The sequence below is a fragment of the Musca domestica genome, unplaced genomic scaffold (genome assembly GCF_030504385.1).
Source record: "Musca domestica strain aabys unplaced genomic scaffold, Musca_domestica.polishedcontigs.V.1.1 18, whole genome shotgun sequence".
NCBI classification, from domain to species: domain Eukaryota; kingdom Metazoa; phylum Arthropoda; class Insecta; order Diptera; family Muscidae; genus Musca; species Musca domestica.
In genome coordinates, this window is record NW_026712238.1 from 13,436,200 (window position 1) to 13,558,095 (window position 121,896).

Genomic DNA, 121,896 nt, shown 5'->3' on the forward strand with positions numbered 1-121,896 from the left:
AATAACCAATGGCATTTCTAGACATTTCATTCATTTTTCGCGCTATTTAACTCATTTTAAAAATGAGGGAAAATATGAAAAAAAAAAAATTGTGGATTTGTTTTATAATACTACACATGTGATAGTTTTGGATTTCTAAATTGTTGTAATTAATTAAATATAAATTAATAATATTTTTTTATTTACTTATACATAGCTATTAAAGTATCACTTTTGGATGAGTTTTGTTTTTTGTCATTCGTTTTATATTTTTAAAGGAGTAAAGTGTGGTGAAGATGTAATGTTTTGTTTTATCAATATAATCGAGTAATCATGGTAGAAGAATATATGTAGACGCTTCGACACAGCTGCTTGGACAATGAACGGTCAAACCAATTTTGGAATCTAAATTGTTGAATGAAAAATTACTCAAATTTGTAAATATTGTTAAAAAAATGCATATTATAACAACCTCCGATTGGCGTCGTGTAGGAAAACATATAAAAATCTAATTATATTTGAAAGAACATTTAAAAATTTTACAAATACAAATCCTTTTATTTTTGAACAAAACATTTAAAAATTTTTGACATATCAATGTTCCCAAGCGTTGATGCATCTAACTTTATTTTTCTACCATACAATTACGATTACATATGTACGCCGGCAGAAAGTAATAGTATGTTTACATTGGAACTTTTTGACGGGTTAAGCTCCTCCTCCTCAATGAGGACGTATATGCAATGGCATTGACCATTTAAATCCACTGGGTTTACTAAATCCGGCAAATTGTAAACATACCAGAAGATATTGTAGCTCACATGATAGAAGAACACAGGTAGATGCATCAACGCCTGAATTTGGGAACATTGATATGTCAAAAAAAAAAAAAATTAAATGTCTTATCAAATATAAGTAGATCTTTATATGTTTTCTTATATGGTGTCATTCGGAGGTTATTATAATACGCGTTTTTTAACATTTTTTAAAAATTTAAATAATTTTTCATTTAACATTTTCAAAATTGGTTTGACAGTTCATTGTCCCAGCAGCTGAGTCGATGCGTCTACCTATATTCTCTTACCATGGTAGCTCAATTCGGTATTGCAGATCCCGCAGCTTATGTATTTGATTTACTCCTAAACCCCGTATAAACATCAACAATAATAAGCAACACATTACACCTCCATTGACCTTACACTTGAAATGAGTTTCTTTTTTTAATTTCCCCCTTGCACTTATTAATGTTTGAGTGTCATTTCTTCTTTTTATTTAAATATCTTTGTATTTTGTTTTAAGTAGAAAAAAATCCAATCTTGAACAATTTGTCGGTTATTTCCGAGTTGTCGTTTTAAATTGAATCATCTTCTCTATTTTAATTATTCTAAATTGAAACGTATTGTTGTTATTATTAAGTGTTCTTCGTCTTCGTCGTCGTGTGTTATAATATTAATTTGTTATTATTTTTTTGTTCTCTTTTCTTTATCACTTTACTCTCGACACGGAGACAATCGTGGCAATGAAATGGATGACTGAATGACTGACTGAGGGGCATTTAATTTAAATGCACAATGGTGATATACAAGTGGACATGGATTATGATGATGGTGATGTGGTGTTGATTAGATTGATGATGGATGATACAGGGTAAGGCTAAAGATTAGATCGGTTGATTTAAGGTGAGAATATATATAATGCTTCTTTGACTAGTTTCTTTAAAAAAAAGCAAACGAGCGTAGGGCCAAAATCGAACTAAGTCAACCTAAAACCTCTTTTGTTCCTCTACGAAGAAGCCAGCTTTTTATGTACTCTCACCTTCAGTTTAAGAGAAATTTAGTACTTTTTGTCCATAATCTAAAATTATTGTTGAGTGCATCATGCAAGATATTCATGAATTTTTTAGAAACTTAACTGTTTTCCAAAGTATTCATAAAATCGTTTTGAGTTCAGACACAAAATGTTCAACCGTGATAATTAAGCAAACACAATAGATATGTATGTCTTCATAGCCAATTTATTGTGACTGTCAATTATCAGGGTAAGATCACGTTTAAACTACTAAACTGCATCGACACAGTTACTGGGACAATGAACTGTCAAACAAACTTTGGAATGTAAATTTTTGAATGAAAAACCATTCAAATTTGTAAAAAAAATTAAAAAAATCATCACAACCTCCCAATTGCGTCGTCTAGGAAAACATTTACTTATTTTTGAAAAAAAAAAAAAAAAAACAAAAACATTTAAAATGTTTCGACATATCGTTGATGCATCTACCTGAATTATTCCACCATGGGTAGACACATCGACACAGCTGCTGGGACAATGAACTGTCAAACCAATTTTGGAATTGACAATTTTGAATGAAAATTTTTTGAAATTTGTAAAAAAATACTGAAAATGCATATCATAACAACCCATGGTAAAATTAAGAAGGTAGAGTCATTTCAAAAAAACATTCCCATCTCTGCATTTTCTGTAATTTACCTTGTCACATTTCACTTCATAAAACAGGTTCCCATCTCTGATTTGTGTATGTAAAATGGATTTACAAATACAAATTTTGACATAAGATGTTGTCAAATTAATAATTTTTGAAAAAAATGTAAACATATGATTGCATGACTTTACCTCCTTGATTCTACCATGTAACAACCCATGATTTGTGGCGTAAAAGATTTCAAGAGGATTTATTTGAAGTATAAGTAATGGATATGGCAATTTTATACCAAATCCAGTGCGTTAACCCATTTATAGTAAACCTGCTGTTCCCAATCGTTGATGCACCTACCTTTATTATACTACCAAGGAAGAAATCTCATGAAATGGACTTTAACGTAACAGAAGTCGTAAACGGCGAAACTGATGAAAGCTTAAATATTGACTTCGGCCCATGGTAGAAGAATACAGGTAGATGCATCAACGCTTGGGAACATTGAAATGCCAAAAATTTTTTAATATTTTTTCAAATATAAGTAGATTTTTATATGTTGTGTTATACGACGTCATTTGGAGTTTATTCTCTAATTCGCGTTTTTCAACTATTTTTGCAAATTTAAATAATTTTTCATTCAACATTATTAATTCCAAACTTAGTTTGACATTACATTGTCCCGGCATCTGTGTCGACGCGTCTACCTATATAGGGCTTGCGAAAATTGATATGTCAAAATTTAAAATTTTTTTGTCAAAAAATGAGTAGATTTTTATATATTTTCTTATACGATGCAAATCGCAGGTTGTTACGATATGCATTTCTCAACAATTTTTACAAATTTTAATAATTTTTCATTCAGCATTTTCAATTCCAAAATCGGTTTGACAATTCAATGTCCCAGCAGCTGTGTCGAAGCGACTACCTGTACTCTTCTACCATGCTTCGGGGTGAAAATACAACACTGTTGCCATTTGGCTACAATTTACACTGTTTACAGCTATCGTCTTTTATTTTCACTACGAAGTCGCGTTTTAAGCTTTGATTTATTTAAACATTAAATGTCAAAATATTTTAGCAAACGTCATTCGAAGCATCATATCATTGAAAATTTTCGCCTCACCCTGTGAAAATCAAGAAAAGAAAACTAACAGAAAATATTTGACAATTTAAAGGTACTTTGAGTAGTTTAATTATGACAAACGACTTTGTATAATGTAAATATATTTTCTATGTATATGTGAGTATATATTGTGATTTCTTTCAATATAAATATTTTTCTTTACTTATTAAGTTATTAGAATTTGTAATAAAAAAAAAATTAATTTAACTACTTGGTATACAATATTTATATGATTGTTAAGGTATTCTGTGTGTATGATTTGTTTTTTTTTGTATTATTTTTTCTAAATAAGACATAGAGGAAGAGAGTGGCATCGGAATGTGTTTTGTAGTTGGTTTTTTTTTTCAATTATTGTAGCTTTTAAGAGTCTATGGAATTAGATTTTAGATTGGAAAGTCCATGCCAAAGTTTCAAGATCATTGTCACTATTAAGGTGATGATACATAAGCAGCTTGGCAACATGGCATAACATATTTGGTGATATATTATAAAGGGATTTCAGAGCCTCTCTTAAATTCTGCTGTAGTTTTTCTACGATGCCAAGCTTCAGCGATTCGCTTCATTGTCTTGCTTTGGAAGTGTCAAATTATAAAGAAATGTCAAAGTCACTGAGATATTCACATGGTAGAAGAATACAGATAGTCGCATCGATACAACTGCTGGAACAATTTTGAAAATGAAAATGTTGAATGAAAAATTATTCAAATTCTTTAAAATTGTTGAAAAATTCATATCATAACCTCCGATTGGCAACGTATAAGAAAACATATAAAAATCTACTTATTTTCGAAAAAACATTAAATTTTTTTTGACATATTAATGTTTCCAAGCGTTGATGCATCTACCTGTATTTTTCTACCATGGGAATTCAGATGAATTTGCCCCTTTCCGACGTAGCGAAATTTGCAATTTTCTTAAGATGTGAATACAAAAGCAGCTTGGGATCATGGCTAGGCATTTTAATGTCAAATTATAATTCCACCTTATTATTCCGTGCCATGATGTCAAGACTCGTATTACCTTAAGGTGACATTGATCCCATAAGAAAAAACTTATGACCACGCATTGACTTTCCATATCACTAAGTTAGTTTTTATAGTTTAATTTATTTTACAATTCGTTGATTTTTTTTAGTATAAGATACTACGAGGGTTTTATTTAATAGATTCGATATATTTTGTTGTTATTCTTTTTGAAAAAGAAAATTATTATCCATTTTCATAAATTAGTTACAGTTTCAAAAAACTACCAAGGCCAATGGGAGAGTCATGCATTGTGTCTTATAAATAAAAACTTTATTTGTCTCTCCCAATTATAAAGCTTCCATCGAAATCAGCTGATTTTCAGGTGAAACGTCAAAATACTTTATTGAGTTTGAAATATGAAATTTTGACATTTCCCCTGAATTTGAATTATTTTAGTAAGATCATGGTTCCACCAAACGTCATTTAAGTCGAAAATAAATATGTCAAATGCGTGAAGAGTTGCAATTAATTACAAGTATTACATATGAATCTTTATCTGGTACAATAAGGAGATAGATACATATGTAAAACCCATGACAAAAAAAATACAAGTATTCTCATTTTCTAAATTGAATATGGCAACCCTTTTCTGACAAACTCCCCCTTGTCACTTTTCAACTAAGAGTGACAGATTTTACAAAAATAATACATAAATAAAGAATTTCTTCCTTGGCACATAAAAACTGCTGTACGTGCCATATCTTAGGAAAACCATGTTTATTTATCTCATCTTGGGGTTTAAACACATAGAGATAGAGATTTTTAGCCCTTCATCTTAAGGAAACGTTCTCGGTGATGTACGTTATTATTATATATTATTTCAAGTCCACCTTTAGGGATCCAAACCCCAGAAATACCAGTTGAAAAATGCTGCCAAATGTTGCTGACAATTTCCTCTTATGAATTAATGCCAATTCGACTGAAAACGAAGGATAAAGGTGGGAATACATAAAGCGCATATTTCGCTGGCTTCTTCGGAAATGAACAAATTAGCCTAGGTCCCAAATCGAACTAAGTCAACCTGCGCTATAACTAAGTCAACCAGCCAAATATGCGCTTTATGTATTTCCACCCTAAGAATCGTCTACCAGTATTTCCGCAAACAAGGCATGACATTGCCTTAATACTTGGCAAAACAAAATTTAATCATTCCATAATGACCTACACGACTCAGTCTATCAGTCCAATGTTACAGTTTGCTGTTTTAGATTATGCTCTTCTTTGACTAAGAGGCGTGAAAATAACAAAATATTTGGTCAAAACTAAATGCAAAATTCTTGTCAGCTGTACGCCCATATTTAAGGAAGAACTACAAATAACAAATTTGAGAAGGAAGGGACCATGGTAGAAGAATACAGGTAGTCGCTTCGACACAGCTGCTGGGACAATGAACTGTCAAACCGATTTTGAAATTGAAAATGTTGAATGAAAAATTATTAAAATTTGTAAAAATTGTTGAGAAATGCATATTGTAACAACCTCCGATTTGCATTGTATAAGAAAATTTATAAAAATCTACTTATTTTTGACAAATCAATTTAAAAATTTTGACATATTAATGTTCACAAGCGTTGATGCATCTACCTATATTCTTCTACCATGAAAGGGACATACAATAATTGAATCATCTTCTTCTCTTTGATGATGTTGACATTCAATGTGAGTGATTAACATATAATCTTAGAACTATTATTGTTTTGTTCTAAGGATATATTATAAAAAAAAATAATCTGATCATAGCATTAGGTTACCTTGGTAATTGTACCATGTGTAAAACCCTTTTCGTCTGATAGCAGCTTAATCGCATCAACAAAATTGTATTTGGTCCGGAGAATAGTGGCCTGAATGTCAAAAGATTTATGAGTATTGCTTTTGAAATCGCAAATGAAATCAACAAGATTTGATATTTAAAAATTATAACAAGTGTCAAAATTTGCTTTTCAATCACAATAATACATTTTGACATATGAGTTGGCAATCAGCTGATCTCCAAAGGAAAACTTTATAATTGGCCTAGATCATGGCCATGACAGAATATATAGGTAAACCATGTTTCACAGCTGATCATGAGATAAGACGTCAAAATAATTGTTATGGTTAAAATTACAGTATGACAATAAACAAATAGTCAATAAAAAAACAGGACAACACTGATCACGACTCCCATATTATAGAGCGTTCACATACAATTCTTTTGAAGCGATTAACCAACATATTCAATAAGTCACAATAAATTTAACATATGCCAAATTTATTGTGATTAGATAATTATCAGCTAAACCTCGTTAGAACTTTGTATGTAAACGTTCCTTTGGCCTTGCGCTCTTAATTTGATATTTTCGTGTTTTCTTTATTATGTTTTTATTCCATTGTTGATATTTAAAAATAGTTTTATTTTCTAAAATAAGAATTGTGTTTTGTTTTCATTTTAGTTTTAATTTATGAAGTTTGATTTGTTTTTGTTTTGAGTTATAAAAAAATGTGCTAATTGCAAAATTTTGTTTTTGGTTGTTGTTCTTTGTTCCGTTTGTTTTATTTATTGTTTAAATTTATTAATAATAACTATCACTAATAATTTCTTTGTTCTTGTTTAAGTTTTTATTTTTTTAATGAATTTCATTAAATAATTGCTTCGTTTAATTGATTTAAATTTGAATGCTGTTGGTTTTTGTTTTCTTAGAGAATTCGTATTATTTGGTTTCAGTTTTGGTTTTTTTTTTTTACAATAATTTTTCATTTCATTGTTGTATGTTAATAATTTTGCATTTATCTAATTAAGAATAATTGTTAATTAATATTATCATTATGTATATAGAATTTGTTTATAATTAATTAATTATTTATTTGGCTCAAGTTATAAGTTTAGCAAAGAATTTCCCAGAAATGTTAACATCAATGTTGAGACGGCCAATGGTGATAGGGTTGTTGGGGCCGTACTATTTCCAGCCAATATTTCAGCTCGTTTGCGCATGCGTTCCTGTTGGGTGGGAGAAAAAAGAGAGTGAAAAATTAAATTATAATTATTGAAGAATAGGAAAGGAATTAAATTAATGCAATTGCATGCTTTTTTGAAATAAATGTGTGTTTTTAATTTAAGAACCTGGTAAGGCGGCTTTACATGTTTGGTTTTATAAGGATTATTTTAATTTTAATTCTACATACAAATCATGTTCTCTCTAATAGGAATGATAAAAGAATAAAAGTAGACGCATCAACGCTTGGAAACCTTGATATGTCATTTTTTAAATATTTCTTCAAAAATAAGTAAATTTGTATATATTTTCTTATATCACTTCAATCGGATCTTGTGATGATATGACATGTATATTTAAAAATTTCAATATTTCATTCTTCAAAATTTTCAATTTAAAAATTTGTTTGACAGTTCATTATCCCAACAGCTGTGTCGATGCGACTACCTTTATTGTTCTACCATGGTATGCGGGTTTTTTAATCTTGTAAACATACTTTTAGGCCATGATAGAAGAATATAGGTAGATGCGTCGACACAGCTGCTGGGACAATGAACTGTTAAACCAATTTTGTTATTGAAAATGTTGGATGAAAAATTATTTAAATTTTTAAAAAATCTTGAAAAGTGCATACCATAACAACCTCCTATTGGCGTCGTATAAGAACACGTATAAAAATCTATTTCTTTAAAAAAAAAATAAATTTTTTGACATTTCAATGTTCCCAAGCGTTGATGCATCTACCTGTATTCCTCTACCATGCTTTTAGGCCATGTAGCTTATTACTGTCTATTTACACATATGAAATCCAGTAAGATTCAACTATCAATTCCATCGCTAAACGCAAATTTAAACCACTGGATTTAAAATTTAAATTACCTATATAAATATATAAAGGTAGGTATACTAAATCGATTGAATTTCAACTGTCAATTTCATTGCGTATACTTCAAATGACATCTCTCGAATCTCGTTGATTTCATAAAAACCCATTAACAGCTTCGTAAATTTTAAACGCACATTTATTTAAAATTAGATAAAAGAAAGTTATTTCTACTTTTGGTTATAGCACGTTTACATACGAACTGATTAACGCTGGCAACTGTTCAATCACAATCAGTTTACTTATTTTCAACATGAAATGTGTCTCTATATATGAGATTTTACGCTACAACCATGGTAAAAGAATATAGGTAGATGCATCAACGCTTGAATACATTGATATGTCAAAATTTTTAAAGTGTTTGTCAGAAATAAGTAGATTTTTATATGTTTTCTTATACGAAGCAAATCAGTGGTTGTAATTATACGTACTTTTCAATTTTTTACAAATTTCGATAGTTTTTCATTCAAGATTTTCAATTCCAAAATCGGTTTGACAGTTCATTGTCCCAGCAGCTGTGTCGATGCGACTACCTGTATTCTTCTACCATGGCTACAATATTTTCGAATATTTATGACATTCTTTTTTTCATTCAGCTGAGCGTCATTTATAAACTCCCAAGGGTGTATCTAAACACACAAGGTTAAATCATTAGATCTATTAAATTTGTATGTAAACGTACTATTCAGATCATTTTTGTATGGATTTAGTTCTTGCAAGAAAATCGAAATAGGTTAGTGTTTTATTGTACAAATAGGCAAATAGATTTTCCATAGCAGGAGATAGTAACTTGCAATCATGCAAATCATATTGAAAATATAATAAAAACATAACTTACTTAAAACGATTTTAAAGAAATTTACTAAATAAATAAACAAAATAATACAAAAATATTAATAAATTATAACAAAATAATAAAATAAAACAAATAAGGAAATGAGGTAGAATAAAGCAACCTCCCATACGAAATTTGTCTTCTTTTTGGTAGAATAAGAACTCTCATGTAATCATATGTTTACATTTTTTTTTTGTTTTCAAAAAATTATACATTTTAAATCCATTGTATGTTGATGAATTAAAGATGGAAACCTGTTTTTATTTAGGAAAATTTGAACGAATAAATTCCATAATATGTTTAAAATTTGAAATGAGGTTGCCTTCTTAATTCTACTGTAGTTTTGAACATTGTAAAATTAAGAAGGTAATGCCATTTCAAATAATAGTATCCGTCTCTGCATTTTTCAGAATTTTTCTTGCCACGTTTTACTCATGATAGAATTAAGATTGTACAGACATGTAAACATACGTTTAATTTTTTTTTTCAAAATTATTCATTTGATAATATGATTTTACTGTTTGGAATATAGATTTCCATTTATGATTTTAGTAATACAATGGATTTATAAATATACATTTTGACAATGAGATGTTGTCAAATGAATAATTTTTAACAATTGTATACACATGATAGCATAATTTTAAACTTCTAAATTCTTCCATAGTTTTAAATAATTACGAAAACAATTCAGTTCTTGCAAAAAAACTAATTGGCAATCATTTTTAAAATTCTGAATATTGTTCTCTATCTTGGATATGATTTGACACAATAAAGTTAAGAGTATATAAGCAGCTTGAAGTCTTTGCATGACATAAGATACTTAATAACAAAAAAAATCCAACAGGAATCATATTAAAAAAAAACATTTTCAAATTCGAATCAATCAAATACAACATTCCACTCTAATACGTTGGGCACTAATCGTTGCCCACCATTTTTGCAACAAAAAACATTGTGTATGGCAATGCTGTACCAGTTAGAATGCAACTCTGTTTGAGAAAAACTCAGAAAATCGATTTTTGCACAATAAAAAGTGTTTTAACGTGGAATTTAGTTTAAAATTCGCGAAATTCGTGTGATAGTTTTTACATTACTGCTCAATATTATTGTGCTAAACCTTATAAAAGTGTGTGTTATGTGTGAAGAGCAAGCCAATGCAACTACGTCATCGGATTAGACAGTTGAGGATCATGAATCTGGTAAGTAAACATATTTCTTTTTCGGCTTTCCTAATTTCTAAAAGTTGTTTTATTTATTTTCCTTAGGTAAGTCATTGATTCTATTCACTCCTATAGCATTTTATATACGAATAAAGGTCCAATGAAGGCAACATCCTTCTTTGTGCTTTCTGCGTAGCAAGTCGCGAGGCCCAGAGCTTGGTCCTCTTGCAGAAAAATTGGATGCTCGTTTCTTAAGCATTGCTGGAGACGAGTTATTAATTAGCAATCGAAAGTTCCGTTAGATCGGGTAATTGCTCCTGTTCCACAGATATGGTATGCTTAGCAGCAAAAAGCCCAGATATTATTTACTATTGATTTAAAGAAGTCCAAACATCTAATTTTCATATCCTGATCTAATGTCTTGATCACAAACAAAATTTATACAATTAGTCAACGCTCTTACAGAATATTAAAGGCCCATTTTTCGAGAAGAATGGATACAGGAAAAACAAAAAGAGAAAAATCAAGTGTCCTTAGGAAAATTTGGCAGCCTATGTTCCAGGAAGTACTTATTGCAGAAAAAACATGACCCTGTGATCCAAAAGCCGAAACGTTACAAATATCTAAAATTTAGGGGTAACCTTAAAGAGGGGCTATACAGAAAAGGGTATGCCTTTGAGGGTTTAAATTTGCGACTAAGATCCCGAAGTGTAAATATATCGTTACATTGATTCAATAGACTTTATTCAGATAATGAATGTCTGTACTTTATAAGGTGTCAGACTAATATTTCGACGTGTATTCCAAATGAAATGTTCAAGTGAATATAGACTCAATTTTATGCTGGAAGTTATTCTGTGGTCCCTCAACTTTTATTTTTTGAAAGGATCATCACATTCGTGGATTTAATAATCAGAAATGTCTTTAAAGCGGTTGGGGGTCTACATAACTAAGATTTTTGGAAAGCAGTAGTTGATCGTTCAATATTAAAATTTTAGAATCAATCTTAGGCCAATCACCTTAAATCTGGGAAACTGATCTTCGTGAATATGTCAAGCACAAATTATTGAAAAAAATTGGTTATCCTTTCATCGGAAATGATTGGGATCTAACCGTTTATCTTTAAATTGTATAATTTACAAAGCAATCAAGTTTGTTTGTGGGTATCCAACACTGAAGTTTTGTTAACCAATAATACGCTAGTCTATAGCTATTTGTCCACGGTCTTTTTTGAAATCAAACAAGAATTCTGTTTTAAAATCTGCTTGTTAAAGGGAAATTCTTGGTTTGTATTAGAAATACTAAAAAAAATCAAAAAAGAAAATATAATAAAAATGAATATATCCATTCATCCCTCTTATTTCGCTTTGATGTAAATACCCGAAACTATTGTTATTTCAATACCCATCAATTTCTATTTTCATTTGAAAATAAGTGAGGTGTGTAAAATTGATTGATTTGCAAGGATATGGGTTTTTTCGTTTCTTGATCCTTTTAATAGTAAAAAAGCATCTGAGTATAAGAACAAGGCCAATTTAACAAAGCCGAACAGGAGGCGAGTTCCGAACACATTCGACCTTTGTTGTCAAAAGATTTTTTTGTGATATATCAACCCTAACAAGTGTTTCACAATTTCTTATTAAAACTTTGTACACCTGTATTTTTTTAAATAGCAAATGAAGACAACAAGTGGTCTTACAGTGTTACTTTCTAAATGCATTTCTATATAATTTTTGATTTGATTTTTGTGTTTATAATTGTGTATTTGTGCGTCGGATTCTCCTTTGATAATAATAAACATTCCAATTAAAAATAAATAAATTCTGTTAAGCTATTTTTTCGACGACTAGAACTGCATTTCCAAGCTAATACTCTTTCTATTGCCATGTCCAGCTGTCATAAATACCATATATATATGTATCTCTGCCAAAGAATTTTATAATTATGGTATTTAATATTTATAATTAAAGGAAACTACCATCGATTTCCTGATACAAAAACAACAACTTTTTAAATGCATTCATTATTGCATTTCTACACCCATATACTACTCTTGTAAAAAAGGCATTTTCAACTCACCTGATATTTATTATCTTCGCCGGGCGGATCTAAACATTCGAACTCACAGCACCTTTCTCCAACACGGAAATTTTTGCAGAACTAGAAAAAAAAAAAACAGAAAACTCTTAACATTAAAAAACACAATCACGAGCAGTTAAACATGCAATAAATGACGTAGGAATGAATGAGGTATGACTAGGCAGAAATAGTACTATGTGCAGTATTGATTTGTGACAGTGGTGTGAAAATATATATTTTTTAATTTTTGTTGAGCTAATTTGAAATACTCTACAAGGCCTATATAAAGCCGGCCATCTGTCTACTAAGTTTGCTGTCAAAATACATAGTTGTGATTTGAAATTCAAATAAAGCCAATCACAGCAATTAAATATTACTAAGTTTTTTGTCAAATGGTTGTCAACAGGAGTTTTTTTGTCCAACTTTATTTGGGCCTTGAAACGTTTTTTTTTTTTTTTGAAGATTTTCTTAATTATATTTTTACGTTTTATTAAATATTTAAATTTGGCTAAATATTTAAATGGTGTGTTATATTTAGAAATCTCCAACTTACATATGGTGGATCACAGTAAATGGCTTTGCACCACAGTGGCTCTGAATGATAGCAAACACACAGACTGCAAACTCCTGGCCCTGGTACATACAACATGCCGTGGTTCACAGAGTTACCTTGAAAATCAATGCAATCTTCCTCCAGACACGCTAAAAATGAATAAAAACAACAAAACAAAACAAGTTAGAACCATATCAATATGAATGCAATGTAGTATACAATAGGTATTAAGAAATTGTTTAAATATTTGTATAGACAAATATGGGCCCGTTAACACTGAGTGTATTTCTGGCCCAGAAATATAAGCAGGAGAAATTCGGAATATATTATACTTTTCTGATTTTACTTGAAACTAACGCTTTTTATTTGTTAGATCCCCCGAAAAACGTTGCTGCCAAATTTTTCAAACGACCCAAATGGCCATGAACGTGGATTTTTTAAAGAATATTTTTGTCCAAAGACCCAACGTGGATTTTTAAGAGTATTTTTTGTCCAAGAACCCAACGTAGATTATTTAAAGAACATTTTTTGTCCAAGGACCCAACGTGGATTATTTAAAGAGTATTTTTTGATCAAGGACCCAACGTGGATTTTTTAAAGAATATTTTTTGTCCAAGGATCAACGGTGATTTTTAAAGAATATTTTTTGTCCAAGTATCAACGTGGATTTTTAAAGAATATTTTTTGTTCAAGGATCAACGGGGATTTTTAAAGAATATTTTTTGTCCAAGGATCAACGGGGATTTTTAAAGAATATTTTTTGTCCAAGGATCAACGTGGATTTTTAAAGAATATTTTTTGTCCAAGGATCAACGTGGATTTTTAAAGAATATTTTTTGTCCAAGTGCCAGAGGTGAATTTTTTAACAAATATTTTTTTACAGGGACCCAACGTGGATTTTTTAAAGAATAATATTTTTTGATATTTCATAGAATATTTTTTTCGAGGACCCATTTTTTTCAAAGAGCCTTAAACGTAGATATTTTTAAGAATGTTTTTTTCATAATTTATTTGTTTAAATTGTTTTTAAGAATGTTTTTTTTTCAGAAATTATTTGTTTAAATTGTTTTAAAAAAAATTTTTTTGCAAGTATCCTAAACTTTTTTCCAAGGTCCCAAAGGATTTAGATTTTTTGGATGGATTCTTTCAAGAGTATTTTTCCAAGGACCTTAAACTTTTTTTAAATAATATCTTTCCAAGGACCCAAAGAGACTGATAGATTTAAAAAAAAAATATTTGTTCACGGACCCAAAGAAACATAAGGGTGTATTTTATAAAAATATTTTTTTTTTTCAAGGACTCGTTATTTTTTTCCAGTGACCCTAAGATCCAAGGACCGTAAAATTGTTTCCAAGGACCCTAATATCCATAAGCGTGGATTCTTTAAAGAATATTTTTTTCCAAGAATCTTAAAATGCTTTTCCAAATATTTTTTCCAACTGCCCTAAATGTTTTCCAAGGACCCTAAGATCGATAGGTGTGGATTTTTTAAAGAATATTTTTTCTAAGAATCTTAAAATGCTTTTTCAAATATTTTTTCCAACTGCCCTAAATGTTTTCCAAGGACCCTAAGATCGATAAGCGTGGATTTTTCAAAGAATTTTTTCCATGTATCCGAATATTTTTTCCAAGGACCATAGTCGTGGATTTTTTACAGAATATTTTTTCCATGTACCCAAATATTTTTTCTAAACATTCAAAGACCCATTTTCCTGGATTTTTTAAAGAAAAAATTCCAATTCCAATAATTTTTTACTAGCCGTGGATTTGTAACAGATTTTTTTCCAAGGATCCAAAGACCCATAGTCTTGGATTTTTTAAAGAACCATAGCCGTGGATCATTTACAGATTATTTTTTCCATATACCCAAATATTTTTTCCAAGTATCCAAACACCCATAAGCCTCGATTTTTTAAAGAAAATGTTTCCAAGGACCAATTTTTTCCAAGAACCATAGACCAACAAACGTGGATATTTTAAAGAATATTTTTTTCCAAAGACCCATAAACATAAATTTTTGAAGAATATTTTTTCCAAGGATTCTCGAATTTTTTCCAAAGATTCGTAAGAGTGGATTTTTAAAGAGTACTTTTTCCAAGGATCCTAGATTTTTTTTCAAGGACCCACAAACGTGGGTTTTTAAAGATTTTTTTTCAAAAATCCTAAAATTTTTTTTCAAAGTCCCACAAACGTGAATTTTTAAAGAATATTTATTCAAAGGGCCCTAAAATAGTTTCAAAAAGACCCAGAAACATAACACATTTTTAAAGAATATTTTTTCAAGGACCCTAACATTTTTTCTAAAGATTCGTAAGTGCGGATTTTTAAAGGGTACTTTTTCCAAGGATTCTAGTATTTTTTTCACAGATTCTTAAGCGTGGATTTTTAAGGAATATTTATCCAAGGACCCTAAATATTTTGGCCAAAGACCCATGAGCATTGATTTTTAAGGAATAGTGAAGTAAACCCAGGATATTCCATTTTTTCCAAGGAACCTTAAATTTTTTCTAAAGACCCAGAAACGTGGGTTTTTAAGATTATTTTTTTTCAAAAATCCTAAAAATTGTTGTTCAAAGACCTACAAATTTTTAAAGAATATTTTTTCCAAGGACCCTGACATTTTTTTCCAAAGATTCGTAAGCGTGAATTTTCGATCCTAATATTTTTTCCAAAGATTCTTAAGCGTGAATTTGGTGCATTCCACCAACGTTTTTCCACCGTAATTAGCATATAGACCTGGGAGTAATAGCTTCTAAAGTTCGGTTAACGTTTACTTTCAACAAACCTCAAAGATGAAATTTATGAGTCTATCGAGGACATGACATTTTTATTTGAATACCACACTCAAACTTTTGATTTTTTTATTCCTTTGGAATATTATGTAGTTACCAGGGGCAGGCAAGTTTTTTTGCGTGGAAGCATTGCCGATTTCGATCAGTCAGCCGATACCGCGTCGCCCTGAAACTACCACAATTAGCTAAGAATCTATCAAGTCGATTATATGAATAACAAGCTTCTTAAACAATAATTAATTAACGTTATTTTTTACCCATAGGCCCAATTAAAAACTGGTTCCACTGGATCATGACTTCGTGTGTGACCCATCATTTGTTTAGTGGTGACTTTTATTATGACATTCGTGGTGCCGCTGCTGTCAATCATCGAAGTAAATTGAATTTGCGCAACAAAAATTCTTCGTTAAGATCAAAACAAATTCCATTATGGAATTCAGTGATAAGCTTGGCGGATTGAGAGCTCATTGCATTTTGACTTTGAAATGTTGAAAAATTCACGCTAAACCAGATTCAAAATTCAAAAATTCTATATATAAATCGTAGAAACAACAACTGCCAAACCCACATGTAGGGATGAAAAGGTTATCACGAGTGAAAAATAAAAACCAAACGGCGACGAATTGATAAGACTTTATAGAGATTTAATTGTGATTTGAATACCCCTTTTTTGGTCTGTGCAAATTAAGTTCAATATTCGCATGGGGACACCTTGAAAAACATTTTTTGCTTAGACTAAAATAAATAAAAAAAGAAAAAAGTATTTTTGCTTAAATTAGTATAAACATATTTTTTATACACATACAGTGAGATGTGTCTCTGACGACGAAGTCTACCATATTAAATGAAACCAAGTTTCGTTCACATTTAGTTCATACCAACAGTGTTCTACTGTACAATATTTGTTGTGAATTAATTTTTACGCACTTAGACATGCTTTTGTCTTAATGACAATTACTAACAGACAACATTATTTTGATTGTGTTGTTGCGTATTTCGCAGGTTAATTGAGGAAGAGGAAATTCATGATAACTAATTGTCTAGGAAATATATTTTATTCACTGTATTTTGCGATTTTAGAATTTGTAAATTTCATAAATTTATACAAACAACCAAAGCATATTTTTTTTCAAGGATCCAAAGAGCCGTAAATATGGATTTTTCAATAAAGAATAAATTTTCCAAGAAACCAAAGTGCCATAAACGTGGATTTTCTAAAGAATATTTTTTCCAAGGACCCAAAGGGTCATAAAAGTGGAAAATTTTTTCCAAGGACCCAAAGAGCCATAAACGTGGATTTTTTAAAAAATATTTTTTCCAAGGACCCAAAGGGTCATAAGCGTGGAATATTTTATCCAAAGACCCAAAGAGCCATAAACGTTGAATATTTTATCCAAAGACCCAAGAGCCATAAACGTGGAATATTTTGTCCAAAGACCCAAAGTGCCAGAATTGTCGATTTTTTAATGAATATTTTTTCAAAGGACCCAAAGTGCCATAAACGTGGATTTTCTAAAGAATATTTTTTCCAAGGACCCAAAGGGTCATAAACGTGGAATATTTTTTCCAGACCCCAAAGTGCCATAAACGTGGATTTTTTAAAAAATATTTTTTCCAAGGACCCAAAGGACCATAAACGTGGAATATTTTATCCAAAGACCCAAAGAGCCATAAACGTGGAATATTTTTTCCAAAGACCCAAAGTGCCAGAAACGTCGATTTTTTAAAGAATATTTTTTCAAAGCCCAGAAACGTGGATTTTTTAACGAATATTTTTTCAAAGGGCCCAAAAGGCCAGAAACGAATATTTTTTTCCAAGGACCCAAAGAGTCATAAACTTGGATTTTTCAAAGAATATTTTTTCCAAGGATCCAAAGAGCCATAAACGTGGATTTTTTAAAGAATATTTTTTTCCAAGGTTCCAATTAGCCATAAACGTGGATTTTTTAAAAATTATTTTTTTCCAAAGTCATAAATAGCCATAAACGTGGATTTTTTAAAGATTATTTTTTCAAAGGACCCAAATAAACTATAAAGGTTTTTTTCCAAGGACCAAAGATACAAAAACATGGATTTTATAAAGAATACTTTTTTCCAAGGACCAAAGAGCCATAAACGTGGATTTTTTAAAGATTTTTTTTTTACAAGGACCCAAAGAGCCATAAACGTGGATTTTTTAAAGAATATTTTTCCAAGGATCCAAAGAGCCATAAACGTGGATTTTTGAAAGAATATTTTTTCCAAGGACCCAAACAGGCATAAACGTGGATTTTTTAAAGAATATTTTTTCCAAGGACTCAAACAGCCATAAACGTGGATTTTTTAAAGAATATTTTTTCCAAGGACTCAAACAGCCATAAACGTGGATTTTTTAAAGAATATTTTTTCCAAGGATCCAAACAGCCATAAACGTGGATTTTATAAAGAATACTTTTTTCCAAGGACCAAAGAGCCATAAACGTGGATTTTTTAAAGATTATTTTTTCAAAGGACCCAAATAAACTATAAAGGTTTTTTTCCAAGGACCAAAGATACAAAAACATGGATTTTATAAAGAATACTTTTTTCCAAGGACCAAAGAGCCATAAACGTGGATTTTTTAAAGAATTTTTTTTACAAGGACCCAAAGAGCCAATAACGTGGATTTTTTAAAGAATATTTTTCCAAGGATCCAAAGAGCCATAAACGTGGATTTTTTAAAGAATATTTTTTCCAAGGACCCAAACAGGCATAAACGTGGATTTTTTAAAGAATATTTTTTCCAAGGACTCAAACAGCCATAAACGTGGATTTTTTAAAGAATATTTTTTCCAAGGATCCAAACAGCCATAAACGTGGATTTTTTAAAGAATATTTTTCCAAGAATCCAAAGAGCCATAAACGAGGATTTTGTAAAGAATATTTTTTCCAAGGACTCAAACAGCCATAAACGTGGATTTTTTAAAGAATAATTTTTCCAAGGACCCAAACAGCCATAAACGTGGATTTTTTAAAGAATATTTTTTCCAAGGACCCAAAGAGCCAGAAACGAGGATTTTGTAAACAATATTTTTTTAAAAGACTCAATGAGTCAGAACCTGGATTTTTAAGGAATATTTTTTCCAAGAACCCAAAGAGCCAATAACGTGGATTTTTTAAAGAATATGTTGTTCCAAGGACCAAAGAACCCAAAACGTGGATTTTTTAAAGAATACTTTTTTTCAAAGACCAAGGATCCAAAAACGTGGATTTTTTAAAGAATATTTTTTTCTAAAAACCAAGAGTCCAAAAACGTGTATTTTTTAAAGAATACTTTTTCCAAGGACCAAGGATCCAAAAACGTGGATTTTTTAAAGAATACTTTTTTCCAAGGACCAAGGATCCAAAAACGTGGATTTTTTAAAGAATACTTTTTTCAAGGACCAACGATCCAAAAACGTGGATTTTTTAAAGAATACTTTTTTAAGGACCAAACTCAAAACAGTTTCCAAAGGACCAATAACATAAAAATCTGATTTTTTTCAAGAATATTTTTTCCAAGGACCAACGATCCAAAAATGTTGATTTTTTATTGAATATTTTTTCCAAGGACCAACGATCCAAAAATGTTGATTTTTTATTGAATATTTTTTCCAAGGACCAACTATCCAAAAATGTTGATTTTTTATTGAATATTTTTTCCAAGGACCAAGCTCTAAAAAAAATGTCTTATTTTAGAATACCACTAACCAATAAGTCTTTTCCCATAAGACCAAAGGGTCTTCTCATAGAAGACCAGAGTCTTTTCATAGAAGACCAAAGGGTGTATTCATAAAAGACGAAAGGGTCTTCTTGTAGAAGACCAATGGGCGTTCTCATAGAAGACCAAAGGGTCTTCCCATACAAGACCAAAGGATTTTCCTATAGAAGATCAGAGAGTCTTCCCGTAGAAGACCAAAGCGTCTCCTCATAGAATACCAAAGGGTCTTCTCATAGAAGACCACAGGCACTTCTCAGAAAAGACAAAAGGGTCTTCCCATAGAATACCAAAGGGTCTCCTCATAGAAGACCAAAGGGCTTACTCCAAGAAGACCAAAGGGTCTCCTCCTAGAAGACCAAAGGGTTTACTCCTAGAAGACCAAAGGGTCTTTTCATAGAAGACTAAAGGGCCATCAAGTCTTCTCATAGAAGAATACCACAGGAGCTTCTCACGGTAGAAGACCACAAGGTCTTTTTATAGGTCTTCTCAATTAAGGTTCAGAGTCCTGAAGACTTAAATTTCATTTAAATTTGAATATGGCCACCTTATTCCCAATGTAACCACAACGTCCTTTTAAATTTGAATATTTTCCATTTCTCTTATTTACGACTCTTCATTAAATTAAAGAGAAACATTTCTCAAATAGAGCAAGGATTTCAAGGACTTTACTCGCAGAACAAAGTGAATCTCCGAGAGCGTAATTGAAAATAAACGAGACCACCCCACAAGACGAAATGCAAAAGCAAAGCAAAGGAAAACAATTTCACTTTTTAATGCTTCCTCCGCGTAAGCTTTCTACGACGAAGACGTCACGTGCCGTTGTTGAAGGTTCGAAACGAACATGAGGAAAAAACGTGCTGCAGCATACATCATACCACATGTAGAACAAGACAAGTGTGACAGCAACAATATTTTTGTAAACATTTTAAGGAAATGACAGTCGAGACATGGGCAAAAAAACACACTCACATCAACATAGTTGTTGGTAATAGGGAGGGGGAAGCAGGAGGGTCGTGTTACAACCAATGTAGGCTACATGTACTGCGAACATTGTGCCGTGTCCTTTTTCGGCAAACATAAGGGTGAAGGTAATGCTTTACGTGTGGAGCTGGCTGCCTGGCTGGCCATAGCAAATGACAAAAAAAAAAAAAAAAAGAAAATCGACATCAGAATTTGGGTAATAGGCGGTTGAGATGGTTCCTTCTGCATCATTTTCTCCGCTATCGAATGCTGGGCCTCATTGCAGAAGTGCTGTTTTTTAAATGAAAACAAATATAAAAAAATCTAAAGAAAATATGGAGTCAAACTCAGTGTGGGCAATTGGAGTTGTCGTTGGTGGAGAGCAAGCCTCCGAGTCCCAAAAACACACACACTCACTCAAGCATATGTGCCATGGAAATAATGAAAAAACACTGCAGCTTCAATGTGTTCCATTTTTTCGGCGTTTTGCTTCATTTTCTTCTTTTATGCCACCAGGAAAATTTTTTGTGGGTTTTCTGGTTAAGAAAATTCATTGGTCCAACCGGGGTATTCTCAAGGAGCGGGGAAACTTTGAGGGATGGTAAATGAGAAAGACAAGAAAGACGTGAACATCAAAAAAATGTTTTTGTTTATTTTTCTTCTTTTTAAAATTGGAACACGAATACTTGGGCGCTTTTCACAAACTCTCACACACACATACATTAATGCATTCATACATACAAACACAAGCTATGTGGCCCTGTGAAAAGGATTGCATTCAAAAACATAACAACGGTGAATTCAACTGCCAGCCTGCCTGCCTTTTTGGCTTATGCTCTTATTCTTCCGCTAAACAACGAAAATACCATTCAAGCCTTAAATTATCTAAAAATACACAAAAGGACTTTTAATGAAATGCTGCACACTGTGGTTTGCCCGAGGTAGTGAGTTGTTGATAGCTAATACTTCAACCGGAGGACCGCAGAAACGAGGTAAAAAGTGGTATCCAGAGTTCCGACAGATGTATAACCTCCGCTCCTTACCAATAGATTGGACCTATATATCTCATCTTTCCAGTATGTCTAATGTTAGTACAAATATTTCAATGTGCAAAGTTTTAAGAAAAAGGGGCATATAATCTCGCATTTTGTGAAAGCCATCCATATTATTTGTTATATTCATGTGCGGTCTAATACTGCCTAATTGGGATATGCAAATTTTGAAGAAAAGCAGACATGGATTTCATGTATGTGGCAGAGTTGCTTTTCGTATTCCGGGGGCCAAACTTGTTTCACAACCAATAACCTATAACCAATAACCATGTGCGCCAAAAAGGTATGACAAGTAGGTTTTACAAAAAACGAAAGGCAGAGAATACTTCGCCAGAAAGACCACCAAAACTAGTTAAAATACGGCATTAAAAATAATTTGCAAAATCTATGGTATTTTACCAAGATGTGCTTGAAAAATCCACGCTTCTCAGGAAAATATGTATAAAACAGCCATTGAAAGTCTCCTCCTTGTTTGGCAAGTCCGTTTAAAAATATTTTTGGAAAATCTACAATTTATATGTAGCAAGAAAATATTCCTAAACTGCTATTTTTAAACGGGGAGTCCCTGAAAAACATGTCTAACAAATGCAGAATTTTTGGTCATTCCTTCAAAAAAAAAAAAAAAAAAAAATCTAAACAATTCACCCTTCTCGGTGGTCCTTAAAAAATATACAAACAAGTGAAATATGTATACCCTTAGCCAATGTTCGATTATTTAAATATATTGTTTCGCAAGTTATGACAGATAAAAGTATAAGAAATTGTGACCGCTTGTGGGTGAGGTACCAGAAGGGATTCGCAGATTTATATCATCTTCACAACATATCTTGCGTAAGGCAAAATGTTAGTATGTATGAAATATGAAATATGACCTGCGTGCTTATTTCGCTTTCTTTGAGCGTTTTGTTTTTCAAAAAATTAAAGCCTATGTGGGGGAGATCAGGTCTATACCATCTTCACAACAGATCTTGTGTTAGTAGAAATAATGGGATGTGTGAAATATGAAGAGAAACGGATGCTTATTTCGAATTTTATAATCGGTCTGGTTATTCAAAACTTTGACCCATTGTGGGGGAAGTACCAGAAGGAATGGTCCGATCTCTACCATCATTATAACATATCCTGTATTGATAGAAATATTGAGATGTACCAAGTCTGAATACAATCGCAGCTTCATGGATATTAAAAATGTTTGACCCTTTGTGGGGGAAGAAGGAGTGGACCGATATATTCCATCTTCACACCAGACCTTGGATTAATAAAAATGTTTTGATATGTGTAATTTGAAGGCAATCGATCCCTTACATTACATTTTATAAGAGTTATAATTATTCAAAAGTCAAAAAAGATAAAGAAAATTCACGATTCGTGGCCAGAAAATCATTAGAATATATTTACGATATCTACGATTCTTTGCCAAGAAGTCCTTGAAGAAATATTTATAAAAAAACATGAATTTTGCCAAGGAAGATCTTTGAAAATTTTTCTAAAATTCACGATCAGGAAATACTAGAAAATCGTTCTAAAAATTCACCATTCTCGACGAGGAAGTTTCTGGAATCCATTTCAAAAAATCACAATTTTTGGCCAGGATATCCTTTATAAATGGTTCAAAAAATCAAAGTTTTTGGAATGGAAATTCATATAACATTTTCTTTAAATTCACGATTATTGGCTAGGAATTCCTTAAAAAATATTTCCATAAAATGCCGCGATTCTTGGCTCTAAAAATGTTTTCAAAAAAATGGAAGAGTCTTGCTTAGAAATGCCTTGAACTATACATTTTTAAATCCAGAATAATTCTTTAAGAAGTCGTTAAAAAATCTATTTTAAAAGTGTCACTATTTCTAGCCAGGAAGTCCTTAAAAAATATTTCGAAAAAAACCCACGATTGTTGACCTGGAAGTTCTTGAAAATTATTTTTGAAAATGCAAAAAGGAGTAATTGAAAAATATTTTGGAAAATCCACAAATTTTGTCCAGGACAATCTTAAAAGATATTTGAAAAAAAAAAAAATCCACGTTTACTGAAAGGAAGTCCTTGAATATTTCAAAAAAGCGGTTCTTGATAAGAAAGCGCTTGAAAAAATTGTTTATAGAAAACACGGTTCTTGGTCAGGAGTCCTTAAAAAATATCAATACTGAAAAATATTTCTACAAATCCAATATTCTTGTCTAGAAAGTCCTTAAAAATATTGTAAAAAAATTCACGATTCTTGGCCAAAGTGTTCGTGGAATATATTTCAAAAAAAGCAGAAAGAATTTGAAAAAATGTTTTTTAAAAAATTCAGAATTATTGGCCAGAAAGTCCTTAAAATTTTTTTCCATAAAATTCCGCCATTCTTAGCCATAAAGTCCTTAAACGATGTTTCTAAAAATACGCGATGCTTGGACAGGCAATCTCTGAAAAATGTTTCACAAAAATGCAAGTCTTGCTTAGAAAGGTTTTGAAAATCCTTTTTTAATCCAGGATTCTTGTATAAGAACTCGTTGAAAAATAAAATTCTTAAAAGTTCATTATTTCTAGTCAGGTAGTTCTTGAAAAATATTTCGGAAAATCCACGATTTTTGGCCAAGGAGCCCTTGAAAAATATTTCAGAAAAAAGTACAATTCCTGATCAAGTGGCCTTTGAAAAATATTCCGGAAAAATCCACGATTCTTGGCTAGGAAGTCCTTGAAAATTATTTCTGAAACAATTTTCGATTTTTTGCTGGAAGTCAATAAAAAAGAAATAATTTCTGAAAAATCCAGGATTCTTGTTCCGGACGACCTTGAAAAAAATTGTAAAAAATCCTTCATTCCAGGGAAGAAAGATCTTGAATATTTTTGCAACTTGCAACAATTTTCTTTAAAACCAAGAATATTGATCAGGAAGTTCTTGAAAAAATTGTCAATACATGAAGCACACTTCTACAAATCCGCAATTCTTGTTTGCAAAGTCCTTGAATGAAAAGTCTTTTTGAAACATCTATGATTCTTGGTCAGAGTGTTCCTTGGAAAATAATATGAAAAAATCCTCGATTATTGGCCAGCAAGTGTTTGAAAAATTTTTGATTGAATAATTAAAGAGTGATTTTTTAAGAGTTATTTGAAGCATGCAATTGTGAAAAAAGGCATTAAATCTTTATTTGTGTGTATTACGGTCTATATAATTGAATGTTTGATTGATTATTTCATGGAAATGTTGACTGCGACAGCACCATCCGCTAACTCCAATTTTGTCATACTCTTTCCAACATTTCGGCCAATATCTCCGAACAAATGCTTCTTCGGTAACCCATCGCAAGTGGTTTGCCATTCAAAAAATTGGCTCTAATACTCAAATTCGAGCCTCCAGCTGAAATTGAAGTATCCGATGTATTAGAGAACACAACTGAGACTAGTAGATTTGCTCTTTTTCTACCAAAGCTGTCAAATTTATTTTTTTTAGTCCGTCTCCGACCACTGTCTAATGATCTCAATTACACTTTACCTAGTATGTATTTCAGTAGTCAACAGTCTTCAACAGTAGCTTCAAAAATACCAACAATGATATGTTTTTTCCTTACTCGCTCGCATGGTATGCCATTTCGTAATACCCAGAATTCGTTTCTCGCTGTCGCATGTTCATTCCTTTGCTCTGCCGTGTATCCTTTGTGAGTCAGTCGCTCGGTAAATAATTAATAACAAACTAAAACCAGATGGCAGGATGATAGTCTTTCCTTTCCTTTCGTTTTGGCTGACACTCAGAATGCCAGAACGAGGGCGAGAGGAGGAGTTTGCGGAGAGGGGATGGGCGAACAGGAAATGCCATTTCTCATTTTCTTTAGCATCGCTGTCGTCACTGTCGCCGTCTATAGTCACATTTGACTGTTTCCTGGTTGCAATTCTCTAAAATAATTTGTATCAATGTGGGTGGTATGTGTCTGTGTGTAGTTGTTGTTGTTCCTACAAATTTTATTTCTTTCTTTTAACATTTTAATGCCACTTGATAGTTCAAATTTCAAGAATTTATTTCCACTGTCTTTTTCATGAATTTAAGATTTTTATGGCACAAGCGTAGCCTAGTTTTTTTAAAGATGAGATACAGTAAGAGAAATATTAGGAACTCATACAGGATTTTTCTTCTATAGCTGAGGCCCCCGGATATTTTTCTTTGGGAAAAAAGTGCCTTAGTACAATTGAGAATTATGTCTTTGTGCATTTGTTTGTAACATGGAGAAGGAAGCGAGATAGACCCATAGTTACTTTGAGGATCTTCATAGAATCACTTTCTGAGTCGATTTATGCATGTCAATCCGTCCGTCCGTCTGTCCATGTATTCTTGTAAACAAAATGCAGGTCGCATTTATTATTCGATTGAGATGAAATTTTCCAAACAATAGTTGTTTGGCCAAGGACGAACCCTTTAGAAATTGAAGAGAATCGGTTCAAATTTAGATATAGCTCCTGTATATATCTTCAACCGATTTCGGGTTAATTGTGCACCAAATGGCCAATATCATTTTTGATTTGGCACATCCGACCGAATTCAGCCTAGAAGGAAGTACATTAAATTTGGTGAAAATCGGTAAATATATGGCTGTAGCTCCCATATATATGATTCATCCGATTTGGTATTTAAGTCCTTCACATTCGTAATATGCTCCCCACAAGAATGATATTTGGTACCAGATATTAGATACAGCCCAGAAATACCTCTACCAAATTGTATCGAAATCAGTTCAGATTTGGATATAGCTCCCATATATATCTTCAACATGGTGCCAGATATCTTATAGAGCTTGGAATTACCTTCGACAAATTTTATGGAGATCGGCTAAGATTTGGATATAGCTCCCATATATATCCTTAATCCGATTTCAGGTTTATTGTGCAAATAATGGCTAATATCAGCCCAGATGGAGTGAATTTCGGGATGTAAGTTTCCATTTGGCATATCGGTTCCGATGGTGAACCGATATTGCCCGTCTCCGAACTCGATCTAAGTTTGATAATAATATTACGATGTACCAAGTTTGGACCAGCCAGACAGACGGACGGACGGACATCGCTAGATCGACTCCAAATTTCCTGGTACCATTTTTTACCAAAGAGACCCGAGGTCTAAAACCGTTATTTCGATGAGACACCTTTTGGCCGTATTAAATGATATGCAGGATGAGATGATAAAACTGCAACCAACTTCCAATTGCTGTCATTTCTAAGCCACTCAACGTTCAGACATCTGTTAAAATTATTCCAGTGACTGCTCATTATATTCTTCACAAGCGTACAAAAGCATTTTGGTGAGAATTTTCCAGAAAAAAAGTTATTCGTGATGCAATTCAAGCGTGATAGTGTGAAATCAACATCAGCAGAAATGATTCGAAAAGTAAAGAAGAACTTGATCGAAATCCGCGTCGCAGTGGCCGAAAAATGGTTCGTTAGCTGAACATATCGCAATATTCCATTCGGCAAATATTGAAAAATGAGCTCGGGGTAAAGCCATTGAAATTCCAAAAAGTGCAAGAACTTACATCGCAACAGAAAGAAAATAGACTCAAAAGAGCTGAAGAGTTGCTTCGTTTGGCCGAAAGTGGTGAACTGCGGAATTTGGTTTTATCCGCTCCGATGAGAAAGCATTCGTTGTCCAACAGTTTGTAAACAAACAAAATGCTTGCCCCAGCAAATTTGCACCTTCGGTTGGTCACCAGAACTCAAGCGCCGACCATGGTGATGGTGTGAGCCGCTATAACAGCCGATGGTGGCTCTCCGCTCGTATTAATCGGCCGTGGCACCAGAATAAATGCCGAATATTATCCCCAAAAAATATTCTGGAGGGTGTATTAAAGCCTTGGGCACGCAAATATTTTGGCCGCAGACCTTGGACATTCCAAGGGGACTCAGCACGCGCCACCCAAGAATGGTTACAAAATGAGGTTCCTCGCTTAATTTTCAAAATCTCCGTATACCAATCCGTTGGACTATTGTGTCTGGAGCATTTTGGAAAGCAAGATTGGCCCTAAAAACAAAGTGTCGATCACCTCAAGCAAGCGCTTCGCCGGGAATGGTCCATAATACCACAGAGCAACATTCGGACAGCGTGTGACGGTTTCATTGGCTGTTTGAAGGCCATAATTCGTGCCAATGGTGAACAATTCGAACAAATCTAAACTTATTCTAAAAGTTGATGCTATTTCCGAAATTTTTTTGCTTTCATTCAATAAAATTAAAAAAAAAAATGTAAAAAATATGTCGTTTGACTTTGTTGCAGTTTTTTATCTCACCCTGTATATATCCTTAATCCGATTTCAGGTTTATTGTGAAAATAATGTTTAAAAGCAGCCCAAATGGAGTGAATTTCGTACGTACGTTGTTTCCATACTAAATATGTATAGTGTTGTAGTCGGTTCCGCCCGACTTTACACTTTTTTTACTGTTCTGTAACTGAGGCTCCCCGGATTGTTTTCTGTAGAAAAAAAAATGCCTCAGTCTGTAACTGAGGCCACCCAGGATTTTTTTCTATAGAAAAAAATCCTCAACCTATAAGTGATGCTTCCCATTTTTTTTCTATAAAAAAAAATGTCTCAGCCTGTAAGAGAGGACCCCGGATTTTTTTCTATAGAAAAAAATGCCTCAGTGTATATCTGAGGCCCCCGGGTTTTTTCTATAGAAAAAAAGCCTCAATCTGATATTGAGGACCTCGGATTTTTTTATAGAAAAAAATGTTTTAGTCTGTAACTGAGGCTTCCCAGATTTTTTTCTATCGAAAAAAATGCCTCAGTTTATAACTGAGGCTTCCCAGATTTTTTTCTGCAGAAAAAAATGCCTCAGTTTATAACTGAGGCTTCCCAGATTTTTTTCTGCAGAAAAAAATGCCTCAGTTTATAACTGAGGCTCCTCGGATTTATTTCTATAGAAAAATAATGTCTCAGTCTGTAACTGAGGCTTCCCAGATTTTTTTCTAAAGAAAAAAATGCCTCAGTCTGTAACTGAGGCTTCCCAGATTTTTTTCTAAAGAAAAAAATGCCTCAGTCTGTAACTGAGGCTTCCCAGATTTTTTTCTAAAGAAAAAAATGCCTCAGTCTGTAACTGAGGCTTCCCAGATTTTTTTCTAAAGAAAAAAATGACTCAGTCTGTAACTGAGGCTTCCCAGATTTTTTTCTAAAGAAAAAAATGACTCAGTCTGTAACTGAGGCTTCCCAGATTTTTTTCTATAGAAAAAAAAATAATGCCTCAGTCTGTAACTGTGGCTTCCCAGATTTTTTTCTATGGAAAATAATTTTTCAGCGGCCCTCAAATTTTTTCTATGGAAAAAATGTCTCAGTCTGTAACTCAGGCCCCTTAATTTGGAAAAACATTTCTCAAAACAACTGAGGCTCCTGGATTTTTTTCCTTTGGAAAACTCCACACTCTCTGGATACAGATTTTTTGTCGATTATAATTTTGTCTCTTCCTGGTCCAGGAAATGTTTCCTTCAATTTCTAGCTTCCCTTTTGAGAATTGTTTTACATTCATTTGATCGGAAATTCATCTAACTCTAAAATCCCATTATGTTTGAATAAAATGTCAATTTCTTCTCCTCTAAATGCTTATTATTTCACTTCCTTTGTTGCTCCTTCATATTCAATCATCTATTATTAATTCAAAATTTCCTTCTCATTGACCACAATTTATTGGTTTCATGCTGTGACATAGAATGTGTGGTGAGGTGCGGATGGTTGGTGGTGGCATTGCATGGACCGACGGCTGGGGTCGTCGTCGTTGCCTTTTGTGGACGATAAACGTTCATTGGAGGATTTATTGCAGCAAAGACAAATGTTGACATTTGTGTGACAGTCATATTGCCCGGCTGCCAGCCAACCAGCTCAAGTATCAATTGTGGCATTACAAATGGTAGAAAAGTTGAAAGAGCGCACTTAACGTCCGCTGCAGCAACAAGGCCATGGACATATCTTGGAGATGATTTTGTAAGTTATTTAAAACAAAGGTTGGGAAACTTGCTGCAAATGCAAATATTGACATTTGGCAAAATTTCCTTAAGGAATTTAAATGGAAATTTTGATTGTTAAATAAATCTTAGGATTCAAAGGAGAATTATCCTTAATGATAGCTAAACAAATGCAAAGGGAGTAATCAAAATAAAGAATTTCGATACACAACAGCATTTTGTTGGAATTTAGGAATTTGGGCTTTCAAAAGATGGGATTGCCACATTAACATCGTGTTCTGTTATCCTGATTGAATAATCGTGAATCTCTCTTTCTAAAGACTTTTAATAATCATGAATTTTATTTTAGAATTGGCTTGGTTTTTTAACTGAAGTTCAGTTTATTTTAATTATTTATTGTTTCCTCGAGTCATTTAAATTACCATTAGGTGTTGCAAACTTTAAAAATTTGTCAAAATATCTATTCAATTACCGTAAACATATGTCAGCTGTCTTCTTATATCCTTTGAAAAAAAAAGTTGTGCACATTGTTTTACATCCGGCCCATTCTTTTTTTTTTCCAATCGCCATTAAAGTCATTGTGTCCAACCAATATGCAAATATGCACGTCAAATAAATTTCTCCAAATGCAAAACCCTATTCATTGTTTTGGTCTTTCTTTATTTTATTTATAATCTTAGGCATTTTGCCATCTGTTCAAGTCTTCTACGAATGGTGTTAAAAATGTATACAGATATATGATATAATTTCTGACATTAGGGTGGATTACATTTTTCATGAAATTTTGGAATTTTTCAAATCGATGAATTTATATTCGTAAAGATAAATTTAAATATATCCTGAAAATATTCAAAGATGTTTAATAAAAAATCAGTGAGCGAGAGATGGAGGGGGAGAGTAAATGTAAGCGGGAGGGAAATTTAAAGTAATTTTTGGATTTTGTTCGTTCTATCGAGTATAATTTTTTTGCAGTACATGTACATTGACATTTTTGGAAACTCTTTGGATCGGAAAACTACTGTATTTTCTAAACATACGGAAATTATAGGCAAAAATAATAATTTAAGAAGTCTTAATTTTCTCTCCGGTACTTATCTGTCTCTCTCATTTTATTAACTCTTTCTGAGTTCGAGTAAAATTCATTTGGTTTGTGTCTTTGCTTATTGTATTATCACAGGCATGTAAAATTCGTTAAATGTATTGGATTTGCATTACAGGGAGAGATTGAGAACGTGCAATTAATTGTGGAGAATTTGATATACTATCTTCAAGGAAAAAATATTTTTATTTTTAAATTTTTACAAATGAAACTGCAGTAAGTTCGGCCTGGTCGAACTTTGAATACCCCCAAACAATTGGAAGGAATTTGCAACGAGGACGTGGTCCTGCAATTTTTTCCATAGGTCATTAAGATATTCAAATACGAAACTTGAAACAATTCCGGTGAATAAAGTTGCTAAAATCATCAAAATACCGAATATAGGGAGGTACCGTTAAATAGGGAATATACGAAGACGTGGACCTGTTTTAGCAATTTTCTGTCATAGGATGTAGTACCTATAAAAATTTCAAATTAAAATTATTTCCGTTGAAAAGATTTGTATCACAATCATTAAAATATTTAATATTTGGGGGTACACTTTTACGGGGACTATGCCAAAACATTTACCTGTATAACCCATTTTTAATATCAGGTCCACATCTGAGTAACATTTTATCAACCTACTTCATTTCGTTCCAAGGATAAAGTGATTTCCATAGACGGACGGACATCGACGTAGAAATTTATGCTGATCATGCATATACAGGGTGAGATATTATTTTTTAGTGCCAACATTGCTTTGCAAAATACTCCAGACACAATAGTCCAACGGATTGGTATCCGGAGATTTTGGTGGTCATTGTGCGCTGGTAATGAAGCGAGGAACCTCATTTTGCTGAGTGCGATGGTGCTGAGTCTTGTTGGAATGTCCAAGGTATGCGGCCAAAATATTTGCGTGCCCAAAGCTTTTATACACCCTCCAGAATATTTTCGCAATAATATTCGGCATTTATTCTGATGCCACGGTCGATTAATACGAGCGGAGAGCGACCATCGACTGTTATGGCGGCCCACAACAACACTATGGCCGGCGGTTGAGTTCTGGTGGCCAACTGAAGTTGCACATTTTCTGCTGCCCTCTTTGCCAAGTAAACACGATCATTTTGTTTGTTTACAAACTGCTTGACAACGAATGTTTTCTCATCGGAGAAAACCAAATTCGGCAGTTCACCACTTTCGGCCAAGCGAACTCTTTATCTCTTTTGAGTTTATTTTCATACCGTTGCGGTGCAAGTTCTTGCACTTTTTGGAATTTCAATGGCTTTACCCCGAGCTCATTTTTCAATATTTGCCGAATGGAATATTGCGATATGTTCAGCTCACGAACCATTTTTCGGCAACTGTGACATGGGTTTCGATCAAGTCGCTTCGTTACTTTCCAAAACATTTCTGCTGATGTTGCTGTTTTCTTCCGTCCACTTCCTTGACGTCGGACTATGCTACCAGTATCACGGTAACGAGCGACGGTACGAAACACAAAATATTTATTGACATTTAAATGCTGGAGTGCTCTAACGAAGCCACTTGTGGTTTTCCAGCCAAATATAAAGAAATAACAATATCACGCTTGAATTCCATCACGAATAACTTTTTTTCTGGAAAATTCTCACCAAAATGCTTTTGTAGGCTTGTAAACAATATAATGAGCTGTCACTGGAATAATTTTAACAGCTGTCGGACGAGTGGCTTAGAAATAGTAGTCTGAAGTTGGTTGCAGTTTTTTCATCTTAACTTACCACATCGTAATATTTATATTAGCCTTAAGTTAGGTGCGAAGAAAGACAATATCTACCCACTTCTTTTAGTACTTATTCCCCCTCAAATGGCAAACTTTTGGAAAACAACTCTGTTGATTTTTGCTACGGCTATTGACCATAAACCGCACAAAACAATTACAACTTCAGGTGGAGAGGAGGCTTCTTAAAAATATCTTCTGATTTTTTCGAGCCCCGAGGTGGAAGTGACCCCCACGTAAACATCAAGCATTTCAAAATAACACCTCTTGTTGGAAACCCTGCACATATAACTTGTATAAAATGACTGGAGTACTCCAAATGTCGCACGTGATAATATTTATGTCAAAATTATGTCGGGAGCGAAAAATTCGAAAGTATTGATTTAATTCGTACTATTTCCTATTACTCGTCTTTACACCTGATCTAATAATGGTAGTGTGAAGTTTGTGTGAAATTTGAAGAAATCTGTGACTCATTTCATTTTTTGATATAGGGATACTCAATTCGATTTTTATAAGGTAAATGTTTTTAGGAGTAGATCGGTGGCCATAAGGTAGCAAGAAATCTGGATTATCTAAGGTCTGCTATTCTGTAACAAAAAAAAAATCCCTTTTTATTTTTTAAACTTTCTGTTTTATATATAGCACCCCTAGTGTACATCATTGTTGACATTTTCTGTTGTGTCCAACTTGTAGGCATTTGATAGGCGGTGTGCTTCTTAAACTTATCGCCTTTGGTTGGGTTACAAGCACTTGCACTTAGGAACCTATCTGACAGAGACAATCATCGACAACGACATTTTTGTTATGATATATTCCATATTGTGTTGACAACAACAAGTAGTTACATAGTTACGTACAAATAATTGTATGATATATATGTATTGTTGTAAATACGTGTACTCAAGCATATAAACAACCATATACATATTCATTTTGGTAACTGACAATGTAAAACATATATGTATATATGAAAATATATTGTGCAATGGTATGGAACACTTGGAAAAAAATTTAAGAAAATTTTAAGAAAATGTGTTACATTGTCCTGCAAGTGCCCGTAATTTTACTGTGATTTTTTTAAATAGTAAAAATGTTTTTTCGCAAAGTAAAATTGTAATAAAAATTATGTTGATATGTTTCATATTGAAACATTTTTTTAGTAGCTTTTGTAGATTTTTCTGTAGCTCTTTGAATTTTGAGACGAAGGATACGTATCGGAAACGTGAATTTATATAACAGTTCAGATTTTCATGTCTAACGATATTTTTTATATAGGTACACTTTAGGACGATTTCCCTTGTAGTTCAGAAATTCCATTTAAATTATTACACCCTTATCCATATGACTAGTGCCATATGAATGAATGAATGAATATACCTCATCGAAATAAGGGTCTTACACCCTATTCTCTTTGGACCAAATCCGTTTTAGGACATTCAGAGTCGATCTAGTGACGTCCGTCAGTTTGTCTGACTCTCGAAGGGAGTATCCGATTTGGTCCAAACTTGGTACATAGTAATATTATTATCAAACTTAAATCGAGTTCGGAGATGGTTAATATCGGTTCACTTCTTCTGGTACCTCTCCCAAAAAGGTCGAAATTTTCAAAAAATATTTTACAGCAGAGAAAGAGAAAAGATAATCCAATGTTGCTCCAACTTTGCAAATCCTAATATTTCCATCAGTGTAAGGTCAGGTGCGAAAATGGACAATATCGGGCCACTACAGCCAGTACCTCTCCCACCAAGGGTCAACATTTTGAATAATTATAACTTTTATAAAATGTGATGTGCGGGTCCGATTGTCTCCAGATTACACACATCACAATATTTTTATTAACCCTTGGGCTGGTGTGAAGATGAAATGTATCGGTCCTTCTGGTACCTCCCCCACAAAAGTCAAAACGTTGAATATCCATGAAGCTCATAAAACGCGAATTTAACATCCGATTCCTTTCAGACTTGGCACATCTCAAAATTTCCATCAACACGAGATCTGTTATAAAGATGGTAGAGATCGGATCATTCCTTCTACTACCTCTCCTACAAAGGGTCAACATTTTAAATAACCAAACGATTATAAAATTCGAAATAAGCATCTGATTCTTTTCATATTTCACACACCACATTATTTCTACTAAAAAGATCTGCTGTGAAGATGGGATATATCGGTCTATTCATTCTGGTACCTCTCCAGCGAAGGGTAATCGTTTTTAATATAAATGAAGCTCATAAAACGCGAAATTAACATACGATTCCTTTCAGACTTGGCACATCTCAATCTTTCCATCAACGCAAAATCTGCCATAAAGATGGTAGAGATCGGACCATTCCTTCTACTATCTCTCCTACAAAGGGTCAATGTTTTAAATATCCATGAAGCTCATAAAAGGCGAAATTAACATCCTATTTCATTCGGACTTTCTACATTTTAGTATTTCCATTAGCATAAGATCTGTTATAAAATGGTAGAGATCGGACCATTTCTTCTGGTACATCCCTGACATAGTGTTCAAGATTTTGAAAAACAAAACCCACGAAAGAAGTGAAATAAGCCTCCAACTCTCTTCAAAATTCACACATACAAACATTTTTGCTAACACAAGGTCTGTTGTCAAGATGATATATATCTGCGACCCCCCTTCTGGCACCTCATCCACAGAGGATAAACATTTTCAAATATTTCTGCCAACCAGGAACCTGAGATGAATATGGAATTTATGATTTGGCATAAATTGGATATAAACGTTCGATTTTCTTGTAATTTCGCCCATAACAATATTTTTGTCTGTGTTAGATGAGTATGAAAATATATTACGTCGGTCGACTATATATGGCAAACATATCTCAAGAAAGGAAATAACCAGTATAGCCCCAGCCTGGCACGTCCCAATATTTATATTTTATTTATCTTAGTGCGATAAGAAATGGATAATATTGGCCTATTATTTGGAACATACTCCATGAATCGTTTGAATAATCATAATAGAAGTCAAAATAAATATAAATCATAAAACATTTGCTGAGGGTATACATCTGTCGGAACAACCGACTGATACTTTTTAACTGGTTTTGTGATATTAAGCAATTTAAGTATTTTCAACACCTAAATCAGATTTTGAAATTTTAAAATCTGTGTTAATGAATTTAATCCAAGAAATCAAATTATTTCAGTGTAGCCACACATATTGTCTCACATGTATATATGTGTCTGTGTTGGCATTCCTCTCCGAAAGTGCGAATGTGTCAAAAAAAATCTTTTTTTTTTCGTTGTCAAACACCCATTTTCATCATGCCATATGTTGGCAGCGAATTTTGGTCGCACATAAATTCGTTATGGTTGCCTGCGTTTGAATGTGTAAACAAACCTACCACTACTCCACCACCCCACCGCACTACGATCCGTAGTAGTTAGCCGTCGCGTCTGATTGCTAAGCTAACGTAGTGTCGATGGAAATCGCAGCAGACCTTTTGTGCCGCCAACAGTTAAAATTACATTATTATAGTTGCTGCTGTTAATGGGATTTGGCCACAGACAATCTGTATGCCAGGGGTCGGGTTGGGAGTTTAAAAAGCGGGGGAAATTCAATTTTTATGGGTAAATTTTGATTACTAAGGAAAGTTTTGAAAATTTTGAATCCAGGCAAAATTCATGTTTTTTGCCAGGAAAAACTTTAAAAAACATAATTTTATAAAATCGTTGAAACAATTAAGAAAAAATCTAAATTTTTTACTAACAAGTTCTTTGACAACATTTCTTTGAAAACCCCCCGAATTTTTTTATTAAGTCCTTCTTAAGAAATGTATATTTTTTTTGCAAAGAATTTCGTCAATTACCCACATATATGAACCGGAGATCTTAAAAATCTTTTGAGAACCCACGATTAAAAAAACTATTAAAAAATCTATGACTTTTGGCTGGATGGCTTTTAAAAGAACATTCAACAATTTATATTATATTATTTTAGAAATCCACGATCCTTGACCTGTATTTAAATCACGATTCTTCGACAGAAAGCCATCAAAAATTATTTTTACGAAGATTGACTATTATATTGCAAGTGCCCGTTACTTCGTCAGCGAAAAGTCCACCTTCAAAATTTAGATTCGTTCTAACAATTCATGTTAGGCGTTTTTGGTACTGAAAATGCACAATTTGTTCAGATTGACAATATTTTTTTAATGAAATTTTCATACATCGAACTAAATTGTCAGGCTTTCAGGATTTTATATACGATTCATGTTTTTCCTTTTTCGAAAAGATTAATACACCAAAAAGTCTTCAAAATCATATATTTTGAAGTTTACCTGGGAAGAAGATATTAGTAAAACCATTGCACTATGGACACACTTCTAATTTTTTTTGTCCAAAACTATTTCAACGCCTCCATATGTTAACCCAAGAATCCAACAATGACTCCAATATCACATTTCAGTATTTCAGTTATATCCCTTCACCCAATGCCATATTTAGTAACTTTTAGTACTTTTCGAAGAACTTAATACGCATTTCTAAAAACCACCTCCAAATTTCAACCTCAGATCCAACTATATTCTAAATATCAAATTTCAGAATTTCATCTCCAATTTTACCAACTTTAGTAGCATTTAGTACTTTTCGAAGAAATATAGGACAAATCTCGTACACAGATACCATCAGTAATATAAATATCAAATATCAGAATTTTATCTCTTTCCCTTCACACAACACCATATAGTACCAGTAACCACATCCATATGTTCCGAAATCACATCCATATTTTCGAGCTGCACAGGGACCCTAATAAGAAATTTCAGATTGTTCCAAATATAGTACCATTTAGTACTATTCGTACATATGTTCAAGATCAACTTTAAATCTCAAAACCACAAACCACAGGGATCCCAATACAAAAACACCAAAATTCCAGCTTTATTCCTTCACCCAATACCAAATTTAGTAATATTTGGTACTTTTCGTACAATTATAAAATACACTTCAAAATCCATTTCAATGTATGCTTTCCAGATACCAAACGAGACATCAATATCAAATTTCAGGATTGCAGCTCTATTCCTTCACCCAATACTAAATTTAGTACTATTTGGTACACTTCGTACAAATATAAGTCTGATTTCAAAACCACCTTCAGATCTTAACCACAAACACCAACAGTGACATCTATATCAAATTCCAGGATTTCAACTCTATTCCTTCACCCAATACCGAATTTAGTACCATTTAGTACATTTAATATAAATATAGGATGCATTTCCAAACCCATCTCTATGTCACAACCGTTATCTAAACATCAAATTTTAGGACTGCATCTCTGTTATTTCCCCCCTTAGCAAATTTAGTACTATTTAGTATAATTACATATGCATAACTCAAACCAGCTCCTTCTCTCAACCACAGACACTATCTGCGACACCCATATCACATTTCCGAATTTTACCTCTGTCATATCACCTAGTTCCAAATTAAGTACTATTTAGTACTTCCTATTTCCAAACCACCGCCAATTCTCAAACAATCTAAATATCACATTTCAGAATTTTATCTCCATTCCCTCACCCATTACCATATTTGGTACCATTTAGTACTTTTCGTACAATTATAGAAAACATTTTCGGAACCACCTTCATATGTCAAGGCTCTTTTTCAATTTTTTCTCTCTATCTGTTCACCCAATACAAAGTTGTACGGAATATAGTAATATTTAGTACTTTTTGTGCACTTGTAGTACCAATTTCCAAAACTAGCACTTTATCGCAAATCTACCTCACCAACAGGGTCCCAAATACAAAATTTCAAAATTCCAGCTTTATCCGTTCACCTTAACCAAACTACTCCAAATTTAGTACAGTACACTAATACAATACACCCTCAACACACATTTCCAAAACCACCATCATATATCAATTTCAGATACCAACCGAGACCTCAATATAAAATTTCAGGATTTCAGCCATATTCCTAAACATAATACAAAATTCAGTACCATTTAGTACTGTTCGTGCACTTGTAGCAAACATTTCCAAAACAACATCCATATCTTAATTCCAGATACCAACAGAACCCTCAAGATTAAATTTGAGGACTCCAGCCCTATCCCTTCACCCGATACCAAATTTAGTACCATCTAGCACTGTTCGTACAAATATCCAAAGCCAAATTTCAAACGTAGATATCATCCGTAATTTAAATACTAAATTTAAGATTTCAAGAACTATCTGTTCACCCAATATCAAATATAGTACTATTTAGTACTTATTGTGCACTTGTAGTACAATTTCCAAAACCACCTCTTTATTGCAAACCTACAACCAGCAGGGGCCCAATGCAATATTTAATAATTTCAGCTTCATCCGTTCTCCCTAAACCAAACTTTTCCAAATTTAGTACCATTTAGTACATTTCGCACACTTGGTACACATTTCCAAAACCACCTTCATATATCTAACTTATTTTCCAACCTTGATTCTAATACCAAATTTCATGTTTTCACAAAATCCGTTCACAAAATACAGAATGGTACCATTTAAGAAATGCAGTACAATTTTAGAACTTTTCGTAGCCTTAAAGTTGGAATTTCCAAAAACCCATTGTCACATCTATCCTGCACTCCATCGGTGACTTTCATTCCAAATTTCAGACTTCAAGCACTATCCGCTATATATAAATTTGTACCAAATATAGTACTATTTAGTACTTATCATGCACTTGTTATTACAGATTTCCAAAACCACATCCATATCTTAGTTCCAGGTACCAATAGAGACCTCAATATCAAATTTGAGGATTCCAGTCCCATCCCTTCACCCGATACCAAATTTAGTACCGTTTAGTACTTTTCGAACATATCGAAAGCATTTCAAAACCATCGCCAAATCCCAAATTAAGATACCATCTGTAATCTAAATAACAAATCTCAGATTTCAGGCACTATCCAATAGTGGGTGAACCAATACCAAATGTAGTAATATTTAGTACTTTTCGTGCACTTGTAGTATACATTTCCAAAACCATACTCTTTATTACAAAACTACAACCAACAGGGACCCATATACAAAATTTCAAAATTCCAGTTTCATCCGCCCTATATACCTAAATGGTACCATTTTAGAAGTTTAGTACCATTTTGGTACACTTTTCGTAACCTTAAAGTTAGAATTTCCAAAAAACCTTTGCTATCCCTCAGTGACTCTCATTCCAAATTTCACATTTCAAGCCGTATCTGTTTACCTAATACAAAATTGTACCAATATAGTACTATTGTACTTGTAGTACACATTTCCAAAACCATCCTCATATATCAAATTTACTTACCAAACTAGATTCTCATAGCGAATTTCTCATTCAAAACTTCAGATCAATTTCTATCTCATTCCGTTTGTCCAATAATTTATTTTTTTGGTACATTTTAGCATATTTCGTGCCCTTTTGGTACGAAGTTAAAAAACCCAGCCTTATTACATGCTTACGCACCAAGACAGACCTTCGTGCAAAATATCAAGATTTCTGGTTCAGCCGTTTTGTCTGGCCTTTGTCAGTCGTATCACGACTCTTATAATGGATCAAATCGCAGATCTGATTATAACATCAATCTCTACCAGTTTAAAGGTAAACCATGTTCTGATGAAAAAAAAAATCCAGATAATATAGATATTGGATTAATCCAGAATCCTTTAATCGTTCATATCAAGGTCTCTGGATTAAACCCTATCGACTATAGAGCTAACATATTTCCAATGATAATACGTTGAATCGCCCTCTCTCATTTGAAATTCAATCTCAATTTTCTAAATAATCAAAATGAATATGAATTTTCTTTTCTCTCTTTTAATTTACATATTATATCCTTCGTCTTTCTCACCCACACTAAAACTATAGAAAGACTTTAATGACTATCAAAAGAGACAGAATGTTAAAATTGAACTTTACCCTTTACTCAACAGATTGTGTTCTTTAAGAATTTATCTCTTGAATATCAGAAAATTTATCCTGTCATGAATAAACTTTTTCGTACACCTACGTGGGTGGTGGTGTCATATCTGGATTGCTGGCTGGCTTCCTGGATGTAGATACATGTGTAATTCTTCGCATATGGTAGATAGTCAATATTTGTCATTTTGTATAGACGTGTATTTTCGTGTTCGGTCTATCTGTGGGTGTTATGGGTTTGAATGAATACTTTCCACTGGTGGAGGTGTTTGGGTTTACATGCCTTGGTGTGTGTGTGTGTGAGTGCCAACCTAGCGAGCGAGCAACAGGAAACAAGGACAAGGAAATCAAGCCTATATAAAATTCCATTCCATAATCGTAATAACTGTAATCACAACTCACATTAAAAAGGCAAATAGTGTCAGCCACAAAGGCAACGGCGAAAGGATAATAATTTCAACAAGGATTTGCGAAATGCAGAAAAATTGAGGTTTTTATTAGGTTGGTTATTTGCCAGTTGAGAATTTGTAAACAATTAAGACTAAATCCCCCATCCGCCATGTATTATTTTTATTGATTGAAAAAATTTGATATCGTGTTAATTTGTTATATGGGAAATACACAAAAAAGTGAAGCTATTTGGAATATTTCATGAAAGGAATGAGCCTTTTTCTGTATGTGTCGTGAATGCAAAAGTAAAACACAATTTAAATGTTTTTAAGATAAATTCAAAATTTGAAAAACACATTTGGACTAGTGTTTCCCTTTCGCTTTCGTCATACAAAATCAGATCCTTAATCTATGTACAAAAATCGCGAAATGTTTAACCTTTAAAATACGGAAAAACAGAAATTAAATTAGAGTCAAACCACACTTTCACAGAGGTCAAGGTACCATTTCAGAGTCGGCTAATTCGGATATTGTTGGTGGAAACTTTGACTTGTATTGTGCGGCGAACTGTCTCGAAGGAGTATGATTTTTGATTTGGACAATATGAGCTAAAAGTTGCTCTTTAATGACGGAGTATTTCTAAGTAATAGTTTGTTTTTAAGATTTTTGCTTTAATTTTGATATATAAACCTAATTCGGCCAGAGCTATTTTACAACTAACAAGTTAATAAGTATTAGTCGGTTTTGGCAACAGATGTATACCCTCAGCCAATGCTACATTATTTAAGTATATTTTTACTTCTGTAATGATTATTTAAATTGTTGACCCTCTTCCGAAGGAATGGGCCAATATTGTCCATTTTGTATCGGACCTAAATAAAAATTATATAGAACAGTGTGGCTTGTTTGTTCGGGATACCGAACCTTTTTTGTTGTTTTTATAAAAACAACGTTTGTTTATTAGTGGAGAACGATGGTAATGTTTTCCGGGGGTAAGGCAGGGAATACCTAGGTTTCGGAAAGAGCCACCAATCCTCATCAGTTCCCTTGTTTTTTGTCTGGGATATTCTCCCCAGAAGTTATTTTAAAAAGTGACGAGATCGTACAAGTTCTAACATATGGAAGTATTGAAAATTGGGCGACCCTTTATGGGTAAGGTACCAGAAGGGGTTCGCAGATATATATCATCTTCACAATAGATCTTGCGTTAGCATAAATATTTCAATGTGTGGAATTTAAAGAGAGTTCCGCATTGTTTAAACGTTTTGATTATCAAAAATCTTGAACCCGTGTGGGAGAGTTAACAGAAGAAATGTTTCGATCTGTACCATCCTTATAACAGATCTTGTGTTAATGGAAATATTGTTGTTTGTGTTTTTCACAATTGTGAACCCTTTGTGAGGGAAGTAGCCGAAGGAGTGCGCCGATATATCCCACTATCACAGCAGATCTTGTGTCAGTAAAAATAATGGCGTGTGTGAAATATATATATAGAGAACCGATTTTTATTTCGGATTTTTTAATCGTTTTGGTTATTCAAAATTTTTACCCTTTGTGGGGGTCAGATCTGTCAGCCATATGGATAGAGAGGCTATGTATCATTTGATACGTCCAAAACGTGCCTCATCGAAATAATGGTTTTAGACCCTAGGTCTCTTTGGACCAAATCCGTTTGAGGACATTCGGAGTCGATATAGCAATACCTGTCTCTCTGTCCGTTCGATTTGATCCAAACTAAGAATATTGTAATATTATTATCAAAATTAGATCGAGTTCAGAGATGGACAATATCGCTCCACTTCTTCTGGTACCTCATCCACAAAAGGTCAACATTTCAAAAAAAAAAAAGTTTTACTGCAAGAAAAAATCCGATTTTGCTCCAACTTTGAAAATCCTAATATTTGCATCTGTGCTAGGTCAAGTGCGAAAATGGACAACCGGCCCACACCACCAAGTACCTCCCCCACAAGGGTCAATATTTTGAATACTTATAACTCTGTGATTTCAATATTTTTAGTAGCCTAAGGTCAGATGTGAAGTTGGAATATATCGGTGCACTCCTTCTGGTACCTCCGCCAAAAAGGGTTAACATTTTGAATATCCATGAAGCTCATAAAACGCGAAATTAACATACGATTCCATTCAGACTTGTCACATCTCAATATTTTTTTTCAACACACGATCTGTTATAAATAAGTTAGTGATCGGAACATTCCTTCTGATACCTCTCCCGCATAGGGTTTAAACAGAAGATCAAAGAAAGCGAAATAAGCACTCAAATCCATCCATCTCCTCAAATTTCCCACATACAAACATTTTTGCTAACGCAAGATTTGTTGTGAAGATAATATCTGCCAACCCTTTCTAGTACCTCACCCACAAAGGGTCAAAATTTCCAAAACTTATATCTATATCTAACCTGCGAAACAAGTCGGTGATTCTATAAAACTTGCAGAAATCTGATATGAATATATAATTTAGCGGAATTTATGATTTCGCATAAAATTGTACATAAATGTTCGATTTCCTTCAAATTTAGCTCATACTAATAATTTTATCTGTATTAGATGAAGTATGAAAACGCAATATTTCGGTCCCTATATCTGCTACCTCACACTTATTTCCACATGTTCCAAAAATTTCATATCAAGTACAGAAAATTGTCGATATAGTCCAAATCAAACACTTTGTAATATATATTTCAGTCTTAGGTCCGATACGAATTGGTCAACTGCTTCGGAACCTCCCCATAAAGGGTCAACAGTCTAAATAATCATAGGCAAGGCTGGGGGCTGGATCTGCTGGATTTTCGCCATAATTGCAAAAAAATAAATTTTGTCGCACAGTGTTATCGACGTTTATAGTTCTGATAGTCCCTGACAAATTTCTTTGAAAATCCTCTTGATAATCCTGAAATAAATATGTTCAAAAATCAGTTAGTAAAAATCATTTGATTGTCCTTTTAAAAATATCTTCAAAAATCCTAAGTTAATCCTTGGAAAATATAAAAATTGGTGTGATAGAACTAGAAAAAAAAATATCCTAAGAAATTCTCTGATAGTTCTCCGAAAAATATCTTTAAAAATCGTCTGATAGTCCTCGAGACAGACAGATTTTAGAAATCCCCCTGATAGTCCTTGTAACAAAAACATAAAAAACTCCGATGGTCCTTAAAAAATGTCTTCAAATATCCTAAAAGAGTCTTTGCAAAAATATTTTTAAAAATCAAAGTTTTTGGCTCTGATTGTGATCCTTGAAACAAATATCTTAAAAAATCCTGTGATATAACTAGAAAGAATATTTAGGAAATTCTCTGACAATTTTCGATAAATATCTTAAGAAATTCACTGAATGTCCTTAAAACAGTAGCTTCAAAAATCCTGATATTCCTTGTAAAAATACTTAAAAAAATCGATGGTCCTTAAAAAATATCTTTGAAAAAATATTTTTTAAAATTGAAGTGTTTGACTCTCATTGTGATCCTTGAAAAAATCTCCAAGAATCCCCTTATAGTCCTTGAAAGTATATCTTCAAAAATCCTCTGATAGTCCTTGAAAATATGTCTTAAAAAAATTCTGATGGGGAATGAAAAATTAAAAAATGTTTGTCTTTAGTCTTTGGTTTTAGGTATACCTTTCTACTAGACCCGGAGTGTGAAGGTCGGAGTATAAAAAGAAAGTGAATAGAACAGTGTTGGCATGTTTATTCGGGATACCATAGTATTTTTCAACCTTTCCTGCTCTGGCTTACAACACGAAACTCAAACAACATTCCGTCTTCAATATGTCAACTCCGAATATTGAAAAAAGTAAAATAAAAAAAACTTTCGCCTTTGATAACAAATAATCAAATTCTAATTCATTATACCCTATTACACACCTCCCTATTGTTATTATTTTCCAACGTACCATATAAATATTTAAAATACTCATTTGAAACTCTATTGTTTCCAAGGTGCCTTGTCATATTTTGTTGTTCTAGTACCCTTCAGTTTTCTATCTCTCTGCCCTTTTGGCTTGACCATTTTGTCTCTTTTCCTCCATTTTTTTTTCAAAAAGGGAAAAACAAATCAGAAAACGGCAACAACAAGAAAACAAGTGCTACGAGTGATTTGATGAGATTATTTATGAGCTCGACAATAAATAGTTCGAGCTGTCTATCACCACTCGAAAAAAAGAAGAAAAAATCCCAACAAAAAATGTTCGATTATTGGAAAATAAAAAATAACAACAAAAGGGGTGGGGAACAAAACAATAAGGAAAAGGTGTAAAGGAAACGACGGCAGAAATGGCAAAGCATTAATGAAAACCACTTATTTGTGATTAGTCAAAGTTGTTGCTTCTAAACGGCCCTGGAAATGCTGGTTTCTTTTTTTCCTCTCTCTCTCTCCCTTTCACTTTTCACCCTGATGTTGACTTACCTCTGCAATTATTCGTAACACAAAAGTTTTGCATGAGGTGCCATTACAAAGTGCCCAAAATCAAGTCATGATTATATATTTGGTAACAGCGCCGCCTTTGAACGGGGAAATGTCTTTGGCTTGCATGTTTCATGTTGCCATACCTTCAGTACGCTCTTCCCTCTGGCCCCGCTTGCCCGCTCCTAATTACTTTCATTTTTTTCTAAGTAGCTATAAACGCTTCATTTCACGAACTCACACACCTTGAACTTAGACCCTAGAATTTTTCATGGAAATGGAAAAATAAAATACATTTGTCCTTCTTGTTGTTGTTGCCGTGGCTTTTATTGCCGGCACACAATTATTCTCTGCATATTTACCAAACAATTTGCCTTTGCCGAAGGCTAATGTCAAGGCTTAGGGTAAGGTGAGATCGGGGTCGGTTCCACGTTTTCTGTGTTTTTTTGTTTATTGTGAATATTACAAAGTCATATTTGATTGATTTGCCCCAGCACGAAATGTTATTATTTTAAAATAAATATCATTGAGACATTATTATTAGAGTGGAGGGGAGGGGCGGCCTGGCCAAGGAAATTTATTTTAAACATGCAGATTATATGGGAGTTGGAGAGGGAGGAAAATAATGGAAATTTTAATTAGGTCTAAGGGAGGAAAAGAAACGTATATACCCATTAAAGCAATATACAGGGTGAGATGAAAAAACTGTAACCAACTTCAGACTGCTGTCATTTCTAAGCCACTCGTCCGACAGCTGTTAAAATTATTTCAGTGACAGGTAATTATATTGTTTGCAAGGGTAAAAAAGCATTTGGTGAAATTTTTCCAGAAAAAAATGTTATTCGGGATGGAAGTCAAGCGTGATAATGTGATTTCTTTATATTTGGTCGGAAAACTACAAGTGGCACTCAACATTTAAATACGCTCGTTACCGTGATACTGGTAGCGTAACCCGACGTCAAGGAAGTAGACGGAAGAAAAGAGCAAGATCAGCAGAAATGGTTCGAAAAGTAAAGAAGCGACTTGATCGAAACCCGCGTCGAAGTGGCCAAAAAATGGCTCGTGAGCTGATCATTTCGCAATATTCCATTCGGCAAATATTGAAAAATGAGCTTGGGGTAAAGCCATTGAAATTCCAAAAAGTGCAAAAACTTACACCGCAACCGAAAGAAGAACTAAAGAGTTGCTTCGCTTGGCCGAAAGTGGTGAACTGCCGAATTTGGTTTTCTCCGATGAGAATATTATCGCGAAAATGTTCTGTAAGGTGTATTAAAGCCTTGGGGACGCAAAAATTTTGCCGCAGACCTAGGACATTCCAACAGAACTCAGCACCATCGCACTCAGCACACGCCATCCAAGAATGGCCACCAAAATCTCCGGATAACAATCCGTTGGACTTTTGTGTCTGGAGCAAGTTTGGCACTTAAAAACACCAAAGTGTCGATCACCTAAAGCAAGCGCTTCGCTGGGAATTGCCCAAAATACCGCAGAGCAACATTCGGGCAGCGTGTGACGGTTTCATTGGCCGCTTGAAGGCCATAATTCGTGCCAAAGGAGACCAATTCGAACAAATCTAAACTTATTCGAAAATTTGATGCTATTTCCGACATTTTTTGCTTTCATTCAATAAAATTAAAATAAAAATTAAAAATTATGGCGTTTGACTTTGTTGCAGTTTTTTTAATTCACCCTGTACTGGTGCGTAGGAGTGTGATGATGCTGAGCTTTTGAAAATTCATACGAAAAATACTAAAATGTATTAATAATTAAATTCTTCACACGGAATCAGGTAGAATTCTGAAAAATTGGAAAGAGAGTCACTGATGGAATCCAGGATAGATGGACAAAAGAAGGTTTGGAAGTTCAAACTTTAAGATTACGGAATGTTTTGGGATTGTGTACTAAGTTTGCGAACTGCACTAAATGGGTTTATATTTGGAACAATTGGGTTTAGGATGAGCGGTTGTAGCTGGAATTTTGAGATTTTGTATTGGAGTTCCTGTACTACAAGTGCACGCAAAGTACTAAATAGTACTATATTTGGTACTACTTGGTACTGGGCGAACAGATAGCGTTTGAAATCTGAAATTTAGTATTAGGATCGCTGTTCGGAAATGTGTAGTATAATTGTACAAAAAGTACTGCACGGTACTATATCAGGTATTGGTTGAAGGGATAGGGGAAAAAATTTAAAATTTGATATTTAGATTGCTTATAGTATTATTGCTTGAAATTGAGATCATTGAGCACTGCTCTGCCAATCCATCAAAAATGACTTAAAGGTAGCCGAATATAGCTCTGATGGTGCCATTGGAAATGTCCTTAAAATTCACGATTATTACTCTACAATCGCTTAGAAGATCTGATAGACCTTAAAAAATATCCCTAAAAATCCACGATTTAAACTCCGTTGGTCATTAATAAAAAAACCAAGTTTTTAACGCTGTTAAGCCTTAAAAAATCCACGATCGTGGGTCTGTTGGTACTTGAAAGAATATTTTTTTAAAAATCCACTTTTGAAGATCTGTTAGTCCTTGAAAAAATATCTTTAACATTACACGTTTGTAGCTCTGATAATTTATAAAATAATATCATAAAAAGTACTCCGAGGATCCTTAAAAATGCCCTCATTTTTAACTTTGATGGTCCTGGTTTTTTTTTTAATTCTAATATTTTAAAGTGGCAAGTGCTTGAACTTTGTCAGCAAAAAGTCCTCCTTAAAATTTTAGAATCGTTCCAATAGTTTGTGTTAGACCTTTTTTCAAGGTTTTATATATTATTCAAGTGCTCCCCTTTTCGGAAATAATAATAGGAAAATGTTTACCTTTTACAACAAAAAGTCTTCAACATCTTTTTTGAAGTTTACCGGGGAGGATATTAGTAAACCCCTTGTACAATGGACCCACACCCAAATTTTCTGTTCACAACTTTTTCAACGTCTCCATATGTAAACCCTAGAAGCCAACAGTGACCTCAATATCAAATTTTAAGATTTCAGCTGTACTCCTTCACCCAATACCATATTTAGAAACATTTAGTATTTTTCGAACAATTATAGTACATATTTTCAAAACAATCTCCATATCTCAACCTCAGATACCAGCGAAGATAATCTACATCTCTCCATTTGCAAAACCACCTCCATTATCTCAATGCCAGGTACGAACAGAGACCTCAATGTCAAATTTCGGGATTCGAACCCTATCCTTTCACCCAGTACCATATTTGGTACTTTTCGTACCGGACTCATTTTCAAACCAGTGAACCATACGTCAAACACAGATAATTTAAATATGAAATGTCAGAAATCTATCTCTATCCCTTCACGTAATATCAAATATAGTACTTTTCGTACAGGCTACACCAAATTTCAGGTTTCAAGCATCCAATACCAAATTATACCAAATATGTAGGACTATTTTAGTACTTTTCGTGCACTTGTAGTACACATTTGCAAAACCTCCTCTTTGTCACAAACCTACCATACCAACAAGGTCCCCAATACAAACATTTAAAAATTCCCGCTTTCTCCCTTCATCCTAAACCATACTGTTCCAAATTTAGTACCATTGAGTACAATTCGCTCACTTAGGACACAGTTTAAAAACCCACATTCATAGATCAAACCTACTTTTCAGCTCCATACGTACCGTTTTAGAATTTTTCGTAACCTTCAAGTTCGATTTTTCCAAAAACCCTTTGGTACATCTGTTCTGCACTCCACCTCACTCATTCTCATTCCAAGTTTCTAGCTTATTCCCTTTGTCTAGTACAAATTATTCAATGTTTAGTACATTTTAGTATTTTTCGTACGATTTTAGTATCAGTGCAACATTTTTAGATTCTAACTCCAGGTATTTCATCTGAGCGTTGATTCTCTGTCAGACTAAATATGGTAGAATATTTATATTTTTTTAAAAATAGTTTTAAATTTGAATTCCTCCTCCCATGGAACACCAATTCATGGTTATTTGTTTAATGTGACAGGCCTTCCAAAATACCTTAAACTTGTTTCGTGCGATAAACGCCATGTGTTTGAATTTCAGTTTCACTCCAAAAGGACACATATGTTGGCGTGTTAAGTTCAAGGACACGTGAGTAAGGACTGTTATTATCTACTGAATAAATAATCACAAAAAATTGAAATATTTGATAATAATAATACTAATAATAATCTTTTGTTTAATTTAATTGAAAATGTTGGTCGGAAACCACGTTACCTTGCCGCTTAATAAAAAATAAACGTCATTATTTCCATGTCCTTCCTCCTGGTAATATGCAAAACGGTATTTAATGATCCAACCCATTCCCTTAGTTAAATATCCAAATCATACATCTGGTCGTAATGGCATACAAGTGGCATACAATATGTTATTAGGAGACGAAAGGACGGACAGATGGGCAAACAAACAATCAACAAAGTCCTTTTGATGGACACGCTGGGACAGCAAAGAGACTCCCCAACACATCTCGAAGCGACAATTTGGCATTTCTAATGATAGAGCAAATTTCCTTTTTTCTTTGGATGAAAGTTGACCGGCTTGATTTTTTGTTTTATTTGTGGAAGGCTGGCCATTACAGGATGTGGAACAATGTTTCGGAGGCCATAGCCAATAACTGACACAATTTGTATGCGTGTTCAAGGGGGAGGGGGCAACACTTTTTGGCTTCCAGTTGTTTTAGGACACAAATTTGATGACAAACTCAATCGCTCACTCACTCACCCCGTATGTAACTGCGGGTAAATATATTGAACACAAAACAAAAACAAATTAAAGTGGCCAATTGTGAACGAACACAAATTGTCGTAAGGACCAACAACAAAACAGCAGTGGCAAAAAAAAGAGGACATCATTAAAAATTAAACGAGTTGTGCTGCTCTCGGATTCACATCCTTGACCCATTGACGATAAAAATTTGTCGTTTTAGATTTCAACAAAAAAAAAAGTGTTTGTTTTTTTTCCTCTTCTTGAAAATGGTTTGACTGACGTACATATAGGATTTACAAAAAAAAAAAAAAAAACAAAAAAAAAAAAAAAACAGTGAGGTTGGGGCCTCACCATTATTTGCTCTCGGGTTTTCATATAAAAATCACTCAGATGACAATAAGTCAATGTGAAAGACCGCAGCAGAGTGCCGCTCACATTGAATGTGGGAATAAGAGGAGAGCAAGCAGTAAAAAAAATGGAAAACCAAAATCAAGACAAATAATACCACCACACACTCCATACGGAGAGAGGAAGAGAGCAACAACCAACCACACAGTCGTCTTCAATATTCATTGCGGTTTACCGCAGTGGCGTATAAGTGTTGTCATTATTTATGTAAATCATACGCAAGGCAGTTCATTAAACCTTGTTGCTTCACTTGTTTTCGTTTTTTTTTCTTCGTTTCTTTTTTTTTGACAGGAATTTAATCAATTATCAAGTCGTTAAGTCATTTTAATGGGTTTTCTATTAATTGGGGGCTTATATCAGGACAAAAAAAAATAATTTTGTGAAAATATCAAATTTCAATGGCATGGAGAAATGAAAAATAAAATTGTGTGGATTTAATGAATTGTGAATGTATGTTTTAGATTTTTTTTCGGGTCATTGGTATTAGGATTGATATACTTTGACACGTTGGTCATGTCACACATACAGCATACCTACATTTTGGTACTTTTTATTCGTGCTCTTCCTTGGTTAGGATTTCCAAAAACAATTTTTTTCTGTTTGTATTGGGAACTTGTATTTTGCAAATAATACCAACTATGATCTTCATTGAATGTGAATTACGGCTTTAGATAAGTTTCAATTTGAAATCGGATGGAAGTAATATATGAGAGCTATATTTTGAATCGATTTTCACTAAATTTTAAAATATATTTTCAACTGTATATAACGTTTCCTACCAAATATCATTTTTATAGAGGGGATATTATCACTTTGAGATGGCCGAATATGAATAAAATCGCACAAAATATATTCATATCCTGCAAATCAGGCTCTTGAATTTTAAAAAAAAAATTAACAAGGGAGAAAAACAATAAAAAATTATCAGTGTCTTTAGCTGACAGATGTATACCCTCAGCCTATATTCGATTATTGAAATATATTTTGACTTGTTATGATTATTCAAATTGTTGACCCTCTATGGAGTAGATTCCGAAGGAATGGGCCAATATTGTCCATTTCGTATCTGACCTAAATAAATATGATATAAGTAATGCGACGTGCCAGATTTGGATTATATGGACTACTTCCTGTACTTTATATGAGATATGTGCAATTTTTTGGAAAATGTGGAAAGATGCGTGATGTGCCAGATATAGCGGACCGAAGTATTCCATTTTCATACTTCATCTTATAAAGATAAAAATATTGGAATGTGAAGAATTTAAAGGAAATCGAACATTTATATTACATTTTATGCGAAATCATAAATTCCATATTCATCTCAGGTTTCTGATTGAGAGAAATACTTAGATATAGCAAGTTGTAAAGAATCGCTGACTTGTGTCGCAAGTTACGACAGAAAAAAGTATTGAAAATTGTGACCCTCTGTGGGTGAGGTACCAGAAGGGATTCCCAGATATATATAATCTTTACAACACATCGTTCGCTAGCAAAAATGTATGTGTGTGTGTGAATATTGAAACTCTCTTTAAACGTTTTGTTTTTCAAAATCTTGAACCCTATGTGGGGGAGATACCAGAAGAAATGGTGCGATCTCTATCATCTTTATAGCAGATATTGTGTTGATGGAAATATTGAGATTTATCAAGTCTGAATGGAGTCGGACGTTATTTTCACGTTTTATGAGCTTCATGGATATTTAGAATTTTGACATTTTGTGGGGGAGATACCAGAAGAAGTGGACCGATATATTCCATCTTCACAGCAGATCTTGTGTTAGTAGATATTATGGGATGTGAGAAATATGAGGAGAACCGGATGCTTATTACGGATTTTATAATCGAGAGGTAGCGGAAGGAGTGGACCGATAATTTCCATCTTCACACCAGACCTTGAATTAATAAAAATATCGTGATGTGTGTAATGTGAAGACAGTCGAACTCTTATGTCACATTTTGGTTATAATTATTCGAAATTTTGGCTCTTTGTGGGGGAGGTATTTGGAGTTGGAGTGGGCCGATATTGTCCATTTTTGAACCTGACCTAGCAGTTGGAGCAAAATCGGATTAACCTTTCGCTTTCTGTGCAGAAATTTACTTTCTTGGAAAATGTTGGCATTTTGTGGGGGAAGTACCCAAAGGAATGAAAGGAATTAAAACGGTCAGCCAGAATTCCAACAGACTGCACCCAAAGCTTTTGTTCACTTTTATCAAAATTTTTTGATACCCGAAGGTGGTAGAGAACTGGAAAACACTTTCCTAAATGTGTCTTGTTGGTTCTCGTATGGACCCCATATAATTGTAACTCTCGATAATCGGTATTTCAAGGATTCAGGTCACATTTTCCAACAGAATTGAAATTTGGAGTTTGTTATGGTAATGGATATAGGTAAATAAATTATTGTTGCAAAATAGTAAGGCTTAATCCCATAAATGTTGATTTTTTTTAGTGGAGAAAGATGGTACTGTTTACCTAGGGGTTATTTTTAGAAGAATTCATTTATTTGGTTCCTGAGGTAGAATTTTGAAATTTGGAATGAGAATCACTGATGGAGTGCAGAATATATGTACCAAAGGATTTGAAGAAATTCGAACTTTAAAGTTATGTAAAAATCTAAATTGTTGGTATTAAGCTTCGAAAATGGTACCATTTGGTATTATATGAAAGGATAGAGCTAAACATTTGAAATTGGTTATAAGAATCGTGTTTGGAAAATAAGTTTGCTAAATGAAGGTGGTGGAAGGACTAAATGGTACTAAATTTCGAACAGTTTGGCTTAGGCTGGAATTTTGAAATTATGTATTGGAGTCCTGTTGTGCACTAAAAGTAATAATTATTACTAATTTTGGATCTCTGTTGGTGTCTAGGATGGAGATATGTAGATTGTTTTATCTATACGTACTAAATGTTAAAATCCTGAAACTTGATGTTAAGGTCTCTGTTGGTGTCTGGAATTGACATATAAAGGTGTTTTAGAAATGAGTACTATAATTGTATGAAAACTATTAAATAGTACTGATTTAGGTATTGGGTGAAAGGATATAGCCTAAATTCTGAAATTTGATATTGAGGTCATTGTTGGTTTCTAGGTTTACATAGGGAGACTTTGAAATAGTTCTGTAATAAATGTGGGATTGGGTTTTAGGATAGACCTGGAATTCTGAAATTTGAAAAGGCAACCACTGTTGGTGTATTGTTTTGAGAGAAGGAGGTGGAGTTAGAAATGGATACTATGATTGTCCGAAAAGTACTAAATGGTACTAAATTTGCGATTGAGTGAATGGATAGAGCTGAAATTCGATATTGAGGCCACTCTGGGTTTCTAGGAATTAAATATTACGTTGAAAGAGTTGTGGACGGTAAAAAATGGGTCCACTGTGTAATGGTTTTATTAATATCCTTCTTCTATCCACAAAGGGACGCCGATATTTTGAGATATTTTTTTGCTACATTTAATGGACAGCAGAGATTTCATGTACAGCATCAGGGATTTAAGAATCATTTGTTTAAAATGGTCAACTCTTTTTAATAGTTCTATATAAGACTAATTCCCGATTTTATAGTTTTTTAAGTTTTAATTTAAGTTCCATTTATTATCGCCAATTTTGGTATTTTCAGTTCTTATTATATAGAAACACAATATTATATTTGATAACATTTTAGTATAGCTCTTATATCCTCCTCCTTACACATTTTTTTTCTTTAGTACAATTTTAATATTAATGTTGTCTATCAAAAAAGAGAACTTTTGATTTGTGGCCATAAATTTCTCTAAAAGGTTTTTAAGTGTTTTCCTTAGAAGTTCTCAGAATGATGAAGTGTATACTTGGTTTTTTAATTATCCTCTTTTAATTATCCTCTTTTAATTTTAGAATCAAAATTACATTAAATGTCATGGCTTACATAGATTTAAATACATGTTCTAATAGTCTTTAACCTCTCAACTGGTCACCTTGTGAACTCTTCGGCACAACTTGTGTTTTTTCCACTTTCGAGTGATGTTCAAGTAATCAAAACAACAATAACAACAAAAGCAACAACTACAACAACGATAATGTACCCTTAATTGTGGTTAAACTAATTATTTATGTAAATATTGTTTTTATAGCTTCTAACGCATTTATATTCGTTTATTGAAGTGTACCAGCAACACGGACATGGACTATTGTAAAGCGAACGACAACAACAACAACAAAAACCTACCAATTGACATTTACATAAATAGTTCAGGCAAGCCGAGAACGACGCACATCATCATCATCATTACAAATATACAGGTATTATGACTGTGGAGTACCACCTTTTTGTGTGTGCGTGTGTATATGTGTGGTATTGAGAGTGGTATTGAAATAATTACTTGAAAGGAAGAAAAAAAATGGAATTATGTCCTTGGGTTCGGAAAGGAGAATTTTGCAAATTCAAGAATTAAAATTGAAAAATGAATATTATGAAAAAAATAAATACGGAAAATTCTAAATAAAAATAAGTAAGCAAAGGCTATAGCCGTTCGGGTCGATCATGTGGTACCCTACAACACCACAATATATTGAAAAACCTCCTTAGGTCTAAAGCCATTTTATTCGTTTTTTTCATAATGTCATACAGTCCTGCACAAATTTCACCATTGGTTTTTGACCGGGGTAATCGCACTTTATTTAGACCTCTCCGTCGTGCTAATTCAAAACTTTTTCACATACAAGTTGTGATCCATTGTACCCGCTAAATGTAATTTAATAGTCATCCAAAATGATACACTTATGCCCTGTCCTTAACTCTCCCCTCGTACACAATTATGTGTCGATTGTTATTTAAATGTAAACCGTAGGGCGACTGCAAGATCTGGAACATTTTAATTTTTTTGGCCCATTTGAACCCCTAAATATACATCTTCAAAACAATAAGCTCAAATTCTGACCCTTACCCTAATTCCATGCCAAATTTCATGAAGATCGGACGACAATTGCAGATATGAAAAAATCGCATGCGATAAAAAATTGATAAAAAATATTCACTTTTTTAGGCATATATTTTAAAGGCCGTTCCGAATTGGTGAGAATTATCAAAGTCAGTCCAGTGGTTCTTGACTTATAAGCGGAATAACTAACATCAATTTTTTGTACATATGTTCCTATATATCCGATATATTCGCTATCAGCATCACTTTAAAGTTCAGAAATGACCCATTAGTGATTTCGCCGTGATTAAAAATAATCGCGGTTTAGTGGAAATTTTCGTATTTTTTTACATAAAAGTTAGGGTCTATTTTACCCGTTAAATATTGTCCGATAACCAAACAAAATGTTAGGCTTCTATCCAGCACTGATCTCTAACTCCATGCTAAGTTCCTCGTCAACTGATCTATAATTGCGAACTGTAGAGCAGCTGCAAAATCAGAGAAATTTTCTGTTTTTGGTTCATTTCAACCCCTAAATATTTTGCGATCATCTTCAAAAACCATTCTGAATTTCGTGAGGATCGAGGCATAATTGCGACCTGTAGCGTGATTAAAATTTAACTTGGACTGATGGACATACATTGCTAGATCGACTCAGCGAGGCGAGATGAGAAGATCCATATATAGTTTCCTATGTCGGGGACCAATATTTCGAAGTGTTACATAATTTTTGGCCGAATCAAAAATAGTGTTGTAGGGTATAAATGGAGAAAAAGACCTTGTAAGTTCCATTTAAAGATCAAAAATGCCTATGGATGGATATGGAAATACTGAATTTACATTTTCGTTAAAATTTAACTCCACTTTCATTTAATTGTTATTAATATTTAGGCGTGAGCTTTATTAAATTTTTTATATTTTTATTATTTTTTCAGGTCCCAATACCAACAAAAAAAGTAAGTACTTTTTAAAATATATATTTTACCGTTTTTGAATTCCACTCCGACTGAAACCCCATTTAATGTTTCCATAGAAATACAATTACCAATTAGTTTGCCATTGTATCTAAAATCAATATTGGATTTGGAGTGCTTCTGGAACGTTAAATTACATTTAAATTAGCTGTGTTTTGTATGTGATTTTGTTATGTGACAGAGGTGCCGAGGTGTCGTGTAGTTGACATATAGTGGAAGAGTTGATTCGATGATTAGATATAATCACTTTTTCCTATAATTGCTATTCCGTATTGAACGCATAATAACATTGATTGATTTTTATAACACACAATTTGCCTACTTCGCACACAGGCGCAAATAAAACGAAGGTCGGCTAATAGTGGGGGAAAATTTAACACCTCTTGGGAAAATATTTTTGAATATTGCACAATTACTATTCAAATATTCTTTGGAAACGATATTCGTTCTGAATTCTTATCTATGAAAAATATTCTCATCCAATGATTCTAGAACAAGTTAAAAAGAATCAGTCGGTTATAGACGTGCAGCTTTTATCAGTTTATTAAAATATATATTAACTTGCGTTATTATTATCTAAAATGTTAACCCTTTATGAAGGAGATATCGAAGGAGTGGACTAATATTGTCCACTTCGTATCCAACCTAATTTTAATACAAAATGATACGAATTTTTTGTGAAATATTTTTTTGTTGAAAATATTTTTTTGAAAATATTAAAATTTTGTTTGGGGAGATTTCAGAAAGATTGGACCACTGCACAATTAACCCACATAAAATTTTTGTGTCCAAATCTATTTTAACGTCCCCATATGTAAAAGCTAGAAATTTACAGTGACCTCAATATCAAATTTCAGAATTTCATTTTTATCCCTTCACCCAACACCAAATTTAGTAACATTTTGTGCGCATATTCAAGACAATATAAATCCTAGACACCGACAGTGATAAAATGTTAGTAACATTTATTACTTTTCGTGCAATTATGGTACGCATTTGCAGAACCAACACCAAATATCAACAAAGACCTCAATATCGAATTTCGGGATTCCAGCTCTATACATACACTCAACACAAAATTTAATAACATTTTGTACTTTTCGTATAATTTTAGTACTCATTTGCAAAACCACATCCATATCTCAATCCTAGACAATATAAAATAGTGTGCCAAAAGTGCACTAAATATATAGTACTACTTAGTACTTTTCTTGCAATTACAGTACACATTTGGTACCTGGAATTATGATATGAAGGTGGGCTCAATATCACAATCCCAGGTACCAACAGAGACCTCAGTATCAGTATTTCTGTGTTCCAGCTCTATTCATTCATCCAATACCAAATTTAGTACCAGTAAGTACTTTTCGAACAAGTGGGGAACGTTTCAAAAATCATCTTCGTATTGTAACCACAGGCACCAAAAGTGACACCTACATCAAATTCCAAGATTTCAGCTCTATCACTTACTTATTACTATTTAGGACTTTTCGTACAATTGTTGTACACATTTCCCAAACCAGATCCTTATCTCAACTTTAGATACCAACAGAGACATTAATATCAAGATTGAGTATTTCAAACTCATCCCTGCACCCAATATCAAATTTAGTACCATTTAGTACGTTTCGTACTATTATAATACACTCTTCCAAAGCAACCTCCATATGTCTAAGCTGCACATGAAAAGCGACCCTAATACCAATTTTCAGATATTAAGCACTACCTGTTCACCCAATACCAAACTGTTCTATATATAGTACCATTGGGTACCTATCGTAAAAGTCCACATTTTCAAAAATACCTCGTAATTACAAACGTATCACCAAAAGGGACCGCAATGCAAAATTTCAAAATTTCAGCTTCATCCATTCACTCTAAAACAAACTTTTCCAAATTTAGTACCCTTTAGTACAGTTCGCACACTTAGTTAATATTTCCAAAACCAGCTTCGTATATCAAACTTACTTTCCAACCTTTATTGCCATACCAGATATATATAGATAGTACAAGTTTGAACCTCTGAGGGTTCTTCAAAAATTCTTCAGAGAAACCCACCTTTGTAGGATCGATAGTTCTGGAAAAATACCTTTGAAGAATCTGTGCTCTGACAGTCCTTGACAAATTTATTTAAAATATCGAGGTTTGAAGGTTTTGATAGTCGTTGAAAAAATATTTAAAAAAATCGTTTGTAGCTCGCTCCTATGGTCTTCCAAAAATTATCTTTAAAAATTCTCTTTAGAAAACAACAACTACAAAATAACTGCGGTACCCCGAAAAATGCCAACACATTCTGAATGAATATTTTTTAAAAAATTGTATCTCAATTATTCTTTGGAAAATTTATTCAACTAATTCGACGTTAATAGCCCTGATAGTCCTTGTGTCAAAAAGTCCTTTATAGTTAAAATTCTAAAAAAGAATTTCTGTGCCTAGAGGCCATGCAAAAGGCATCTAATACCTTATGTATGCGGATTTATAGGGTCTAATACCACGTTTAAATTCATAAGTAAGGTATTATTTGTCAAGAAGGGCTGCAGAAGGTATTCTATATCATGTCAAGTCTTCTAGATCTACAAGTTGAGATGAAAAAACTGCAACCAACTTCAGACTGCTGTCATTTCTAACCCACTCGTCCGACATCTGTTAAAATTATTCCAGTGACAGCTCATTATATTGTTTACAAGCTTATAAAAGCACTTTGGTGAGTATTTTCCAGAAAAAGTGCAAGAACATACACCGCAACAGAAATAAAATAGACTCAAAAGAGCTAAAGAGTTGCTTCGCTTGGGCGAAAGTGGTGAACTGCCGAATTTGGTTTTCTCCGATGAGAAAACATTCGTTGTCCAGCAGTTTGCAAACAAACAAAATAATCGTGTTTACTTGCCAATAATGTCAACTGAAAATGTGCACGCTCGGTTGAACACCAGAACTTTAGCCATAACAGCCGATGGTAGCTCTCCGTTCGCATTAATCGACCGAGGCATCAGAATAAATGCCGAATATTATCGCGAAAATATTCTGGAGGGTCTATTTAAAGCCTTGGGCCCGCAAACATTTTGGCCGCAGACCTTGGACATTCCTACAGGACTCAGCGCGCGCCACCCAAGAATGGTTACAAAATGAGGTTCCTTGCTTCATTTCCCGAGCACAATGGCCACCAAAATCTCCGGATACCAATCCGTTGAACTATTGTGTCTGGAGTATTTTGGAAAGCAAGGCTGGCACTAGAAAATACCTCAAGCAAGCGCTTCGCCGGGAATGGGCCAAAATACCTCAGAGCAACATTCGGGCAGCGTGTGGCGGTTTCATTGGCCGTTTGAAGGCCATGATTCGTGCCAAAGGTGACCAATTCGAACAAATCTAAAGTTATTATAAAATTTGATGCTATTTCCGATTTTTTTTGCTTTCATTCAATAATATTTAAAAAAATTTAAAAATTATGGCGTTTTTACTTTGTTGCCGTTTTTTATCTCACCCTGTATAAGTTCTAAAGAATTTCTAAGCCTGAGAATGAATTTTATCTACAGAAGGTTTTTTATGTCTGCTACACGTATGGATCGTCTTTTAGGTTTTAAAAGCTTTAAGAGTGTTTTCTGTGTCCGGATAGCCTACCGAGTTTCTTCTATATCCAGAAGTCCTACAGAACGATATCTTCTATGTCTACGAGATTTTCACGACGACATTCATGTTTACAAATTGTACAGATATTCTACATTTATAAGACCACAACACTTTTTTTCTTAGTCTTAAATATTTTTGAGACTTTTATATCCTGAATCCCTTTGAAACTTCTTTAATGCATAGACAGTCTTTCAGAACCCTTGAAAGATTCATTATACCTAGAATATTAAAAATTTCTTCTACTTCTAAAAAAATTTCTTCTACTATTTTTTAGTGTTAAAGACCTACAGAAGAGATTCTTGGTTTCATAGGTCTTGAAGGACCCTTCATAAGGTTTTCCAAATATAGAAACCCTATAAAAGGTCTTCTAAATGTAAACAACTTAAATATCTTGCCTGCCCCTTGTATTCATTCAAATACGTAAAAAATATCGAAAACTTCCTCAACTTTTTTGTTTGCCTTTGAATATTTACTTTAATCCTCATATCGACCACCAGCAAAAAACGGATTTTCTACATAATGAAGGGATTTCTCCCCTCAAAATGATTGATTAAAATCAATTACCATTTCCTTTATTGCAATAATAATGATCAAGATAATGTTGATGATGATTATATTCATAAGGAGGATAAAATAAGTGTTTGTCAAACACACACATACTCTTATAGCCTGTATGTAATGACGTTTGTTGACCCAAATTCTGTGGGGAAATAAAGGAATGGAGTATTTACCCAATTGAACTTGAATGGAAGGTTGAATATTTGATGTAATCGGAGGAGAATAATATATCAATTTAAATATAATTATAATTATTTCATATTGACAGGCATATTTTTAAAGAAAATAGAAATTAAATTTGAAATGTATTAATGAAAAGTTTATTAGGAGATTTATTAAAAATAGAGATTTATTAATGATTTAAGAGAGAGAAATTTAAGAGAGAGAAAAGAAAAATTCGCATATACCAAATCTAATGTTAAGTTAGTTCTTATTACAGACACACAATAAATCAATATATTCACCCCTTTTCAGCTGTAATTCGAATCAATGTTGATTTTTTTCGAGCAGTTCATTTGTAATTCGAATTCAAGATTTTCCAATTGTAATTCGAATTATTTCAGTTGTAATTCGATTGTTCCGATTGTAATTCGAATGATTCCATATGTGTTTTGAATTTTTTCATTTGTAATTCGAATTATTTCAATTAGAATCCGAATTGTTCCATTTGTAGTTCAAATAATTTCACTTTTTATACCCTACACCACAAGGTGGTCACGATATTATGTCTTTGTGCATTTGTTTGTAACGAGATAAAAGGAAACGAGATAAACCCATAGTACCTTTCGATGATCTGCATAGAATCACATTCTGAGTCGATTTATGCATGTCCGTCCGTCCGTCTGTCCATGTATTTTTGTAAACAAAGTACAGTTCGCATTTATTGCCCGATCCAGATGAAATTTTGCACAAATTATTTGTTTGGACCAAGGACGAACCCTATTGAAATTGGGGATAATCGGTAAAAATTTAGATATAGCTCCCATATATATCTTCGTCCGAATTGCCTTTTATTGTGCACCAAACTTGTAATATCAGCCCGAATAGTATGACTTTTTGTACATACAATACAATACAACATTTGATCGAAATCGGTTCAGATATATATCGAAAGCGGTTTAGATATATATTGTTCATCCGATTTGTTATTTTTGTCCTCCGCAGCCGTAATATGTAATCTGTAATATATCAAATGCATGTATATATCAAATGCAGCTCAGAAATACCTTTGCTAAATTTTATCGAGATCGATTCAGATTTGGATATAGCTCCCATATATAACTTCGTCCGATTTACCTTTTATTGTGCACCAAACGTCTAACATTTGTCCAAATGGGATGGAATTTGGCACATACGACCGAATTGAGTCTAGAAGCTAGTATGCCGAATTTGGTGAAGATCGGTTCAGATAAAGCTATAGCTCCCATATATATTGTTCATCCGATATGTTATATTTGTTACCCACAGCGGTAATATGCAACGATATTCTGGGGAATACATCAAATACAGCTCAGAAATATCTTTGTCAAATTTTATCGAGATTGGTTCGGATTTGCATATAGCTCCCATATATATCTTTATGTGATTTCAAATTAATTGTGCACCAAATGGACAATACAAGTCCGAATTTAAAAGATACAAATCCTTCGGCATATTTAGTCCTTTGAACTTTAAATTATAATCATAGCGTGTATGATTGAATTCTCGCATACAAACTTGTAATTGTTATGTGGAGTTCTACTAAATTAGCAAAGTGGTGTAGGGTATCATAAAGTCGGCCCGCCCAACTTTAGGACTTTCTTTACTGGTTTTTCTTCGATTTTTAATGGACCATTTTGAATTACAATTAAAATAATACGAATTACAATTAGAATAATTCGAATTACAACTGAAATAATTCGAATTGCAATTGGAATTTCCGAATTACAATTCGAACTAGAAATATAATTCTTAAATTACAATTAAACATTTTAAAAAGGTGTAGAAAGTATATTGCATGGATTTTATCTCGAGGAGACCCATATCAGCATTTCTAGGAGTAAATACGTTAGGGATGTCTTTAAGACTTTCGAAACGACTTCTAGACCTAAAATACCCCATAAATGTCTTCTATGTCTCAGAAACCTACATGAAGTCTTGCATTTTTAAAATACCCGAAGAAATTCTTCTAGATCCAGATAACTTGCAAAGGTCCTCTAGCCCAAAAGGGCCTTTAGGAAGTCTTCTATGTCTTAACGGATTACAAAAAATATTCTATATATAAAAGTCCTTATATATAAAGCCCTCTAGTCCTTAATGGATGTTTGGCTATGTCTAAGAAAGGACTTTTGCTTCAGAAGAGTTAACAGAAGGTCTACTATAGCAGAAGGTCTTCTAAAAGACCTAAAAAAGTTTTCATTGTACAGAGGACCTACAGAGGGTCTTCGGGCTTAAAAAGGCCTTAAGAATGGCGTGTATTCCATTAGAACGTATACATAAAGTATTCTTGGTCGAGTAGACATATTGAGCGACTTCTACACATTTTTTAGATGTAAATCGACAGGCCATATGGGTAGAGAGGTTATATATCATTTGATACGGCAAAAACGTGCCTCATCGAAATAAAGGTTTTAACCCAAGGTGCCTTTGGGCCAAATCCGTTTCAGGAAATTTGGAGTCGATCTGGCGATATCCGTCCGTCCGTCTGTCTGACTGGCTGGTGCGCCCAATAACTCTCAAAGGGAGTATCTGGTTTGGTCTAAACATGGTACATCATAATATTATTATCTAACTTAGATCAAGTTATGAGATGAGCAATATCGATCCACTCCTTCTGGTACCTCCTCAACAAAAGGTCAAAATTTTCATAAATAATATTTTACTGCACAGAAAGAAGAAGGATAATCCGACTTTGCTCTAACTTTGCAAATATTACTATTTCCATTAGTGCTATGTCAGGTGCGAAAATGGACAACATCGGTCAATTCTATCAAGAACCTCCCTCACAAAGGGTCAAATTTTGAATAATTACAACTCTGATAAAATGTGATGTAAGAGTCCGATTGTCTTCAAGTTTCACACATCCCAATATTTATATTATCCCAAGGTCTGATGTTAAGATTGATAATATCGGTCCACTCCTTCTGGTACCTCCCCCACAAAGGGTCAACAATGTAAATGGAACGAACTCTCATAAAATGTGATGTAAGAGTCCGATTGTCATGAAATTCCACACATCCCAATATTTATATTAACCCATGGTCTGGTGTTAGGATGGAATATATCGGTCGACTCCTTCTGGTACCTCCACCACACGAGGTCGAAATTTTCAAAAAAAAAAAAAAAATATTTTTTTGCACAGAATGAGAAGCAATTATCCGGGTTTGCTCAAACTTTGCAAATCCTAATATTTGCGTCAGTACTAGGTCAGGTTCAAAAATGGATAATATAGGTCTACTACATCAAGTACCTACCCCACAAAGTTTAAAATTTTTGAACAATTATAAGTCTTATAAAATGTGATGTAAGAATCGGATTGTCTTAAAATTTCACATATCCCAATATTTTTAAAAACATAAGATCTGGTGTTATGATGGTATATATCCAATCCTTCTGGTATCTCCTCTACAAAATTCGAAATTCATTAAGCTCCTAATAGGCGAAATTAACATCGGATTCCATTTAGACTTGACATATCTAAATATTTCTATTAACTCAGGATCTGTTAAAAAAACGGTAGAGATCGAACCATTCCTTCTGGTTTCTTCCCTACAAGGGTCAAAATTTTGAATAACCAAAAGGTTTATAAAATCCGAAGTAAACATCATGTTCTCTTTATATTACACACATCCCATAATTTCCACTAACATGAGATCCGTTGTGAAGATGGGATATATCGGTTAACTCCTGCCGGTACCTCCCCCATAAAGGCTCAGAATTTTGAATATCCATGAAGCTCATAAAAAGCCAAATTGACATCCGATTCCATTCAAGACTTGGTACATCCCAATATTTCTATCAATACAACACGGACCAAACCTGGCACGTCGCAATATTTATATCATATTTATTTAGGTCCAATACGAATTGGCCAATGTTGGCCTATTTCTTCGGAACCTACTGCATAAGGGGTTAAACATTTGAACAATCATAACAGAGGTCGAAATATTTTTTAAATAATCGAAATAATGGCTGAGGATATACATGTGTATGCAGAACCGACCGATATTTTTTTACTCGTTCTGTATTAGATAAATTTGAAAATGGAATACTCCGGTCGACCATATCTGGTACCTCACGAATTTTTCATATATCTCATATAAAGCGAAGAAACTGGCCGATATTGTCCAAACCTTGCACTTCGCAATATTTTTATCATATCTATTTAGTTCCCATACAAAATGGACAACATATGCCCATTCATTCGGATCCTACTCCTCAGAGGGTCAAACATTTAAATAACTTATAAATAACATGAGATTCGGTTCTGGAGGTGTAAAAAAGGTAATTTGTTTAAAAGACATGAAACGCATGAAAAAATAGAGGTCTTCTGTCTTACAGGTCTTCCATAATCAGGAGGACTTTTCGCAGCAAGCAGATCCTCTTCTATGAGAAAATCGTTTTTAGATAGAAGTTCTTTCAAAGAATATTCCACAGAACCTCATGAAAGTCTTCTATAGAAAGAAGAGAGCTCTTCTATAGGCAGTAGACCTTTCAAAGGTCATGTATAGAGAGAAGGGTATTTATACATCTTCCATGGTCAGAATCTTCTCAAAAGTTTTCCATATATTGGAGACTTTTCATAAGTCTTATATAGATAAAAATAGGCTTCCATAGACAGAAGTCTCTACAGACTGAAGACATAGAGTATAGTAGAGACATAGAGTTTTTCCGAATAAATTCAACAGCCCATCAAACCCCATCTACAGCCTTTAAAAACCTTATATGGACAGAACAGATGTTAGAGGTCTGCTTAAGATTAAACTCTAAACTTTTTCTAAGCACATCTCATAGAAGACCTAAGGGTCTCTCTAAGGAGACCAGAAAAAGACCAGAAGCTCCTCTGATAGAAGACAAGAATATCTTCCTTTAGAAGACCACAAAGTCTTCTTTAAGAACACCAAAAGTTTTTCTTTTAGAAGACTAAAAAGAAAATCTTGTTCCTATCAGAGATTAGACCATAGAAGACCAGAAGGTCTTCTTATTTAAGACGAGAAAGTTTTTTCGTAGAAAACCAGAAAATTTTCTTATAGAAGACCAGAAGTTCTTTTCATAGAGGAGACCAAAATATATTTTCATAGAAGACTTAAAGGTCTCCTAATAGAAAACTTAAAGAAGGCCTGAAGAAGGTCTTCTCATAGAAGACCAGAAGTAAGTCTTATCATAAAGACCAGAAGTAGGTTTTCTCATAGAAGACCTAAGAGAGGCGAAGGTCTACTCCTAGAAGACCAGATGGAGGTCAACTGCCAGAAGACGAGAAGATGGTCTTCTCATAGAGGACCAGAAGGAGAAATCGTAGAGGGCCAGAAGGAGGTCTTCTAATAGAAGACCAGAAGTAGGTATTTTCATAGAAGACCAGAAGGAAGTCGTCTCATAGAAGACCAGAAGGTCTTTCATAAAAGAGAGGAACGTAACTTTAATAACTTATATTATGATTATGAGTTAAAATTTATTTAAATAATAGAACAAGGGTATACATCTGTCGGCAAAAGCAACTGATACTTTTTAACTTCTTCAAACTAAAATCAAGAAAAAGTTGTCTCAAAGGACATTTATTGTTTTTTAATTTAAATTGAATTTCCTCACAGTTACTCCGAGACGTTTTTTGAATCTAACCTTTTTCTAGGTCATTATTTGCAAACATTTACTTATCCTCGCCCTTTTCAACCCCATCTACATCTACAATCAAACACCAACAAATGTTTATTAATTTTGATTTTTATTTTCTGTATTCACACAGAGCAAAATATTTTCCTCATTATTAAAATTCTTGACATTATGACGGGCTGATAGGTGTGTTTGTGTGTGCGTGTGTAGCCGCATCGCTAGCCCTTCTTTACGTGAAATGCGAGAATGCGAAAATGCTTGAATAAATAAAACTATGAGAAGAAAAAAATTAAATGAAAAAAAGCTGAACTACACAATGGAAAAATGAACACTTAACAAACCCAGCAATCATCCAACAACCATCCAAGCAAGCTGTCAAGGTCATAATTACCTGTGAACGAGCATGCAGAGAACGCAGAAAACTACAACACAAAAATTGGATTGCTACTGCTGCTGCGAAAAGCCTACAACAACCGCGAACCACGACAACATACAATAATATTTTTCTACAACACACGACAACGACAGATTTTGTTGCGGAGGTGTACGAGAAACGGCGAAGAATGTTACAGAAACCATTAGGAGAAATGGCGCCCAAGCATGTGATACCCTATATTAATATTTAGGGAAGTGAGAGGCTTTCCAGTATGATAGAGGAACATAAACTAATCTTGAATATGTAACAAATAAAATAATTTCAACAGGTCTTGTGGACGTAGAGGAGGTTTTGTAGGTCTCATATAGGCGGAAGAACTTTCGCCGATCTTTTAAAGGACAAATACCTTTTACCAGAACTTCAACATCCATATATGAAGTATTTTCTTTAGGGTTTTTAGAAATACAGACAGAAAATTTTCCATAGGACTTTCATAGAGAAATGCTTCCCAATGGCACCTTGTTCCATAAAAGTTTTTACAACGCTCTCTCAAAAAGTAGAGGAGATCCATAAATAAAAGACTTCACAGACACTCTATAAAGAAAAAAATTGCCATCGATCTTCTATAAGCAGAAGACTTGATGAACATCGAAGGCATTCCAAAGGACTTTTTTTGTAAGTTCTTCCATTCATACAGGTGGCGCAAAAGTAATTCTGCTATCGGAAAATGCTAGAAATTTTACAATGGGTCCCTTATGTCTTAATTATAGCCAAAAACGTCGGAATGTCTGTCAAGTACATGTGTACAAAGTGGCGCAAAAGTAAACTTCCGATATTTTTGGCTATAAATAAGACATTAGGGGTCAGTCGTAAAATGTATAGCATTTTCTGATAGGAGGATTACTTTTCGCCACCTTGTAAAAAGGACTTACAGAAGTCTCCATAGATGGAAGACTTCTTCTATGGACAATATACCTTCTTATATAGAGAAATCCCCTCCACATATCATCTGTAAATAAACCACTGCCACATGTCTTCTTTACATAGAAAATACTCTAACTGGGCTTCTTTAAATTGGAAAACTTCCACATATATTTTTAAGACAAAATATTTTCAAGACATGTACTCTGTGGATAAAACGATCTTCAATTAATATAAGTCATTTCAAAGAATTTTAATAAACAGGGGACGTTTTTATATCCTTTTTTAAAAAGATCTTCCACATATCTTCGAAAGATGGACAACCCAACACAGATATTTTATTTTCCACATGTCTTTAAATAGATGAATTTCCACACATCTTCTATATAGAAGACCCTCAATGGATATTCTGAGAATATAAGACCTTCCACGATTTTTCCCCAGAACAAATACAGGTCTAAAGATAAAAGACGCTTCGATGGGCGCTAATAGCTAGGAGACATGCGAAAGTTATTCTCTCTTCAAAATCTTCTATGTACAGAAGACCTGTGGAAGGGAATGCAGATACAAACCCCTCTGTGTACAGAAAAAGTATTGGAATGCATTTTTTGTAGAAAGACTGTGGAAAGTCGTATTTTATATTTGGAAGACCTAAGACAAATCCATCTTTTTATGGAAGATCTGTAGATAAAGTTGTATCTTTAAAATACCTCTGGAAATGTCCTGAAGACCAATGTCTTTTATAGTAAAAAAATGCGGAAGTTTCGCCATTGTTGGATGACATATGTAGGATCTTCTTTCCTTTGAAGACCTGTGAAAGTTTTTGAATCTAAAGAAGACCATACCTGTGTTAAATATTGTTGTAAATAATCGCTGACTTGTTTCGCAAATTATGACAGATAGAAGTATTGAAAATTATTACCATTTGCGATGGAGATACCAGTAGAAATGACCCGATCTCTACCACCTTTATAACAAATCTTGTGTTGATGGAAATATTGAGATGTGCCAAATCTGAATGGAATCGGGTGTTAATTTTGCGTTTTATATGAGCTTCATGGATATTTAAAATGTTGGCTTTTTGTAGGGGAGGTACTTGATTAAGTGAAGCGATATATTCCATATTCAAACCTGACCTTGGGTTAATAAAAATATTGTGATTTGGGTAATTTGAAGACAATTGGAATCCTATATTACATTTTATAAGAGTTATAATTATTAAAAAATTTTGACCCTTTGTGGGGGAGGTACTTGATGGAGTGAACCGATATTGTCCATTTTCCCACCGGACCTAGCACTGATACAAATATTAGGACTTGGAAAATTGGAGCTAAACCGGATAATATTTCGATTAAATCGGAGGCTCCCTTCGAGAGTTATTGTGCGCACCCGTCAGACAGACGGACGGGTCGACTCCAAAATCAGATTAAAAAATCCCAAGTATCGCTCCATGAAATCTGTTTTTAAATTCACTGTTACTGTTCCAGTTATCCCTCAAAAATATCATTGAAAAATCCGCGATAATTAATGTAACGGTCTATCAAAATATGTCCTTATAAAATCCACGATCTTTCCTTAGTGCGTTCAAAATCCACGATGATTGATCTAATGATCACTTCAAAAATATCCTTCAAAAATTCAACATAATAGATCTGATGGTCTTAAATTCCCATTTTAATTCAATAAAAAAATGTCCTTAAAAAATCGTCTCGGAAAATGTCCATCAAAAAATTGAATTATTGCTTTAGTGGTCTTTGTCAAAATGTCTCAAACAATATCCTTAAAAAATGCATGGTGATCATAAAAAGTCCACCCTTATTGCTATAGTTGCTCGTTAAACATATCCTTATAAATTCACAATGAAATTCCCAAAAAATATTCCTCGCGAAATCCACCATGAGTAACATATTCAATAATCCCTCCAAAAGTATTCTTACAAAATCTAAAATTATTTCACCCTAAGAATACAGGGTGTGATGAAAAAACATTCGTTGGTCAGCAGTTTGTAAAAAAAAACAAAATGATCGTGTTTACTTGTGGTAAGCTGAAAATGTAGACCTTCGGATGGCCATCAGAACTCAAGCGCCGGCCATAGTGATGGTATGGTCCGCCATAACAGCCGATGGTCGCAACATTCGGGCAGCGTGTTACGGTTTTGTTGGCCTTTTGAAGGCCATAATTCGTTCCAAAGTTGACCAATTCGAACAATTCTAAACTTATTCCAAAATCTGATGCTATTTCCGACATTTTTTGCTTTCATTCAATAAAAATAAAAAATAAAATTATGGCTTTTGACTTTGTTGCAGTTTTTTTTATCTCACCCAGTATATGCTCTAATGCAGCTTGAAAAGTTGCTTATTTAATTTTCCTATGATCCCTCAGGAATATCCTTTAAAGACCCACAATTAGTAAGCTGATGTTCGCTCAAAAATATCTTTAAAATTCCACGAAGATTGCTCGAAAGATTTCTCAATAAATATCCTTTGAACGATTATTGCTCTAGTATATCTGAGAAAATGTCTGAATAAACTTTGACTATTGTCCCAAGGGTTCTTCAATCAATTTTTATCTAACGATGCCTTTATAAATGTATTTACAGAGTTTATGATTATTTTACTAATCTTGACGGACAATATCCTTAGAAGAATGAAACATCCTTAGAAAATAAACGATCAGTACATAAAAGGTCCTAAAAATTGTGATAAAAAATCCCCACAATTGTTTTTCTTCAAATTCATATTTATTGCCCTGAAGTTCTTCAAAAATATCCTTTAAAAATCCGCAATCATTTGTCTAATTATCCCTCAATAATATCATTTAAGAATTAACGATTTTTGCTCTAATAAAACGTCCTAAAAATCCACATTAGAAAATATCTTTAAAAATCGCGCTCATTGGTCCAGTATAGCTTAAAATCCAACCTGATAGCCACAGTGCCCCTTAAAATATTTTCGGAATATCATATTGTCAATTGCTTTACTAAGCCGGTATGTAGGGTACAATAATGCAATTAAATAATAGGTATGTGTGAAAATAACCGGTCACCAGACAGGGAGGAGGTTTCTTGTTTGTTTGGTTGCCTGAGTAAATAATAAAAATATAGAATATGTGACATAAAGGAATGGTCGCCTAAGTCCCATGAAAATACATCTAAATATTATGTCAGTTCCGTTTTCTTTTATTTTCTTACGTTTTTTTTTTCTTTCATTTATTCAAAGTGTTGCCTGGGATTATTTTCAAACATTCCACATTTTCGAGACCCATGTGTCAGTGACATTAACACATTTTCATACCCGAAAGAATCATGTGTCTCATATTTGACCAGGAAAGAAAAAAGTAATTAGCGGAATCTATGCTACTTACCGACAAATTGTATTAAACAGATGCAACAAAATATCAGCAGCACACTTTGCTGCATTGCTGACAGGTTGGGTCTCAGCGCTGATGGTAACGAGGCAGGCGATGATAGCCATTGCTGGAACCAGGATGATTGCTGGCAACTGCGATTATTCTTCTTTTTCTTTTTGTTGAGGGCCGGCAATGATGGATGCGATGCCATACTCTGGGGTTTTTGGGCAGTCATCTTTAGAGGGGTTTGAAAGCCGTTTTTTTCTTTTGCAGGAGATTTGTTTGATTGATGTTTGGAATTTTGTTTTGTTTGTTTTTTTACTTCTTTGGAAATCAAGGCAGTTTTGGATAGGTTTTTAGAATTTTTTTGTTTATTCCTCTGGCGGATAGGATTTTTAAAGGCTTTTTTATGTTTTTCTTTTTATTTGTTTAACTGGAAAAAGAGTAAAAAACACATTATTTACAATTTTGTTGTGGGATTTGGCGAACTATTTTTTTTGTATGTTTATGGTATATTTTATTGTTTGTGTGCGTGTAAATTAGATTTTGCCAGATTTAATTATACAATTTCCCAAGGCCAATGTGTACAATAGCACACGCATTCACATCATTTGCAACACGCATTGTTTGTACAGAGAGAAAAATATCCTTGACGTCCATGAAAACTAGAACTATAAAAGGTATTAGTACATTTCGTACAATTATAGTAAACATTTCCAAAACAACCTGCATATCTCAATTTCAGATACCAACAGAGACCTCAGTATCAAATTTAAGGATCCCAGTCCTATCTCTTCACCCAATACCAAATGTAGTAGCATTTACGAAATGTGTCCTATTTATTTTCAAACCACCGCCAAATGGCGCGTACTGAGTGCGATGGTGCTGAGTCCTGTTGTAATGTCCAAGGTCTGCGGCCAGAATATTTTCGCGATAATATTCGGCATTTGTAGCTCTGATTGTCCTTGAACAAATATCTTCACAAATCCTCTGATAGTCCTTAAAAACAGTCTTTGATAAATATTTTCAAAAATCCTCTGATAGTCCTTGAACAAATATTTAAAAAAAACCTCGATTGTAGCTCAGATAGTCCTTGAATAAATATTTTCAAAAATCCTCTGATAGTCATTGAAAAAATATCTTTAAAAAATCCACGCTTGTAGCTCTGACAGTCCTTGGGACTCGTCCTTGAAAAAATCTTCGGTTAGTTCTTAAAAAAGAAATCTTCGAAAGTCCTGGAAAATTTATCTTTACAAATCCTCTGATAGTCCTTGAACAAAACTCTTTAAAAACTCCACTTTTGTATCTCTGTCGGTACTTGAACAAATATATTTAAACAATTAATAATTGATTTTTGTTTCTCTAGAAAATATCCTTGATTATGTTGTCTTCCTTAAATTGAAAATTCTGCGCTCTCTCTGTCTTCTCATATTCATACATCCACCCGCAGTTGATATCGCAAAATACATCCAAATAAATTAGGCTGACACTGACGTTATCCATAAATCTATGACAGCCGCCATGGAAATTAAATGAATTAAACCAATTTGGTGCAGCCATTTACATTTTCATTGTCATTTCGCGTTTGCCATCCATGTTACCATCCTTCCCTCCCTAACCATCACTGCGTTCGTTCTTCCACTCACTCAAATGAAATTTATCTCATAAATCTCCAAAGGATGAAAACTAGAACTATAAAAGGTATTAGTACATTTCGTACAATTATAGTAAACATTTCCAAAACAACCTGCATATCTCAATTTCAGATACCAACAGAGACCTCAGTATCAAATTTAAGGATCCCAGTCCTATCTCTTCGCCCAATACCAAGTTTAGTAGTATTTATGAAATGTGTCCTATGTATTTTCAAAACACCGCCAGATGGCGCGTACTGAGTGCGATGGTGCTGAGTCCTGTTGCAATGTCCAAGGTCTGCGGCCAAAATTTTTGCGTGCCCAAGGCTTAAATACACTCTTCAGAATATTTTCGCCATAATATTCGGCATTTATTTCGATGCCACGGTCGATTAATACAAGCGGAGAGCGACCATGGAAGTTCCATGTTATGGCGGCCAACACCATCACCATGGCAGGCGCTTGAGTTCCTGGGTGCCAACCAAAGGTGCACATTTTCATATCTTAAAAAATCCTCTGATAGTCCTTGAAAAAAATCCGGACCACGGTTATAGCTCTTGTAGTTCGTGAACAAAATATTTTCGCGTTTATAGCCCAGGTAGTCCTTGAAAAAATGTCTTCAAAAATCCTTCGAAAGTCCTTGAAAAAATCCCCAAAAATCCTCTGAAAAAATATGTTTAAAAAAATCCACGTTCATAGGTCTGGTAGTCCCTGAAAAAATATCTTAAAAAATCCTTCGAAAGTTCTTGAAAAAAATTCCAAAAAATCCTCTGAAAAATATCTTTAATGAGTCTACGTTTATTGTCCTGATAGTCCTTGAAAATATATCTTTAAAAAATCTAAGTTCGTTGGTTCCATAGTTCTTGAAATATATCTTCAAAAATCCTCTGAGTTTCCTTAAAAAAATCTCCAAAAATCGTCTGAAAGTCCTTACAAATATCTTCAAAAAATCCACGTTTGTAGCTCTTATAGTCCTTGGAAAAATATCTTCCAGAATCCTCTGATATTAAGGCACCAAATATCCGCTGATAGTCCTTGAAAAATGTGTTAAAAATGCTTTGATTGTCCTTTAAGCAATATCTTCAAACATCCTTTGATAGTCCTTGTAATAATATCTTTAAAAAATCCTCGATTGTAGCTCTGATAGTCCTTGTAATAATACTTTTAAAAATCCACGTTTGTAACTCTTATAGTCTTGGAAAAAAATTTAAAAAATCCACCTTTGTAGCTCTGGTGGTCCTTCAAAAAAATATCTTTAAAAAACCTACGTTTGTTGTCCTAAAAGTCCTTGAAAACTTTTTTTTTTAAAAAAATCCACGTTTGTAGCTCTGATAATCCAAGTTTGTAGCTCTGGTGGTCCTTCAAAAAATATCTTTAAAAAACCTACGTTTGTTGCCCTGACAGTCCTTGAAAAATATATTCAAAAATCTTCCGATAGTCCTTGTGAAAAAATCCTCGTAAAATAATCCATATTTATAGCTCTGGTAGTCTTGAAAAAAATATCTTCAAAAATTCTTCGAAATTCCTTGAAAAAAATTCCCAAAAATCCTCTGAAAAGTATCTTTAATGAGTCTACGTTTATTGTCCTGATAGTCCTTGAAAATATATCTTTAAAAATCTAAGTTCGTTGGTTCCATAGTCCTTGAAAATATATCTTCAAAAATCCTCTGATTTTCCTTAAAAAAAAATCTCCAAAAATCGTCTGAAAGTCCTTACAAATATCTTCAAAAAATCCACGTTTGTAGCTCTTATAGTCCTTGGAAAAATATCTTCAAGAATCTTTTGAAAGGCCTTAACTCACCCAAAATCCACTGATAGTCCTTGAAAAATGTGTTAAAAAATGTTTTGATTGTCCTTTAAGAAATATCTTCAAACATCATTTGACAGTCCTTGAACAAATATCTTTAAAAAAATCCTCGATTGCAGCTCTGATAATCCATGAATAAATATTTTCAAAAATTAACTAATATATTTAACAAATCCACGTTTGTAGCTCTTATAGTCCTTGGACAAATATATTTATGAATTCTTTGATAGGCCTTGAAACCATAATCAAAAATCCGCTGATAGTCCCTGAAAAAAATATTTTCAAAAATTCTCAGATGGTTCTTGAAAAATAACTTCAAAAATCACCTGATAGTCCTTGAAAAATATGTTCAAAAATGCGTTGATTGTCCTTTAAGAAATATCTTCAAAAATCCTTTTACAGTCCTTGAACAAATGTCTTTAAAAAATCCTCGATTGTAGCTCTGATTGTCCATGAATAAATATCTTCAAAAATCATCTGATAGTCCTTGTAAAATATTTTTTAAAAAAAATCCGCGTTTGTAGCCCTGATAGTCCTTGGAAAAATATCTTCAAAAATCCTTTGATAAGCCTTGAAAAAATCATCAAAAATCCGCTGATAGTCCTTAAAAAATTCTTTTAAAAATGCTTTGATTGTCCTTTAAAAATATCTTCAAAAATCCTCTGACAGTCCTTGAACAAATATCTTTAAAAAAATTATCGATTGTAGCTCTGATAGTCCTTGAATAAATATTTTCAAAAAACCTCTGATAGTCATTGAAAAAAATATTTTTAAAAAATCCACGTTTGTAGCTCTGATAGTCCTCGGAAAAATATCTTCAAAAATCCGCTGATAGTCATTGAAAAAATATATTTAAATAATCCACGTTTGTAGCTCTGATAGTCCTTGGAAAAATATCTACAAAAATCCGCTGATAGTCATTGAAACAATATCTTAAAAAAATCCACGTTTGTAGCTCTGATAGTCCTGGGAAAAACATCATCAAAAATCCACTGATAGTCCTTGATAAATATTTTCAAAATTTTCTCTGGTAGACCTTGAAAAATTATTTTCAAAAATTCTCTGATGGTTCTTGAGAAATAATTAAAAATTCCAAGTTAATAGCTATGATAGTCCTTGAAAAACTATCTTCAAAAATCCTCTGATAGTCCTTGAAAAAAAATCTTTAAATAATCCACGTTAGTAGCTTTGATAGTCCTTAAAAATATTTATAAAAGATTCATGTTTGTAGCTCTGAGAGTCCTTAAAAAATATCTCAAAAAAATCTTCTGATAATCCTTGAAAAAATATCTTACAAAATCCTCTGATAGCCCTTGGAAAAATATCATTAAAGAATCCATGTTTGTAGCTCTGATATCCTCTGTTGGTCCTGGAAAAATATCTTCAAAAATCCTTTGAGAGTAATTGAAAAAACATCTTTAAAAAATTCACGTTTGTAGCTCTTAGAGTCCTTAAAAAAATATCTTCCAGAACACTTTTTTAAATCTGATAGTCCGTGAAAAAATATATTTAAAATATCCATGTTTGTAGCTCTGATTGTCCTTGAACAAATATCTTCAAAAATCCTCTGATAGTCCTTAAATAGTCTGTGATAAATATTTTCAAAAATCCTCGGATAGTCCTTGAACAAATATCTTTAAAAAACGTCCTCGATTGTAGCTCTTATAGTCCTTGAATAAATATTTTCAAAAATTCTCTGATAGTCATTGAAAAAATATCTTTAAAAAAATCCACGTTTGTAGCTCTTACAGTCCTTGGAAAAATAAATCCGCTGATAGTCCTTGATAAATATTCTCAAAAATTTCTCTGATAGTCCTTGAAAAAATATTTTAAAAATTTTTCTGATGGTTCTTGGAAAATAGTCCTTGAAATAATATATTTAAAAAATCCAACTTAATAGCTATGATAGTCCTTGAAAAACTATCTCAAAAATCCTCTGATAGTCCTTGAAAAAAAATTTTAAACAATCCACGTTATTAGGTTTGATAGTCCTTAAAAGTATCTATAAAAGATTCACGTTTGTAGCTCTGAGAGTGCTAGAATAAATATCTTAAAAAATCCTCTGATAGCCCTTGGAAAAATCTCTTAGAAAATCATCTGATAGCCTTGGACAAATATCTTTAAAGAATCCATGTTTGTTGCTCTGATAACCTCTGTTGGTCCTGGAAAAATATCTTCAACAATCCTTCGATAGTAATTGAAAAATCATCTTTAAAAAACGCACGGTTGTAGCTCTTAGAGTCCTTGAAAAAATATCTTCCAATACATGTATTTATCTCTGATAGTCCGTGAAAAATATATTTAAAAAAATCCATGTTTGTAGCTCTGATAGTCCTTGAACAAATATCTTCAAAAATCCCCTGATAGTCCTTAAAAACAGTCTTTGATAAATATTTACAAAAATGCTCTGATAGTCCTTGAACAAATATCTTTAAAAAACGTCCTCGATTGTAGCTATGATAGTCCTTGAATAATTATTTTCATAAATCCTCTGATAGTCTACTTGACTTGAAAAAAATATTTTTAAACAATTAACAACTGATTTTTGTTTCTCTAGAAAATATCCTTGATTATGTTGTCTTCCTTAAATTGAAAAGTCCTCTCTCTCTCCTCCACCCGCAGTTGATATCGCAAAATACATCCAAATAAATTAGGCTGACACTGACGTTATCCATAAATCTATGACAGCCGCCATGGAAATGAAATGAATTAAACCAATTTGGTGCAGCCATTTACATTTTCATTGTCATTTCGCGTTTGCCATCTATGTTACCCCGATGTACCTCCCTCCCTCCTTCCCAACCATCACTGCGTTCGTTCTTCCACTCACTCAAATGAAATTTATCTCATAAATCTCCAAAGGATCCATGCTATGCATGTGTTCTTCCTGAGAAGACAAAAACATCGTTGTTCCATTGCTTTTTTTTGTTGTTGCTGTTGCCTTTTTTCTTTGGTGTTTCCTAATTTCGTTTTTTTTTTGTTGTTCTTCATTCACCCATCCTCTTTAGTCTTTTGAGAAACAAATTGATGGAAATGCAGTAAATATGCGGATAAAGTGACAATCGCTTGATTGTTCTCCTTCTCCCTCTCCGTTGTCTTCTTCTCCTCCATTGCCACTCCTTCCTTGCCGTGCAAACAGTTCATCGCCAATGGGGCTTTTGTGTTGCGTTGTATTCTGGAGGGCGTTAAGAACAACACACAGACACCAACGAACCAGCTCATCAGATGCACACTAGGCAGCCAACACAAACATATTTACATGTTGAATGGAACACATCACACACACCCATACATGTATGTATGTTACACATCTTGTCCTGGTGTGAGTAGCTAAGTGGGTGAGCGTTGTTTTGGCTGCTGCTGCTGCTACAATGAAATCACACAAACAGAGCTCCAAACAATTTGCCGAGCGAGAAAAAAAGAAAGACAAAAGGAAACACTTTCAATTGTTTTCTTTTTATTAAAGGATGCTCCTCACAACGACGACACTGATCCAAGCCAAGACTTGAAGACAGACAGACACTCAGACCGAGAGACCGACGATATTTCTTGGCTCAATAAAACAATAGCCAATAGAAAATGTATGGGCCAATAGAAACGAAAATGAAGAAATCTATAAGTTGTATTGAGTGAGATGTTGTTGTTGTTGTTGTTTTTGTAATTTTCCCTTCCCAACCTCATCTCATGTGTGTGTGTGTGGTTTCGAATATCAGATTTTCGTCGAGAACAATAATTGAATAATCTTATCATCACGTCTGCGATAGCTTTTAATTAAATTGATCTAGATTCGATAAATTGTAAATATTTAGAAGACGCTGCTCATATTAGCTTCTTAACGCTATTGATATAATTAGACTAAATACGAAGTACAATGAGATGAGATATTCTGTGAAATTTGGAGACTGTGGTACACAACAAATATGACTCGCTGGCAATTGCATGAGAACAATCGATTGAATATCTGGAGAGAAATGTGGAATCAAATGTCAACAAAGACTCAATTTCTCCTATCTTTGGTCCAAGTTGAGATCTTAGATATAAAAGGTGTATGTATCAAAAAAAAAAAAAAAAAAAAAAAAAAAAAAACAAGTTAAGAAGCAGTAAGTTCGGCCGGGCCGACCCTCCACCATTTGGAACGAATTTGGAAAATTTAAAAAAAATAAAATCATTAAAAAATTCTGTTTAAATTTTAAAAATACCGAATATAGCCGTTTTATTGGGGTCTATACGACGTGGACTTACATAGGCATTGTTTGTCGTAAGTCATTACCATATTCAAATTCGAAAACTTGAAATAAACGGTGAATAATGTAGCTAAAATCATCAAAATATCGTATATAGGGAGGTAACGTTATATCGGAGGTGTGCGAAGACCTGGACCAGCATAGACAATTTTCTGTCATAGGCTGTAGCATCCATTACGAAGTTGAAATACGACATCTCAAACAATTTCGGTGGGTATTCTACCTAAACTCGTCAAAATACCGAATATAGGGAGGTACTGATATATGGGGCCTATACGAAGACCTGGACCTGCATAGACAATTTTCTGTCACAGACTGTAGATCCCATTACGAATCATAAATACGTAATTTGAAACAATTCCGGTGAATAATGTTGCTAAAATCATCAAAATACCGAATATCGGGGGTTCCGTTATATGGGGGCTATACGAAGACGTCTTAGGCTGTAGTATCCATTACGGACTTCAAATACCAAATTTTAAACAATTCCGCTTAATAATTTTGCTAAATTAATAAAAATACCGAATATAGGGAGGTACCGTTATATGCGGCTATATGACAACGTGGACCTACTTAACCTGCCTGGAAAAATAAACATCTGTACAAAATTTTAGCCTTCTATCTCAATTCGTTCGAAAGATAGCGTGATTACGATAAAATCGTAAATCGACTTAAAATTTTCTGCTGATTATGAATATTTATACTTTATGGGGTCTACGACGAATATTTAGGGATGTTACAAACGGAATGACAAAGTTAATATACCCCCCTTTCCTAGGTGGAGGGTATAAAAATATTGCATTGTGTTAGTCATTGATGTTCTCTGGAATGCGTGAATCGATTTTGGTCCTGCAAACTTTATGTGAAAGTTGAAGTCAATGCTAAGGTTAATATTTCTCAATTCAAGAGTTACGGCCATTTTAGTGCATACATTTTGAAATATGTATTTTGAAAAAAAAAAATAAAAATGTGTGAGAAAGGGTTTAAGGTAGAGTCTTGCATGTGGGCCAATGTTAAAGTGCAAGGATGTGATAAGGCTGTGTTTTTAGAAATTCAAACCATAAGTGTACTAAATGGTACTAAAAACAAGTTAAAAAGTATCAGTCGGTTTTTGCCGACAGATGTATACCCTCAGCCAATGTTAGATTATTTAAATATATTTTGACTTTTGTTACGAATATTCAAAATTGTTGACCCTCTATGGAGTAAGTTCCGAAGGAATGGGCCAATATTGTCCATTTCGTATGGGACCTTAATAAATATAATATAAATATTACGACGTGTCAGGTTTGGACTATATTGGTCACTTCCTCAGAGATATGTGATAACTTTTAGAAAATGTTAAATTATGCGTGAGATATGAGATATAGACGACCGAAGTTTTCCATTCTCATACTTCATCTTATACAGATAAAAATATTGGTATGGGCAAAATTACAAAAAAAAATCCAATCCAAATATTCAATTTTATGCGAAATCATAAATTCCATATTTATCTCAGGTTTCTGGCTAAGATAAATACTTCGATATATCAATTTGTAAAGAATCGCTGACTTGTTCCACAAGTTATGGTAGGTAAAAGTATTAACAAGTAAAAAAGCTGTAAGTTCAGCATGGCCGAAATTTGAATACCCTCCAACATTTGGGACGAATTTGGCACTTCTCAAAAACAATAAAATCCGTTAAAAATTCTGTAAAAATCTTAAAAATACCGAACGTACCTGTTATATAAGGGCCTATAGGACGATATTGACCTTCATAGGTAACTTTTATCATAAGCCATTACAATATTCAAATGCGAAACTTAAAAACAAATCGGCGAATAATGTAGCTAAAATCATCAAAATACCAAATATCGGGAGGTACCGCTATATGGAGGCTATACCAAAACGAGGACATACATCGCCAATTTTGAATTCAAAAGTCCTGCCGACATAATCGACATAGAATTTTATGCTGATCAAGAATGTATATACTTTGTGAAGTCTAAAATGTATATTTCGAGGTGTTACACACGGAATAACAAACTTAATATACTCTCCATACTATGGTGAAGGGTATATAAATGTTGACCTTTTGTGGGTGTGGTAGCAGAAAGGGTTCGCAGATATATATCATCTTCACTACAGATCTTGTGTTGGCAAAAATGTTTGTATGTGTGAAATTTAAAGAGAGTTGGATGCTTATTTCGCTTTCTTTGAGCGTTTTGTTTTTCAAAATCTTGAACCCTATGTGGGCGAGGTACCAGAAGAAATGGTCCGATTTTGTGTTGATGGAAATTTTGAGATGTACCAAGTCTGAATGGAATCGGATATGAATTTCTCGTTTTATGAGCTTCATGGATATCCAAAATTTTGAACCTTTGTGGGGGAGGTACCAGAAGGAGTGAACCGATATATCCCATTTTTACAGCAAATCTTGTGTTAGTAGAAATAATGGGATGTGTGAAATATAAACGTAACCGGTTGCTTATTTCGGATTTTATATACGTTGTTGTTAATCAAAATTTTGGTTGTTTGTGGGGGAGGTACCAAAAGGAAAGGTTCGATCTCTACTATCTTTATAATATACATATATTCCATCTTAACACCAGATCTTGGGTTTATAAAAATTTTAGGATGTGTGAAATTTTTAAACAATCGGATTCTTACATCAATTTTTTTTAAAATTTTGTGACCTTTGTTTTTTTTTTGAACCTTTGTGGGGGAGGTACTTCATGGAGTGGAGCGATATTATTCATTTTTTGACCTGACCTAGAACTGACGAAAATATTTGGAATTGCAAAGATGGAGCAAAATCGGATTATTGCGTCTCTTTCTGTGCATAAAATATTTTTTTTTTAAATTTCGACCATTTGTGGGGGAGGTACCAGAAGGAGTGGTCCGATATATTCCATCTTAACACCAGACCTTGGGTTAATAAAAATATTGGGATGTATGAAATTTGAAGACAATCGGACTCTTACATCACATTTTATAAGAATTGTAATTATTCAAAATGTTGACCCTTTGTGGGGTAGGTACTTGATGGAGTGGACCGATATCGTCCATTTTCGCACCTGACCTAGCACTGACGCAAATATTAGGATGTGCAATGTTGGAGCAAAATGGGATTATAGTTTCTCTTTCTATGCAGAAAATATATTTTTTTGAAAATTTCGACCCTTTGTGGGGGAGGTACTAGAAGGAGTGGTCCGATATATTCCATCTTAACACCAGACCTTGGGTTAATAAAAATATTGGGATGTATGAAATTTGAAGACAGTCGGACTCTTGCATCACATTTTATAAAAGTTGTAAATATTCAAAATTTTTGACCCTTTGTGGGGTAGGTATTTAATAAAGTGGACCGATATCGTCCATTTTCGCACCTGACCTAGCACTGACGCAAATATTAGGATTTGCAAAGTTTGAACAAAATCGGATTATTGATTCTCTATCTTTTTTGAAATTTTCGGCTTTTTGTGTGGGAGGTACCAGTAGGAGTGGACCAATATCCAAACTCGATCTATGTTTGATTATAATAATACGATGTACCATATTTGGACCACATCGGATACTCCCTTCGAAGTTATGGTGCGCACCAGGCAGACAGGCGTAGAGACGAACGTGCATCGCTAGATCGCTAGATTGGCACATCGTAATGTTATTGTCAAACTTAGATCGAGTTCGGAGATGCCTCTCATACAAAAGGTCAAACTTTTCAAGAAAGATTATTTACCTCATAGAACCACATTACCTCATTTGATTTGGTGCAAACTTTGCAAATTCCAATAACTATTATAAAATGTGAAATGATCTCAATATCATCACAATATTTTTACCAACACAAAAATGAAATATGTCCGATCACTCCTCCTGGTACCTCCTACACAACTGGTTAAATTTAAATAATAATATCTGTTATTAAATGTTCACAATTCGATTCTCTTCAAATTTCACACATTCCAATATTTCTTTTAAAGAGCTGGTGCGAAGATGGTTGATATCGGCCCACTCCTTCTGGTACCTCCCCCACAAAGGGTCCGAATTTTCAATACTTATATCTCTCATAACTTGCGAATCAGAGATTCTTTAAAAAACTTCGTAAATATAAATATTTCTCTCAACCAGAGATCTCATGTGTATGTGGAATTTGTCGGTTCACTTCTGCTGGGAGCTCCCCTACAAAAGGTTAACAATTATTCACATAAATGAAAATATATGCTTGATTTTCTTAAAATTTAGCTTTTCATATTATTATTATATTGAGATTCATATACCATCCATATAAAAGCCAGAATTCCAAATATCTAGGGCCAAAAAATATACCACATCACCCTGGTGTCAATATAGACCTGATTTAAGATTGCCGACTTATTTTAGAAATTTAAAAGATTTTAACCACTTTTGGCGACTATCAACCGGATATCAGTCTGACAAACCCTATGTCATGACCAGCAATCAAATCCTTCGTCAAGTCATGGTATTCAATGACAGGGCTATGTTAAAAAAAGATGAATTGAATTCTTAAAGAAACCCAAGAAATCTGGAAATAGCATCACGTGTCCATAAGAATTCCATGTATGAAATAATAACAAATATATATATATATGTTCAGCTCCATAAGTAAGAAATCACATGCCACTGTCAGGATAGTTCACAAGCAACCGAATAAAAAGAGATGCGTGACTGGAATTCAAAGTCATTTAAGACTTTAAAATGCTCTACTTTGGGCTAATTTTGGCAGCTTGTCACGTAGTCACCAGCCAATCTCTAAGACCGCCTATGGACCTTGAAAACCACTGTACGGAGCCAATACTATCCGGTGCAATTGTGGTTGTATGCAAGTATATGTGCGTGTATGTATGGGTGTATAAGCCATTTAATGGCGTTGAAGGGTTTGTTTATTTATATATGAACTGACTTTTGAACATCTGCACATAAGTATATCCTTCCACACATACATACACTCACACACTTGCACTTGGCCAGCGAGTAGAATGTGGTGCCAAAAGCTTGGTTGTTGGCTATTATGCATGGAAAAGTGTTCGACGTACATTGTACGTTTGTAGGGATGTTTAACATTTAACTCTCTTCAGCATCTGGATATTAAAAGCAGCATATGTTTTGTAGCGTTTAACTCTGTTTTTTCGTATGTTTCTTCTTCTTCTTCATGCAACGCATAATTGGTGTATAGATGTGTGTGTGTGAGTTTGGTTGCAAATTTAAGTCGTGTTGAGTCAAGTCTATAATTGTACTCCACGAAGTACTTCCAAGTGTATCATCATCATCATTGTATGTTTGGTAGTGGTAGTCGTTCTCGTCATCATCATCTTCGTCTTTGTCGAGAGTAGGTCGGTCGTTTGGTCGTTCGGTCGTTTGGTTGATGAATGTTTACATTAAGATTAAAATAGAACGCTTCGTTGGTAACGCTCTTTAGCTGCGTGTGAATGTGTTGCGCCGTGTCACTACTACATGGCGAGATGCTGTCGTCCATGTTTACTTCGAGCATAAAAGCCATGCCATTGTGGATAAGAAAAAGTTATGCCATTGCGAAGATGAGATGGACGACTTGGTTCCTTCTACTGCGAAATAGAATGGATAAAAAATAACGTCACTCACACAACCACAAAGATTACAAGTCGTTGCTTTTTTTATACCCTACACCACAAGGTGGTCAGGGTATTATGTCTTTGTGCATTTGTTTGTAACAGGCAGAAGAAAACGAGATAGACCCATAGTTCGTTTTGATGATCTGCATAGAATCACATTCTGAGTCGATTTATGCATGTCCGTCCATCCGTCTGTCCGTCCGTCCGTCTGTCCATGTATTTTTGTAAACAAAGTACAGGTCGCATTTATTGCCCGACCCAGATGAAATTTTGCATAGATCATTTGTTTGGCCCAAGGACGAACCCTATTGAAATTGGAGATAATCGGTCAAAATTTAGATATAGCTCCCATATATATCTTCGTCCGATTTGTCTTTTATTGTGCACCAAACGTGTAATATTAGCCCGAATTGTATGGAATTTTGCATATGCACCCAAATTAGGCCTGAAAATATGTATGCCAAATTTGATCGCAATCGGTTCAGATATAGCTATAGCTCCCATATATATTGTTCATCCGATTTGTTATTTTTGTCCACCGCCGCCGTAATATGCACTATGCAACAACAATATTTGGGGAAATATATCAAATACAGCTCAGAAATACATTTGTAAAATTTTATCGAGATCGGTTCAGATTTGGATATTGCTCCCATATATAACTTCGTCCGATTTACCTTTGATTGTGCACCAAACTTCTAATATTTGCCCAAATTGGATGAAATTTGGCACTTACGACCGAATTGAGTCTAGAAGCTAGTATGTCAAATTTGGTGAAGATCGGTTCAGATATAGCTATAGCTCAAATATATATTTTTCATCCGATTTGTTATATTTGTTACCCACAGCCGTAATATGCACTCCGTTACAACGATATTCAGGGAAATATATCAAATACAGCTCAGAAATATCTTTGCCAAATTTTATCGAGATCGGTTCAGATTTGGATATAGCTACCATATATATCTTTATCCGATTTCAAATTAATTGTGCACCAAATGAGCAATACAATTCCGAATTTAAAAGATACAAATGCTTCGGCATATTTAGTCCTTTGAGCTTTAAATTATAATTATAATCATAGCGTCTATGATTGAATTCTCCCATAAAAACTTAGCAAAGTGGTGTAGATCAAGATAAATTTAAATTTAATTAGCAAAGACACAAACCAAGGTGATTTTTTCTCCGGTTCGCAAAGGGTTAATAAAGAGGGAGAGAAAGAGAGAGAGAGGGAGAAATAGAGATAGGGAGTAGTAAACCAGAGAAAAATTAAAGGTAAATTAAATTATATTAGTTTTCATCAAATTTCATAATTTTCCGTACAAATTTCAAATTTAAAATGAAATCGCTAAATAAAAACCTAATTAAAATTTACGTTGAAAAACTTTGAAACTCTTAACTCTACATTTAAAAACCGAGAATAAAATATTTAAAAATGAAGCGGTGTCGAGGCTGGGCACAAATGAAAGATCTCGAGGAGTACTTCAGACTTAGGCTTTTTTTGTATTTTCTGAAGAATTATTGCTCAATTTTAGGAAAATTGCAGATAAAAGCGTCCACAGAACAGAAACTAAAAATGAAGCGGTGTTGAGGCTGGGCACAAATGAAAGGTCTCGAGGAGTACTTTCCGAATCTGTGGACCTTATAGTCAAAAAGAATTTCAGACTTAGGAATTTTTTGCATTTTCTGAAGAATTATCGCTCAATTTTAGGGAAATTGCAGATAAAAGCGTCCACAGAACAGAAACTAAAAATAAAGCGTTGTCGAGGCTGGGCACAAGTGAAAGGTCTCGAGGAGTATTCCAAAATTTCCTAAGTCTGAAATTCTCTTTTGGACTATAAGGTCCACAGATTCGGAAATTACTCCTCGAGATCTTTCATTTGTGCCCAGCCACGACTCCGCTTCAATTTTAACTATTTTATTCTCGGTTTTTAAATGTAGAGCTAAGGGTTTCAAAGTTTTTCAACGTAAATTTTAATTAGGTTTTTATTTAGCGATTTCATTTTAAATTTGAAATTTGTACGGAAAAATATGAAATTTGATGAAAACTAATATAATTTAATTTACCTTTAATTTTCTCTGGTTTACTACTCCCTCTGTCTCTCTCTCTCTCTCTCTCTCTTTTTATTAACCCTTTACGAACCGGAGAAAAAAATCACATTGGTTTGTGTCTTTGCTAATTAAATTTAAATTTATCTTGACGGACATCTTTTTTAGGAACTATTTTCAGTTGTAATCGTGGCTTATTTCAGAAACTATTTTTAAGGATTTCGAACCATACTTTTGGCAACTTTTAGGAATATTTTGGAGCTATCACGTCAGCTATTTTAGAAATTATTTTCATGAGTGTTAGAGCTATAATCATGTTTCTTTTTAGAAATTTTTTATGGTAATATCTCCTTAGGTAGAACTGTTAAGGATAAATAAAAGGCAATGTCGAGCTATAATAGGGGCTCTATATAGAAATCATTTTCTGAAATGTTTGGTGTGCAACGATTAAATCCAAATTGTATCTTTCGTTACGAACCATTGTAACTACAGGGTTGCCCATATTCGACGGACCTTTGGGCCCATTCCAATCGACGAGACTTGTCCACAGGCAACATTCTTTGCGTCAATTGAATTTTGTACGGGAACAAATGCAAATAAATCCGAATAATCCGTTGTAAAGTGGACCGAGCCATGGCCAACTGCTGAGAACGGCGTTTTTGGGATGTTCTTGGGGACCTCTCAACACTGGTTCGTACGGCAGCGATATTCTCGGCCGATCGCCTTGGTCGACTTTTATATGGCCTCTTCGGATTAGAAAGAGCCTTACCAGTCGAAAATTTTTCGTATAAACGCTTAATGGTGTTCTTAGAAGGCGCACTTCTCACATTTTTTAATGTAGAGTTTTCACAATTGACTTCTTCTGTTGAATGTAAATTTCAGAGCGCTCGCGTGGCGTGTATTGGTTCATGGTAAAAATCTTCTTGGACTGACGCTTCAAACGCGGTATGTCATTAAGCGATGTGACATCTCTGTCAAAAGTTATGGCGTTGCCCGATGGGTCCGTCGAATATGGGCAACCCTGTATTATTTAGCCTGTAATCGAGACTCTTTCAAGGAATAGCATATAATGATTACAGTATTTACAATACAAGACCATTTCAGGAACTACTTTCAAGGACTATTGTAATGGTATTTCTTTTAAGAAATAATTTTCAAGGCTACTATGCCTAGCGCTATGCCTAGCACTATTCCTAGTAGCCTTTTTGAAAAAATAATAAAAATATTTTCAAGGGTCTTTCAGGCTGTATTAGTTGTTCCTTTTTGAAATTATTTTCAAGAATTATTCGAGCAATAATGACTTTTTTCGGAATTGTCTTAAAGATAATAGAAGCATTGCTCGGAGCTATTTTTGTCAGTGACGATTAGACACATAATGGAGGCTCATTTTTGGAATGATTTTGAAGGAATTTTGGAGCAACATTCGAGATTATTAGTAAGAAATATTGAAGTTACAACCGCATCTATGTAGAGGAATAATTTGCTAGGAGTATTGGAGCTATAAAAGTGGATCTTTTTAGGAATTATTATGAAGATTCATAAGTGCAAATTATAGTTGGAAGATGTAGGTATTTTGTCCACAGTAGACCTCTTGAAGGTATACTTGTTGAAATTCTTATGTCTACAGAAAACCTGTTGAAAGTCTACTGTCCACAGAAGAGTCATAATAGGTCTCCTATACATAGAAGACCTGGGGAAGGTCTTTTTTTCCTTAGGAGACCTGTAGAAGGTCTTCTTTCTATAAAGAGACATGTAGAAGGTCTTCTGTCCTTAGAAAATCGTATAAGAGACTCTAACCCCAGAAGACATGTAGAATGTTCTGTCCACGCAAGACTTCTAAAATATATTTGGTCCACAGAATACCTGTAGATGGTCTTCTATTTATACGGGACCTGTAGAAGGTCTAATCTCCATAGAAGACATGAAAAAGGCCTTCTGTCTACAGAAGACCTGTGAAAGATCTTCTATCCATAGAAGATCTGTGAAAGGTACTTTATCCATTGAAGACCTGCAAAAGACTGTCTTCCCATAGAAGACCTGTTGGAAATTATTCTATACATAAAAGTTCCTTCCAAATAGTGAAGGGTTTTCAAAGTTCGGCCCAAACTTAGACCGAGTTCGGAGATATACAGAAGGAGAAAGGATATTCCGATTTTTCTTCAACTTTTGCAAATCTTAATATTTACATCAGTGCAAGGTCAGGTTCGAATATGGACAATATCGGTCCACTCCATTAAGTACCTCCCCCACAAAGGGTTAACATTTTGAATGATTATAACTCTTATAAAATGTGATGTAAGATTCGGATCACACACATTATATTATTTTTATTAACCCAATGTCTGTTGAGAAGATGGGATATATCGGTCCACTTCTTCTTGTACATCCCCCTTAAAGGGTAAAAATTTTGAATTTCCATGATGCTCCTAAAATTAACATCCGCGATTCCATTCAGACTTGGTACATCTCAATATTTTCATCAACATAAGATCTGTTATAATGATGGTAGAGATCGGACCATTTCTAAACATGATCTGTTGTATCTCTCCCACAAAGGTCACAATTTTTATACCCTCCACCAAAAAAAGTATGGAGGGTATATTAAGTTCGTCATTCCGTTTGTAACTCATCGAAATAATCATTTTAGACCCAACAAAGTATATATATTCTTGATCAGCGTAAAATTCTAAGACGATATAGCCCTGTCCGTCCGTCTGTCCGTCTGTTGCAATCACGCTACAGTCTAAACGAATTAATATAGGAAGCTAAAATTTTGCACAGATCTCTCTTTTGTCTGCAGGCAGGTCAAGTTCGAAGATGGGCTATATCGGTCCACGATATCGTATAGCCCCCATATAACGGTACCCCTGATATTCGGTATTTTGATGATGTTAGCCACATTTTTCAATGGAATTGTCTGAAAATCCACACAAGGAGTTCCTTGTGGGTACTTTATACCTCGGCAGAGAATTATCTATATAGGTCGTATCGTATAGCCCTCATATAACGGTACCCCTGATATTCCGTATTTTGATGTTTTTAGACATATTTTTCAACGGAATGGTCACAAGGGGTTCTTTGTGAGCACTTTACCCCCCGACAGACAATTCTCTATATAGGTTAACGATAACGTATAGCTCCCATATAACGGTACCCCGCGATATTCGGTATTTTGATGATTTTAGCCCCATTTTCCAATCGTATTGTCTGAAAATCCACACACAAAGTTCTTTGTGAGCACTTTAACCCTGAAACGGAATTGTCTATATAGGTCCACAATATCGTAAATACCCCATATAACGGTACTCCCCTATATTCGGTATTTTGATGATTTTAGCCACTTTTTCCAATGGAATTATCTGAAAATCCACACAAGGAGTTCCTTGTGAGTACTTTACACGCAGACATAGATTTGTCTTTATAGGTCCACAATATCGTATATCCCCCCATATATCGGCACCTTCCTATATTAGATGTTTTAATGATTTTAAAAGAATTTTTAATGGATTTTATTTTTTTGAAAATTTTCTAATTCGTTCCAAATGGTGGAGGGTATTCAAAGTTCGGCCCGGCCGAACTTACTGCTTTTTTACTTGTTAATACTTTTTTCTGTCATAACTTATGAAACAAGTCCGGGATTCTTTACAACTTGGTATATCTAAATATTTTTCTCAACCGGAAATCAGAACTGAATATGGAGTTTATGATTTCGCATAAAACTTGATTTAAAAATTTCGATTTTCTTGTAATTGGGCCCATTTAAAGTTTTTATCTATATTAGATGAAGTGTGAAAATAGAATACTTCGGCCCACTATATCTCGTACCTTCCTCGCTAAAAATGTAGAGGAAGTTGTCGATATAGTCTAAGCCTAGCACGTCGTATTATTTATATCATATTTATTTTGGTCCGATACGAAATGGACAATATTGAAGTCAAGATATATTTAAATAATCGAATATTGGCTGAGGGTATATATCTGTCGGTAAAACCGACAGACACCTTTTAACTTCCTGGATCTTTTATGAAGACCTTCTAAGAGAAAACCATAATTTCAAAATTTCTTCTATGGATGGGAAATTTTGTAAAGGTGAATGACTTTCAATATATATTTGAAACCTATAAAACATTCATAGATATACAATGATTGAGTCCTCTGTGGATAGAGAACGCTTAAGATGGAAGGCCTTCTTAGTAGTTTCGCCAGACAGCAGATCTTTATAGCTAGTCTTTTGATAGAAAACCAATTGATTTTAGGTAGAAGACTTATTAGAAGTTATATATTTAAGGTATTTTGTAAAGAAAAAAATATTTAATTTTTTTTTTGGATTTAGTCTTAATTTAGGCCGACTAAACAAGTCGGCTCCGGAAACCACCAAAGCTGCTGACATCCAATGTAAATTTCCATGTTTCAGAACATCTGATGTCCCTAAATTTCATTGACAAGCCATAATTGCCATAATAGGCAATGAATCATTATTTGTTTGTGGCATAAATACTGTATTTAGCATGTCGAAGCTTGTTAAATTGTTTTATATAATGCTCAGATAAGCGCAATTGGTTTAATTAACTACATTTAAATTACTAAGAAAATTAGCATTTGTACTTAAAAACAATCTTGAGGAAGTTTCTTAGGTAATGATGTGTTAAGTCGTAGTCACACGGCCGACCGAGCCTATAGCCTGCCACCGGTAGTAAATCAAATGATTTTAATTGGCGACTTCCTTCAACAGCGCAAAAAGAAGAAGAAGGTAGTGACACTGCCTTTTAATTGCAATAATTTCAACACAATTTTCATTTGTGTCTGGTAATTAGTCTTCCTTTAATTGTTTGTATTTCGGTGTGTGTGTGTGTGTGGATGTGTGTGTGAGTTTGTATGTGTGTATGTATATTTAATTGTCTAAAGTGCAATTAAAAACGAATGGTGGACATTTTGTTGTCAGTCATTGTTGTTGGCTATAATCGAAACCGACCAACAAACAAACGGACGAACGTACGAACCAACCAACAAACCAACATAATGGAAAACTACCATCGTCATCAAGTTGTGCATCGCAGTTGCAACCAACAACGACAACAACACCAGGGACAACAACAACATGCAGAGACACGAATAATTTGTGTGTTGTGTCCAAACTCTGAAAAGGACATGTGAAAGGAATCAAAAGAAAAGAATGTGTCAAGAGAATGTTAAGAGTGGATACTATAGACTGGGAAATAATCGAAAGTTTTTGATGATAATAATATGGTAGTGGATACTTGGGTCCCAAGGGTGTAATAGTAGTTTTTAAAATGAAAAATCCCTATTCAGGGAACTTCTGATTCATCCATAGGTCCATAAATGTCTTTTAAAAAAGTTATAAGATATTAGAAATAACAAATTTTACAGAACACATATAAAATAGGAACTCGTTTGAAAAGTCTCTTATAATGTCTACAGCAGTTCGTTTATCTGTAGGATACCCTTGGAAAGTTTCATATCCACAAAACAATCTTTATAAAGTTCCCCATACATATATATAACCTCAGACTGACTGGCTGGCGAAGGGTGTAACTTATTTAGTCGTAACTCTTAACATCCTCTAATAAATTTGTTGTCAAATATGGAAAATTCGCGTGTCTCTCCCTAATTCCTCTGAAAATTCTTAAGGATATCCGATTTGGTGGAAATTTCGCACATTGCAATATTTACGTTAAAGTCGTCAAGGTTAAATTCGACCCACTCCTTCTGGTACCTCCTAAAAATAGTCAACATTTTGAAAAAAAAGTCCCCTTAGTCCAAATCCTTTGTGGAAGATTTTGCTTTTGAAATTATGTCATAGAGCACTGCCCAGATATTACTCTTAGTGACCAGTGGCATTTGCCCAATATTCGTGCTGTTAGTTACGGCCAAATACAATCAATACAATCTCTCTTCTCATGCAAAATTCCGCGTCGATTGGTTTCATTTGAGTGATCAAGATTTTTTTTTGGTTCATTTGAACCCATAAATATTTTGCTATTAGCTTGTCAGCGATATTCGTCAACGAAATCAGCATAAACGAGTAAAAAAGCAGTAAGTTCGGCCGGGCCGAATTTAGAATACCCTCCACCATTTAGAACGAATTTGAAAATTTTCGAAAAAGATAACATTCGCCAAAAATTTTGTTAACATCTTAAAAATACCGAATATAGTCGTTGTATTTGGGCCTGTACGACGTGCACCTACATAGGCATTGTTTAGGCATCGTTTAACTTTAGTTAAACGGTGATGTAGCCAAAATCATCAAAATACCGTACATCGGAAGGTACCGTTATATAGGAGCTATACGAAGACCTGGACCTGTATAAACAATTTTCTGTCACAGGCTGTAGCTTCCATTACGAACTTCAAATGCCAAATATGAAACAATTCCGGTGAATAATGTCGCTAAAATCATCAAAATACCGAATTACGGGAGGTACCGTTATATGGGGGATATACGAAGACGTGGACCTGTATAGACAATTTTCTGCCATAGGCTGTAGTATCCATTACGAACTTCAAATACCAAAATTTGAAACAATTCCGTTAAATAATGTCGCTAAGATCGTCAAAATACCGAATGTTGGGAGGTACCGTTATATGGGGGCTGTACGAAGACCTAGACCTATATGGCCCATCTTCTGTCTTAGGCTGTCGTATCCATTTCGAACTTCAAACACCAAATTTGAAACAATTCCGGTGAATAATATCGCTAAAATCATCAAAATACCGAATGTCGGGAGGTACCGTTATATGGAGGCTATATGAAAACGTGGACCTACATGGCCCATTTACGAACTTAACCTGCCTACTAGAAAAATAAACATGTGTGCAAAATTTTAGCCTTCTATCTCAATTCGTTCGAAAGATATCGTGATTATAACAGACAGACAGACGGACATGGCTAAATCGACTTAGAATTTTAAGCTGATCAAGAATATATATACCTTGTTGGCTCTGACATGAGTATTTCGAGGAGTTACAAATGGAATGACAAAATGAATATACCCTCCATAGTATGGTGGAGGGTATAAAAGTCAGAAGTTTGCCATTTGTGTATTTTGGATTTCGCCAGTAAGGTATTTTCAGCGTTTCGGTAGAATGGAAATTTTGCTATTTATTTTCACATAAAAATGGTGATCCATTCTACTCGCTGTCTTAAACTCTAACTTCATGCGAGATTTCGTGTCCTTTGGTTTCTATTTGTGACCTTTATAACGGCTGCAAAATCAGGAACATTTTTAGTTGTTGGTCCATTTTAATCCATAAATATATTGCGGAAAACTTAAACAACAATAGCCCTAGCCCTTCTTAGCCTAACCCTACCTTTATGACCACTTTTGTGAGGATCGGACGATAAGTGCAATCTGTATATAATAACTCCAACCTGTGTTGTAAGGTGGAAAATTTTTAAAAAATGTACTTATTAGTCAAATTTGAAAAAATCGCATGCGATAAAAAAATCTCAAAATTCCACAAAATCTATATTAACATCATTATTGACATCTTTTTATCATTTTTTAGATTTTATTATTTAATGCCAACAGGACATTCTGAATTGACAAAATTCAAATCAGTTCAGCCAGTCTTGAGATATAAGCATTCTAGCTAACATCCCCTTCCTTTGTATATATACATTGTATATATTTCGCTATATACCCGATAAATTTACTATTGGTATCTACGACGTAACGGTCTGAATTGACCTGTTCGTCTATTTGTGATTTCGCCGGGATTAAAAATATTCGTGGTTTAATGAAAATTTTGACTTTTATTTAGAACAAATGTTTTACCCACTAAATATTATCCGATTACCATCAAAATTGTAAGACCTCTGCCCAGTCCTAAGCTCTAGCCCCATGCTAACGTCCGCGTCGATTGGTCTATAATTGCGACCTGTAGAGCAACTGCAAAATCAGGACATTTTTCAGTTTGTGGTTCATTTTAACCAATTTTCCTAACAATGTTTGTTTGGCCCAAGGACGAACCCTCTTGAAATTGGTGAGAATCGGTTCAAATTTTGATATAGCTCCCATATATATCTTCAACCGATTTCGGGTTAATTGTGCACTAAATGACCAATGACAGTCCACACTAGCTTCCGAACAAAATGAAGTAGGTTATTACAATTTTATCGGAGCGTATATTATGTCTGCAGGTCTTTTGGTATTGAAAATGGGTCATGTAGGTTCACGTTTTAGTATAGCCCGTAATAGCGGGACCTCCCGATATTCCGTATTTTGATGATTTTAGCGACATTATTGTTTCAAGTTTGGTATTTGAAGTTCGTAATAGATACTGAAAATTGCCAAATTTTTTCAAAATAGTGGAGGGTATTCAAAATTCGGCCCGGCCGGACATACAGCTTTTTTACTTTTTTGTTGATTGATATTTTTAAATTGAGTTGAAAAAAATTTGTACACCCTATAATACTATTATGTTTCGATCCTCACGAAATGTTGCTTGGAGTTAGGGTTATAATAGAAGGCTTTGAAGATATTTACAAAATATGTAGATGTTGAAATGGACCAAAAATTAATTTTACAGTCGCCCTACAGGCATAGACAAATGCAAATATAGACAACGAAATGCTCTCACCGTGTATCTTCGAAAAAATTTGGATCAACAGATGTCGTCTATATCGTTTCAGGGGTTTGAGTGAGAATATTGAAGTCACTCAATTCTAAAATGTTAAAAATAACAAAAACTGTAGGATATTTGTCAATTTAAAATTGTTCCATAATAAAAGAAATGTGAAGAGTACGTGATGAGATCGAAAAATTCCGGAATAATCAAGTGAAATTCTTGAAAAACGACAAAATGTATTTTCTACAATTTTTAATGGTCATCGGATTATATTTTGCGAATAAAATGACCCACAAGTTTTGTGTGAAATTATTTAGAATGCTGATTAGAATGAAAGCCGACACAATGCCAGCCAGCTTTATGGGAAATTCCAAATGGATTTAATATTACTCGGTTTGTAGCTTCAGATTCCTAAGCCTAATTTTTAAGCCTTGACTTTTTACAAAAGGACCATATATTTTAATATATATTTAGCAACATTTTACATAGAGCTTTGAAAACTATACAGCTTACGTTGGGTTACTTCAAGTATAATTTATTTAAAAAATTTGTCCTCTCGTGTACTTTTTGGTATGGCCTCTACATATATACGATAAATCCTGATTTCTGGTACTTTTTGCTTTTTATACCCAACACCACAAGGTGGTCAGGATATTATTTCATTGTGCATATTTTTGTAACGGGCAAAAGGAAACGAGATAGACCCATAGTTCCTTTTGATGATCTGCATAGAATCACATTCTGAGTCGATTTATGCATGTCCGTCCGTCTGTCCATGTATTTTTGTAAACAAAATACGGTTCGCATTTATTGTCCTATCTAGAGGAAATTTTGCACAAATCATTTATTTGGCCCAAGGACGAACCCTATTGAAATTGGAGATAATCGGCTAAAATGTAGATATAGCTGTCATATATCTTCGTTCGATTTGCCTTTTATTGTGCACCAAACGTGTAATATCAGCCCGAATGGTATGGAATTTTGCACATACAACCAAATTAGGCCTGAAAATAAGCATGCCAAATTTGATCGAAATCGGTTCAGATATAGCTAGAGCTCCAATATATATTGTTCATCCGAATCGTTATTTTAGTCCTCCGCAGCCGTAATATGCACTCTGTAACAACAATATTTGGGGAAATATATCAAAAACAGCTCAGAAATACATATGCTAAATTTTATCGAGATCGGTTTAGATTAGGATATAGCTCCCATATATAACTTCGTCCGATTTACTTTTTATTGTGCACCAAATGTCTAATATTTGCCCAAGTGGGATAGAATTTGGCACTTACGACCGAATTGAGTCTAGAAGCTAGTATGTCAAATTTGATGAAGATCGGTTCAGATATAGCTATAGCTCCCATATATACTATTCATCCGATTTATTATATATGTTATCCACAGCCGTAATATGCACTCCGTAAGAACGATATTCAGGGAAATATGTCAAATACAGCTCAGAAATACATTTGCTAAATTTTAACGAGATCGGTTTAGATTTGGATATAGCTCCCATATATAACTTCGTCCGATTTCAAATTAATTGTGCACCAAATGGGCAATACAAGTCCAAATTTAAAAGATACAAATGCTTCGGCATATTTAGTCCTTTGAACTTTAAATTATAATTATAATCATAGGGTGTATGATTGAATTCTCCCATAAAAACTTTTAATTGCTATGCGGAGCTCTACCAAATTAGCAAAGTGGAGTAGGTTATCATAAAATCGGCCCCGCTCGACTTTAAGACTTTCTTATATTTTTATATTTTTTCATTTCCATTTGACTTGAAACATTTTTACACCCTACAATACTATTATCGTCCGATCCACATGAAATTTAGCATGGAATCAAGGTTAGGGTCATTATAGAAGGCTGTTGTTTTTGAAGTGGTTCCCAAAATATTTAGGGGTTAAAATGCACCAAAAACTCAAAATGTATCAAATTTTACAGTTGCACTACAGGTCCCAACTAAAGACCAATAGACATGGAATTTTGCATGAGATTAGAGTTTAGGACAGGACAGAAGCCTACCATTTTTAATGGCTATCGGAATGCTGATTAGAACGAAAGAGGTCATAGATATAGGGCAAAAGTCAAAGGCAATATTTTGAGTGACTGTATGGCATTATTTCAAAAACGAAATCGGCCAAATGCCAGCCGGGGTTATGGGAAGTTCCAAGGATTTAATAGTGCTCCAAAAGTTTTTCGGATTCTTGTCCCAAAGCCATTCTATAGCCTTGACTATTTACAAAGGTAACCTATATTTTAATATATATTTAGCAACATTTTATATAGAGCTTTGAAAAATTTTTTAAAATTTGTCATTTCGGTCCACTTTTGGTATGGCCTCTATATAGGGTTAACCCCGATTTCTGTCATTTCTTAGGTTTTAATCATATTTTCAATATTGCCAAATTTTGATATTTTGGGTACTTATGTAGAAACGCTACAAGCAAAAAATTATCAATATAAGTTGAATTTATGGTACAGCGGTAGAGATACCCCCTGATTTAAATTATTGCAAGAAGCTTTGCCATATTTTTCAACCGATATGGCTTTAAGCTGGTTCCTGGGGAACTTTTTTGCAATAACTGAAAAAATATTGATCTAGAATATTTTTTCCCTTTTCCATTTTTCCCCAAAAAGTAAGTATCAAGGAAAGTGATCAAATTCTAATGATTTACATCTGTCGGAACACCGACTGAAACTTGCTAACTTGTTTTTATAAATATCGCCTTATTAATATGGCACGACCTTGAAACGATAACCAATAAATACTTTAAATTCCGCAAAAAAAACTTATATAGAGGTCATTGCGTTATTTCAATAATAATTAATTTAAAAAAATGTGCCACTTTGGTCCACTTTTCGGTGTGACCTCTATGTAAGGATAAACCCCGATTTCTAGCATTTCTTATGTTTTATTCATATTTTCAATGTTGGCAAATTTTGATATTTTGAGTCCTTATGTAGGAACGGTACAAGCAAAAACAAGTAAAAAAGTTGTAAGTTAGGCCGGGCCGAACTTTTAATACCCTCCACCATTTGGTACAAATTTGACAATTTCCAAAAAAAAAAAAAAAATAAAATAAAATCCGTTAAAAATTCTGTTAAAATCTTAAAAATACCGAATGCCTATACGACGACCTGGACCTGCATAGGCAACTTTTGTCATAAGTTTTTACAATATTTAATTGCGAAACTTGAAGAAAAATCTGTTTATAATGTAGCTAAAATCATCAAAACACCGAATATAGGGGGTACCGTTATATGGGGGCTATACGATGACGTGGACCTGCACAGACAATTTTCTGACATTGGCTGAAGTATCCATTACGAACTTCACATGCGAAATTTGAAACAATCCCGGTAAATAATTTCGCTAAAATCATCAAAATACCGAATATCGGGGGGTACGGTAAATGGAGGTTATACGAAGACGTGGACCTACATGGCCCATTTTCTGTTTTATGCTGCAGCATCTATTTTGAACTTCAAATGCCAACTTTGAAACGATTCCGCTAAATAATGTCGCTAAAATCATAAAAATACTGAATATCGGGGGGTACGGTATCGGGGCTATACGAAGACGTAGGTCCACGTCTTCGTGGCCCATTTTCTGTTTTATGCTACAGCATATATTACGAACTTCAAATGCCAACTTTGAAACGATTCCGGTAAATAATGTCGCCTAAATCATCAAAAATACCGAATATCGGGGGGTACCGTTATATAGGGGCTATACGAAGACGTGGACCTACACAGATTATTTTCTGTCTTAGGCTGTAGTATCCATTACGGACTTCAAATGTCAAATTTGAAACAATTCCGGTGAATAATGTCGCTAAAATCATCAAAATACCGAATATCGGGAGGTACCGTTATATGGGGGCTATATGATAACTTGGGCCTACATGGCCCATTTACGAACTTAACCTGCCTACTGGCAAAATATACATGTGTGTAAAATTTTAGCCTTCTATTTCAATTTGTTCGAAAGATAGCGTGATTACAACAGACAGACAGACGGACAGACAGACAGACGGACATTGCTAAATCGTCTTTTACGCTGATCAAGAATATATATACTTTGTTGGGTCTGACATGAGTATTTCGAGGAGTTACAAACGGAATGACAAAACTAATATACCCTCCATAGTATGGTGGAGGGTATAAAAAATTAGCAATATAGGTTCAATTTATGGCACAGTGGTAAAGATACGCCTGACTTAAGTTATTGCAAGAGGTTTGGCCACATTTTTCAACCGATATGGCTTTTAGGTGGTTCCTGGGGTACTAGAATGTAATTTTAGAGAGAAAAACTGTTCTCAAATCCTTATTAATATGGCATGACCTTGAAACGATAACCAGGAAATACTTTAAATTCCGCAAAAAATACCTAAAACTCTATTCTATAACAACATGCCGCTGCAACATGAGTGCACAACAACAACAACAAAGAAGACTTGAAATTATACATATCATTTCAGAAAAGGCTGCAAAGATAATTTTCGAACATAACTACCCAAAGCAGCAACGACAACAACATACTATAGCTATTCCTTTTTGGCCCTCACTTTGGTAGAACCAAAGTTGTTATGAAAATGTCTTTTGATGCTCTCAAAGTCATGGCTCGGCAAGAAAGTCAAACGAAAGAAGGAAAATTATTTGCGAATTAAACAACAGACAACAGCAACAACTATAGAAGGTGTCGACGCCGTATTAAATAATACAGCTGAACGGGCGAAGGGGTGGTGGGGTGGTGGAGGGAAGGCATTGTTTATTCACACATTGTTTTCTGGGGATTTTGTTTTCCATCATTATTTTTTATTTTCTTTTAAAAATTGTATTTTTTTTGGTTTGTTTGTCAACGACATGAGGTGTTGTTGTTGTTGAGCTGGTGGTGCCACCACCTCCAACATCATCACCAGATAGCGTTGGTCTTAAATTGTAAATTTAACGTTTCCTGTCTTGTCGATGTTTTCTTTTCTTTTTTTCTTTTTTTTTATTATTATCCTTCTTTAATGTACTATTTTTCAAGGTTATTTTTCTTTCTTTCACTTTACACGTGCACAACATTTGGCCGAGATGTTTTTTTTTTTTTTTTTTTTTTTGGTGAAAATCTAGGGAAATTTTCTTCTCTCCAACTTCACTTGGAAAACTTACTTCAAACCAAAAAATGTAGGAAGAAATAAATCACAACAGAATCTGTGTCAAATTGTGTTAACGCACTTCTATTTGTTTTTCCTTTTGCTTTCGCTTTTTTTCTCTGTGTTTTTTGTTTCATAAATGGTAAAACTTCGTGGATTTACATTCGTCGTAACTAACAGGAGGACGAAAAAAAATGCACTTTTATTTCCAGGATCTGCTCTTAATTTGCGATTTGAGTTTTGTAATTATTTTCAGGCATTCATTAGATGAGAGGACAGATTAGGACAGGACACTTGGACAGCACAGAATTTTTATTGTTTTGTTTTGAAAACCTTTGAAGTATGTCCTGTGTTTTCTTTTTTTTTTTGGTTATGGCACTGGGGGTATTTTTTGTATCTTTTTTAGATTCCTTTTACAAAGGATAACTTCAATCGTTTCTTTTTTTTTTAGTATTTAATTTGACAGTTTTAATAACAACAACAATAATAACAGCAGTAACAAATAATGACAGCAACGTTGACCCGACTAAACGACCAAAGTTATCTGGTTAAATTTTCAATTGCAACTGACGTCCGTGCCAGACGTGTTCTAAGGTTTTAATGAGCTCTCCGTCCGTGTCCATAGTGAAACAATTTTTCGTTGTGGTGTTGTCGTTGTTGTTATTGTTGTTTTTGTTTTTGATTCTCTGCCTACCATCCATCCATCCATCCAGCTTTTCAGTTATCCCACTTTAGTTGAAGCTCTCATTTTGATTTCGATTTCTATTATTTATTATTTACTCTTCTCTCTCTCTCTCGCATGGCAATGTGCGTGTTTTTCTCAGCTACTCTTGCGTTTTTTATTGTTTGTTATGGCTTGATGCGGAAAGCATTTCTATTCGGTGTTGCCGTTTTGGAAAATTTCGACCAAAAAAAGATTGTAGCAATTTAGAACGGATTGAATGGAGGTTTTCTACAATATTATATATTTAAGTTGTTGTGCTAGAACAAGTTACTTTAATAAAGTGTTTAGTGTATTCTATGCAGAGCTCTGGAATTGCCGCTCGAATTTGAGTATCTCATAAAATTCACTCAAATTCGAGCGGGATACTCCTGCGAGAAAAAAAAGAAAACGAATAATAACGGGTCTATGCATAAATAATTGTGTCTTTTATCAGCAGGGTTACTATGAAAAAGAGATATGCCAGCCATGGTTTGGTACAGTTGCCTATAAGAGGACACAGCGTTATTATACCGTGAGTTTAAAGAGAGCATATACTCGATACGTTCAAAAATGTGCTCCATCGTAATAGCGATTTACTAAACCATGTAGACATTTTATGTATAACTTAAAAGTAAAAGTCGGTATCTCGGGTGTTCGGCTCAAAAATAAGGGACTTCCAAAAAAAAAAAAAATAAATAAATAAATACTTCTCCACAATCAGAACACAAATACAAGGTGAGCTAAAAAAACTGCAACAAAGTCGAACGGCATAATTTTCACATTTTTTTTTTAATTGAATAAAAGCAAAAAATTTCGAAAATAGCATCAAATTTTAGAATAAGTTTAGATTTGATCGAATTGGTCACCTTTGGCCCGAATTATGGCCTTCAAACGGCCAATGAAACCGTCACACACTGCCCGAATGTTGATCTGCGGTATTTTGGCCCATTCCCGGCGAAGCGCTAGCTTGAGGTGATCGATATTTTGGTATTTTAGTGCCAACCTTGCTTTCCAAACTACTCCAGATAAAATAGTCCAACGGATTGGTATCCGGAGATTTTAGTGGCTATTGTGCGCTAGAAATTAAGCGAGGAACCTCATTTTGTAACCATTCTTGGGTAACGCGTGCTGAGTGCGATGGTACTGAGTCCTGTTGGAATATTCAAGGTCTGCGGCCAAAATGTTTGCGTGCCCAAGACTTAATACACCATTCAGAATATTTTCGCGATAATATTCGGCATTTATTCTCATGCCACTGTCGATTAATACGAGTGGAGAGCGACCATCGGCTGTTATGGCGGCCCACACCATCACTATGGGCGGCGCTTGAGTTTTGGTGGCCAACCGAAGGTGCACGTTTTCAGCTGACCTCTTTGGCAAGTTAACACGATCATTTTGTTTGTTTGTTTTTGATCTGGACTACGAATGTTCTCTCAGCGGAGAAAACCAAATTCGGCAGTTCAACACTTTCGGTCAAGCGAATCAACTCTTTAGCTCTTTTTAGTCTATTTTCTTTCTGTTGCGGTGTAAGTTCTTGCACTTTTTGGAATTTCAATGGCTTTACCCCGAACTCATTTTTCAATGTTTGCCGAATGGAATATTGCGATATGTTCAACTCACGGGCCATTTTTCGGCCACTGCGACGCGGGTTTCGATCGAGTCGCTTCCTTATTTTTCGAACCATTTCCGCTGATGTTGCTGTTTTCTTCCGTCCACTTCCTTGACGTCGGGCTACGCTACCAATATTACGGTAATGAGCGATGGTACGAGACACAAAAGATTTATTTACATGTAAATGCTGGAGTTCTCTAACGAGAGCCACATGTGGTTTTCCAGCCAAATATAAAGAAATCACACTATCACGCTTAAATTCAATCGCAAATAATTTTTTTTCTGGAAAATTCTCACCAAAATGCTTTTGTACGCTTCTAAACAATATAATGAACTGTCACTGGAATAATTTCAACAGCTGTCGGACGAATGGCTTAGAAATGACAGCAGTCTGAAGTTGGCTGCAGTTTTTTTATTTCACCCTGTACAGTACTTTTCGTACAATTATAGTAACATTTCCGAAGCCACTTCCATGTGTCCAAGCTACACATGACAAGCGACCCTAAACAAGATTTCAGATTTGAAGCATTATCAGTTCACGAAATACCAAATTGTACGAAATATAGTACTATTTAGTATTTTCAATTCACTTGTATTACACAATTCCCAAACCACCTCTTTATCACAAACCTACCATCCAGAGGCACCCCAAATTTCAAAATTCCAGCTTCATCCGTTCAGCCTATACGAAAATTATAGCCATAAACTACCTTCATATATCCAACTGACTTTCCAACCTTGATTCTTATACCCAAAGTAAAAAATCTCAGGGTGTTAAATCGCACGATTAAGACGGTCAATTCTGGTCTTCAAAACGCGAAATAAAACTAACCAGAAAATTATTAATTTTTTCAATTCTAGGCAAGAAAAAACTGGAAAAGTTTTCAAGAATTTTTCTCCATTAATAAAGTTTTGTAAGCTGCGTTCAGTTTATTAGACTATATTTCATTTTTGGTCGCTTCTGAATCAACCTTTTAGTATTACTATTCAATCCCCAATGGCAACCTCCATTCTCTTACTCAGCTTGTATGTGTGTCAACCGATGAGGTGCTCACCATGTGTTTTTGTGCTCTGTTTTTGTTTTTTACTTTCTTTCCCTTCTTTATTTCCATACATCTCGGAGCACACATTTCCAGAGCATCATTTACATGTTGCCCCAATCGCCAACAATATCCGCATCATTGCCGCTAGAGGTTGTTACTGCACCGTAACATGTTGGATGTTTGACGTTTAAGTTGTGTTTGGTTGGTTGGTTCGCTGATTTCACGTGTGTGGGTTTACAGCAATAGCTGTTAAGAAGCAAAGCTTTTTGTTGTGGTTGAAAGAAAGAGCTTTTCTCAAATGTTAGAGATGTACGAATGAATGAACGTTAACGTGGCGTATACGTTTCACAGGTACTTATACGTATAATTTGAAAGGTTATGAAAAAATTAATGAATTTTTAATTACCGGAAAATCTTAGTAGATATGCAAGCAAAGCTAAACATAGAAGACAGGTGTAGCAGGGTTTTGAAAGTTTACATCGAGCAGTAATATGGTAAATAACCTCAAATCTTCCACATTTTGTGAAATTTTGATATTTTTCATATTCCCTATAGCAATAGAAGGATTATATTGGTTGACAATTCAAATTCTCATGCGAGTCAACAAAGGAGTCTTTCTGGTCCTATTTTCAAAAAATGTTTAACAATTTCGGGGTCAAGTCAAGATTAAATTTAATTTAAGTCAAGTCAAAATTATTATTATACCCTCAGCCATATGGCTAGAGAGGATATATATGTATATCATTTGATACGGCCAAAACGTGCCTCATCTCTTTGGACCAAATCTGTTTTACCACATTTGAAGACGAAGTAACGATGCCCGTCCGCCTGTCTGTCTGGTACACGATAACTCTCGAACGGAGTATGCGATTTTGTCCAAACTTGGTACATCGTAATATTATTATCAAACTTAGATCGAGTTGGGAGAAGGGCAATATCGATCCACTCCTTCTGGTACCTCCCTCACAAAAGGTCCAAAATTTTAAATAATAAGAACTCTCAAAACATGTGATGTAAGACTCCGATTGTCTTAAAATTCCACATATCCCAATATTTATATTAACCTACGGTCTGGTGTTAAGCTGGATAATATCGGTCCACTCCTTTTGGTACCTCCCCCACAAAAGGTCGACATTTTCAAAAAAATATATTTTTTGCTCAGAAATAGAAACGATAATCCGATTTTGCTCTAACTTTGCAAATCCTAATCGGGTGCCAAAATGGACAATATCGGTCCACTCAATAAAGTACCTCCCTCACAAAGGGTCAAAGTTTTGAATAATTTTAACCGTTATAAAATTTGATGTAAGACTCCGATTTCCAATTTACACAGATTACAATATTTCTATCAACACAAGATCTGTTATGAAGATAGTAGAGATCGGATCATTACTTCTGGTACCTCCCCCCCACCCAAAGTATCAAAATTTTGAATAATCAAAACGATTATAAAATCCGAAATAAACATCCGGTTCTCTTCATATTTCACACATTCCATTATTTCTACTAACACAAAATCTGCTGTGAAGATGGGATATATCGGTCCAATTAAAAATTATCACATATCTTACATAAAGTAAGGGAAGTAACCAATATAGTCCAAACCTGGCACGTCACAATATTTATGCCATATATATTTAGGTCCGATTTTACCAATTTCTAAATTTTAACACTTTTTATGTGCTTTTTAGTACTTTTTTCCAAAAAAAAAATTATTAAATAGCTCCCTTTCAAGAGGTCAAGTCAAAATATCCTACAAAATATTTTTCATAATATTCTATTGTAGGTCGCTCATTGGTATTACTTTCGGTAATATTTTCAGAGGCACTATATACCTAAAGTTTAGCGATTTCAGGAAATCTTAAACAGAAAATTGGAAGAAGGAGGAGCTTTTCCCCTCCATTGAGGTTACATTGCAATGCAATTTTAAAAATACCGATACACTTGTCTTATATTTTTAATTCATCTCTTATAATTCATTGGGATTTTTCGGTAATTATGAAAAAATTTAAATCTGTCACACAGTTTCTTAAGGAAACGAAAAATGTGTCTGCCTTTTACATTTCTTCAATGAATGGAAGCTCTTTTAGGGACTTCTTTCGACACATGACCTATGTTGGTCAGGACGGAGGAATTACATAGGCAGTCACCCTTTTAATATTTTCCGAAAACGCTCCATTGTGAGTTCTGCAGAGAAGACTCTGAAAAGGCCTTGTATGCAGGATGAGATAAAAAAATGCAACAAAGTCGAACGCCATGATTTTTACATTTTTTTTTTTTAATTTTATTGAACGAAACCAAAAAATGTCGGAAATAGCATCAAATTTTAGAATAAGTTTAGATTTGTTCGAATTGGTCGCATTTGGCACGAATTATGGCCTTCAAATGACCAATAAAACCGTCACACACTGACCAAATGCTGCTCTGCGGTATTTTGGCACATTCCCGGCGAAGCGCTTGCTTGAGGAGATCGACACTTTGGTATTTTTTTAGTGCCAACCTTGCCTTCCAAAATACTCCAGACACAATAGTCCAACGGATTGGTATCCGGAGATTTTGGTAGCTGGAAATGGTGCGCTGGAAATGAAGCGAGGAACTTCATTTTGTAACTATTTTTGGGTGGAGCGTGTTGAGTGCGATGGTGCTGAGTCCTGTTGGAATGTCCAAGGTCTGCGTGCCCAAGACTTCAATACACCCTCCAGAATATTTTCGCTATAATATTCGGCATTTATTCTGATGTCACAGTCGATTCATACGAGCGGAGAGCGATCATCGGCTGTTATGGCGACCCACACCATCACCATGGCCGGCGCTTGAGTTCTGGTGGCAAATAGAATGTGCACATTTTCAGCCGACCTCTTTGGCAAGTAAACACGATCATTTTGTTTGTTTACAAACTCCTGGACAACGAAAGTTTTCTTATTGGAGAAAACAAAATTCGGCAGTTCACCACTTTCGGCCAAGGGAAGCAACTCTTTAGCTCTTTTGAGTCTATTTTCTTTCCGTTGCGGTGTAAGTTTTTGCACTTGTTGAAATGTCAATGGCTTTACCCCGAGCTCATTTTTCAATATTTGCCGAATGGAATATTGCAATATGTTCAGCTCACGAGCCATTTTTCGGTCACTGCAACGCGGGTTTTGATCAAGTCACTTCTTTACTTTTCGAACCATTTCTGCTGATGTTGCTGTTTGTTTCCGTTCAATTCCTTGACGTTGGGCTACGCTACCAGTATCACGGTACGAGACACAAAAGATTTATTCACATTTAAATGCTGGATGGCTCTAACGATAGCCACTTGTGGTTTTCCAGCTAGATACACTATCACGCTTGAATTCCGAACAACCTTTTTTCTCGAAAAATTCTTACCAAAATGCTTTTGCACGCATGTAAACAATATAATGAGCTGTCACTGGAATAATTTTAACAGCTGTCGGATGAGTGGCTTAGAAATGACAGCAGTCTGCAGTTAGTTGCAGTTTTTTCGTCTCACCCTGTAGAGTGAAGACTTTTTAGGATTGTCTAAAAACAGAAACAGAAAGTTTAGGTTAAGCATGGAGAGAACCCTTAGGCGTTAGGTCTTGAGGTATTCTATGAAGAGGACGCCATTCTTCTTCTTCTGAGAGAAAGCCTGGATGTTTTCTGTGAAGGGAAGAATGTTTCGGCGTCTTCTGTGAAGATAAGGCTGTTTTGAGATCTTGTGCGAGAAGGATACCTCTTTTATGTCTTTTATGGCCTTTTATTGAAGGTGACTTTTCAAAGGTCTTCTAGAGGGAAGAGTTTTTATGGAGTTCTATGAAGCGAAGATATTTTGGAGTCTTCTATTGGCAGAGGATTTTAAGGTTTCCTTTATGAAACCTTCTATAAAAAGGATACCATTTAAAGGTCTTCTGCGAAAAGAAGGACTTGAGCTTCTCTGGGAAGAAAAACCCCATTGAGAACTTTTCAATATCAACTATGGTGATAAGAATTTTTTGGAGTCTTATATGGAGAATAATCCCTTTTGAAGTGTTCAATGAAGAGACGACCATTTTGAGTTTTTCTAAATAGAGGGTAATCTTTAGAGGCCCTCTATAGGGTGAAGACGTTTTCGAGAATTCCTATTAAGAAAATATTTTTATTTTTAATTTCTTTTATGGAAAAAATAACTTTTTCAGTTCTTCTATAGAGGCAGGTTTTGAGGTCTCTAAGTAGAGGGGATCCTTTAAAGGGAGAAAACATTTTCAAGAAATCCTATGGAGGAATGATTTCTTTATGGAAAAAATAAATTTTTCAGTTCTTCTCTAAAGGGAAGATATTTTTGAAATCTTCTAGGGAAATAACAGTTGCGAAAATACTTTTTTTAGGTATTCAATACAGGGGAAGACTTTTGGAAACCTTCTGTGAATGGAAGGCATGTTTGAAGTCTTGTGAGGAATGGAAGAGCCTTAAAAGACATTTACATTTCTCTTCTATGTTCCAAATATTTACATTATAACGTATACCCATCAATTGGAGAAACTACCCCCAAAGTTTTTCGAAAGAAATTTCTTAGGTCTTTCGAAACTACTATAGGTTAGGGTCAACTACGCAAAAATTCACTTTACCATTTAAAATTTAGGGGATTCGAGCTTCCTTCTTGTCATTGATTGTAATTTTTAAAATTCTTCACATTTATTCATCATATGAAAACTACTCAATCTAATAACCAACTTTACAATAATAGTTCTTCAAATAATTGATAAAGAATAACATTGAAATAACTATGTAACAACAATAGCAATAGGAACAACAACAATAATGCCCACAACACCTGTAATGTTGTTAGTTGTTCTTGGTGTGGTATGGTATTGTCAAATGAATCTATTTTTAAAACAAACAAAACTATGGTGAGGTGTAGATCAATTACTAACATTGGCGGTCCCATTGGGTACGTGTGTGTGTGATACTTATGAAAACTGTAAACTCACCACAGCATGAGCCTCTTTAGCTCAGTGGCAGAGCACTGGTCTTGTAAACCAGGGGTCGTGAGTTCAATCCTCACAGGAGGCAAATCAAAATAATTATTTTTTTTTATTTAATTTTATTTCTATAAACAATTTTATTAATTTTGGATTTTTTATAAAAAAATGTTAATTAATTAATTCCTTTCGCATTGATGCATCCAATGGTGGTATGGCCTCACGTGGTATCAAGAATGTGGATAGGTTGAATAAATCCAAAAATACCTTGTAGCGATCACTGAAATTAAAAGTCAATTTTATTTTAACTTATTTTAGGAAAATAATAATTTAGTATTATACCTTAGGGTTGATCTCAAGTATTGATAACCGGAAGAGCCGCCAGTACCCAATTGCTGGGAGCCAATCATGCGTTGTACCATAATAACGTGATTATCTGCAAAAGAAAATTAAAAAATATAGGTTTTATTTTTTTATTATGTCATTTTCAGGAATAAACACAAAAGAAAGGAGTAAATGCAGGATGGCCCAGGCCTTCTTCCAAATTTGTTACTTTTCAGATATTTTGGTATATTTTTTTCTAGAAAATCTAGTTTTTTTCCGGTATATTGAACCTTTTATGCAATAAGAGAGAATATTTTTAAATTTCATTTAGTTGTAAGTTGTGTTCAAAGTTTTTTTATGTAAAATTATAATTTATGTAAAATTATAAGGATTGTTATATGGTTGCTCGATATAAACTTGAGTCGATAAAGTCCAGTTTCAATACAAATCATTTCGGACATAATCCAAAATGATGTGAAATCCCTAAAGCCATATATTAAATACTCGTAATGTAGACTCTATTTTAGTTTCACAGACAGTCTCAGTGTTTGCTTCGGATCTTTACTAACTAGCAAGTGCCCGGTACCTTGTCAGCGAAATGACCACAAACAAAATTTTAAATTCGTTAGTTTCATTCATTCATTCATGCATGTCCCAAACCAACTCCAACCCTTGGTACAGACAATAACCTCGATGCCAAATTTTCTGAATTCCATCTCTATCCCAATACCCAACACCACATTTCGTAGCATTTTGAAGTTTTCTTAAGTTCACAGTGCGAATTTCCATAACCAGCTCCTCTTCTCAACTACAGACACAAACAATAATCTCTCTCTTTGTCCTTTTCCAATTTTTTATTCTTTTAGTACAGGTCAAGTACGCATTTTCAAAACAATCTCCATATCTTAATTCCAGATACAAACAGAGCCCTAAATATCAAATTTGAGAATTCTTTCCCTTCACCCAATAAAAAATGTATTACCATTTTATACTTTTCGAACAACTATAGTAAGCAAACACACCTCCAAATTTCAACCTCAGATACAAACAGAGCCCACAATATCAACTTGGAGGATTCCATATCTTTCCCTGCACACAATACAAAATTTAGTACCATTAAGTACTTTCTGAACAATTGTAGTATACATTTCCAAAACCACCTCAATATCTTAACCAAAGCTACCAACAGTGACATCCATATAAAATTTCAGGATTCCAGCTCTACTTCTTCACCCATTACCAAAATTTAGTACCACTTAGTACAATTACAGTACTCATATCCAAAACCACCCCCATATCTCAATTGCATATTCCAACAGATGCCTCAATATTGAATTCAGGAATTCCAGCCCTATACCTTCACCCAATATTAAATTTAGTACCATTTAGTACAATAATAGCACACATTTCCAGACTCACCTCCAAATCTCAAATGCAGATACTATCAGTAATCGAAATATAAAAATTCAGAATTTTTTCTCTATCCCTTCACCCAAAACCAAATTTAGAACCAATTAGCCTTTTTCGCACAATTATACTACAAATTACCGAAACCACCTTCAAATGTCCAGGCTACACATGAGATGCGACCCTAATACCAAACTTCAGATTTCAAGCACTATCTGTTCGCTCAATACCAAATTGTACCAAACATAGTACTATTTAACACTTTTCGTACAAATATAGAAGACATTTCCAAACCACCACCAAATCTCAATTCCAGATACCAACAGTAATCTTAATATCAAACGTCAGAATTTTATCTCTATCCCTTCATCCAATACTAATTGCCGTACCATTCGGTACTTTTCGTACAATTGTGGCACACATTTCCAAAACCACCTCTATATGTCAGGACTTGACATGAACAGCGACCTAAATACCAAATTTCGGATTTCAAGCACTATCTACTCACCGAATACTAAATTTTATTAAATTTAGTACTATTTAGTACTTTGCAGACACTTTTAGTACAAATTTCCCCAAACACCTCTATATCTTTAACCCAAATACCAGCAGAGTCCTCAATATCAAATGTCGGGATTGCATCTCTATTCCTTCACCCAGTACCAAATTTTGTACCATTTAGTACTTTTCATGCAAACATAGGACGTATTTAGAAATAGCAGGAAAATCTCAAACACAGATACCATTTGTAATCTAAACATCAAATTAGAGGATTCCAGGAATTTTTAATCAATTCTTCCACTTTCACTTAAAACCAAATTTTGTACTATTTAGTGCTCTTCGTACAATTATAGTACACATTTCCGAAACCAGCTCCAAATGTCGAGGTCAATACCAAATTCCACCAAATATAGTACTATTTAGTACTTTTCGTGTACTTGTAGTACACATTTCCCAAGACCACCTCTTTATCACAAATCTATCAACAGTACAAACTTTCAAAGTTCCAGATGCATCCATTCACTCTAAAGCTAAATGTTCCAAATTTAGTACCGGATTGTACAGATCACACACTTAGTACACATTTTCAAAATCTCATTCATGTATCAAACATAGTTTGCTACCTTGATTTTCATACCTATTTTTAAGTTTATAGCTCTATCCGTTCACATAATACCAAATGATACCATTTAAGAAGTTTAATACCATTTTAGAAGTTTTCGTAACCTTTAAGTCCGAATTTTCAATAACACTTTGGTGCATCTATCCTGCACTACATCAGTGACTTTCAATCCAAATTTAAAAATTCCAGCTCCATCGGTTCATTACAATTCCAATTTGTACCAAATTTAGTACCAATATAGTACAAATAAATACGAATTTCCAAAACTTCCTACATAACCCAGTCCTACACTCCGAAAGTAATCCAGCTCTATTGGTTCACCCAAATCCAAATTGTACCAAATTTAGTACCAATTAGTGCACTTAAGCGCAAATTTTCATAACAACCTACATCGTACATTCCAATAGAAATCTTATTTTCAAATTTCAGAATTCCAACTCTCTCGGTTCTCCCAAAATTTAATTTGTACCAAATTTAGTACCATTTAGTACACATTAGTACGAGTTTTCAAAACTACCTACCTATGCAATAGTAATCTTATTTCCAAATTTCAAGATTCCAAATCTAATGGTGCTCCCAAAATTTAAATTGTACCAAATTTAGTACACATAAGTACGAAATTCCAAAACTACCAACATTCCACAGTCCTAAAATACAACAGTAATCTAAATTTCAGAATTCCAGTTCTTTTGGTTCACCCAAAACGAAATTGTACCAAATTTAGTACCATTTAGTACTTTTCTTCCACATAAGTATAAAATTCGAAAACTTCCCCCATAGCCCAATACTACACTTCACCAATAATGTTAATTTCAAATTTCAGGATTTCAGCTCCATCCCTTCCTCCAAATTGAAATTAAAATTGTACTAAATTTAGTACCGTTTAGTAATTTTTGTATACATAAGTACACAAATCCAAAACTACTCCCATTCCAAATTTTAAGTTTTTAGCTCTAACCGTTCATATGTTACGAAATGGTAGGAAATGTAGTACTTTTCGTACACTTATAGTGCAAATTTCCAAAAACTCCTACGAATTTCCAAAAACCCTTTGGTACATCTATCATACACTCCATCAGTGACCCTCCTTCCAAATTTAAGAGTTCCAGCTCTACTGCTTCCTCAAATACAAAGGGTACTATACTTAGTACCATTTAATACTTTTCGTATCGTTCTAGTACCAATTTCCAAAAATTCAGTTTTATCTGGCCCATGTCGGACTAAGAATGAGCCTCACCCAAAATTTGCTTCACCCGGTTTGTTCTGGGCGTTGATGAATCGTTGAGTTAGTCAGTCAGTCAAATACCTTACATTTTTATGAATATAGATTGGGGTCTCCGAGCTATTTCATATTCCAATGATTGCTGACAAGAACAAGAAATCGAAGCAACCTTAAATTTACCACCTTTATCCTACTGCTTTCTCAAGTACAAAGGTACCATTCAATACTTTTTTTTATCATTCTAGTACCAATTACCAAAAACTCAGCATTATCTGGTCCCTTTTCGAACCAAGAGTGTCTCTCACAAAAATTTCAAGATTCTAGCTTCAGCCGGTTTGTCTGGGGGTTGATGAATTATTAAGTCTTATACTTTACTATTTTATGAATTTAGATTGGGGTCTCCGATCCATTGCACATTCCAGTTATTGCTGACAAGAGCAAAAAGCCGGAGCAATTTTAAATTTGTCTCCTTTAAAATGTTATATTCATTTCAACTTACATCTCCATTTGGTAATCAACGAATCGATGTCCATGAGCAAAGTCAACAATTGATGGGGTTGGCTGAAACGTGGCTCATCCCTGTAGAAGGTTATCATAATAGCTCCCTGCAAGGCTTTGTGACTGAAACGACGATCGCCACGGGAAACCAGAGCCTCATGGACAGCTGGATCAAAGATACTGCGGTAGACTTCACGACGTTTTTCAATATCCATCAGGCGATAGTTTCTGGCAATCTCCACAGGTTCGCTCTGGAAACAAAAGACAAATGTTTTAATATTTATTTTTATCTTTGCTTCCTTTCACACCCCCCACTCACCATTGCACTCTTCTCCTGCTGGGCCAAAAACTTATCGACACTAACTTGAAATTTATGCCAAAAATTAAAACCATTCTCCTCCAAACCTGGTGTCCTTTCCAACCATTTTTCAATGAGCTCCAATAGAGATGGTTCCGTTTCCGATCGAATAATGGCATTTACCGATTCACTATTATTGCCAAAAGCCTCCGAATATTTTTGATTATATTTCACACGATGTTCGGATTTCACGCCCAACTTGTTTTCAATCAAACGAAATTGTAAACTCTGGAAACCCGATGCCGGTGCCAAATAGTTACGGAAGTCCATAAAGTCCAAGGGGGTCATGGTTTCCAAAATGGGCACTTGATCGACAAGTAGCTGGGGGGAAGAGTTTGATATATTTTATTTTTTATTCAAATTCAAAATTTGTCCATTTACCTTGAAAATCATCACGACACGATTAAGACGTTTCAAAATCTCCAAAGTTTTGGTTTCTTCAATCACTTCGCTGTTCAACATTTCACGTATGGAGTCCAATTCGAAAATGATTTGCTTAAACCATAATTCGTAGGCTGGAAATACAAAAGATGTAAGAAAAAAATAGTGTCAGACGGGGAAGACAAAATCTATGGTTTTGTGGAAATCCAGAATGAGTCGACTAATGGCAATTATTAATTTGTATTACTTTATTATAATTTTAATATTAAATTTTAGATTTCCAACTCTATTTCTACAAAAAATTCGAAAACACTTAGTACTTTTCAGGGTGATATAAAAAACTGCAACAAATTCAAACGCCAAAATTTTTTCATTTTTGTTTTAAATTTATTGAACGAAACCTCTTGGAAATAGCACCAAATTTTAGAAAAAGTTTGGATTTTTTTGAATTCGTCACCTTTGGCACGAATTATGGCCTTCAAACGGCCAATGAAACCGTCACACGCTGCCCGAATGTTGCTCTGCGGTATTTCGGCCCATTCCCGGCGAAGCGCTTGCTTGAGGCGATCGACGGTTTGGTATTTGTTAGTGCCAACCTTGCTTTCCAAAATAGCCCAGACACAATAGGCCAATGAATTGGTATTGGTGGCTATTGTGCGCTGGAAATGAAACGAGGAACCTAAATTTGTTACCATTTTTGGGTGGCGCGTGCTGAGTGCAATGGTGCTGAGTCCTGTTGAAATGTCCAAGGTCTGCGGCAATATTTTCGCGATAATATTCGGCATTTATTCTGAGCCACGGTCGATTAATACGAGCGGAGAGCGACCATCGGCCGTTATGGCGGCCCACACCATCACCATGGCCGGCGCTTGCGTTCTGGTGGCCGGTGACCGAAGGTGCACATTTTCAGCTGACCTCTTGGGCAAGTAAACACGATCATTTTGTTTGTGGCCGGCGAACTGCTGGACAACAAATGTTTTCCCATCGGAGAAAACCAAATTCGGCAGTTCACCACTTTTGGCCAAGCGAAGCAACTCTTTAGCTCTTCTGAGTCTATTTTATTTCCGTTGCGGTGTAAGTTCTTGCACTTTTTGGAATTTCAATGGCTTTACCCCGAGCTCATTTTTCAATATTTGCCGAATGGAATATTGCGATATTTTCTGATCACGAGACTTATTCACATTTAAATGCGAATATTTTTTTTGTACGCTTGTAAATAATATAATGAGCTATCACTGGAATAATTTTAACAGCTATAGGACGAGTGGGATAGAAATAACAGCAGTCTGAAATAGGTTGCAGTTTTTTCATCTCACCCTGTATACCTCCCATATAGCGGCACCTCCCTATAATTGACATTTTGATTATTCACCGGAAATGTTTCAAATTTGGTATTTGAAGTTCGTAATGGATACTACAGCCTTTGACAGAAAATTGTCGGTACAGGTCCACCCCTTCGTATAGCCCCCATATAAGGGGGCCTCCCTATATGTGGTATTTTGGTGATTTTAGCTACACTATTCACCGATTTTTTTACATTTTATTTTATTTTTCTTTTTTGAAAATTGCCAAATTAGTTCCGAATTGTGGAGGGTATTCAAAGTTCAGCCCGGCCGAACTAACGACTTTTTTTCACTTTCACTTGTTTACATTAAATTGTAATTTTATTTCAATCTTACCCTGATGTGTAATGATGAATAAATGCTCATCGTGCACTGGACGATTGTCCACCTCGGACAGCATGCATTGCGCACTTAAGATTTTCTCCAGCATCAAATATTCACCGTAGATCTTTCCAACTTCAGTGCTTAATGGCACCGCCTTGTCATCATGCTCGGCTCTAAATAATATAGATAATAAAATAAAATTATTTAAATTTCCGAGCATTCAAATTTATTAAAAATTTTATTCAAACGTTCCTTTATTATTTTAATTTATTTTGAGAAATGTTAATTGATATGACCGAATTAAAATGGATTTTAAGCGTCGTTTCATAACTATTGATGGGACTTGGATCCAAACAATGAACTGAAGCTGGAAGAAGTGCCCGAAAGAAGGCAAAAAACAATTCAATCGGCTGGTAAGGTTACGGCAACGGTTTTTTGGGACTTCAAAGGTATTTTATTGATTGACTATCTGCAAAAGGGTATCCCTGAGTACCATTGCAACTATTTGGATTAATTAAATGTACAAATTCGAGAAAAACGTCCTGGCTTACAACACAAAAAAATAATTTTTCATCAAGACAACGCGCAAGAGTGTTTTAACAATGGCTAAAATCAACGAAGTTGCTTGACCAGGAGGTTATATTGAAAAATAAAAATATTTTTGAAAAACTAACTATTCTCCATCATTGATATGCTTAGAAGTTTTCGAACCGCCCTCGTATATTCTATACGTATGCGACAAAAGGCAGTTAATGCCCCTAATTTTTATACCCTCAGCCATATGGCTAGAGAGGGTATATATCATTTGATACATCCAAAAGTGCCTCATCGAAATAAACGTTTAAGACGCCACGTATCTTCCGTTTCAGGACATTTGGAGTCGATCTAGCGATGTGCGTCCGTCCGTCTGTCTGACTGGCTGGTGCACACGATAACTCTCGAAGGGGGAGTATCCGATTTGGTCCAAACATCGTAATAATATTATCAAACGTATATAGAGTTGGAGATAGTCGACGAGAAAGGAAAAGGGTCAACATTTTGAATAATCTTGTGGTATCTCCCTCTGAAAGGGTAAAAATTTTGAATAACGAAAACGATCATAAAATCCGAAAAAAGCATCCAACTGCCTTCAAATTTTACACATACCATTATTTCTACTAATACAAGATCTGCTGTGAAGATATCGGTCCATTCTTTTTTTTAAGCAAAGTTCTGACGTGAGTATGGAATATAGACATAATCCCCATGGAGAGTGTGACCATTTGTTGTGGAGCATAATCCCCAGATATATAGACCAATGAAGAAAAGTAACGCCACGGAAGGCAGAACCCATTACGAACTGCAAATACCGAATTTTAACAAATCCAACAAATTCAATAGAAAATGTAGCTAAAATCTTAAATTATCGAAAATTCGAAGGTACCTCAAATGGGGACTGAAGTGAAAGTGAAAATATATAATTAACGTTCGGCCAACGTATCTAGAATCGATAAAAACTTCAAATACCAATTTAAAAAAAATCGTAATAAGGGGATGAAGAAGGATTTAAATAACGATTATCGGGAGGTACCGTTCTCTACACCTAATGTTGTAAATATAATGCAGCAGGGACGTACATAGGGTGATAGTCCACAGAAAAAAAAATAGTGAAAAATCTGATAATGATACCTCATCTTAAGATGGTTATTCTTTTCGGACATTTTGACATACTATGGGAGAGGGTTAGAAGGGTTTATTCAATATTTTCCATTTTCACACGTCGCTTTATAACAATGGGCCAAGTTTGGACTTTTTCGGGTGCAGCATGCGGATTACTCAATGACGATTTGTATTTTCAACTGTTGGACGGGGCTCCGTGGGGATGGGTCATTATATTCAATTTCGTATCAGGCATAAGTAAGATTTGGAATATATCGACTACTTCCATCGTCTTATATGAGATATTTTATACTTTTCGTAAAATTTTGTAGTTGCAAAATGGTCAGGCTTAATCCCTTTATTGTTGTTTTTACAAAAACAACATTTGTTTATTAGTGGAGAACGGTGGTAGTGTTTACCAGGGGGTAAGGCAGGGAATTCGGAAAGAACCACCAATCCTCACCAGTTCCCTTGTTTTTTGTCTGGGATATTCTCCCCAGAAGTTATTTTAGAAATAACTTCTGTGACAAAAAAAAACATTTTTACCCAAATGACGAGATCGTAAGCTCAATAGAAGAGGAACCAAAGAATTAAATAAAACTAAAATTCTTTTGGAAAATCTTCTTCTAAATCTTACAACCGCACTTATAAACATTTACATCTTTCTCCACTTGTTATGCTTTCGTTCTAACTGAACGAAGTAGCATAAAACAACAATAACGGGATTTAGCCTGACTATTTTGCAACAAAAAAAATACTATGGTATCCCGAACAAACAGGCCAACACTGTTCTATTTTTGGAAAATATCGAAGCATACGAATATCGATAAAAATACTGGAATGTGAATTTAAAGAAAATTGGACATTTATCTCCAATTTTATTCGAATAATTGTTTATCAAAACTCTAACATTTTATGCGGCAGGTGGGCCGGCCTATATGTTCCATCTTCACATGCAACATTATTGTATTGTTACTGTCCCACTACTGAATTTCTTTCAAGAGAACACTTGGACTAACGAGAGAGCATCCACTATCCGATGCGGAACCACTTACTATTCTACAATCTGTCAAGTCAGATTTTTGTTCTATTTTTTAATCCCATCTTTTATCATAAAGGGCATCTCTAACTTAAGTTAGCTAGCCAATAGGGCATTTACATAAATAATTAATGAACTTATACCTAATTTGTAAAGAATTCTAGGTCTTTCTCTATTCCGTGATTAATATTTTTTTTTATGATTTTTCTTTTTTATTTATTTTTTTTTCTATTTTTTAATTTCAGAACTGACCAACGCACAAACAATGTAAGTAATTTTTTTTTTTATTCTCAATTTGTTTATTTTCCAAAATTGAGGGTCAGATTCCACACAGCGATATGCCTATATGAGCCTACATTTTATTTTTAGGGCTGCGCAAAATTGTGAAATAATCAGGAATAATTGGGTCATGAAATTTTAACCTTTGTTCCTTTTTTTTAATTTCGTTCCGAATTTTCGAATTTTTGTTATAAAAATCAATATCAAATTAAGACATATATTTTTTATCACGTTGCTTTCAACAGGATATACGTTGCAGTGTTTATTATAAACACTTTGAAATCTTTACAATAAAACGTCCATTCAGTAATTTTTCTATTTTCTCTTAACCCCATTGAGCTTTCGATTTGTTTTTCTTTTTTTTAACTTGAGTATCACAGATCCCCCCCAATCGTTTATTTTTAACATTATTTTGACATTTAAATTTTTTCTTTTCGGAAAACGCACCCATTAAATGTTGTTGCATAAGGGCAGGCCATTTTTTTGTTTACGTATTCAATATTTTATTTCCAATATTGTCTCTTATCTTCAAATAAGCAGGCGATCGATCCGACCGGGACGAGAGTTAAATAAAAACTGATTTCGTTTTTTTCTTCTATATTTTCAAATCGTAATTGAAATCAATCTCTTGAACCAATCTTTCGACTGGGGGGCTAAGACAGTTCATCGCTGACTGATTAAATAAGATGAAGTTTGTACGAGGTCCCAGTAATAAGTGAGGGGAAATTTTCAATATTGGTGTAAATTTATTTTTTAATTATATTTATTTTAAGTATAGACCATAATAGAAGGACTTTGATACATAGGCAACCTTCTATTGGTATTTCATAGTCTTCAATATATATAATAGGTGTTTATACCATAGGTATTTAAACCATACATGGACTTCTACAAGTCTTCAACACATAGAAGACTTTTTGTAGGTCGCCTAATAAAACCAGCAAACAAAGTCTAAATATTGGACGGGGTCGACTTTATGATACGGAATGACAAACTGAATATACTATGGTGGAGAGTATAAAAATATAACAAATCGGTTGAACAATATATATGGGAGTTATAGCTATATCTGAGCTGATTTTAACCAAGTTTGACATACAGGATTTTAGGCTCAATTTGGTCGTAAGTGCCAAATTCCATCCCATTTGGGCTAATATTACACGTTTGGTGCACCAAAAAAGACAAATCGGACGAAGATATATATGGGAGCTATATTCAAATCTGAACCGATCTCGGTAAAATTTGGGAAAGATATTTCTCTGCTGTATTAGATATATTTCCCCAAATACCGTTGTTACAGAGTGCATATGACGGCTGCGGAGGTCAAAAATATATATGAGAGCTATAGCTATATCTGAACTAATTTTGCATACTTATGTCCATACTATTTGGGATCGGAAGAAGAAGATATATATGTGGGAGCTATATCTAAATGTTGACCTATTATCTCTAATTCCAATAGGGTTCATCATGGTTTAAACAAGTGACTTGTACAAAATTTCATTTGGATCGGACAATACATTTTTTTTTACAAAAATACATGTACAGGCAGACGGACGCACATACATAAATCGACACATAATGTTAATCTATGCAGATCATCAAAAGGAACTATGGGTATATCTCGTTTACTTTTGCCTGTTACAAACAAATGCACAAAGACATAATACCCTTGTGGTGTAGGCTATAAAGTCCCTCTACACTTTTAAGACTTTTCATCGGCCTCCCATAAATAGAAAGCCTTGTTTTCTGCTCGTAGAAGAACTTTTATGGATCTTCTATACATAAAATACCTTGTATACAAGTTTTATATATAAAAAAGAACCTTCAATTCATATGATATCTTGAACAGGTCTTGTTTACTGAGGAGGCCTGCTATAGGTGTACTTTTTATGGAAGTGATTCTAACGGTCAGTTGAGCAATTTTCCTGTCGGATTTCTCTTCCTACAAGAGTTTGTATTGCTAAATTATGCATCAATATCTGTAATTCAAACTTTGATCGGATTCGGAGATGCGCAATATCGGTCCACTTCTTCTGGTACCTCTCAGACAAAACGTCTAAATTTTCACATCAAATATTTCTGTATAGACATTTTATGCAAAATTTTGCAGATCCTAATGTTTTTATCGGCACTAGGTCAGGTGCAAAAATGGACAATATTGGTCCACCCATCAACTACCTCCCACACAAAGGGTCAAAATTTTGAATAATAATAATTCCTGTAAAATGTAAGGTAAGAGTTCGATTGTTTTTAAAGTTGGTACATCCCAATATTTCTATCAACAGAAGATCTGGTATGAACACGGAATATATAGATCCTTTTGGGATCTGTCCCAACGAGTCAAAATTTGGAAAAACCACGAAGCCCATAACACGTGAAACTCGGCACTTCCAAATATTTCTATTAACAGAACATGAAGATGGATGCGAAAGAAACATCCGATTCTCTTCAAAATTTCACGTATCCCAATATTTTTACCAAAGCAAGATCTGGCCCACCTCTTTATCTTAACCCTATCCACCAGCAGAGACCCCAATGACAACATTTTAAATATCCAGATCTATTCATTTAACCAAAACCCAAATGTAGTACCATTATAGTACACCTGCTCAATCCTGCTTCTCAAACTCAATTTTTATATCAAATGTCAGGATTTTAGCTGTATACGTTCAGGCCCAGTTTAATTTCAACCCCACCCGCCTACGTTGACCCACATGCAAAATTTCAATATTCTAGCTTCAGTCGTTTCCCCTGGGCATTGAGAAATCAATCAGAAACATCCTTTCATAGAACTGTCAATATAGGTCTAAGTTTCGATATAGTCCCCATATAACGATATCCCCCTATATAGGTATTTTGATGATAATAGCGACATTATTCACACGAATTGTTTCATGTTTGAATATCCTAATGACGTATGACAAAAATTTCATATATAGGTCTACACCCAACTCCTACACCCAGAAAACTTACTATAGTTTGTCTACAGATATAATACCTTTCAACCATAAATAACTTCATCCCTTCCCATAATCAATGTCCGATCTGCACTCAATTTTTCATACTTCCTACACCCATTAAAAAACTCGAAATTATTGATTTTCCTGCATTGTCATCCACCAACTGGCAACAACTGCATCAACCAGCATCGACATCAATGTCATCCAAAGCAGTAGCAACAAAAAAAAGCTGCAACACCATCATCACTCCAACATTAACAGCAGCCACAGACAGCAACTGCATCTGCAACAACAAACTCCATCATCATCGATATCAGCATTAATACATTTTTTTGTTGCTACTATTATCGCCATGGCATGTTGTTGTGGTATCATCTATCAGTTCTGCCACATTGATTTCCAAAGTGAATGTTTATTTCGTTCGTTTGTCAGTTGGTCTCTCTCTCTTATCAATCGCTTGAATTTACGACACCAACGAAAAGACAACCAATAGATGGATGAAATAGTACGTATCTGCATTTAATAGCTGATATTTGCTACTACGCTTAGAATGATGCGCAGTTGAATTTCTTGGTTTAAATTGATATTCTCTTGGGTTTTTTTTCTGTTTTCAGTTGGTATTTTGTTAATAGTTTATTGATATTTACACTTATCTACAGAGAATTGGGCAATGCTAAAAAACGAAGCAATATTAGAGGTTCCACTAAAAAACCAAAAAAAAAAAAAAAAAATAGGATAGCTACCAACGTAAAACAGATATGTTGCAGTGTCCAGGAACCCAACAGAGCTTGACAAACGACTTTACCTTTTCCAGGGCAAACTTGCACTCCAGAACAGCCATAGATTTGATTATAAAAGAATTTTGAGCTTTTAGGGCCGCTTGACTATCGACATATATAGTCACCGGTCCATCCCGTTCATTGAATCTGTTTTCCAACAGCTCTATGGCCATTCTGAC

General features: G+C 34.2%; 2 protein-coding genes and 1 non-coding gene across 4 annotated transcripts; 1 reads left to right on the forward strand and 2 right to left on the reverse strand.

Annotated features, from left to right (window-relative positions):
• Window positions 1–7,228: 7,228 nt before the first annotated feature.
• On the reverse strand, window positions 7,229–100,356 carry LOC101889849 (uncharacterized). 2 transcript variants are annotated; one of them, XM_011298260.3, is made up of 6 exons: window positions 99,762–100,356; window positions 70,689–71,106; window positions 13,047–13,195; window positions 12,494–12,574; window positions 9,255–9,278; window positions 7,413–7,538 (listed from the first exon to the last, which is right to left on the reverse strand). In XM_011298260.3, exons 2-5 carry the CDS (start codon window positions 70,906–70,908, stop codon window positions 9,276–9,278), a joined length of 453 nt encoding a protein of 150 aa, XP_011296562.1. In that variant the 5' UTR covers window positions 70,909–71,106; window positions 99,762–100,356; the 3' UTR covers window positions 7,413–7,538; window positions 9,255–9,275. The 2 variants fall into 2 exon arrangements, with proteins under 2 accessions (XP_005177537.1, XP_011296562.1); XM_005177480.4 differs by lacking the exon at window positions 9,255–9,278 and having other exon boundaries at window positions 7,229–7,538; window positions 99,762–100,354.
• A 7,702-nt stretch (window positions 100,357–108,058) lies between these two features.
• On the forward strand, window positions 108,059–108,130 carry TRNAT-UGU (transfer RNA threonine (anticodon UGU)). Its single transcript has one exon. It is a non-coding gene; the product is annotated as a tRNA-Thr (tRNA).
• Window positions 108,131–108,167: 37 nt separating this feature from the next.
• Window positions 108,168–118,564, reverse strand: LOC101890019 (tryptophan 2,3-dioxygenase). The gene is made up of 7 exons (XM_005177481.4): window positions 118,423–118,564; window positions 115,032–115,192; window positions 113,353–113,486; window positions 112,933–113,292; window positions 112,615–112,864; window positions 108,382–108,475; window positions 108,168–108,319 (listed from the first exon to the last, which is right to left on the reverse strand). The coding sequence occupies exons 1-7, from the start codon at window positions 118,452–118,454 to the stop codon at window positions 108,211–108,213; spliced, it is 1,140 nt and encodes a 379-aa protein (XP_005177538.1). The 5' UTR covers window positions 118,455–118,564; the 3' UTR covers window positions 108,168–108,210.
• Between the last annotated feature and the right edge of the window lie 3,332 nt (window positions 118,565–121,896).

What these genes read in the sequence shown, in the direction of transcription:
- LOC101889849 (XM_005177480.4), bottom strand. Translation starts at nt 70,908, where the DNA reads ATGACTGCCCAAAAACCCCAGAGTATGGCATCGCATCCATCATTGCCG. An exon ending in CTGTTTAATACAATTTGTCG is followed by an intron (nt 13,196 to 70,688) that starts GTAAGTAGCATA and finishes ATTCATTTTTAG; the next exon opens with CGTGTCTGGAGGAAGATTGC. An exon ending in GCGAAGATAATAAATATCAG is followed by an intron (nt 7,539 to 12,493) that starts GTGAGTTGAAAA and finishes CCCACCCAACAG; the next exon opens with GAACGCATGCGCAAACGAGC.
- LOC101890019 (XM_005177481.4), bottom strand. Translation starts at nt 118,454, where the DNA reads ATGGCCTGCCCTTATGCAACAACATTTAATGG. An exon ending in ATTCATCATTACACATCAGG is followed by an intron (nt 113,487 to 115,031) that starts GTAAGATTGAAA and finishes TTGTATTTCCAG; the next exon opens with CCTACGAATTATGGTTTAAG. An exon ending in AGCAGGAGAAGAGTGCAATG is followed by an intron (nt 112,865 to 112,932) that starts GTGAGTGGGGGG and finishes TTTTGTTTCCAG; the next exon opens with AGCGAACCTGTGGAGATTGC.